Source organism: Chiloscyllium plagiosum, unplaced genomic scaffold (assembly GCF_037043375.1).
Source record: "Chiloscyllium plagiosum isolate Xiang-an unplaced genomic scaffold, Cpla_swu_hap1 HiC_scaffold_20, whole genome shotgun sequence".
NCBI lineage: Eukaryota > Metazoa > Chordata > Chondrichthyes > Orectolobiformes > Hemiscylliidae > Chiloscyllium > Chiloscyllium plagiosum.
Genome location: NW_028270158.1, coordinates 61,495,950 through 61,640,128, shown reverse-complemented (window position 1 = coordinate 61,640,128; position 144,179 = coordinate 61,495,950). Strand labels below are relative to the sequence as shown.

At 45.3% G+C, this 144,179-nt stretch overlaps 3 protein-coding genes across 7 annotated transcripts; 1 reads left to right on the top strand and 2 right to left on the bottom strand.

The window, feature by feature from the left end:
* Window positions 1-39,897: 39,897 nt before the first annotated feature.
* snrnp25 (small nuclear ribonucleoprotein 25) lies at window positions 39,898-95,168 on the bottom strand. 5 transcript variants are annotated; one of them, XR_006314743.2, is made up of 8 exons: window positions 95,042-95,168; window positions 93,203-93,437; window positions 88,627-88,717; window positions 84,675-84,780; window positions 79,703-79,777; window positions 77,057-77,116; window positions 44,893-45,156; window positions 39,898-40,308 (listed from the first exon to the last, which is right to left on the bottom strand). XR_006314743.2 is itself a non-coding variant. In XM_043711131.2 (7 exons), the coding sequence occupies exons 2-6, from the start codon at window positions 93,389-93,391 to the stop codon at window positions 77,059-77,061; spliced, it is 519 nt and encodes a 172-aa protein (XP_043567066.2). In that variant the 5' UTR covers window positions 93,392-93,437; window positions 95,042-95,168; the 3' UTR covers window positions 64,415-65,696; window positions 77,057-77,058. The 5 variants fall into 5 exon arrangements, 4 of the variants coding, with proteins under 4 accessions (XP_043567066.2, XP_087854144.1, XP_087854143.1 ...); XM_043711131.2 differs by lacking the exons at window positions 39,898-40,308; window positions 44,893-45,156 and adding an exon at window positions 64,415-65,696; XM_087998018.1 differs by lacking the exons at window positions 39,898-40,308; window positions 44,893-45,156; window positions 95,042-95,168 and adding exons at window positions 64,415-65,696; window positions 94,828-94,978.
* polr3k (polymerase (RNA) III (DNA directed) polypeptide K) lies at window positions 95,133-113,854 on the top strand. The gene is made up of 3 exons (XM_043711133.2): window positions 95,133-95,285; window positions 96,984-97,071; window positions 113,513-113,854. Exons 1-3 carry the CDS (start codon window positions 95,175-95,177, stop codon window positions 113,638-113,640), a joined length of 327 nt encoding a protein of 108 aa, XP_043567068.1. The 5' UTR covers window positions 95,133-95,174; the 3' UTR covers window positions 113,641-113,854.
* Window positions 113,855-115,275: 1,421 nt separating this feature from the next.
* On the bottom strand, window positions 115,276-142,338 carry LOC122560488 (cell death-inducing p53-target protein 1). Its single transcript, XM_043711134.2, has 5 exons — window positions 142,282-142,338; window positions 128,337-128,430; window positions 126,428-126,565; window positions 123,304-123,586; window positions 115,276-117,844 (listed from the first exon to the last, which is right to left on the bottom strand). The coding sequence occupies exons 2-5, from the start codon at window positions 128,419-128,421 to the stop codon at window positions 117,733-117,735; spliced, it is 618 nt and encodes a 205-aa protein (XP_043567069.1). The 5' UTR covers window positions 128,422-128,430; window positions 142,282-142,338; the 3' UTR covers window positions 115,276-117,732.
* Between the last annotated feature and the right edge of the window lie 1,841 nt (window positions 142,339-144,179).

Here is a 144,179-nt window from a genome sequence, read left to right as displayed (position 1 = left end):
CACCACGGGCTGTGACCCCTGGAACACCACGGGCTGTGACCCCTGGAACACCACGGGCTGTGAGCCCAGGAACACCACGCGCTGTGACCCCTGGAACACCATGGACTGTGACCCCTGGAACACCACGGGCTGTGAGCCCTGGAACACCACGGGCTGTGAGCCCTGGAACACCACGGGCTGTGAGCCCTGGAACACCACGGGCTTTGACCCCTGGAACACCACGGGCGGTGATACCTTGAACACCACGGGCTGTGAGCCCTGGAACACCACGGGCTGTGGGCCCTGGAACACCACGGGCTGTGAGCCCTGGAACACCACGGGCTTTGACCCCTGGAACACCACGGGCTGTGAGCCCTGGAACACCACGGGCTGTGGGCCCTGGAACACCACAGGCTGTGACCCCTGGAACACCACGGGCTGTGAGCCCTGGAACACAACGGACTGTGAGCCCTGGAACATCACGGGTTGTGAGCTCTGGAACACCACGGGCTGTGACACCTTGAACACCACGGGCTGTGAGCCCTGGAACACCACGGGCTTTGAGCCCTGGAACACCATGGGCTGTGAGCCCTGGAACACCACGGGCTGTGACACCTTGAACACCACGGGCTGTGAGCCCTGGAACACCACGGGCTTTGAGCCCTGGAACACCATGGGCTGTGAGCCCTGGAACACCATGGGCTGTGAGCCCTGGAACACCACGGGCTGTGACCCCTGGAACACCACGGGCTGTGACCCCTGGAACACCATGGACTGTGACCCCTGGAACACCATGGGCTGTGAGCCCTGGAACAACACGGGCTGTGACCCCTGGAACACCACGGGCTGTGAGCCCTGGAACACCATGGGCTGTGACCCCTGGAACACCATGGGCTGTGACCCCTGGCACACCACAGACTGTGAGCCCTGGAACACCACGGGCTATGAGCCCTGGAACACCACAGACTGTGAGCCCTGGAACACCACGGGCTGTGAGCCCTGGAACACCACAGACTGTGAGCCATGGAACACCACGGGCTGTGAGCCCTGGAACTCCGTGGAGTGTGAGCCCTGGAACACCACGGGCTGTGAGCCCTGGAACACCATGGGCTGTGACCCCTGGCACACCACAGACTGTGAGCCCTGGAACACCACGGGCTGTGAGCCCTGGAACACCACAGACTGTGAGCCCTGGAACACCACGGGCTGTGAGCTCTGGAACACCACAGACTGTGAGTCCTAGAACACCATGGGCTGTGACCCCTGGCACACCACAGACTGTGAGCCCTGGAACACCATGGGCTGTGAGCCCTGGAACACCACGGGCTGTGACCCCTGGAACACCACGGGCTGTGAGCCCTGGAACACCGTGGAGTGTGAGCCCTGGAACACCACAGGCTGTGACCCCTGGAACACCATGGACTGTGACCCCTGGAACACCACGGGCTTTGACCCCTGGAACACCACGGGCTGTGAGCCCTGGAACACCACGGGCTGTGGGCCCTGTAACACCACAGGCTGTGACCCCTGGAACACCACGGGCTGTGAGCCCTGGAACACCACGGACTGTGAGCTCTGGAACACCACGGGCTGTGACACCTTGAACACCACGGGCTGTGAGCCCTGGAACACCACGGGCTGTGGGCCCTGGAACACCACGGGCTGTGACCCCTGGAACACCACGGGCTGTGAGCCCTGGAACACCACGGACTGTGAGCCCTGGAACACCACGGACTGTGAGCCCTGGAACACCACGGGTTGTGAGCCCTGGAACACCACGGGCTTTGAGCCCTGGAACACCATGGGCTGTGAGCCCTGGAACACCACGGACTGTGAGCCCTGGAACACCACGGACTGTGAGCCCTGGAACACCACGGGTTGTGAGCCCTGGAACACCACGGGCTTTGAGCCCTGGAACACCACGGGCTGTGAGCCCTGGAACACCACGGACTGTGAGCCCTGGAACACCACGGGCTGTGACACCTTGAACACCACGGGCTGTGAGCCCTGGAACACCACGGGCTTTGAGCCCTGGAACACCACGGGCTGTGGGCCCTGGAACACCACGGGCTTTGAGCCCTGGAACACCACGGGCTTTGAGCCCTGGAACACCACGGGCTTTGAGCCCTGGAACACCATGGGCTGTGAGCCCTGGAACAACACGGGCTGTGACCCCTGGAACACCATGGGCTGTGAGCCGTGCAACATCACGGGCTGTGACCCCTGAAACATCATGGGCTGTGACACCCTGGCACACCACAGACTGTGAGCCCTGGAACACCACGGGCTGTGAGCTCTGGAACACCACAGACTGTGAGTCCTAGAACACCACGGGCTGTGAGCCCTGGAACACCATGGGCTGTGAGCCCTGGAACACCACGGGCTGTGAGCCCTGGAACACCGTGGAGTGTGAGCCCTGGAACACCACGGGCTGTGAGCCCTGGAACACCATGGGCTGTGATCCCTGGAACACCATGGGCTGTGACCCCTGGCACACCACAGACTGTGAGCCCTGGAACACCACGGGCTGTGAGCCCTGGAACACCACAGACTGTGAGCCCTGGAACACCACGGGCTGTGAGCCCTGGAACACCACAGACTGTGGGCCCTGGAACACCACGGGCTGTGAGCTCTGGAACACCACAGACTGTGAGTCCTAGAACACCACGGGCTGTGAGCCCTGGAACACCATGGGCTGTGATCCCTGGAACACCATGGGCTGTGACCCCTGGCACACCACAGACTGTGAGCCCTGGAACACCACGGGCTGTGAGCCCTGGAACACCACAGACTGTGAGCCCTGGAACACCACGGGCTGTGAGCCCTGGAACACCACAGACTGTGAGCCCTGGAACACCATGGGCTGTGAGCCCTGGAACACCACGGGCTGTGACCCCTGGAACACCACGGGCTGTGAGCCCTGGAACACCGTGGAGTGTGAGCCCTGGAACACCACAGGCTGTGACCCCTGGAACACCATGGACTGTGACCCCTGGACCACCATGTGCTGTGAGCCCTGGAACACCACGGGCTGTGACCCCTGGCACACCATGGACTGCGAGCCCTGGAACTCCACGGGCTGTGAGCCCTGGAACACCATGGGCAGTCAGCTCTGGAACACCACAGGCTGTGACCCCTGGAACACCACGGGCTGTGAGCCCTGGAATACCATGGGCTGTGAGCCCTGGAACACCACGGGCTGTGACCCCTGGAACACTACGGGCTGTGAGCCCTGGAACACCACGGGCTGTGACCCCTGGAACACCACGGGCTGTGACCCCTGGAACACCACGGGCTGTGAGCCCAGGAACACCACGGGCTGTGACCCCTGGAACACCATGGACTGTGACCCCTGGAACACCACGGGCTGTGAGCCCTGGAACACCACGGGCTGTGAGCCCTGGAACACCACGGGCTGTGAGCCCTGCAACACCACGGGCTTTGACCCCTGGAACACCACGGGCGGTGATACCTTGAACACCACGGGCTGTGAGCCCTGGAACACCACGGGCTGTGGGCCCTGGAACACCACGGGCTGTGAGCCCTGGAACATCACGGGCTTTGACCCCTGGAACACCACGGGCTGTGAGCCCTGGAACACCACGGGCTGTGGGCCCTGGAACACCACAGGCTGTGACCCCTGGAACACCACGGGCTGTGAGCCCTGGAACACAACGGACTGTGAGCCCTGGAACATCACGGGTTGTGAGCCCTGGAACACCATGGGCTGTGAGCCCTGGAACACCACGGGCTGTGACCCCTGGAACACCACGGGCTGTGACCCCTGGAACACCATGGGCTGTGAGCCCTGGAACACCACGGGCTGTGAGCCCTGGAACACCACGGGCTGTGACACCTTGAACACCACGGGCTGTGAGCCCTGGAACACCACGGGCTGTGGGCCCTGGAACACCACGGGCTGTGAGCCCTGGAACACCACGGGCTGTGACACCTTGAACACCACGGGCTGTGAGCCCTGGAACACCACGGGCTTTGAGCCCTGGAACACCATGGGCTGTGAGCCCTGGAACACCATGGGCTGTGAGCCCTGGAACACCACGGGCTGTGACCCCTGGAACACCACGGGCTGTGACCCCTGGAACACCATGGACTGTGAGCCCTGGAACACCACGGGCTGTGACCCCTGGAACACTACGGGCTGTGAGCCCTGGAACACCACGGGCTGTGACCCCTGGAACACCACGGGCTGTGACCCCTGGAACACCACGGGCTGTGAGCCCAGGAACACCACGGGCTGTGACCCCTGGAACACCATGGACTGTGACCCCTGGAACACCACGGGCTGTGAGCCCTGGAACACCACGGGCTGTGAGCCCTGGAACACCACGGGCTTTGACCCCTGGAACACCACGGGCTGTGATACCTTGAACACCACGGGCTGTGAGCCCTGGAACACCACGGGCTTTGACCCCTGGAACACCACGGGCTGTGAGCCCTGGAACACCACGGGCTGTGGGCCCTGGAACACCACAGGCTGTGACTCCTGGAACACCACGGGCTGTGAGCCCTGGAACACAACGGACTGTGAGCCCTGGAACATCACGGGTTGTGAGCTCTGGAACACCACGGGCTGTGACACCTTGAACACCACGGGCTGTGAGCCCTGGAACACCACGGGCTTTGAGCCCTGGAACACCATGGGCTGTGAGCCCTGGAACACCATGGGCTGTGAGCCCTGGAACACCACGGGCTGTGACCCCTGGAACACCATGGGCTGTGAGCCCTGCAACACCACGGGCTGTGACCCCTGGAACATCATGGGCTGTGAACCCTGGAACACCATGGGCTGTGACACCCTGGCACACCACAGACTGTGAGCCCTGGAACACCATGGGCTGTGAGCCCTGGAACACCACAGACTGTGAGCCCTGGAACACCACGGGCTGTGAGCCCTGGAACACCACGGGCTGTGAGCCCTGGAACACCACGGGCTGTGAGCCCTGGAACACCGTGGAGTGTGAGCCCTGGAACACCACGGGCTGTGAGCCCTGGAACACCACGGGCTGTGAGCACTGGAACACCATGGGCTGTGACCCCTGGAACACCATGGGCTGTGAGCCCTGGAACACCACGGGCTGTGAGCTCTGGAACACCACAGACTGTGAGCCCTGGAACACCACAGACTGTGAGCCCTGGAACACCACGGGCTGTGAGCCCTGGAACACCACAGACTGTGAGCCCTGGAACACCATGGGCTGTGAGCCCTGGAACACCACGGGCTGTGACCCCTGGAACACCACGGGCTGTGAGCCCTGGAACACCGTGGAGTGTGAGCCCTGGAACACCACAGGCTGTGACCCCTGGAACACCATGGACTGTGACCCCTGGAACACCATGTGCTGTGAGCCCTGGAACACCCCGGGCTGTGACCCCTGGCACACCATGGACTGTGACATCCTGGAACACCACGGGCTGTGAGCCCTGGAACACCATGGGCAGTCAGCTCTGGAACACCACAGGCTGTGACCCCTGGAACACCACGGGCTGTGAGCCCTGGAACACCACGGGCTGTGACCCCTGGAACACTACGGGCTGTGAGCCCTGGAACACCACGGGCTGTGAGCCCAGGAACACCATGGGCTGTGACCCCTGGAACACCATGGGCTGTGAGCCCTGGAACACCACGGGCTGTGAGCTCTGGAACACCACAGACTGTGAGCCCTGGAACACCACAGACTGTGAGCCCTGGAACACCACGGGCTGTGAGCCCTGGAACACCACAGACTGTGAGCCCTGGAACACCATGGGCTGTGAGCCCTGGAACACCACGGGCTGTGACCCCTGGAACACCACGGGCTGTGACCCCTGGCACACCATGGACTGTGACATCCTGGAACACCACGGGCTGTGAGCCCTGGAACACCACGGGCTGTGAGCCCAGGAACACCACGGGCTGTGACCCCTGGAACACCATGGACTGTGACCCCTGGAACACCACGGGCTGTGAGCCCTGGAACACCACGGGCTGTGAGCCCTGGAACACCACGGGCTGTGAGCCCTGCAACACCACGGGCTTTGACCCCTGGAACACCACGGGCTGTGATACCTTGAACACCACGGGCTGTGAGCCCTGGAACACCACGGGCTGTGGGCCCTGGAACACCACGGGCTGTGAGCCCTGGAACACCACGGGCTTTGACCCCTGGAACACCACGGGCTGTGAGCCCTGGAACACCACGGGCTGTGAGCCCTGGAACACAACGGACTGTGAGCCCTGGAACATCACGGGTTGTGAGCTCTGGAACACCACGGGCTGTGACACCTTGAACACCACGGGCTGTGAGCCCTGGAACACCATGGGCTGTGAGCCCTGGAACACCATGGGCTGTGAGCCCTGGAACACCACGGGCTGTGACCCCTGGAACACCATGGGCTGTGAGCCCTGCAACACCACGGGCTGTGACCCCTGGAACATCATGGGCTGTGAACCCTGGAACACCATGGGCTGTGACACCCTGGCACACCACAGACTGTGAGCCCTGGAACACCATGGGCTGTGAGCCCTGGAACACCACAGACTGTGAGCCCTGGAACACCACGGGCTGTGAGCCCTGGAACACCATGGGCTGTGAGCCCTGGAACACCACGGGCTGTGAGCCCTGGAACACCGTGGAGTGTGAGCCCTGGAACACCACGGGCTGTGAGCCCTGGAACACCATGGGCTGTGACCCCTGGAACACCATGGGCTGTGAGCCCTGGAACACCACGGGCTGTGAGCTCTGGAACACCACAGACTGTGAGCCCTGGAACACCACGGGCTGTGAGCCCTGGAACACCACAGACTGTGAGCCCTGGAACACCATGGGCTGTGAGCCCTGGAACACCACGGGCTGTGAGCTCTGGAACACCACAGACTGTGAGCCCTGGAACACCACGGGCTGTGAGCCCTGGAACACCGTGGAGTGTGAGCCCTGGAACACCACAGGCTGTGACCCCTGGAACACCATGGACTGTGACCCCTGGAACACCATGTGCTGTGAGCCCTGGAACACCCCGGGCTGTGACCCCTGGCACACCATGGACTGTGACATCCTGGAACACCACGGGCTGTGAGCCCTGGAACACCACAGACTGTGAGCCCTGGAACACCATGGGCTGTGAGCCCTGGAACACCATGGGCTGTGACCCCTGGAACACCACGGGCTGTGACCCCTGGAACACCACGGGCTGTGGGCCCTGGAACACCACAGGCTGTGACCCCTGGAACACCACGGGCTGTGAGCCCTGGAACACCACGGGCTATGGGCCCTGGAACACCACAGGCTGTGACCCCTGGAACACCACGGGCTGTGAGCCCTGGAACACAACGGACTGTGAGCCCTGGAACATCACGGGTTGTGAGCTCTGGAACACCACGGGCTGTGACACCTTGAACACCACGGGCTGTGAGCCCTGGAACACCATGGGCTGTGACCCCTGGAACACCACGGGCTGTGACCCCTGGAACACCACGGGCTGTGACCCCTGGAACACCACGGGCTGTGAGCCCTGGAACACCACGGGCTGTGACCCCTGGAACACCATGGACTGTGACCCCTGGAACACCACAGGCTGTGAGCCCTGGAACACCATGGACTCTGACCCCTGGAACACCATGTGCTGTGAGCCCTGGAACACCACGGGCTGTGACCCCTGGAACACCATGGAGTGTGAGCCCTGGAACACCATGGAGTGTGAGCCCTGGAACACCGTGGAGTGTGAGCCCTGGAACACCACAGGCTGTGAGCCCTGGAACACCATGGAGTGTGAGCCCTGGAACACCGTGGAGTGTGAGCCCTGGAACACCACGGGCTGTGACCCCTGGAACACCATGGGCTGTGAGACCTGGAACACCATGGACTGTGAGACCTGGAACTCCATGGGCTGTGAGCCCCTGAGCAGTGCAGGGAAGCAGCCCTGGAGCAGTGTGTCCCGGGCAGAGACTAGTGCTGTGGGAGGCAATCCTCACATTGATCTTGGTGCAGCTGAGTACTGGCACAGAGTGGGCTGGGGCTTTGAGTGGAGCGGGGAAGCCTGTTGGACTGGGGTCTGCCGGAGGCGATGAAATCCTGTGCTGAGCTGTTACACTGTAATGTTTATCTGAAATTTCCTACCTTACTGTAATGTCAAGCTTTTAATGAAGTCCTATTTTTATGCTAATTTTTAACTCTATAAAGTCATGCAACTACTGTCAATCCTTTGCTGTATCCATGAATGGTACCTCGGTGGTTGTACCTAAGAGGTTACGAGAAGGGGATGGAATTACTCATTCTCCCTGTGTCTGTGTGGGTTTCCTCCGGGTGCTCTGGTTTCCTTCTATGGACCAAAGATGTGCAGATTTTGTGGTTTGGCCATGCTAAGTTGCTCATAGTGTCCAGGGATTTGCAGGCTGAATGGCTAATCCACAGGCAAAGTGGGTTTGCAGGATAGCATACTTGGGTGGGATGGTCTTTGGTGGGTTGGTTTAGGCTGAACAGCCTTGGCAAGAAGGATGTGGGAGAGCCCAGAACTCGGTGAACAATTAAGGATTTGCTCTTTTAAGACGAGATAAGGAGAATTTGTTTTCCCTCTCAGATGGTTTTGCAACGTTGAGGCTCTGCATCAGAAGGAAGTGAGGTGGGCCCTTTGAATATTTTAAGGATAGATTCTTGTCAGGCTGGGGAACCAAGGTTTTTAATTCCAATACTGCCCTGCTCGTAGCTATTGCGGGATGTATTTTCCTGGCTCTCTTTTCAAGCATATGCTTGAGTGGACACAAGCAACCATCTGGGTGGTTATCCCTGAAATCCTTATCAATCTCCAATGCCAGAGTGAAGGAGATATTGTCACAGTCATAGAAACAAAGGGCCATGTTTCCACTTTTTACAGAGGCACCATAGGAGGTCTTCTATCTGGATGCATCACAGCGTGCTCTTCCCAAGACTGCGAGGAACTACAGAGAGTCATGAACATAGCCCACAAATCAGCCTCCCATCCACTGACTCCGTCTATACCTCCCACTGTCTCAGGAAAGCACCCAATGTAATCAAAGACCACTCCCACCCCCTGTTATACTCTCTGCCATCCTCTTCCATCAGGCAGAATTTATAAAAGTTTGAATAGATGTATGAACAGATTCAAGAACAGCTTTTTCCCTGCTGTTATCAGACTTTTGATTGGACCTCCCAAATGTTAATGCTGATCTCTCTCTCTCTCTCTCTCTCTGCACCTCCTCTGTGGCTGTAACACTGCATTCTGCACTCTGCCCTGTAACCCTGACGCACTTTGGTACGATCTGCCTGTATAGCATGCAAAACAACACTTTGCACTGTATCTCAGTACACGTGACCACCAACAAATCAAATCAATCCCTTACAGCTCCAGCACAGTTCAAAGGTACTTTGCGGTATCTCGTAAAATTGAAATCTTCACGAATACTTTCAATTCCTACCTCCCTGTTCACACACTCACAATGCAGTTCCTCAGCGAGTGTAACGCCTCCTTTTCCTGATGAGGTAGACCCATCACACAGGAGGTGGTGCACCTGTAGAATTCTTTACTGCAGGAAGTTGTCAAGACTGGGTTTTAAACTAAATTGAGAGGTTGGGGGTTGGTGATGGGGGTGGTTTGACGGTTCGGTTAGCGGGGAAATTAGAGCATCCAAATTAAAGCAGGAGGTAAGAGTGCGGAACGAAAATCTCTAGCACAGACATAAATAGGGCAGAGTGCGTGAAAAGGGTTAGCAATCAAACTTCAAACACACTGGACAAACAAATGACAATGAGAAGAGAGAGGATTAATACAGTGCTGAGGGTGTTATATCTGAATGCATTCAGTACAAGGAATAAGGTAAATGAGCATGTAGTGCAAATTGAAATTGGCAGCTATGATGCAGTGGGCATCATGGAGACGTGACTGCGAGGGGATCAGGTTTGGGATCTGAATATTCAAGGATATACATCCTGTCGAAAAGGTAGGCAGATGGACAGAGGGTGTGGGGTTGCCCTGTTAGTAAAAAAATGAAATTAAATTCATAGTAAGAAATGAAGCAGGGTCAGATGGTGTGGAGTCTGTGTGGGTAGAATTGAGGAATCACAAAAGGTAAAAAAACCAGAGTTGGAGTTATGTACAGGCCTGAAAAACGTGTTGCTGGAAAAGCGCAGCAGGTCAGGCAGCATCCAGGGAACAGGAGAATCGACGTTTCGGGCATAAGTCCTTCTTCAGGAAAGGGCTTATGCCCGAACTCCAGAGTTATGTACAGGCCTCCAAATAGCCTTCAGGAGCTGGGGCGTAAGATACACCAGGAGATAGAAAAGATGTGCAGGAAAGGCAAAGTTACAGTGATCGTGGGGGATTTCACTATGCAGGTGGACTGGGAAAATCAGGTTGGTAGTGGATTGCAAGGAAAGGAATTTGTGGAATGTCTGCGAGATGGCTTTTTGGAGCAGTTTGTGGAACAGGGAATCGTGGATTTAGTATTGTGCAATGAGGCAGACTTAATAAGGGAGCTTAAGGCAAAGGAACCCTTTGGAGACAGTGATCATAATATGATTGAATTTACTCTGCAATTTGAGAGGGAGAGGATGGAGGCAGAGATAATGGTATTACAGCTGTAATAAAGGCAACTACAGAGGCATGAGGGAGGAGAATTGACTGGGAGAGGACCTTAGCAGGAAAGACAGTGGAACAGCAATGGCAGGACTTTCTGGGAGTAATTCAGGAGGCACAGCAGGGATTCATCCTGAGGAAAAAGAAGAGTGGTACAGAGAGGATGAGGCAACGATGGCTGACCAGGGAAGTCAGCGATAGCATAAAAGCAAAAGAGAAAGCATATGATGTAGCAAAGGGCAATGGGAAACCAGAGGATTGACAAAGACCAACAGAGGGCAACAAAAAAAGAAATAAGGAGGGAGAAGATTAAATATGAGGGTAAGCTAGCCCGTAATATATGGGAAGACTGTAAGGGTTTCTTTAGATATTTACAGGGCAAAAGAGAGGCAAAAGTGGACATTGGGCTGCTGGAAAGTGGCACTGGAGAGATAGCAGTGGGGAACAGGGAAATAGCTGAGGAACTGAATAATTATTTCATGTCACAGTCTTCACGAGTAATATCCCAAACATTCAAGAGAGTAAAGAGGCAGAGCTGAGTATGGTGGCCATCACAAAGGAGAAGGTCCTAGAAAAAACTGAATGGCCTGAAGGTGGATAAATCACCTGGACCAGATGGACTACACCCCAGCGTTCTAAGGGAGATAGCTGACGAGATAGTGGAGGTGTTAGTGTTGATCTTTCAGGAATCGCTAGAATCAGGGAGGGTCCCAGAGGACTAGACAATCACTAACATGACACCCCTGTTTAAAAAGGGAGTGAGGCAAGAGATGGAAAATTACAGACTGATTATCCTAAACTCGGTCGTGGGTAAGATCCTGGAATCCAATTGTGAAGCTTGAGATTTCGGGATACTTGGTAGCAAATGGTAAAATAGGGCTAAGTTAGCATAATTTCATCCAGGGAGATCATGCCTGACAAATCTTGTAGAATTCTTTGATGAAATAATGAGCAGGTTTGACCAAGGAGAGCCAATGGATGTTATCTATCTGGACTTCAAGAAGGCCTTGGACAAGGTGCCACACAGGAGGCTGCTGACTAAGATAGGGCCCATGGAGTTAGAGGCAAGGTGCTAGCATGGATAGAAGCTTGGCTGTCTGGCAGGAAGCAGAGAGTGGGGATAGAAGGGTCCTTCTCAGGTTGGCAGCCGATGACAAGTGGTGTTCCGCAAGGCTCAGTGTTGGGACCACTTTTCACTTTATACATTAACAATCTCAATGAAGGAACTGAGGGCATTCTGGCTACGTGTGCAGATGATACAAAGATAGGGACAGGTAGCAGTGAGGAACTGGGGAGCATGCAGAAGGTTTTGGACAGATTAGGAGCATGGGCAAAGAAGTGGCAGTGGAGTACAGCGTGGGCATGTGTGAGGTCATGCACTTTGGTTGGAAGAATTGAGGCATGGACTATTTTCTAAATGGGGAGAAAATTCAGAAATCTAAAGGGCAAAAGACTTGGACGTTCTAGTCCAGGATTCTCTCAGGGTAAATTGCAGGTTGAGTCAATGGTTGGGAAGGCAAATGTAATGAAGGCATTTATTTTGAGAGGACTTGAGTTTAAAAGCAGGGATGTACTTCTGAGGCTCTATAAGGCTCTGGTCAGACCACATTTGGAGTATTGTGCGCAGTTTTGGGCCCCGTATCTCAGGAAGGATTTACTGGCCCTGGAGCGTGTTCAGAGGAGGTTCACGAGAATGGTCCCAGGGATGAAAAGCTTAACATATGAGGAATGTTTGAGGACTCTGGGTTTATATTCGATGGAGTTTAGAAAGATGAGGGGGAGAGCTAATTGAAAATTACAGAATACTGAATGGCCTAGACAGAGTGGATGTTGGGAAGATGTTTCCATTGGTAGGAGACACTTGGACCCAAAGGCACAGCCTTAGAGTAAAGGGAAGACCCTTTAGAATGGAGATAAGGGGAAACTTCTTCAGCCAGAGAGTGGTGAATCTATGGAATTCACTGCCAGAGAAGGCTGTGGAGGCCAGGTCATTGAGTATAGGTAAAACGGCGATAGATAGGTTCTTGAGTATCAAGGGGATCAAGGATTATGGGGAGAAAGCAGGAAAATGGGGTTGAGAAATAAATCAGCCATGATTGAATGGTGGAGTAGACTCGCTGGGCTGAATGGCCTAATTTCTGTTCCTATGTCTTCTGATCCTAATGTGTTGTTGAGAATATTCAAAGCCAAGATGGACTTTTAATCAGTCTGGAATCAAGGGTTATGGGGAAAAGGGAGGAAAATGGAGGTGAGGATTATTGAATCAGTCAACAATAAGAATGGTCGAAGCGACTTGATGGACTGAGTGGTCTCCTTGTGTTTCTATATATTATGGTCACAGGACCCAATTGGAACTAGAAAGAAATAATAGGTTGTATGATTCAGACTGATTATTACAAAGTAAATAATGCGTTTCTGTGTGTGTTTGTATGTGACTGCAGGTGATACAGGAAAATCAAATGTCAATAGGGGAATATGTAGAGAACAGGCAGATTGTATAATAAGGTTTACATTAGCTAGGGAAAAGGACAAGGAGCAACTTATGTTAATAATAGTTGATTCAGAAGGGCCACTTTCAATCTATCCGAGTTCATAAACTGTCGACGAAAAGTTTGCCTGAAGAGGAGGTGTTCATGCAAAATCCAAGTAGGGCAACCGTAAGCGCGATCCCTGCATGATGAAAGGGTTAGAGAGTGAGATGAAGCCTATGACAAATGCCCCATCGGTAACACAAGTGAGAACTAGGCTAAATATCGGAGGTTCGGAAGGAAGTGAAAAACCAAATCAGAAAGGGACAGATGAGGAGAGACTGGCAGTGAACATAAGGGCGAATCTAAGGTCTTCAAAAGGGGTGGAGTAAATAGCAAGAGGTGAGATGGTGCCAATTAGTGACCAAAAAGAGGAGGCAGAGTGCAATGAATAGTGAAAGAACAGGAAACTGAGAGACTGTTTGGACTAAAAACTGATACAAGGAAGGTGTTTAAACGATGCACTAAATTCTGATGAAATCTCAGGACTGAATAAGAAAAATCCTCCATCTCAGGGTTAAGTTCTGAGACTTAACCTCTGGGAGGAAAATGGTCAACCTTCCCACCAATCAAGGTTTTCGAGCAGACAATTAATGACCTGAAGGCCTAATCCCGCTACCAGAAAGGTTCATTTTGTTCCTGGTCATGGAGAAACATAGCAGCATTCCTGCTTTGATTTGCCCCATATGGGAGTGGGAAAGCAGGGTAGGGGGATTTGCCCATCCTTGCCTCCAACCTCACCTGTCCTTGTGACCCTCATTCTGCGATCCTTTCCCTAAAAAGTAAATCGCCTTCCTTGCCCGCTCTTCCCGGGCTTCGATATGGCCGTGTCACCGACACGCATGGCCTCTGAGGAAATGCTGCTCCTGACAATGTCGACCAGCCTCTGATTGGCTGGTGGTTTCAGGCAGAGTGGGATATCAGTGTCCCAGGAAGTGATGGACCGAAGGGTGACCATTTCGGTGCATGACAGGCACTTCACCAGTGGGCTATGGTGGAGGGGATGTCTCACTCATAAAGACGCCCCACTCCATACTTTAAGCAAAAGGAGACAAAATGGCTAAAATGCTCAAATTTCAGTGCAGTTCGCCGATCTCCCACTGTTCACATTGCGTCACCAGGAGATTTTGGACCATTCAGAGCGTGTGCCAGTCATTTGGAAAAGAACTCACATTATTAAATTACGCTTGATGTCTTTATGTCAATTTAATTGCAATGGTCTGGAAAACGAATACTTGTGTACTGTGGCTTTAAGTTTGGTGGAGTTTATGTGACTGCGTGTCCAAGAAAGGAGTTAGTGAGAATGGAAACAAAACCCTGAAAACCAAAGAGCAGCAACAAGGCAAGAGGTACCCTTTGTGTACATGCCAAGCGGAGCCTGAAGGGATGAAGAATGCATTTTGATCACTGCTCTTGGTTACAGTTAGGAAAGCAAGGGGCTTGGAAATTTGCAGTCACTCTGGGCACACTGCTGCCACTAACCTGGCAGGAATCCAACTGAAGGCTGGAAATGAGACAAAGCCCCCTGTGAGACTGGCCCCACCCCGTTCTGGTGGCTTGCTAATGGGTCAGCCATCCAGTGGAGACATGAGGTGGGTCCAGGGCTGGGCCATTATGTAGAAGGAGAAAGTGAGGTCTGCAGATGCTGGAGATCAGAGCTGGAAATGTGTTGCTGGAAAAGCGCAGCAGGTCAGGCAGCATCCAGGGAACAGGAGAATCGACGTTTCGGGCATAAGCCCTTCTTCAGGCCATTATGTAGAAGGCCAGCGAGCTGCATTGATTTTTCTTGGAAGAATTACCCGCCTTTGGATCTTGACCAACCAGCTGAGGTCAAAATGTTGCCAAGGCGGCTGAAGGTCCTGATGAAGGGCTTATGCCCGAAATGTCAACTCTCTGCTCCTCGGATGCTTTCTGACCTGCTGTGCTTTTCCAGCGCTACACTTTTTGACTCTGACTGTCCAGCATCTGTAGTCCTCACGTTTTCCTACTAGGGGGGTCAAGGTACCAACCAGGGATATGTATAATAGAGGAAGGCTCCTTCTGACTTTGCTTACACCAGTGGCAGAGGTTTCACATTGGATATCTATACATCCCAGTATGGGTTGGATTTCAGAGTCTCCTAATCTGGATCAGTTCTTCTCATCAAGGGTATTACTCAGATTTCTGGTAAGGTACTAAATCCAGTCTATTCTTGACCCCCTTCCTGTTCCCTTCAGCCACATCATCTGAAAACATTCTATTAGTCTGTGTATTCTCACTGCCAACACCCAGCTCCATATCACCATCATCTCTCTCTCTCTCTCTCTATTGACTCCTCCATTGTTGCTAAGTTATCAGGCTGACGTCCACAACTGGTTGAGCAGATTCCATTAAGAAACGTGATGCTATTGCTTATAGCTCTAACTCCAATTCCTCATTACCAATGCCATTCTGGCACTGGTTTGAGATTAAGATAATCTGTCCACAATTTTGTTGACCCTGATTTTTGAACCCTATTCATGCTATTACCAAGATCTCATTCATTCTGCCATGTACCATCATCTGACATGACCCTGCCTCTTAGTTCCTCTGCTCCTAAAACCTTTATTCATGCCTTTGTTGCTCTGGACTCAGCTGTTCCAACACACTCTTGGCTGGGGTCTCACATTTCAACCTCTGTCAATGTTATATAACTCTGCTGCCTGTGTTATCACCACCACCAAGTCACATTCCCCAGCCATCACCTGTAGCCAGTTGCTATTGACTAAGCAATACCTTAATTTTAAAATTCTCATCCTTGTTTTCAATCTTCCAGGGCTGTACCCTTCTCCATCTTTGTAATCCTCTTAACTTTGAGCGACATGGTGGCTCAGTGGTTAGCACTGCTGCCTCGCAGCGCCCGGGACCTGGGTTTGATACCATCCTCGGGTGACTGCCTGTGTGGAGTTTGCACGTTCTCCCCGAGTCTGCGTGGGTTTCGTCTGGGTGCCCCAGTTTCCTCCCACAGTCCCATTGTGTCCAGGGATGTACAGGTTCGGTGCATTAGTCAGGGGTACATGTAGGATAATAGGGTAGCGGAATGGGTCTGGATGGGTTACCCTTCAGTGGACTTGTTGGGCTGAAGGACCTGTTCCTACACTGTAGGGATTCTATGATTTGGCCTCTTATGCAATCCAATATTCGTTATTCCACCATTAGTGGTTGTGCATTCAGTGTTTAAGACCTGAAGCTCAGATTCTTTTCTTAATTAATTCATAGGATGTGGGCATTTATTGCTTGTCCCTAGTTCCCTTGAGAAGGTGGTGGTGAGCTGCCTTCTTGAGCCTCTGCAGTCCATGTGCTGTAGGTAGACCCACTGTGTCATTAGGGGAGCGGAGGGGTGTAATTCAGTAATTTGACCCAATGACATTGATAGAATGCTCTCCTTAAACCTCTCCAGCTCTCTACCTCATTTTCCTCTTGTAAGACATTCCTACATCGACCAGCCTTGCAGCTGGTTCAGTGCCAACTTTGGTTATAAAATGCTCCTGTGAAGCAACTTTGTAGTATTATTGCTTCATATGAATATGAACGGTTTCTGCACAGTGTCCTTTGTTAAGTTTCCGCTGTTGCATTGGCTGGAGGATCTTTCTCAAACCAAGTGCAGCAACTCATGCCATTGGATGGATGTTGAATTGTTACCCCAGAACTGGTCTGTTAGCACCTGCCTTATCCCACAATCCTGACCAAATGGCCTTCCCACAGAGAGAGGTAGAGACGGTGAGTCATCAACATGGGATATGCTTTTGGATGGTGTCAAATTAATACTTGCACATTACAGAGTTTCCCCTTTGCATTATCAAAGTGAGGTAGGGAGCTGGGAAGGTTTAGGGAGAGCGTTCTATTAGTGTCATTATAATGAAACAGACACGTCTTCACTCTCCTACCGGCATTGTGGGTCTACCTAAATGCACATGGATTGCATCAGTTCAAGAAGACAGCTCACCACCACCTTCTCAAGAGGCAACTAGGGACAGTGAAGTGGTAAATATATAAGGGGTCAAGAAGAGAGTGAAAGCTTTATCCGTGAGAGTGTGTATGGATTAGTAACCATCCAAAACTGCCCTTAGCTACTTTTAGGAGGTCACATTTCGTGGTGAAGGTTACAACCATTCTTTCTGAAACCTATATCCAGGCAAGTCGACTGCTTCCTTCCTTCAGTGGTGTGTTGGTGCCCCTCCTCATCCTGACTTTAAGCAGTGGCCTGGTATACTCATGGGCTCGTGAAGATGCCTCTCCGCCATTTTTCCATCGCGGGGATTACAATTTAGATCGTTACCATCTCTGCACTACGTTTCTCAGTCTATTGTAGAAACACCTCTCCCCACACACCTCCATCCTCCCACGGCTTCTTGCTGTCTGACAGCAATGATAACACATTGTCTCCAGAAACTAGGCTGCTTTGTTTTTGGAGTACGTACGTTTTATTTCCATGTATGAACTGTTTGGGTTTTTGGGAGTGAAATAACTCGATAGAAGTTGGTATCCTATCATCAAGTTGCCTTTTATTAACAGGTGCACAGTTACATAGACTCTAACCAGCCAGCTCAGAGTCAGTCCCTAGAATGAGGGGAGTCACTGACATTTATCTATCAGCCAGGACTCAATGATTGGCCCAAATTAACAGCCCCAATCAAGGATCTCACGCTCAATGAGATTGTGGCACGGTGGCTCAGTGGTTAGCACTGCTGCCTCACCGCGACAGGGACCTGGATTCAATTCCATCCTCAGGCAACTGTCTGTGTGGAGTTTGCATATTCTTCCCGTGTCTGCATGGGTTTCCTCCGGGTGCCCCAGTTCCGTCCCACATTCCAAAGATGTGCAGGTTAGGGTGGATTGGCGATGCTAAATTGCCCATAGTGTCTAGGGATGTGCAGGCTAGGTGGGTTAGCCATGGGAAATGTGGGGTTACGGGAATAGGCCAGTGTGCAGTCAAATGGCTTGCTTCCACAGGGTACGGAATCTGTGATCCACCTGACCCAACCTCATTCCAATGACAAGATGGAACAACTTAATGATTCTGCATTTTTTGGAAATAAGAACAACTTGGCAACCCAAGCTTTGCACTTTTATTGAGTCTTTCAAGCCTCTGGATGTCCAAAAGTATTTCACAAGCAATGAGTGACTTCTAAAGTGTGGTCATGGTTGTGCCATAGGACAGTCTTGAATCTCTACAGTCCAGGTTAGACCATGTCACAATTGAGCCAATAGCTGTTGCCCTTCTTTGCATTGTAAAGCAGCTGTCCAGCCAACTGAGCTAAACCAATACCCAGAGGCAGTATTCTGTAGGTAAGAAATACCATGGGGTCCAGCCAGCGATGGTGAAAGTAACGTAGTTCAACCCAGGGTGGGTGAGAGTGTAACTTGCGATGTGTTTTTTATTTGTTCACAGGTATGGGTGTTGCTGGCTCGTCCAACATTTACTGCTCATCCTCAATTGCCTCAGAGAAGGTGGTGATGAACTTCGCCTTGAACTGCTGTCGCTCCCGGGGAGTAAGTACAACCACTGTGCTGTCAGGAAGGAAGATCTGGGATGTTGACCCAGTGACACTGAAGGAACAGTCATATAGAACTTAACCATTGCCAAAAGGGGTCCGAAGGTCATCTTGTACTCATCAGGATTATGCCACAAGAAAGAAGGGGCCCCAATTTTTAGACCATTACAAGCAGGTGCTGACTGGTTGGGCCATCATTGACATGGAGATGCAGCAAGAGCCGTTACCTGTCAGTCTTAATTCTTAGACCAGGCAGGTAGGCACTGACTAGTCAGGATATTAGCATAGGAATACCACAGAGGAAAAAGTGAGGACTGCAGGTGCTGGAGATCAGAGCTGAAAATGTGTCGCTGGAAAAGCGCAGCAGGTCAGGCAGCATCCAAGGAACAGGAGAATCGACGTTTCGGGCATAAAGTCCTTCTTCAGGAATGAGGAAAGTGTGTCCAGCGGGCTAAGATAAAAGGTAGGGAGGAGGGACTTGGGGAAAGGGCGTTGGAAATGCGATAGGTGGAAGGAGGTGAAGTTGAGGGTGATAGGCTGGAATGGGAGTGGGGGCGGAGAGGTCAGGAAGAAGATTGCAGGTTAGGAAGGCGGTGCTGAGTTCGAGGGATTTGACTGAGACAAGGTGGGGGGAGGGGAAATGAAGAAACTGGAGAAATCTGAGTTCATCCCTTGTGGTTGGAGGGTTCCTAGGCAGAAGATGAGGCGTTCCGCAAGTAGGATAAAAGGTAGGGAGGAGGGACTTGGGGGAGGGGCGTTGGAAATGCGATAGGTGGAAGGAGGTCAAGGTGAGGGTGATAGGCCGGAGTGGGGGTGGGGGCGGAGAGGTCAGGAAGAAGATTTCCGCCTACTTGCGGAACGTTTCAGAGAATACCTCTGGGACACCCGGACCAACCAATCCAACCACCCCGTGGCTCAACACTTAAACTCCCCCTCCCACTCCACCAAGGGCATGCAGGTCCTTGGACTCCTCCATCGCCAGACCATAGCAACACGACGGTTGAAGGAAGAGCGTCTCATCTTCCGCCCAGGAACCCTCCAACCACAAGGGATGAACTCAGATTTCTCCACTTTCCTCATTTCCCCTCCCTCCACCTTGTCTCAGTCAAATCCCTCGAACTCAGCACCGCCTTCCTAACCTGCAATCTTCTTCCTGACCTCTCTGCCCCCACCCCCACTCTGGCCTATCACCCTCACCTTAACCTCCTTCCACCTATCGCATTTCCAACGCCCCTCCCACAAGTCCCTCCTCCCTACCTTTTATCTTAGCCTGCTTGGCACACTTTCCTCATTCCTGAAGAAGGGCTTATGCCCGAAACGTCGATTCTCCTGCTCCTTGGATGCTGCCTGACCTGCTGCGCTTTTCCAGCAACACATTTTCAGCTAGGAATACCACAGAGCTTGGCAGGTTCCACAACCTGAGTTGCTGATGTAAATCAGGGCTGTGTCTGTTAATCTGTGTAGCTTCCAGTGCATGCGGATGAATCACAAAGTGTGCCTACTGATCATCTTAAATTGGCTCCTGGCATAATTCATTGCACAGCCTGGATGATTGAATAAACATTGTATAATTGCACAATTACGTCTAATCTTGGACATTGTGTTCTGAAGCTCGCAAGTACAGGTTGGATAAGTACAATTTGTTTGTTGCTCACGGGGAAGGGTCAGCAGTTTGATAGCATATTTCTCAGCTAATAAATCGAGGAAAGGAAGTTTGTGAATAGATCGAATGAGTCAAGAGCTGAGTGACCCTGGTGGACCCTAAACTGAGGATCACTGAGCGGGTTATTACTGAGCAACTGCCGCTTGGTAACTGTTGATGATTCATCACTTTACTGATGATCAAGGAGACTGTTGGAGCTGTAATTTATCCTGTTTTTCTGTGGACAGGCCATACCTGGGCAATTTTCCACATTGTTGGGTCGATCTCAGTATTGTAGCTGTACTGGAACAGCCTGGCCATGGAAGCAGCAAGATCTGGAGCACACCTCTTCAGTAGTATTGGCAGGACTCAGAGCCAATGAAATATTCACTGTCTCAGGCATGTCTTGATATCACATGGAGTGAATCCCCAGTGGAAAGTTAGAGACCCTTAAAGTTTGACTGCAATATTATCTCATAAGCACTAACTTTCCCATCGCCAATGCAACATTAACAAGGAACAGTCCTATATGAATGTTATTAGCTAAACATGGAACATCTGGTTAGATTGCACTTGGGTCAAATCGCAAAGTTAAGGTCTGCATTTGTGAGTTTAGGATTGAGAGCAGAAAATTCACATGATCAACATGTCAGAGAAACCTTTGTGAATTGGTTCAAAGGTGAATACGATTAAATTAGGGGTTGCTACACAAATTCAAAGAAAGTTTATAGGCAAACATTCCTATCCCCACCCAACATAACAAACTGGTTGGATCACAAGTTACAACATACCATTAACAGAAGCATCAGCAAATTCAATTTCTTTATTACTCAATTTGTGTCTGAAGCCAAGAAAGGATTTGAATGAAATCCAACAGGAAATAAACAATAATTTAGATTGATATAGATTCAGTGCAATTAAACACCATGGATGACCTCCTGACTGACAGTACATTTGTGCTGTTCCCATGAGGTAACGTAATTTTAGAAAACAACTTTCATCTGTCTTATCTGCTCAGAAGTGCAATTCTCAACGAAATCTCAACGTTAGTTGTGTCATGAGTCCAGAGTCACATTAATTTCAGAATAGTCCATGGTACTGAGGTCTCATGGGTAATATTGATTGGACACCACTCATTTCTGATTTTATTTGCTTATGTAAATGTATAACCAGTTCCTTACCTGAGGGATGAATTCTGCATTGTCCTTAGTGCCATTGTTTGCAATTACATTCTGTGCGGGCTCACTGTGTTCTCAAACAGTGTGCCAGATTTTCTGAGTAGTGGCTATCGCACTCTGTTCCTTTACGTTAAGAAAGAACTCTGCACTTCTGACAGGAAATGTGGGGCATCCTATAAATCGCTTGCACTGCAGGATAGCGGGGGGAAAGGCAAACCATGCCAAATGGGTAGAATGCCAACGGTGTGAGCAGGTGCCAGGTAATTGGGGTTCCAATGTGAGTAGTGTGACATGTTAAGAGGAAGAGGGCCATTGAGAGCATTCTGGGTAGGTTGGGGTGGGCACGTGGTATCAGGTCCAGCAGACTGGGTGGGAGGGGGAAACCTCATGGTGGCTCCCAGGCATATGGGACAGGGTGTGGGGTGAAACACTCAGAGTGGGAGGTCATAGGACCCCAGAGGAAAGGGAATGTGTACAGTGGTGGGAAAGAGGTCAGGTCCTAGGGTAAAGGGGAGTGTTGTCAGGCCATGGGTAGGAGGTGATTATGCCTCTTCTGTGGAATGGTGTGGGTATCAGGTCCCACACAGGGGAGGTGAGTCAGTCTCCAGTGATATAAGGGTGTGGGGAGGTTTTGCTGAGGGTGTTGGGATTAGGGTTACAGTTATGAATTGAAAGATCAATTTAATAGTTACTCAGGGGTTAGACTAGGTTTTTAATTGTCTTACATTTTCCTGAGTAACTATTAACTTAAATGAGGCAGAGCACTCTGAACTCTCTAGTTTAAATGGATATTTTCATAGAAAATAAGTGCAGGAGTAGGCCATTCAGCCCTTCGGGCCTGATCCACAATTCAATATGATCATGGCTGATCATGCAATCTCCTCATCTCATTCCTGCTCTCTCTCCATTACCCTTGATCCCTTTAGCTGCCAGTGTCATGTCCAGCTCCCTCTTGTAAATATCTAATGTACTGACCCCAACAGCTTCCTGTGGGAGAGAATTCCACAGGTTCACAACTCTCTGAGTGAAGAATTTTTTCCTCATCTCAGTCCTGAATGGCTTCCCCCTTATTCTTAGACTGTGACCCCTAGTTCCGGACTTCCCCAACATTGGGAGCATTCTTCCTGCATCCAGCCTGTCCAGACCCATCAGGATTGTATTTGTTTCTATGAGATTCCCCCACCATTCTTCCAAATTCCAGTGAGTACAAGCCCAGTCGTTCCAGTCTTTTCTCATTGTCAGTCCTGCTATCCCGGGAATCAGTCTGGTGAATCTTCGCTGCGCTCCCTCAATAGCAAGAATGTCCTTCCTCAGACTAGGAGACCAAAACTGTACACAATGCTCAAGGTGTGGCCTCACCAAGGCCCTGTATAACTGCGGAGGGTTTCAGGAGCAGGGTAATCACCCATCGGAATCTTCAATTTCCTGGGCACATCCCTTGGAATCTGCTAGTTTGGGAACTCTCAGGGTCCCCATGTTCAACTCCCATCAAAACTACTTCTATGCGGTTCACATGAGGCAATCTTTCAAACTTCCTCAAAACAGCCTCTCAGGTTCCAAATGGAAAGTAGCAAACTCTATTCCTGTCATCCTTACCTTGCTGGGTATTGCAATGAGTCAGATATACTGTGGTACAGCGGTAGGTAGCTGTTCTTGAACTCACTTACATCTGCCGAACAGAGAGGGCAGCAGAGAGGGCATATAACAAAGGCTATCAACTCCTGCCACTGATCCAAAAGGTGTCAGGGATGGCTGAACATGCACACTTGGTCCACATTGTGGCAACTGAAGTCGGTTCAACTGATCTAGATGTTTTCCCATTCTGTAGCAGGCTGACTGCAGAGCATCAAGTCCCACTGGGATTTCTGCTTTATCATTCCAGCTAAACCTACTGCATTTGCATCGCAGATATACAAAATGGAAATGCCTTACATATGCATGTCAAAGTTGAGCTTCCAGCATTAATGTTTCAGTCAAAAGATAAGAGGATCAACTATGGCCCAAGTATCATTCTGATGGGCTTGAAATCCACCCGCTCCCATTGTCTTGCTTTCAGAGTGTCAGCCAGCTTGGAGACTGTGCTCACTAACCCCAGTGACAAAGAAAACATGAAAGAATCCAACGTAGATGAGCAGATCTGGGGAGCTGGGCAGCTGCCATCAATGCTTTGCTAAACTAAGATTCGATTTGTCTAATGGCAAACCTGATCTCAGTAGTCAGTGGGTGCTAAGCTCAAAAGGTTTGGAGCTTTTGGTTTGACACTGGGAGTTGACCGATATATAAAATATAACCTAATGTCAAAGGTCAACTTTTACACAAGATTGACCTTTACTTGAGTATACATGGTAGAGATTGCAAGCTTAGGTTATGGTTCTGAAGTAAGTTGGAAAGTCTTTCTTGAACTAATTCCCAATAATTCTGAGTTGGCAGTTATAGAGTCATACAGAATGCAAACAGACCATTTGGTCCAACCAGTCGGACTGACCATGTTCCCAAACTAAACTGGCCCCACCTGCTTGCACTTGGCCACAACCCTCCAAATGTTTCCTCTTCATGAATTTATTCAAATGTCTTTTAAAGGTTGTAACTGTACCTGCATCCACCACATCCTCTGGCAGTTCATTCCATACAGGGGCCACACTCTGTGTAAAACATTGCTCCTTATGTCCTTGTTAAATTTTTCTCTTCTCATCTTAAAGATACTTCCCCTAGTTTTGATTTCCCCCACTGCAGGGAAAAGACTTTTGTCTTTCACCTTATCTATTCCCTTCATAATTTGATAAACCTCCGTAAGATCACCCACTCAACCTCCTACACTTCAGTAGGAAGGTCCCAGCCTTTCTTCACTAACTCAAACCCTCCACTCCTGGCAACCTCTGGGCCTCTTACTCCAGCAGCATGGTATTGAAGATCACATTTTAAAATTAATTTTTAAATATTTGTAAAGTTTATTCTTCAAGTATTTACCGAAGAATACATGGATTTGTAGCAAACGGAATGAACCCTTTTGATCATCCGCAAAATATCATTTTGAAAAGCGATGCTGCATTTATGAATAAAAGTAATGATTGACCATGAACCAAACATTTTGAGGGATAGTCAGTTCAAACATATTTCTGTTCATTTCCCCATGCCAGGTTTCAACGGCAGATCAAAACTTAATCTTGGCTGCCTGTCTAATTGAGTAATTCTTAGCGACGGATACTGCATTTGTGACCAAAAACAGAAATTGCTGGAGAAACTCAGCAGGTCTGGCAGCATCTGTGCAGAGAAAGCAGAGTTAATGTTGTGGGTCCAGTGACAACTCTTCAAACTGTATTGCAAATGTGCAGAATGTGCTCTCCCTAGTGTTGTAACACTAATAAATGCAGTTTTGCACGAAATCCTGTAAAGTGTCACATGTTGGCTCAGGTTAGCCAATGGCCACATAATTGTTCCTGCAATGTAGGTGGGCGTTGCGCATGGGAATCCTATTTAATTCCTGGAATAGTAAATTCTAAAGGAATTGTACGGGAATTTGAAGATTCTGCTGGACAATGCCCTCACACCTGGAACCCTTTGAAAATATCCATTCAAATCCGAGGGCAAATAGTTTATCAGAAAAAGTTAAACTTTTAAATACTATGTTCCCCAACCACATATCTCCCACCAGTCTGTTACATCTTCACCAGCTCCTCCCCCACTCAAGATCCTGACCTGACCACCCACTGTCTATCCAGGACCAAGAGTCCATCTAGAACATAGGACATAGAACATTACAGCGCAGTACAGGCCCTTCGGCCTTCGACGTTGCACTGACCTGTGGAACCAATCTGAAGTCCATCCAACCTATACTATTCCATTCTTATCTGTATGCCTGTCTAATGACCATTTAAATGCCCTTAAAGTTGGCGGGTCTACTACTGTTGAAGGCAATGCCCTCACACCCTTACTACCCTCTGAGTAAAGAAACTACCTCTGACATCTGTCCTATATCTATCTCCCCTCAATTTAAAGCTATGTTCCCTCATGCTAGCCATCACCATCCAAGGAAAAAGGCTCTCACTGTTCAACCTATCTAACCCTCTGATTATCTTTTATGTCTCTAATAAGTCACCTCTCAACCTTCTCTCTAACGAAAACAACCTCACTTTCCTCAGCCTTTCCTCATAAGATGTTCCCTCCATACCAGGCAACATCCGAGTAAATCTCATCTAAACCATTCTTTCACATTCTTTCTATAATGTGGTGACCAGAACTGTACGCAATACTCCAAAAGCGGCCACATCAGAGTTTTGTACAGCTGCAACATGACCTCATGGTTCCATAACTCAATCCCTCTAACAATATAAGCTAACACACTGTATGCCTTCTTAACAACACTGTCAATCTGGGTGGCAACGTTCAAGGATCCATGTACCCTTACTAACCCATCCTTCTATGTCCTCATCCAGATCATTTATATAAATGACAAACAACAGAGGCCCCAAAACTGATCCTTAAGGTATCCCACTAGTAAGTGAACTCCAGGATGAATATTTCCCATCAACCACCACCCTTTGTCTTCTTTCAGCTAGCCAATTTCTGATCCAAACTGCTAAACCACCCTCAATCCCATGCCTCCGTACTTTGTGCAATAGCCTACCATGGGGAACCTTATCGAACACCTTACTGAAATCCATGTACACCACATCAACCGCTTTACCCTCATCCACCTATTTGGTCATCTTCTCAAAGAACTCAATAAGTTTTGTGAGACGCAACTTACCCTTCACAAAACCGTGTTGACTATCCCGAATCAACTTATTCCTCTCTAGATGATTATAAATCCTATCTCTTATAATCCTTTCCAACATTTTACCCACAACCGAAGTAAGGCTCATAGGTCTATAATTTCCAGAGTTGTCCCTACTCCCCTTCTTGAACAAGGGGACAACATTTGCTATGCTCCATTCTTCTGGCACTATTCCTGTAGACAATGGCGACATAAAGATCAAAGCCAAAGGCTCAGCAATCTCTTCCCCAGCCTCCGAGAGGATCCGAGGATAAATCCCATCCGGCCCAAGGGATTTATCTATTTTTTACACTTTCCAGAATTGCTAACACCTCCTCCTTATGCACCTCAATCCCGTTTAGTCAAGTAGCCTGTTTTCCAGTATTCTCCTTGACAACATTGACTTCTTCCAGCGTGAATATTGATGAAAAGTATTCATTTAGCGCTTCCCCTATCTCCTCTGACTCCACGCACAACTTCCCACTCGTGTGCTTGACTGGCCCTAATCTTACTCTAGTCATTCTTTTATTCCTGATATATCTATATTGAAAGTCTTCAGGTTTTTCTTAATCCTATCTGCCAATTACCTCTCATGTTCCCTCCTGGCTCTTCTTAGCTCTCTCCTTAGGTCTTTCCTGGCTAACGTGTAACTCTCAAGTGCCCTAACTGAGCCTTCACATCTCATCCTGACCTGGTTAAAAATGACACAACACCAGGTTATAGTCCAACAGGTTTAATTGGAAGCACACGAGCTTTTGGAGCGACACTCCTTCATCAGGTGATTGTGGAGGGCTCGATCGTAATACAGAATGTATAGCAAAAATTTGCAGTGTGATGTAACTGAAATTATACATTGAAGAATTGATTGTCTGTTAAGCCTTTCATCTGTTAGAATACAGTGATAGTTTCATTTCTTTCATGTGTAAATCACAAAACCCTTTTTTTTAAAGTTGCATTCTCGGGTTAGCTGTTAACAATGGTGATAGCTAGACAATATGTTGAAGGTGTTAGCCCTCTGTGTTCTCTGTCTATGACCTGATGTTTAGATTGATTCTAATCTAAAAAGTGAGATAACAGAGTTTTACATAAATTCATGCAGTTTTTGAGCTCAGAGTTCTACATGAATGTATGCAGTTTTTGAGCAAAGTGCAATGTAACTCTGCAAGTACAAAAAAATTCACCCCACAAAATATATGTGTGCATGTGGGTCTTTGTCTGTCTGTGTGTGTGTGTCTGTCTGGGGTGGGGGTTGTGAGTGTGAGAAAGTGTGTGTGTGTGTGTGTGTGTAGTGAGTGCAGAATGTCTTAAGTCTGTGAGGGGGTGCATGTGTGGGAGTGTGTGTGTCTATAAGGGTGTGTGTGGGTGTCTGTGTGCGCGTCTGTGTGTACCTGTGTCCGTGTGTATGTGAGAGTGTGTGTGTAGGAATATCTCTGTGTGTGTGTGTGTAGTGCAATGGTGATCACCTGTAATGTGACATGAACCCAAGGTCCCGGTTGAGGCCCTCCCTATGGGTACCGAACTTAGCTATCAGCCTCTGCTCAGCCACTTTCCTCTGCTGCCTGTCCCGAAGTCCACCTTGGAGGATGGTCACCCGAAGGTCCGAGGCTGAATGTCCTGGACCACTGAAGTGTTCCCCAACTGGGAGGGAACCCTCCTGTCTGTTGATTGTTGTGCGGTGCCCATTCATCCGTTGTCGTATCCTTTGCTCGGTTTCCCCAATGTACCATGCCTCCGGGCATCCCTTCCTGCAACGTATAAGATAGACAACGTTGGCTGAGTCACATGAGTACCTGCCATGTACAAGGTGAGAGGTGTTCCCACGCGTAATAGTGGTATCTATGTCCACAATCTGACACGTTTTGCAGCGTCCACCATGACAGGGTTGTATGGAGTTGTCCTGAGAGCCGGGCAGCTTGCTACGAACAATAATCTGATTTAGATTTGGCGGTTGTTTAAAGGCAAGTAGTGGAGGTGTGGGGAAGGTCTTGGTGAGGTGCTCATCCTCATTGATAATGTGTTGCAGGTCACGAAGAACATGGCGTAATCTTTCAGCTCCTGGGAAGTACTGAACAACGAAGGGTACCCTGTCAGTTGCAGCCCGTGTCTATCTCCTGAGGAGGTCATTACGGTTCCTTGCTGTGGCACATCGGAACTGGCGGTCGATGAGTTGAGCATCGTACCCCGTTCTTGTGAGGGCATCCTTGAGTACTTCCAGGTGTCCGTCACGTTCCTCCTCATCTGAGCAGATCCGGTGTATGCGTAGGGCTTGTCCATAGGGAATGGCTGTTTTAATATGTTTTGGGTGGAAGCTGGAGAAGTGTAGCATTGTGAGGTTGTCTGTGGGTTTGCGGTAGAGTGTGGTGCTGAGGTGTCCGTCCTTGATGGAGATGCACGTGTCCAAGAATGAGACAGACAGTCGAGAGTTGTCCATGGTGAGTTTGATGGTGGGATGAAACTTGTTGATGTCACTGTGTAGGTTTATCAGTGACTCCTCGCCATGGGTCCAGAGGAAGAAAATGTCATCAATGTACCTGGTGTACAATGTGGGTTGGAGATCCTGCATAGATCTCCAAACATGACGACTATCGACACCACTAATCGCCGGCTTAAAGTGGAGAGGATCTCCAAGAAGATCGCACATATCGACACAGACATCAAGTTTCTACAGGAATGCAGGCAAGCAGGAAAGATCCCGAAAGGATTACGGATCATGAACACACTTAGTTCGACCTACAACACAGACTACGCAGAGACTTTGCCAACACACCTCTCGTAAACTCCTCAACCCTCTCGTGCACCAACTCTACAGCAGGCGCCACAACCTTGAAATTCAGATGGAGTCCACACTCACAGCCTGCACACAGGATACATCAGTACAGTTACGTGACATTGCCAAACAGACAAGGCGACAAAACTACACCACGTACATGCACACCAAGAACAAAAAAACTGGAGAAGCTTGGCATTCTTACCAGTAATAGCAAAGCCCGCCCTGGAACCACAGTAGACAACATTATCACTGCGGGGAAGTCTATTGTCAATTTATCGGACCACACCCTTCAACCGGAAGAGATTGAAGTCCTGAGTAGGGGTCTCAACTTCTGCCCCACCACCAAAGTGGACCCATTGGTTCTGGCAGCAGACACAGAGGAGTTCATCAGACGAATGAGACTCCGGGAATTCTTTCAAGATGCCGGCAGTGATCCCACTGAGCCCACTGATGAACTAGAACAGTCATCACAGGGATCTGTAGAGGAGTGACCAAAGAAGGTGTCAACATGGACCCCACCGGAGGGCCGCTGCCCTGGACTTGACATGTATGCTCAACCTGTCAGGAAATATATAAATGCCAGATTCATCAGCCGTACCCATAAGGTAGAGCAAAATATCACCCGTTCCCAACGCAATGCCATCCAGGCTCTCAAAACCAATCACAACATTGTCATCAAACCAGCAGAAAAAGGAGGAGCTATCGTCATTCAGAATAGAACAGATTACTGCAAGGAAGTGTACAGACAACTGAACAACCAGGAACACTACAGGCAACTACCAGCTGATCCGACCAAAGAACATATCCGAGAATTAAACACACTGATCAGAACTTTGGATCCAGTCCTTCAGAGTTCCCTATGTGCCCTCATCCCACGTACTTCTCATGTAGGTGACTTCTACTGCCCTCCAAAGGTACACAAAGCCAACACACCGGGACGTCCCATCGTGTCAGGCAATGGGACCCCATGTGAGAATCTCTCTGGCTATGTGGAAGGCATCTTGAAACCTATTGTACAGGGGATCTCCAACTTCTGTCGCGACACTACGGATTTCTTACAGAAACTCAGCACCCACGGACCAGTTGAACCAGGAACATTCCTCGTCACAATGGATGTTTCTGCACTCGACACCAGCATCCCCCACAATGATGGCATCGCAGCAACAGCCTCAGTACTCAACACCAACAACTGCCAATCTTCAAACACCATCCTATAACTCATCCGCTTTATCCTCGATCACAATGTCTTCACCTTTGATAACCAGTTCGTCATCCAGACACACGGAACAGCCATGGGGACCAATTTGCACCCCAATATGCCAACATTTCTATGCACAGGTTCGAACAAGATTTCTTCTCTATGCAGGATCTCCAACCGACATTGTACACCAGGTACATTGATGACATTTTCTTCCTCTGGACCCATGGCGAGGAGTCACTGATAAAACTACACAGTGACATCAACAAGTTTCATCCCACCATCAAACTCACCATGGACTACTCTCGACTATCTGTCTCATTCTTGGACACGTGCATCTCCATCAAGGATGGACACCTCAGCACCTCACTCTACCGCAAACCCACAGACAACCTCACCATGCTACACTTCTCCAGCTTCCCCCAAAACATATTAAAACAGCCATTCCCTATGGACAAGCCCTACGCATACACAGGATCTGCTCAGATGAGGAGGAACGTTACGGACACCTGGAAGTACTCAAGGATGCCCTCACAAGAACGGGGTACGATGTTCAACTCATTGACCGCCAGTTTCGACGTGCCACAGCAAGGAACCGTAATGACCTCCTCAGGAGACAGACACGGGCTGCAACTGACAGTGTACCCTCCGTTGTTCAGTACTTCCCAGGGGCTGAAAAATTACGCCATGTTCTTCGTGACCTGCAACACATTATCAATGAGGATGAGCACCTGACCAAGACCTTCCCCACACCTCCACTACTTGCCTTTAAACAACCGCCAAACCTCAAACAGATCATTCCCGGCTCTCAGGACAACTTCATATAACCCTGTCACGGTGGAGGCTGCAAGACGTGTCAGATTGTGAACATAGATACCACTATTACGCGTGGGAACACCTCTCACCTTGTACATGGCAGGTACTCATGTGACTCAGCCAACGTTGTCTATCTTATACATTGCAGGAAGGGATGCCCGGAGGCATGGTACATTGGGGAAACCGAGCAAAGGCTACGACAATGGATGAATGGGCACCGCACAGCAATCAACAGACAGGAGGGTTCCCTCCCAGTTGGGGAACATTTCAGTGGTCCAGGACATTCAGCCTCGGACCTTCGGGTGACCATCCTCCAAGGTGGACTTCGGGACAGGCAGCAGAGGAAAGTGGCCGAGCAGAGGCTGATAGCTAAGTTCGGTACCCATAGGGAGGGCCTCAACCGGGACCTTGGGTTCATGTCACATTACAGGTGATCACCATTGCACTACACACACACACACACAGAGATATTCCTACACACACACGCACACACACTCTCACATACACACGGATACAGGTACACACAGACGCGCACACAGACGCCCACACACACCCTTATAGACACACACACTCCCACACATGCACCCCCTCACAGACTTAAGACATTCTGCACTCACTACACACACACACACATTCTCACACTCACATCCCCCACCCCAGACAGACACACACACACAGACAGACAAAGACCCACATGCACACATATATTTTGTGTGGTGAATTTTTTTGTACTTGCAGAGTTACATTGCACTTTGCTCAAAAACTGCATACATTCATGTAGAACTCTGAGCTCAAAAACTGCATGAACTTATGTAAAACTCTGTTATCTCACTTTTTAGATTAGAATCAATCTAAACATCAGGTCATAGACAGAGAACACAGGGGGCTAACACCTTCAACATATTGTCTAGCTATCACCATTATTAACAGCTAACCCGAGAATGCAACTTTAAAAAAAAGGGTTTTGTGATTTACACATGAAAGAAGTGAAACTATCACTGTATTCTAACAGATGAAAGGCTTAACAGACAATCAATTCTTCAATGTATAATTTCAGTTCCATCACACTGCAAATTTTTGCTATAAATTCTGTATTACGATCGAGCCCTCCACAATCACCTGATGAAGGAGCGTCGCTCCGAAAGCTAGTGTGCTTCCAATTAAACCTGTTGGACTGTAACCTGGTGTTGTGTGATTTTTAACTTTGTACACCCCAGTCCAACACCAGCATCTCCAAATCATCCTGACATAAGCTTTCTTTCTCCTGACAAGAGATTCAACTTCCTTAGTAAACCAAGGCTCCTGCGCTCGACCACTTCCTCCCTGCCTGACCGGTACATACTTATCAAGGACCCACAGTAGCTGGTCCTTGAGTAAGCTACACATTTTAACAGTGCCCATCCCCTGCAGTTTCCTTCTCCATCCTATGCATTGTGTCTCAACTATGCACATATGATGGCCCACGCATGGTGATTGGGGTTGGCATGACCATTACGGTATTGACGTCCGATTCCTGAAATCGCTGCCACACACAGACCTTGGACACCCACACAGCCAGAAAGACAATGAAAGGGAATACTGGCCAGGAGCCTCATGCCCCTCTCTCTCTGTCTCCACCACCCCTCACCCCAGACCTAACAACACCACTCCTCTGCCCCCACCAGACCAGATTTCTCATCCTGACTCATCCTTACCTATCCTAAGAATACCATCACTTAGTTGGTACCTGCCCACTTGGTACCATCCTTTTGCCTACCTGGTACCGTGACTCCCACCTGGTTGTCTGGCACCTGCGCACCTAGTGTCCTGGTGCCTACACACCTGGTACTTTGGAACCTTTTCATCTGCATCCTGGCATATGCCAACTTGGTATTCTGGTAACCTGGCATGTGCCCACCTGGTATCCTGGTTACCTACCCACCCGGTATCCTGGTAAACTGCCCACCTGATATCCTGGATACCTGCCCACATGGTATCCTGGTTACCTGCCCACATGGTATCCTGGTTACCTGCCCACCTGATATCCTGGTTACCTGCCCACATGGTATCCTGGTTACCTGCCCACCTGATATCCTGGTTACCTGCCCACATGGTATCCTGGTAACCTGCCCACATGGTATCCTGGTAACCTGCCCACCTGATATCCTGGTAACCTGCCCACATGGTATCCTGGTAACCTGCCCACCTGATATCCTGGTAACCTGCCCACATGGTATCCTGGTAACCTGCCCACCTGATATCCTGGTTACCTGCCCACATGGTATCCTGGCACCTGACCAACTGGTATCCTGGTTACCTGCCCACCTGATATCCTGGTTACCTGCTCACATGGTATCCTGGTTACCTGCCCACCTGATATCCTGGTTACCTGCCCACATGGTATCCTGGTAACCTGCCCACATGGTATCCTGGTAACCTGCCCACCTGATATCCTGGTTACCTGCCCACATGGTATCCTGGCACCTGACCAACTGGTATCTTGACACCCTAATCTCACACTTGCATTATGTTACACCTTCTCTTCGGAGCTGTCAAAGTGGCTGTCTATGATGTTGGACCTTCAATCACGGAATAGCGCCCGAGCTCTGTGAAAAAGGCAGAGAGTCTTTCCTCACCATTGACTATCCTGTCGTACGAGAGCCCTGTCAGGTTTAAAGTGTGGCCCTGCAGACCTGAAGGAGCACTGATCAGAATCTCCTGTTACAAACATGCAGCTCTTTCTTAACATTTAAAAAAAAGGCAGGAGTAGAGGGGTAACGTGTGCGAATGCCACCGCTCGGAAAACTCAGCCCATTGTGTCCAATTAGTAATCAGAGGAGACAGGTAAAGGGCGCTTGGCAGAAAAGTAAGAGGAGGATAACCTTTATTGCCCTTGGTCACGTAAGTTTCAAGACTTCCATCTTGCCCGGTTGGAATGCTGGGAGCACTGGTTCGTTTCTGAGACCTTTGTGACTTGATAGAACCTAATTTCAATCTGGTTAGAAGATAGTCACCTGAATGAGGCTGATATCTTACTAGGCAGAGAAATGTAAGTGCAAGTGACCATATTGCAGAATGTCAACAATGCACTGTGTCACCATTTCCATTTAAATTCCACTCTCACTACACAGTTAAAGGAGTATGTTTCATCATTCACTATCAGCCTGTAAGCCAGGTTGTTAGTTTCACTCACGGAATGCAGGCATCTCTGACTGGGCCAGCATTTAGTGTCCAGAGGGCAGTTAAGAGTCAACCACATTGCTGTGGGTCTGGAGTCACATGTAGGTCAGACTAGGTAATGATGGAAGTTTCCTGCCCTGTATGAATGAGATGGGTTTTTCCAACAATCAGCAACAGTTTTGTGGTCATCATTCGACTCCTAATTCCAGATTTTTAAAATGCAAGCATAAGAGGTACAGTTAGTAAATTTGCAGATGACACCAAAATTAGAGGTGCAGTGGCCAGCGAAGAAGGTTACCTCAGATTACAACAGGATCTGGACCAGATGGGCCAATGGGCTGAGAAGTGGCAGATGGAGTTTAATTCAGATAAATGTGAGGTGCTGCATTTTGGGAAAGCAAATCTTAGCAGGACTTATACACTTAATGGTAAGGTCCTAAGGGAGTGTTGCTGAATAAAGAGACCTTGGAGTGCAGGTTCATAGCTCATTGAAAGTGGAGTCACAGGTAGATAGGATAGCGAAGGCGGCGTTTGGTTTGCTTTCCTTTATTGGTCAGAGTATTGAGTACAGGGGTTGGGAGGTCATGTTGTGGCTGTACAGGACATTGGTTAGGCCACTATTCGAATATTCATGCAATTCTGGACTCCTTCCTATCGGAAAGATGTTGTGAAACTTGAAAGGGTTCAGAAAAGATTTACAAGGATGTTGCCAGGGTTGGAGGATTTGAGCTATAAGGAGAGGCTGAACAGGCTGGGGCTGTTTTCCCTGCAGCGTTGGAGGCTGAGGGGTGACCTTATAGAAGTTTACAAAATTATGAGGGGCATGGATAGGGTAAATAGGCAAAGTCTTTTCCCTGGGGTGGGGGAGTCCAGAACTAGAGGGCATAGGTTTAGGGTGAGAGGGGAAAGATATAAAAGAAACCTAAGGGGCAACTTTTTCACGCAGAGGGTGGTACGGGAATGGAATGAGCTGCCAGATGATGTGGTGGAGGCTGGTACAATTGCAACATTTAAGAGGCATTTGGATGGGTATATGAATAGGAAGGGTTTGGAGGGATATGGACCGGGTGCTGGCAGGTGGGACTAGATTGGGTTGGGATATCTGGTCGGCATGGACGGGTTGGACCGAAGGGTCTGTTTCCATGCTGTACATCTCTATGACTCTATTGAATTCAAGCCCAGGTCCCATAATATAACTTGGGTCTCTAGATTAACAGTCTTGTGATAATAGCAATGGACTATCACTTCCCCGTACTTGTGTGAGAAAATGCAGCAGCCATTCCTCTGCCTTGTGTTTTTTTTGAGTGTCCTTCTGTAAGATTGCAAGATGTTACCAATTATGACTCCTTCAGATTACAACATGAAAGAGGCACCTGGATGGGTTTATGAGTGGGAGGGGATTGGAGGGATGTGGGCCAAATGCTGGCAAATAGGATGAGATTTATTTGGGATGTCTGGTCAGCATGGACAAGTTGGAATGAGGGGTCTGTTTCTGTGCTATATATATCTCTATGTACCTGTGTATCCCTGATATGTCTGCGCATGTTATAATGTAAGTCACAGTGTTACACTGTATGAGAGTGCAAAACTGATAGGCGGATTTTTAATTTCTAATATTTGTAGTATACACATTACTAACATTCCAAACCCATGCGATGAATATGTGGAAAACGTTTCCACTGTATGGATAAAAGACTTTACTCTGAAAATCACATGTGAAAATGCATTAAAATACACAAAAAAATTAATTCACATCACCACAAGAACCTAATTTTGGATTGCATCTCTACCATTATAGTCCTGAGAACAACACAGATAGATCAGTATTTTAATTACCATCCTTGATTATTTCTAGGTCTCCCAATTACTGCAAAGTCCAGTCTGGATAAACAAACTGGGATCCCAGCTGCGAATGCCAGAATCCACCTTAACGTGGATTCTGGCATTCGCCAGAATAATCATCAATCCACCTTAACGTGGTTGCTAAATACCCCACATCTAGCAAAACTTGCATTAATTTTTAATGAAGTTTGAATAATTCAATTTTGTCCCAGAAAGCCACAAGTTTCCAAACAGCAACAAGCTGTAAGAGCTTAGATTTTAGAATCAATTATAACAGGGTTTTTATTATCTGGCATGCTGACAGGGGAGGTGGTGCAGGTTAACCAACGACACTGGCTAGCAGAGACTTTCATGACTATGTGAGCATGTGGTGCTGCAAGTGTATAATTTCCAATCAACTTGTTTGGAAATGTTTTTACACTCTTCTGGAGTGGGGAGGATTTTAACCCTGACCTCCTGGTTCAAAGCTAGGGATACTACCACTGTGCCACAATAGCTTTTAAAACTCTTGTCGTTCATGACTTTAGTGAGCAACACTGCGAGGATACAGTGCAGACCAGCGGGAGTCAGGGACTACAGAGAGGGCATGCCATGGATAACTACCTCTGAATTTGACAATTTCTATCAGTGTGTGTATGGGTGTGGGATTGATGAGGAGCAAGTTATTATTACTGAATTTTTAAAAAATGTGTTATCCAAACATTGAAAGTGACTGGCTTTAATTAATAAACTTAATCTGATTAATAATACATTCCATTTGGCAGAATGTCAGGTAGCACGAAGTAATTCAGAAAGTGCTGGAAATACTCAGTCTGGTCTATCAGCATTTGTGGAGAGAGAAACCAAGTTAATGTTCTGAGTCAATGAAATTCCTACCAGATTCAGAACGTTAACTCTGTTCCTCTCTTCACAGTTGCTGCCAGACTTGCTGATTTTCTCCAGCATTTTGTCTAAGATTTCCTGCATCTGAAGTATTTTGATTATGTCTAAGATGTTAGTACCTCAAATGTACATCCCCCAAAACTTGTGACTGCTAGTGGGCAGATGGTGAGTTTTACTCTAGCTCTACTTCTTATCCACTGTCGCAGCAGACTTTTCAGCTGGCTTCAAATTTCACTTGACCCTTGCCCGAGTCCCCAACTCCAGAACTTTCCTTTGAGTCCGGGTGATTAGAATATTTGAGGGGATTGCATGGCCATATATGCAGTACTGGAAAGGACAGCTTATTTGGAAAATGCTGTGGGACAAAATATAGAGGATAGGTAAAGGACAGTCATCAATATTCACTAGACCAAACAGCTCCTTGAGAAGCAATTTATATACTGAATAATCACTGACATAAAACCGAGCCACTGACACAAAGCCAAGTAATAAACAGCCCAACCTCAATACCAAGAAGAGATTTGATAATTACACTTTTCTTGATGATGGCTTTATTGACAGAGTGAAGCATTATGTTTGCATACCTTCCTTCCTATATATCTTTTTTATTTCTTGTTCTATTATGGTGAAAGCACTTACAGAGGAACCGCGATTATCCAGCATTCGATTATCCGAATTTCGGATTATCCGAACATGATCGCAAGGTCCTGATGCTTGGCTAAACTGTGTTATCCAGTATTCAATTATCCGAACAAAATACTCCCCGCCAGTGTCACTTGGATAATCGAGGTTCCTCTGTATTCTGAAATTTTTATTATGTTATTGTGACGATGGTGTAGCTTTCAAGAGGTTATTTTGTCCTGTTTTTTATTTTGAAGAAGGATTGTAAGGCAGAGCTGACCACTTGATTAAACAGCTTGTGAGGCCTTAAAGTTGGAACAATGGAAGTGGCCTGGGCTAGGCCAGCTCTCACAGACCAGGCTCTCTAGTATTTTTAGTTTGTAGGTTTACCATTAGGTGGAAGCTATTGGAATCTCAACAGAGTTAAAAGCTACAGTGAATGTCTCCTAGCTGCTAGTCTCTCTGAATTTTCTCTTGATGGTTTTTCCTCCTCGATTGGAGAACTGCATGTGAGAATCTGTGTCTGAATTTTCCTTTTTTTTGTGAAAGGGTGTGTTTATGAGATGTTACTACATTGGAACAGTTAATTAGTAATACTTACTGTATCTATTATTCCGTTAAGTTTTCCAATAGAGTTATTCTAAATTCCTCGTTCTTTGGTTGTATTTTAACTACAGTGTTGAAATAAATAATGTTTTGCTAAACATTGAGTAGTTTGACCAGTCACATTGCATTGGGAACAGGCACTTCACATCTGCCTTTACAATAGGAAAATGATAGGGCCTAGACTACCTTCTGAAAATATTTTGAGGGGGTTTAATCAGGTCCATAACATTATTTTTCTAATTTATTACCATTATTTTGTAGCTTGAATTTCTGTAACGTTAGACTTTTAGAAATCTTTCTAATTGTTTTTCCTAAGAATTTGTACTCAAGAATTGAATTGTATTGAATTTATTGTCACATGTACTGAGGCACAGTAAAAAGCTTAGTCTTGCGAGCAATACAGGCAGATCACAGAGTTAAGTAGCGTAGAGAGGTAAATAATAGGTAAACAGTGTCAATAACAAAAACACAGGTACAGGCGAATGTTAAGAGTTTATGAGTCCATTCAGTATTCTAACAACAAAATCTGTACCTAGGTAACTTGTACCCAAGATAGTGCTGTAAGAGGGGACTTGTAAACTCTTCCCTGTATTGACGTGGATATGTGTGATAATAAAGCTAATCCAATCCTTTGTCCCATCTTTGTCATATATTTTGATTAAGTCAAATTAGATCCAATTCAACTAAATTAGAAGTGCCTTAAAGGAGCACTGCAAAACATCTCAAAGTAAATATTTAAAATTTAAACAAAAATGTCACTTTGAAGGCAAGGAGATGATATGACCCACGCCCGGTAGTGCCAGCCAGTCACTTAAGTACATACACACACTCCAGGCAGGCAGTCAGTCAGATGTAATGTAATGTCAGGCCCATTACCATGTCCATGAGGATGTCTTCTGTTTTGCTTGCTCCCCCCGCCCCCCACCCCCGACCCTGGCCCCCACCCAGCCCTGAACGCCCAAAGGTCATGGATTCTTCTAGACTGCAGAACTCACTGATGACTTGGGAGTCGATAAACATTCTAAACCTACCATACTAAACACATCAACCTATTTCAAAATGAAGAAAAAAATTGAACTGAGTTAAACCCAAATGAACTGAACTACACCTTCATCTAAAGGAGACAATATAAAAGTCATAGAACCCCTACAGCATAAAGCAGGCATTCAGCCCTCACCGAACAACATCCCACCCTCCTGTAACCCTGCATTTCCCACGGCCAATTCACTTAACCTGCATACCTTTGGACTGTGGGGGGAAACCAGAGCACCCGGAGGAAACCCACACAGACACGGGGAGAATGTGCAAAGTCCACATAGACAGTCGCCTGAGGCTGGAATCAAACCCAAGTCCCCGGCGCTGTGAGGTAGCAATGCTAGCCACTGAGCCACCGTGCCGCCCCATACAAGAGCAAAACCTCAAAGGAAGCTTTCAAATTCACACCAAAATATTTTGTTTTGGGAGGAGTTGGTGGGATGTATAATAATGAATAAAACGAATTCCTTCAACCCCTGTGTATCTCAGCAATATAATTTACATAAAATTACCACAATCTACAAACTTAGAACATAGAACACAGAACATTCCAGCGCAGTACAGGCCCTTCAGCCCTCCATGTTGTGCTGACCTGTGGGATCAGAAGCCCATGTAACCTACACTATTCCATTCTCGTTCATATGCCTATCCAATGACTATTTAAATACTTCATCCAAGAAGCTGGTGTTTCTGTAGGCTGCAGTTTAACTCTAGCCTGAAAAAAATCCTGCTTCCAAGTGATGTAGTTGGCCTTCCTTAATAGACTATGGCTGACCAAAGCTTTGAAATTCATCCAAACAGTCAAGCAACTTTATTATTGACTGGAATGTGACTCACAGTATAACTTTGATACTTTGATTACACAGTACACTCCTTAGAGAAGCTCCTAAAGGCAGGATCGCATGAGAGAGGATGGTTATAAAGTAACAGACATGAATTAAAACTATTATTTTAACTTCACTAACAAAATAGAAACCCCCCAAAAAAATAGTTTTATGAAGAAGAGTCATTTCAGAAACAGTACAAAATTTGACTACAATACATTGTTCAGCCATATTTGACAGCAAAAGGTAAGTGTGATGAGTGAGCATTATATGCGTTTGTAAGTGTAATTATTAAAATTGCAGCGTGGATAATTATGTTTCACATCCTTCAGATCATTCACATAAAAGGGAATGAAACAGCAGCCCAGGCAACATCTGCAAACAAAAGAGAAATCATTCCTAATTTATTATAGAGAGAGAGTTTCTAGTTACAAGTTACATCATGAAACAAGGACTAACAGAATTAATTCCTGTATTCAAGAATTTGTATACCAGCAAACTCTTTCTTTGCACGAATGTAAAATTTGACAGTTCCATTGAAGGGACCAAAGTCCTGCGATGGAGGTTAAATGGCTCACACACTGGGGGTTGGAAGAATGGGACCTCCTGGAAATGTCAAGGGGTTGGGAGGTCGGAAGCAATGAGAGTTTATCACACTTGCCTTCATTGCTCAGTCCTTGGAGTGTAGGTGTTGGGATGTACAGGACATTGATCAGGCCCCTTTGTCCAGTTCTTGTCTTCCAGTTAACGGAAGGATATTATAAAGCTGGAGAGGGTTCAGAAGAGATTTACCAGGATAGTTCCAAGGGTGGAAGGTTTGAGTTATAAAGAAAGGCTGGATAGCTTTTTATTGGAGTATAGAAAGTTAAGAAGTGACCTTATAAAACTTCATAAAATCATAGGTAGGGTTAATAGTAGATGTCATTTCCCTAGAATGGGGGATTTCAAGACATTTTTAAGGTGAGAGGAGAGAGATTTTAAAAAGGCATGAGGGGCAAATCTTTTACAGAGAGAATATTTTATGTCTGGAATGAACTCCCTGAGGAGGTGATGGATATGGGCACAATTACAATGTTTAAGAGACATTTAGATAAGTACGTGAATAGGAAATATTTGGAAGGATGTGGGCCAGGACCAGGCAGGTGGGATTGGTTAGTTTGGGATTATGTTCGGTATGGACTGGCTGGACTGAAAGATCTGTTTCCATGCTGGATGACTACATGACTTTATGACCTGTGGCAAGTGCAACAACAGACTGTGCAGGGTGAGACAAGATGCCAGCTGAACAGGGAATAGATGAGTGCCAAGGTCACCACTGTGCACTGGAGCTCAGTCCCCCTGTGATACCTCACAGTTTGTCCAAGCTGAAACAATGCAGGGGAAAGCTATTGGTTAAAGGAACTCCAAGAATTTCAGGAGGGTCAACCTTTCTCCACTGATCTCCACGGAACAAGTCCACTCACTTAGCCTCACGATTTCAGTGAGCAGAATGAGTGTAACATTTCCAAGTTTGCAGATGATGCTAAACTAGATTAGATTAGATTACTTACAGTGTGGAAACAGGCCCTTCGGCCCAACAAGTCCACACCGACCCGCCGAAGCGCAACCCACCCATACCCCTACATTTACCCCTTTAACCTAACACTACGGGCAATTTAGCATGGCCAATTCACCTGGCCCGCACATCTTTGGACTGTGGGAGGAAACCGGAGCATCCGGAGGAAACCCACGCAGACACGGGGAGAATGTGCAAACTCCACACAGTCAGTCGCCTGAGTCGGGAATTGAACCCGGGTCTCTGGCACTGTGAGGCAGCAGTGCTAACCACTGTGCCACTGTGTCGCCCTAGGTGAGCCTGTAAATCATGAGGTGGATGCAAAGACACTTCCAGGCGAATGAAAGACATGAAGTGAGTGAGGCTTGGAATTATTGAATTCCAAAAGGGTGCCATTATTCACTGAAAGCTAACATGTAGGTTTAGCAAACGAGGCAAATAATCTGCTATTGTTCCAAGAGGATTTGAGTTAAGGGGTAAAGACGTTTTACTGAAATTGTATAGAGTCTTGGTGAAAACACATGAGGAGTATTGCCTGCAGTTTTATTTCTTTACTTGCCATTGGTGGGGAATACAATAAAGATTCATCAATCTATCTCCTGGGATGAAAGGATTGTCCTCTGGGGAAAGATAAAACAGGCTGGCCTTCTATCAGTTCTGGTGGCCACATGACAGGAAGGATGTGGAGGCATTGGAGAGGGTGCAGCAGACGGCTACCAGGATGCTGCCTGGATTAGAGGGTGTGAGCTGTAAGGAGAGGCTAGAAAACCTGGGATTGTTTTCTCTGGAGCGGCAGTGAGGGGAGATTTGATAGAAGTCTACAAAATTATGGGATACATAGATAGGGCTGACAGTCAGAATCTTGTTCCCAGAGTTGAGGGAGCATGCATTTAAGGTGAGAGGGGGAAAACTTCAAAGGAGACGTGAGGGGCAAGTTATTTTTACACAGAGAGTGGTAGGATCTGGAACACACTGCCAGAGGTGGTGGTGGAGGGAGATACAATAGGGGCATTTAAGGGACTTCTGGATAAGCACATGAATAGGCAAAGGATGGAGGGATATGGACCAAGGGCAGGCAGAAGGGATTAGTTTAATTTGGCCTAATATTCAGCACAACATCATGGATCGGGTGTACCCTAGAACTCTGTGGGAAGCTAGGGAAGTGATTACTGGGCCCCTTTTTGAGATATTTGTACCATCGATAGTCACAGGTGAGGTGCTGGAAAACTAGAGGTTGACTAACATGGTGTCACCATTTAAGAAAAGTGGTAAGGAAAAGCCAGGGAACTATAGACCGGTGAGCCTGATGTCAGTGGTGAGCAAGTTGTTGGAGGGAATCCTGAGGGACAGTATTTACATGCATTTGGAAAGGCAAGGACTGATTAGGGACAGTCAACATGGCTTTGTGCATGGGAAATCATGTCTCACAAACTTGATTGAGATTTTTTCAAGAAGTAACAAAGAGGATTGATGGGGGCAGAACAGTGGACATGATCTATATGGACTTCAGTAAGGCATTTGACAAGGTTCCCCATGGGAGACTGATTAGCAAGGTTATATCACATGGAATACAGGGAGAACTAGCCATTTAGATACAGAACTGGCTCAAAGGTAGAAGACAGAGGGTGGTGGTGGAGGATTGTTTTTCAGACTGGAGGCCTGTGACCAGTGGAGTGCCACAAGGATTGTGCTGGGTCCACTGCTTTTTGTCATTTAAATAAATGATTTTGATGTGAACATAGGAGGTATTGTTAGTAAATTTGCAGATGACACCAAAATTGGAGGTGTAGTGGACAGCGAAGAGGGTTACCTCAGATTACAACAGGATCTTGATCAGATGGGCCAATGGGCTGAGAAGTGGCAGATGGAGTTTAATTCAGATAAATGCGAGCTGCTGCATTTTGGGAAAGCAAATCTTAGCAGGACTTATACACTTAATGGTAAGGTCCTAGGGAGTGTTGCTGAACAAAGAGAGCTTGGAGTGCAGGTTCATAGCTCCTTGAAAGTAGAGTCTCAGGTAGATAGGATAGTGAAGAAAATGTTTGGTATGCTTTCCTTTAGTGGTCAGAGTATTGAGTACAGGAGTTGGGAGGTCAACATGCGACTGTACAGGACGTTGGTTAGGCTATGTTTGGAATACTACATGTAATTCAGGTCTCCCTGCTAAAGGAATGATGTTGTGAAACTTGAAAGAGTTCAAAACAAATTTACATGGATATTGCCAGGGTTGGAGGGTTTGAACTATAGGGAAAGGTTGAATAGGCTGGGACTGTTTTCCCTGGAGTGTCAGAGGCTAAGGGGTGACTTTATTGAAGTTTAGAAAATCATGAATGACATGGATAGGGTGAATAGCTAAGCTCTTTTCCCCACGGTAAGGGAGTCCAAAACCAAAGGGCATAGGTTTAGGGTGAGAGGGGAAAGATTTAAAATGGACCTCGGGGGCAACTTTTTCACACAGAAAGTGATGCATGTGTTGACTGAGCTGCCAGAGGAACTGATACGATTACAAGGATTTGGAGGGATATAGGCCAAGTTCTGTCAAATGGATAGACTAATTTAGGAAATATGGTTAGTGTAGACATGTTGGGATGAAGTGTCTGTCTCCATGCTGCACATCTATATGATTCTATGGCTATAACTAATGAGAGAGAAACCAAGGCACATTGCTTTTCTGTGTAGAGAGAGTTTATTGACTTGTGCAGGCTAATAGTCCCCAGTATCCCAGCTGATTCCTCTCTTATGTACTCAGCGATAACCAATATTTACTACTCTCTACCTTCACAACACTTTACAAACTTGATGGTAATAATGTGGAGGTGCTGCTTTAGTGGGCTGATGTCCTGACAATGTTGGTTTGAATCTCACTATGGCAGATAGTGAATTTTAAGGATTCTTGTGGCACTATGGTAGTGTCTCTACCTCAAAGCCAGGAAGCCTAGATTCAAGTCCCATGCACCATAGAGGTATGTTATAACAGATTGGAACAGGTTCCATTGGAAATATGTATGAGGCACACCTGTAAAAATGTGAGTGTGGAATGAGCTGTGTGACTGAGTAGTCAATAAACTCTATCGACAAGGAGAAAGAGTTTCAAGTTCTATAGGGTTCTTGTATTGCAATTTTAATGTCCATACCTCTGAGCTAGGACATCCGGATCAAGTCACACCCGGTCCAGAGTTCTGTAATAACATCTCTGAAAAGGTTGATTCGAAAAATATCTATACAAGCCTGAACCTAATGTGATTTATCAGACACAACCTTACAAAATCTAGGACAAGGGTCACATGGCTGAAAATCTGCAAGAAAATCTAAGCAATGGTGGGAAGAGATATTTGCAGAAGATTCTCTGGAAATTATTCAGGTCGAATGAATTGCGGAGCTAAGTTAAAATCTGAAGCACTCACCCCAAAAATATCAAGGTAGTAAAAAGGATCCAACACAGGAGACTGACTTTGAAAGTAAGTTGAGTCATCACTTTATGAACACAGCTGGGCCAAACTGCACGTACAGAGTGGTCGGTGAGAAACAACCTGACAAGTACAGGTGATGTTTCAAACGTAGGGTCAGATTGTCGATTTATGTTCACAGTCGAAGGCTGCGCTTGAGTTTGTGAGACGTGTGTCTGCTCTGGGCCTCGAGGAACTTTCACCTTTTCCATTGCAGATTTCCTAGATGATCACCAAAGAGATAAAAACAACGTTAGGAATGTGAACGGTTTTAAGATGTCGTAACATTTTGTCACAATAAAATAACAGGTGGCTCGAATGTGGCTGTTTTCACATCTTCAGGCTGCGCATCCACAATTCACTTTCGGCTGAACCTTTGTAAAGATACACTAATGAACAGCTTTCAGGCTGAAATGACCAGTGCTGTTAGTTTAACAAAGACACTGTTGATTTAAAGATCCCCCCCATGAAATCAAGTTTAAATCATTAAAAGAACAGAAACATAGAGACCAGAGCCGGAGTAGGCCATTTACCCTCTTGAGCCTGCGCCTTAATTTAATATGATCACAGCAGGTCCTCTATCCAAATGTCATATTCTCACTTTCTCTGTATACCCCTTTAATGCCTTTAAAATCTAAAAATATATCTGTCTTCTTCTTGAAAATATTCAGTGACTTGGCCTCCATAGACTTCTGTGATAGATCTTTCCACAGGCTCGCTATCCTCAGAGACAAAATGATTCCTCATCTCAGTTCTGAAATGGCCCACCCCATAATCGCAGACTCTCCAACTGTGAGAAACAGGCGAAAGTGAGGACTGCAGATGCTGGAGATCAGAATCAAGATTAGAGTGGTGCTGGAAAAGCACAGCAGGTCAGGCAGCATCCAAGGAGCAGGAAAATCGATGTTTCGGGCAAAAGCCCATTCCTTCTCCTCGGATGCTGCCTGACCTACTGTGCTTTTCCAGCACCATTCTAATCTTAACTGTGAAAAACAGTCTCCCTGCATCAAGTCTGACCAGCTTAGACCTAACTTTTGATGTTTCAATCAGATTCTCTCTGGTGAATATAGGCCTGTTTGAACCGATCCCTCCTTATAGAAAGTCCTGCCATCCGTGGCGGCAGCCTACTGAACTCCACTGCATTCTCTCTATGGCGAGTATATCTTAGATGGTGGGGCCAAAACTACACACAAGATTCCAGGTGAGGTCTCAGCAAGGCCCTATAGTTAGATATCCTGACTTCGGAATTTAAATTCTCTCGGACAGAAGGCCAACAGTTGCCTTCCTAATTACTTGCCCTACCTTCCTGTCTACGTCCCTTACTGACCGGTTTACAAGGACACTCAGATTCCTGTGTATATCTATACCTCCCAGAGTATCGCCATTTAAATAGTATTCTCCCTTTCTGTTTTTCACACCAAAGAGTGTAACTTCACTTTTAGCCACGTCGTACTGCATCTGCCAACTCTCACTCAACCCTGAAGCATCCTTACATCCCCCTCACAACTCACCATCCCCCACAATCTCAGCTGATGCTGGAGATTAGAGTCGAGATTAAGGTGGTGCTGAAAAAGCACAGCAGGTCAGGCAGCATCGCAGGAGCAGGAAAATCGATGAAGGGCGTTTACCCGAAACGTCGATTTTCCTGCTCTTCGGATAATGGCTGACCTGCTGTGCTTTTCCAGCACAAATCCGATCACCCACATTCTGGTGTTGTCTTCAAAATATCGGATCCCTGATTCAGGTCGATCATGTATATAATGAATAGCTGGGGACCAAGTACTGATCTTGCAGTGCCTCACTAATCACTGCCTGTCACTCAGATAAAGATCCATTTATTCTCACTGTTTTCTGTCTGTCAACCGATTCCCAATTGTACCAATGCGTTAGCTGCATTCCATCTGCTTTCACTTTAAGTAACCTCTTATGAGGGACCTTATTAATAGACTTCTGAAAATCCAAATACATCAATCCATTGTTCTTCCTTATCCATTCAACTACATATATATCCTCAATTTGTAGATTTTCACAAACCAGTAGATTTGTTTAACATAATTCATAGAAACTTCTCTAAAGTCTTTGATGAAAGTACAACTAGAACATCTATTTTTACAGAAACATTGTTGCATTAAAGATATTAATTGGATCACAATGTTTTTTGGTCAGTGCCAATTTGTGTAATACTGTCATTTCGATGTAACAATCTTGATGATGAATAATTCCCCAAAGTAACCTGGGATTTTAGGCTCTCTGCTGCCAACCCCCCCCCCCCCCCCACCCCCTGCTGTTACATGATCAATGTACAGCAAGTGAGCTCCCAGCCTCGGGCGACTGTCTGTGTGGAGTTTGCACAGTCTCCCCGTGTCTACATAGGTTTCCTCTGGGTGCTCTGGTTTCCTCCCACAGTCCAAAGATGTGCAGGTCAGGTGGATTGGCCATGCTAAATTGCCCATAGTGTGTAGGGATGTGCCTTAGTTAGGGGAAAATGTAGAGGAATAGGGGAATGGGTCTGGGTGGGTGACTCTTTGGAGGGTCGGTGTGAACTTGTTGGGCCGAAGGGTCTTTTACCCTTCGGCCCAACAAGTTCACACCGACCCTCCAAAGAGTCACCCACCCAGACCCATTCCCCTATTCCTCTACATTTTCCCCTAACTAAGGCACATCCCTACACACTATGGGCAATTTAGCATGGCCAATCCACCTGACCTGCACATCTTTGGACTGTGGGAGGAAACCAGAGCACCCAGAGGAAACCTATGTAGACATCCTATGAGTCTTTGGTGACTCTGTGACCCATAATTTCGTAAGTGGTTCTCTTCCACTTCCAATATTTAGTTAGCCTCCCTGGTGTAGCGTGAATCTAAAATGTATCATAAACCTATGTAGGGATCCTATGAACATCTGAAGGTGGGTTATCGACTTGAATATTAAACTGACTCTGTATGCCTCGTATGTAGTCTGTCTTTGAGGTTGGGCTTTTTCAGGCCACAGTACAGGGAAAAGTCAATGAGGCCCTGGTAGATGATCCAACAGCACTGTTTATGGGGCTGAGAGGAGCAGCAATGCCTCTTACCCATTCACCAAATCTACTTTGCTGGCGTGAGGTTGCCTTCTGTGATACAGCACAGAAACAGATCCTTCATGGCAGGGTTGGTGTTATCTCTTGTTGAAGAAGAAACGAAGTATGGATATCACGGTACTGAAGAATCCAACAGACATTTATAACAACAAACTAGTCCTGTACAAACATTTCATTCTTCAGGCACATAAGCCTATAGTAAGCTATTATGTTACAACAGTGCAGCATGCTTCCAATGAATGTTATGTTCCAAGTGAAGTAAGATGGAGTCTGAGACCTATGTATTCTGGTCATGTGCTATGATCCAATGATGATATGATGTGTGTACTTCTTAAAGGTGTCATAATTCAATACTTGTTTCCCTGCCAACAGTGGACCCTGTAGCCTCACCATATCCATTTCATGATTAGACTATGCTGTTCCTTTCTACTTCCAGGAGGGGGCTTTTATTAACCTCCAGCAAAAGAATCTCTTTGTAACTGGATTTGTACTGAGAAGAATCACATCTATTCCATCCTTCCTAACAGATATAATTATCCAGTTGTGTTATCATTCATATAAATCTTTTATGTATCTTCTCCTTTTGATATTATGGAAAATGCAATGATCCAACCAAAGTTATAACATTCATCCAGAGGTGAACCTTAGTTGTATGTTATATTTGTTCCTTATTAAACTGTGTTGCTACTTTAAGTGATGTGTGTATCTGTACTCTAGATCAATTCTCATTCATTGTCTTTGGTGACTCTGTGACCCATAATTTCGTAAGTGGTTCTCTTCCACTTCCAATATTTAGTTAGCCTCCCTGGTGTAGCGTGAATCTAAAATGTATCATAAACCACCATTTTCACATCCTTTGTTATACAGTGAACTCAAACTCTGGATGTCTCACCTTTCCCCTTTGTGGGAAAGTGCCGAATCTATAGCTGAACTATTACCTTCAGGAAAGATTAGCCTGCCAATCTCTGTTTTCCATTCACTTGGTCCGCATCACTTCGCATCTCAGTGAGCTTAGCCCAGTACTGAAAACTCTTTGTATTTCTCTTTAGCTACTCAAAACCTAAGGCCAGATGTTGTAAAAAAGATGAATGACCAGTTCATCTTTTGTTTTGTTTTTGTTGATTGAGGGAAGAGTGTTAACAGGGAAGCCAGGGAAATGCTCCTTTTCAACCATGCAATCTTTAACAGGCTGCTGAGCTATGACAGGGTGTGCGCCCTTAACCCCATATCAGGGATTTATGACTGTATTGTCTTGGGAGGGTGTGCTTGCTCCCCACATTCTCATAAATGTTTCACAGAGGACAACTCCAAGATGCATTAGAATAGCACAGTCATCCAACCTTCAATTGTAGTCACTGCCGTGTGTTGTCTGAGAACTTTCCTGTCAAGTGTCTTTCTGTGTTTCACTCCATTTAAAGATGGGTAATCCAACTCATGCATGATGGCACTGCTGATGGGAGCCTCCAATTACTCCCAGGTCAACCACACTTCACCTTTTCTGCCTACATTAGGGTGTCAGAGTGTTGCAAGATTGAGGAAACATTGCACAGACTGGACTTCTATTGCGTTGAGTCGAAAAGCTTAATAGCGGTCGAATTCGAGTGAATGAAAGAATGAAGAGTTGATAAGGTAGGCTGAAACTAGGGGGTGTTCACTTTAATTTCAGAGTCAAAAAGTGTGTTGCTGGAAAATTGCAGCAGGTCAGGCAGCAGTCAGGCAGCATCCGAGGAGCAGGAGACGTTTCGAGCATAAGCTCTTCATCAGGAATGTGAGGGAGCCCAAGGGGGCTGGCAGGTAAATGGGAGGGGGGTGGGGCTGGGGGAAAGGTAGTTTGGAAGGTGATAGGTAGATAAAAGTGGGGAGTGATGGTGATAGGTCAGACCGGAGGGTGGAGCAGATAGATGGGAAGGAAGGTGGACAGGTAGGACAGTTCAAGAGGACGGGTGCAGAGTTGGAGGGTTGGATCTGGGATAAGGTGGGGGAAGGGGAGGTGAGGAAACGTGGGAGGGTCCCAAGGTGGAAGATGAGGTGTTCTTCCTCCAGGTGTTGGGTGGCTAGAATGTGGCAGTGGAGGAGGCCCAGGACTTGCGAGTCCTTGGTGGAGTGGGAAGGGGAGTTGAAGTGTTGAGGCACAGGGCATTGGGATTGTGTATTGCGTGTGTCCCAGAGATGTTCCTTTCCACATATAACATTCTCAGTTAAAGTATTCTTCATTCTCAAGACCTATCACAGTCACAGAATGAGACAGCAGTGTGGAGGCCATTTGGCCCTTAGCGGCTCTTTGATAGAGCTGAGCAGTCAGGGCTATGTACTGAGTGAGGTAGGAAACAGCACTTGCTTGGTAGAGGCCCAACAAGCTGACCCCTTTGTTTAAAACAGCTTGGTCCTGCTCCCACTGAAGGAGCTGTCCCTGAACCCTGCTATATTAGAAATGAGGTCCGGATGAGTAAGTGAGAATCCCCTCACAGACTAACATGTGAGGAGTGGAACAGGGATCACCAGCGGGCCGTGTTGTTGAGGTACCACAGGTTAATATCGCCCTTAGCGCACAAACTTCCCATGGCTGGGCATGAGATATAAATCACACAGAAGCCAATCAGCCACTGCTGCACACAGTAACCTGTCTCATAACTGTCAGGCTGTAGGAAAAACTGCAATAAATGCTGCCCTTATCATTCCTGGCTTTTGGAGAGTCATTCAGCAAGATGTTAGTGGGGAGGGGGATCCATTTCCCAGAGACTGCTCTCCCTGAGATCCATATCTATCAAATGACCAAGAAAGGAATTCTTCACCCAGTGTGGTCATAAGCAAACAGCTAGAAAGTATCAACATATGATTCTGTGAGTTAAAACTATAATCCTCCACACACACGCATCGGAAAAGAACTGGGAAAGAGAGTTCAATGGCACCAGTTGATATGTTTATTGTAATGTTCCTTCATCCTGCCAGGACAATTCTTCAGTCACCTTTCTCTAGCTTCCTTCATTTCCTCACGGGAGACAGAGGGCAATTGGTACATGAAATGAAAAGTCTCATTGTTACTGAATAAAGGCATTAACTTACAGCAACTGGTAGGAGAAAAGAACTGGCTACACACATACGTGTGCGCGCTCGCACATGCACGCACACAAACATGGGGTGCCACCAGGCTGATCACATTTAGCATCCGTGGCTGGTCTCACCTGCACAAACCAATCAGGTACGTACTGCTGGCCAAATCACAATCTGCAGACATCGACAAACACCAAATCAGCATTAGTGACTCGCTATTTTTAAAAATTCAGCATTTCCTTCCAAAGCCTTGGTTTAAACAGCCCTTTTAGTTTGCAATCAAAAATGCAGAAAACAAATACACATGCCTTCAACCTCAGCAAATCCAACAGTATTTCAAAACAGCGGATTTCAGCAAACGGTACATGACACACAAACTATAAAGCACAAGACCTACGCCCACTTAGCCTCTTTCCTGCTCTTACACACTCTTTCACCAGTTATAGAGTCATAGAGATGTACAGCACAGAAACTGACTCTTCAGTCCAACTCTTCCATGCCGACCAGATATCCCAACCCAATCTAGTCCCATATCCCTCCAAACCCTTCCTATTCATGTACCTATCCAGATGCCTTTTAAATGTTGTAATTGTACCAGCCTCCACCACTTCCTCTGGCAGCTCATTCCATACACGCACCACCCTCTGTGTGAAAAAGTTGCTCCTTAGGTCGCTTTTATATCTTTCCCCTCTCACTCTAAACCTATGCCCTCTAGTTTTGGATTCCCATCACCCTAGGGAACAGACTTTCTCTATTTATCCTATCCATGCCCCTCATAATGTTGTAAATCTCTATAAGGCCACCGACGGTCCAGGGAAAATAGCCCTAACCTATTCAGTCTCTTCCTATAGCTCAAGTCTTCCAACCCTGGCAATGTCCTTGTAAATCTTTTCTGAGCCCTTTCAAGTTTCACAACATCCTTCCGACCAGAATAGTGGCCTAACCAATGTCCTGTACAGCTGAAACATGACCTCCCAACTCCTATATTCAATGCTCTGACCAATAAAGGAAAGCAAACCAAACACCTCCTTCACTATCCTATCCACCTGTGACTCTGCCTCCCAGGAACTATGAACCTGCACTCTAAGGTCTCTTTGTTCAGCCACACTCCCTAGGATCTGACCATCAAGTGTATAAGTCCTGCTAAGATTTGCTTTTCCAAAATGCAGCAGCTCGCATTTATCTAAATTAAACTCCTCATCCCTTGGTCCATCTGATCAAGATCCCGCTGTAATCTGAGCTATCCTCTTTGCTATCCACTACACCTCCAATTTTGGTGTCGTCTGCAAACTTACTAACAATACCTTCTTTGTTTACATCCAACTTATTTATATAAATGACAAAAAGTAATGGACCCAGCACCGATCCTTGTGGCACTCCACTGGTCACAGGCCTCCAGGTTGAAAAACAACCCTCCACCACCACCCTCTGTCTTCTACCTTTGAGCCAGTTCTGTATCCAAATGGCGAGTTCTCCCTGCATTCCATGAGATCCAACCTTACTAACCAGTCTCCCATGGGGAACCTCGTCTTACTGAAGTGCATATAGATCATGTCCACTGCTCTGCCCTCACCCATCCTCTTTGTTACTTGTTCAAAAAACTCAATCAAGTTTGTGAGACATAATTTTTAAACCTTGAAATTCTACCGTCATTTTGCACTTTGCAATCACATTATCAGTTCCAGAATTTAAATAATTTTATCTTAAATATTTGAAATAACAGTGTGGAAACTGGCTCTTTTGCCCTTCAACTCCACACCCACCCGACAAAGAGCATCCCACCCAGACTCACCCCCCTATCCTATCCCTGTAACACCCCATTTCCAATGGCTAATTCGTCTCACCTATGATTTGGAGGAGCCGGTGTTGGACTGGGGTGTACAAAGTTAAGAATCACACAATGCCAGGTTGTAGTCCAACAGGTTTATTTGGAAACACTAGCTTTTGGCACGCTGCTCCTTTATCAGGTGGTTGTGGAGAATAAGATTGTAAGTCACAGAATTTATAGACCCGGCTGCTGTGATGCAGAAGTGCTAACCACTGAGCCACACGCCATCCTCAAATCGCTCTGATCCATATAGTTTTGTTTTTCTGTTACTGTGTGCGACATGGACTTCAAACTGTTGAAGAATAACCCCAAATTTGCTTTTTCTATCATAGCATACGTCCTCTGAGACTGGTTTAATTCTTAGCAAAGTAACTCACTGGCATCTATATCTCCCACTCCTCATCTTGTAACAAGAAAGCACCCATTTCCAAGTCATCAGCATCAATTGCCTTATTGAAAAATCTAGAATAATCAATTCAGATTCATTTATGAGAACTGCCTTCAGATTGGGCACACGGGTGATTTCCTGCTGATGAAAAACCCCAAAAATAAACCCCAATAAAACGGTGTCTTTATTTTTTCTATCTCACTGTGGACAGTGGCTCAGGGTGGGGTCGTTGGTGGGGGGGGGGGGGGGGGAGGCGGTGAGTGTGGCACAGTGGCTCAGTTGGTAGCACTGCTAACCACCCGGTTACGATTCCAGCCTTGGGTGACTATCTGAGTGGAGTTTGCACATTCTCCCTGTGTCTGCGTGGCTTTCCTCCTGGTGCATTAGCCATGTTAAATTGCCCCACAGTGCCCAGGGGTGTGCAGGCTAGGTGGGTTAGTCATAGGAAATGCAGGGTTACAGGGGTAGAGTAAGGTAGCGGGGAGGTGGGTCTGGGTGGGATGCTCCTCAGATGGACGGTGTGGACCTGATGGGCTGAATGGCCTGTAAAGATTCTCTGTACAAAACTAAAACCACTGGTAACTTGCGGGTAAATATAGGGGGGTAAAAAAGCATTACTGCTGGGCTTTCTTGTGATGCAGTAATAGTGTTGGGGAAGAGGGGAAAGAAGAAAGAAAAGCAAACATGGACCGCCAGGGCTCTTTTCTGGCACCGAGGTGGTATCCTTACCAAGACACCCAGGTTCATGCCCCACCTGCTGCACATGTGTGTAATAGCATCTCTGAACATGTTGATGAGAAAAATAGATTATAGGAGGAAAAAGGTCTTTAGGTGTAGAAAGGCCGCCTGGCATTTAGCTGACCAAGCCACTTGTCTCTTTCACAGATTCATTCAAGATGCAGGTATTGTGCGGAAATTACACAGAAATTTCCAATGCGATGCACACATTCCAAAAAAACCACAATTAGTTCTCGGAGCAGCTTTCACTTTTGCGGATTTCAGTAACACCTGTTCTTACTCAATCATTACAGTCATAGAGTCACAGATCCTTCGGTCCAACCCATCCATGCCGACCAAATATCCCAACCCAATCTAGTCTCATTTGCCAGCACTTCACCCATATCCCTCTAAACCCTTCCTATTCATGTACCCATCCAGATGCCTTTTAAATGTTAGAATTGTACCAGCCTCCACCACTTCCTCTGGCAGCTCATTCCATACACATACCACCTTCTGTGTGAAAAAGTTACCCCTTAGGTCCCTTATATATTTTTCCCATCTCACCCTAAACCTATGCCCTCTAGTTCTGGACTCTCCAATCCCAGGGAAAAGACCTTGTCTATTTAGCCTATCCATGCCCCTCATAATTTTATAAACCTCTATAAGGCCCCAGCCTGTTCAGCCTCTCCCTGTAGCAACATCCTCCAACCCTGGCAACATCCTTGTAAATCTTTTCTGAACCCTTTCAAGTTTCACAACATCTTTCCGATAGGAAGGAGACCAGAATTGCACGCAATATTCCACAAGTAGCCTAAATCTTGCTTTCATAAATTCACTTTTGGATAAATACATTACTGAAGCCAGTCAACTGTAATTGCTTAAATAGGACTTCCACTTATCTTACATGCATTTCTTACATGTCACTCTATATTGCAACATCATCCAAATAAATTATACAGACAAAAACAGAAATTGCTGGAGAAACCCAGCAGGTCTGACAGCATCTGTGCAGAGAAAGCAGAGTTCATGTTTTGGGTCTTCACTCTCTGATTTAACCATTCAATCTGCATCTTTGGCCTTAATTAGCAATGATAAGCCAAGTGCTACATTTGAATTATCTTCATTTTTAAACAGCGCTTCAGCTATCCCAATGCCTGCTTGTGGTTCAACTGTGACCTCTGGTGTTAGACTTTGTGCAGCAGTTGCTCTGGTTATTAAACATGATGGGAAAAGAAACTTAAAACCTGTTCTTGCAGACTGTCCTGCCTCTTTAGCCTCTTTTCAGACTTGCTGTGATTTTAGACAAAATTGTAAGTCTCATTCCAGTCAAATGATCTTTTCCCAAGAGAAAATCCATTAATCTCTTAACTACGTTAAAAATCACGCAACACCAGGTTATAGTCCAACAGGTTTATTTGGAATCACCAGCTTTCGAAGCGCTGCTCCTTCATCAGGTGGTTCCAAATAAACCTGTTGGACTATAACCTGGTGTTGTGTGATTTTTAACTTTGTCCACCCCAGTCCAACACTGGCTCCTCCACATCATCACTTAACTATCCCATCCAGATACTCCAATGAGACCTTATGCAATGGAACTGTGATATACTCTCCAGCTATCCTTTCACTTTCATTGATCTTCATGAAGGGGAAACAAAATTTGAGTAGCCCCTGTTTCTCTGAGTATTGTTCTGAATTTGGCTGCATCACTTGAAGGAAAAAAGAGGACTTTCTTTCCTCTGGACAAAAACCCTTTACATCTCTCAATATGATTTCATTCTACCTTCCCAGCAGTGTTCGCCCTCAGTTATTTACTTGCACTTACAGCTACAACTTGGTCCAACACAAAATGGCTTCCCTTTTTGGACTCATGAAACTCTGGTAAGGCCCATGGGTGACATTTGCTATTGCTAACCTTCTGAGTCAATGTGTCCCATTTTGTTTTAGATTAGATTACTTACAGTGTGGAAACAGGCCCTTCGGCCCAACAAGTCCACACCGACCCCCCCCCGAGGAGCAACCCACACAGACCCATTCCCCTACATTTACCCCATTCACCTAACACTATGGGCAATTTAGCATGGCCCATTCACCTGATCTGCACATCTTTGGACTGTGGGAGGAAACAGGAGCACCCAGAGGAAACCCACGCAGACACGGGGAGAACGTGCAAACTCCACACAGACAGGTGCCTGAAGTGGGAATTGAACCTGGGAGCTGTGAGGCATATACCTTCAATTATTTCTCTTTTTTTGACCAGAAGCGCAGACCCGTGGGGCATTCCCAGTTATCCATTCTTTACCCTGACTACTTGGCTTCCCTTTATTCTTCTACTTCCCATCCCTCTTAAACTCAAGGGTGATGGCAAAAAGTTTAGTTTCATTGATCAGCCATTATTGCTGCCTGTCTCTCAGTTTAACCCTTTGTTCACCAACATGGATTCTTATTACGGAAGGTAGTCAGTTTTAAAATTCCTCTGTAATCTTTTGAGAGTTTCTCTGTGATTTCAGCTTCTAATGCTCTTATCCAACTGTCAAGGTTACTTTGCTTAACTCCTTCAAATCAAAACTTTCCACCAGCTGTTTCCAGAACAGTGAAAGTATTATTCTAATGACAATCATTATTAATACAAAGTTGCAGCTTTACAGGACATTATGTTAGGCCACTGTTGGAATATTGCGTGCAATTCTGGTCTCCCTCCTATCGGAAGGATGCTGTGAAACTTGAAAGGGTTCGGGAAAGATTTACAAGGATGTTGCCAGGGTTGGAGCTACAGGGAGAGGCTGAATAGATTAGATTCCCTACTGTGTGGAAAGAGGCCCTTCAGCCCAACAAGTCCACACCGACTCTCCGAAGAATAACCCACCCAGACCCATTTACCTCTGACTAATGCACCGAACACTACGGGCAATTTAGCGTGGCCAATTCACCTGACCTGCACATCTTTGGATTGTGGGAGGAAACCGGAGCACACGGAGGAAACCCACGCAGACACGGGGAGAATGTGCAAACTCCATACAGGCAGTCACCCAAGGCTGGAATCAAACACAGGTCCCTAGCACTGTGAGGCAGCCGTGCTAACCACTGAGCCACCATGCCACCCTGCAAATAGGCTGGGACTGTTTTTCCTGGAGCATCGGAGGCTGAGGGGTGACCTTATAGAGGTTTATAAAATCATAGGGTAAATAGACAAGGTCTTATCTGAGGTGGGGGAGTCCAGAACTAGAGGGCATAGGGTTAGGGTGAGAGGGGAAAGATATAAAAGGGACCTAAGGGACGTTTCCATGCAGAGGGTGGTACATGTATGGAATGAGCTGCCAGAGGAAGTGGTGGAGACTGGTACAACATTTAAAAGGCATTTGGATGGGTGTATGAATAGGAAGGGTCTAGACGGATATGGGCTAAGTGCTGGCTTATGGAACTAGATTAGGTTAAGAGATCTGGTCAGCATGAACGAGTTGGACTGAAGGGTCTGTTTCCGTGCTGTACGTCTCTATGACTCTATGTTAAACCTTTATTGTTTTTGCATTTTGTTTCTGTTTCATGTTTTCCTCTTAATCTAATCTTTATTTCCAACTTCTAATTCTATTTCTACAAGTCTTAACTTGAACGTGCTCCTGAAAAAAATTTCCTCCATTTTTTAAACCCCTTCCACTTTTTTCAATCTGCTCAGTTTAGCCGAAAAATTAAGTGCAGAAATCCACAAAGTAATTGAGGCTTTGGTGGGTTAACTTAATGCTAACACTTCCTGAAGGAGTCCAGTGCTCCAAATGTGGAAAACACCATCCCTCTCACAATGTACACTCAACACTCTTCAACATTTCCACAATTCAACAAATTAGCAAAGGGACAAGTGACCGAGCTAATGTTTTTCCTATGTTTGCTATTTTCTTACAAAAAATTGGATCCAAACATTTTTATAAATCTAAGAAATCAAAGACATAGTGCTGAGTATCCACAATCTAAGTTCCTTCATTGCAGATCAAAAACAAAGTTAAGATCGATTACATTCGAAGCAGAATCAAGTATTTTTAACATTCCTGATAGTGTTTCGATGATTAAATTACTTTGATCATTTTCCTCATTGGTTTTGGCGATAGCATTGGAATTACAAGTAACACAAACAAAAGAGATTTTCTTCCACAGTTCAAACTTATAACTCAGAAAGACAGAAATTCTTCCAGTAAATCCTGGCTGTGTCAAATAGGATCCTGGAAATTTAGGTAACTCCTTCTGAAGGTCTATGAGCTGAAGTGGAGTGAATGTGTCTAATCCCGTGTAGCACGATCATTTTAAATGGAGAACCAATGATTTGGGTGACTGTTACTACTGCTATAATAATTATGCATGCCAGGGAATTGTGCAAGTGCATTATATTGCATTTGTGATGAATATGCATGATATTTCACTGTGGCAGAGGGCGACATTAGTTCTGTACTTTGAATATTTCATTCAAAGTGCATAAAAGGTGTTTATGACTTTCTTTTACAACCTGAAGTGTTAGTGTTTTTCGCTGTAAATGTAGAAATAAATTGGAAGGAAAGCATACGAAATTCATAACTCTTTAAAAAGTTAATGATGTGTTGCTGTTTCACTTTGACACAATGCCACTGACGCTGGAGATCTGAGATAAAAACAGAAAGTCGGGGAGAAACTCAACAGGTCTAGCAGCATTTGTGGAGAGAGAAATTGAGTTTACTTTTTGAATCCAAAATGACTCTTCCTCAGAATTGTACGCAGACCTGTACGCAAGTTGAGAGAGTCATACACTACAGAAACAGACTCTTCAGTCCAACTCGGCCTTGCCAGGCAGACATCCTAATCTGATCTTGTCCCATTTGCCAGATCCCTCTTACTGCTTCCTATGAATATTGTAATTGTACCAGCCTCCACCAAATCCTCTGGCAGCTCATTCCATACACGCGCCAACCTCTGCATGAAAAAAGGCAGCCCAAGAGAACCATTCAGGAGATGTTGCAAGAGTCCCCTAAGGTCCCACGCTTTCCTGTTCAGGATACTGGAGAGGACGATGGTTCCTCAGAGGAGGGTAGCAAAAGCCAAGCCTCTGGAACTGCAGATGGGCCAGTTCTACAAGGAGAGAAGAGCAGTACTGATTCTTTAAGAGGATTCTCTAAGTAGGGAACAGATAGAGGCTGCTGCAGCCCTAGGCTTGACTTGGCAGTGGCCTGCTGCCCATCTGCTGCCGAGGTCAACAGGTGGCTTCAAGAGGGAAGAGAATCAGCCAAAGGTTGTTGTCCGTGTTGGCACCAGTGACGTAGTCAGCAATGGGGGTATGGGTCTGCAGTCAGAACTTAAGGTGCTCAGTCGAGAATTGCCAAGCAGCATCTCAAAAGCAGTAACCTCTGGCTTATTTGTGCGATCATGTGCTGGTGAATGTAGAATCAGAAGGATAAGACGGGTAAACGTGTGGCTGGAAAGACGGTGCAGAAGGGAAGACTTAAAATTGCTTGGACTTTGGGAATGGATTGACAGCTGTACACACTGGGTGAACAAAGCCAAGACTGAAAGCCTTCTGGGCCACTGTCCATGGAGTATAATAAATAAGGCTGGTGTGTTCCAGACACAGGCTGTCCTGTGGAATTGTGATGACAGCGTGTTGAGAAAAGAAAGGGCAGGACTGAGTGTAAATGTTACCTCCTTTCCTAGGAAAGCTAGGAAAGGAGGTAAAAGAGGAGGATTGGTTTAAGGAGAACACTGCAGGAGAAACAGGATGTCCCAAATTGCTGAAAGACAGAATCGATTTGGTTAGGGCAAAGTATGCAATTGAATTGCTCAGTGTAGTGTACAGACAACCAGAGAGTGGGAAGGATGTAGAGGAACATATCTGCAAGGAGGTTGCAGAGTGCTGTGAGCACTATGGAATAGCTCTACTGGGGGAACCTAAATCTGGACAAGAACAGTTGGGAAAGGCAGCAAGGGACAAGTATTCTTCCACTGTGTCCAGGAGGATTTCCTACAACAGTGTCAGGTCCAAGAAGAAAGGAAGCATGGCTAGACCTGGTTGTAGGAAACTAGGCGGATCAAGTAGATCATGTGTACGTGGGGGACAGTGAGCACTTCACCATAACATTACGACAAAAGTGGACCTGACTTCAGCGGAGTAAGAACACCAGCAGGACAGACCAGGAAGAGGGAGCAGCACAGTGATATATAGTCAGGAGGGAGTTGCCTTGGGAATCCTCAACATTGACTCCAGACCCCATGAAGTCTAACAGCTCCAGATTAAACATGGACAGGAAAACCTCCTGCTGATTCTCACGCACTGTCCTCTCTCGGCTGGTGAATCAGTACTCTTCCATGTTGAACAGCACTTAGATGAAACACTGAGGGAAGCAAGGGTGCAGAATGGGGTCGATATTTCAATATCCATCACCAAGAGTGGCTCAGCAGCAGTACTACTGATCGAGCTGGTCGGGTCCTAAAGGACATAGCTGCTAGACTGGGTCTGCAGCAGGTGGTGAGGGAACCAATAAGAGGGAAAAACACACTTGACCTTATCCTTACCAATCTGCCATATGCAGATGCACCTGTCTGTGACAGTATTGGTAAGAGTGACCACTGCACAGTTCTTATGAGGACAAAGTTGTGCTTTCACATTGAGAATACCCTCCATTGTTTGGGTAGCATTATCACAGTCCTAAATGAGACAGATTTCAAACAGATCTAGTGACTCAAGACTGGGAATCCATGAGACACTATGGGCTACCAACAGCAGCATAATTGTACTCCAGCACAATCTGCAACCTCATGGCCCAGCATATGCCCCACTCAACCATTACCATCAAGCCAGGGGATCAACCCCGGTTCAATGGAGAGTGTAGGAGGGCATGCCAGTAGCATCAGGTATACCTGAAAATGAGGTGTCAATTCGGTGAGGCAGGAAACTTGCATGCCAAATAGCATAAGCAGCAAATGACAGACAGATCAGATCTAAGCTCTGCCGAACTGCCACATTCAGTAGTGAATGGTGGTGGACAATTAACTCACTGGGAGAGGAGTTTCCACAAATAACCCCATCCCCAATGATGGAAGAGCTCAGCACATCAGTGCAATAGATAAGGCTGAGGCTTTCGTCGTGATCTTCAGCCAGAGTCCCGAGTGGATGATCCATCTCGGCCTCCTCCAGTGGGCCCCGGTGTTACAGATACCAGGCTTCAATCAATCCAATTCACTCCACCTATCATCAAGGGACAGTTACTGCAAACTCTACAGGCCCTGACAATATTCCGGCAATAGTACTGAAGACCTGTGCTCCAGAACTTTCTGCTCCCCGAGCCACGTTCTTCAACGTGGCTACAACACTAGCATCGACCTGATAATGTGAAAAATTGCTCAGGTATGTCCTGGACACAAAAAACAGGACAAATCCAACCCAGCCAATTACCACCCCATCAATCTACTCTCCATCATCAGTAAAGGTCTCATCGACAGCGCTATCAAGCAGCACCTGCTCAGCAATAACCTGCTCAGTGACGCCCAGTTTGGGTTCCGCCAGGGTCACTCAGCTCCTGACCTCATTATAACCTTGGTTCAAACATGAACAACAGAGCTGAATTCCAGAGATAAAGTGAGAGTGCCAACCCTTGACATCAAAACCATATATGACCAAGTGTGGCATCCAGGAGGCCTAGCAAAACTGGAATCAATGGGCATCGGGGCAAAATCTCCACTGGTTGGAGTCATAATTGGCACAGAAGAAGATGGTTGTGGTTGTTGGAGGTCAATCATCTCGGCTCCAGGACACCTCTGCAGGGGTTCCTCATGGTAGTGTTCTCCACCCAAGCATCCTCAGCTGCTTCACGAATGACCTTCCCTCTATCAGAAGGTTAGAAATGGGGAGGTTCACCAATGATTCCATTCCACAGATGCTGAGGCAATCCACGTTCAAATGCAACATGATCTGGGAAATATCTAGGCATGGGCTGACAAATGACAAGAAATGCAAATAAGATTCACCACACACAAGTGCCAGGCTATGACCATCTCCAATGAGAGAGAATCTAACCACCAACCCTTCTTTTCAATGGCGTTACAATCACTGACTCACCCACTATCAACATCCTGGGGATTACCATTGACCAGAAATGGAACTGGATCAATGGAACTAGCAGTGGCTAAGGGATCAGGTCAAAGAATCAGAGTTCTGCAGCGAGTAACTCATTTCCTGACTCCCCAAAGCCTGTTCACCATCTACAAGGCACAAGTCAGGAGTGTGATGGAATACTCCCCACTTGTCTCGATGGGTGCAGCTCCAACAACACTCAAGAAACTTGACACCATCCAAGACAAAGCAGCCCCCGCTTGATTGGCACCACATCCACAAACATCCAGTCTCTCCACCACTGACGCTCAGTTCTCGGTGATGCTTTCACTAATATCCCTTTTGGTTAATCACATGGTCGGACTTCCAAACAAATGAGTTCATTGGTCACTGAAGTCGGTACTTTAAAAGGTTCATAAGGCTCACAGATTTCGTATTAATTCGGGATGTTCAGGCTGACTGCATGTGACTTCATGAAGCTATACTCTCTAGGTTTGTAATAATTCCTGTTATTCAATTCATCTGGGAGAGACTTTCTGATTCTTTTTTAAAAAATCGTCTCACATGCAATAAACACAACCTTGCTAATGTAACATCTTAGACTTTGTCACACATATGTTTAATCAATAATCCTGACAATGATGAAATTGCTGGAAACTGAAGGCAACCAGCGGTTTCAGCTAATGAAATGCTACTGATGCAACATGCCCCTGCCTATCGACATTTACCAATTCTAACCAAAGGTCATTGACAGGAAACTTTGGCCTGGACTTTCACTCCCAGATCAGACAGCAGACAAGGCCACAAGGGCTGCTATAAGTGTTATGTTTCAAAGGCTCTTTCTCAGTTCTATGGGCCTTTGTCTTAGATGCTTTGTTAGATATTAGGCCTCATAGCCCTCCTCTGCACCTACTCTCCATATCCTATACGTGTGAACACATGCAAATCCATTGATCCAACCTCCCCCAGAGCTCCCATACCACCTTGATTCTAATTTGCCAATCCATGGCCTCTTCTATCACTATGCCATCTTAATGATATCCACATTTTGCCCTCACGCCCTCCATGTAAACTCACTGACTATCCACCATCGACAGACCTCAGAAGCCATGCAGAGACAAAATAAAGTTTACCTTGATTTGTAGATTTTAATTACGATATAAAAAACTCCTTCATGTAAGCCCAATAACTAATTTTAAATTCTTTCAAACACTTAATCCCTTAGAAAAATAAAATTATATTCATTAAACTACATAAAAGTCAGCTGATCCTTTAACATCCTCTTTGGACTATCAATCAAACTGGGAACTGACAACCCCTTACTGTGCTGGCTGAAAGTGGAAAGCGCCACTCAATGAGGATATAATGATCACATTAAGGAATATGTCAACAGAGTAACTGTTGGAAGATTTTTTTTTAATCTCTCACAGACACAGACAGCCTATTCTTTTCCCTTTCTAAAAAAAAATTAGGTTGGGGTTTGAACTAACTTGACTGCTTTTTTTGTTAAATCTTTCACCAACACATGCAGGCTGCTAATTCAATTTTTAGGGTGATGGAGATGTAAATAACTTCATAGCTCTAAGGACCTTATCTTCCCTTCCAGAGCATTTACTAGTAAAGATTCATAACCCCCACACTATTGGCAAGGGCCTCTGCTCAGCGAAGATGGCGCCTGCTTTGTCTCAGCACTGAGTACAACTGACCCTGCTGAGCTCAGGTTTGCCTATATTAGCCACCCTTCACCCCATGTACACTACAATCAGAAATAGGATGTGACATAAAGACAGTCATGACTTCTGGGCCTGAGGCTTGTCTGTTACTTTGGAGTCAAGGCATAGTCCACACATCTCCATGAAAAACATCTGGCTACTAACTCTGTACTATTTCTCCCTCCACAGATGTTGACTCACAGCATTTCTAATGTTCTTTGCTTTTATTTCAGATTTCCAGCACCCACATTAAATTTATTTTGTATCTCGGCGACCCAGAGGAGCAATATTTCAGGAGCACTGGCCTCACATAACTAGCTTTTCATCTCATGGTTTTGATGATGGAAAACATCGAGGAGCCCAAAGACCATCGTCTACAACTTAACAAAAGAGGTTAGATATGAGGTGTGGAAGATCCTGAATTAGCATTCAGCCAAACATTCGGATGCAGCAGCCATTTTTACACTGTCAACAAAGAAATGCTTTGTACGTTCCAACTGAAGTGCTCACTTCATAAAGGCTTAGAAATAGCTGGAGTAAAATACTGCTTCAGATTTATAATACTCAATATTAAAAAAAAAGGACTTCCTAATTTTAAAATTACTCACAAAGAAAGTGTTTCAATAAATGTGTATAACGAAGGTTGTGAAAAAAGAAAAACTTTAATGCTCAGATTTTATTTTTAAGAACAATATCCAAAACACGCACTGCTACTTAGATGTAGCTGAATTATTGCATTTACAAAACGGGGGCCAGTTTGCCAGTGAGCTGGTGAAAATTTCCCACATTAAGTTGGGAGGAAGGCTCTCTTCATTCCGGGCATTACCAGGTCCACAGAATTCCACAGGTGGCAGGCTTACAAGGTAACCTTGGACTCTCAGATATGATCTCATTGGTCGACGTCTCTCAGTCGAACCTGAGTTCTGGCATCATAGCCGAGTGCTTGCATATATTGCGAGGCCTGTTTAATTGATTCCAGCAGAGGGGCAGGGGAGTAAGACAGAAATCAAGAATGCCAGCTTCTGTGCAGAGTTTCAGATAACCTGGCTTGCTTCATTTGCCAGAGCACCAGTCAGGAAGAGTCAGGTGTCTAAAGGAAAGTTTAGGATTTTGGGTATAGGTTGTGAACAGCCAGCTGCTCAGCAGGGCAGAAGTGAGCTACTTGTGTTGTGGCGAGATTGACAAAAGCCCCTGAGCAAGCTCACTCTTGTATGAGAGAACAATGTCGATTCAGATGGGGGATTGAGACCCAGAAATCATCTTTTACACAATGAGTAGTTAATACCTGATTCAAGATACATCAAATGGGCATTTAAACGGGCATTGGATAGGCATATGGAGGATAGTGGGCTAGTGTAGGTTAGGTGGGCTTGGATCGGTGCAAGATCGAGGGCCGAAGGGCCTGTACTGTGCTGTATTTTTCTATGTTCTTTGTTCTAATCATCTGGTGGTATCTTATTTGTCAATACTATACCTTCGTAAATACTAATAGATAAAAATCTGAAAGAATACCTGACTTTAAGCAGCTCTGTAGCATTTGAAAATACTTTTATAAGGCTCTTCCAATGTTTAGATACATCCTATTATAATTTTCATTTGCACAATGCTAGTTTTGTACTTAAACAGACTTATGACATATGGATTTTAATATAACTAACTGGATTGCAAAAATAAGAGTTAATCTCTAAACACATTGAATCATTCAATAAACACCTTATACAACCCAACAGAATACTGTATGTCGAATTACAATTTGTGACAATTCTGAAAATGGCTTGTTCCTTATCACTGAAGTTCTAATGAATGATACAACTCCTGTGCTTCGTCCTCTGGTGAAGAGTTTTCTCAGAAGTAGAGAGACAGCAACACATATCTCTCTACAAGACAAATCTGCCTTTTGGACACGTGCTAAGATTTACACAAATCTGGAAGAAACAAAAAGCCAAAAAACAGATACGTGAAAATAGTTCACATTTTTCTACTGTAGTATTAAAAAAACAAAAATAACATGAGCGATGAAATCGTAAAGACCTGACAATAAGGATTGAGCTAACCCTGAATGCTGCTGAGTTTTAAAGGTATGCAGAGTTCCCATTGATAGTGGTGCAGTGAAAAGAATCGCAAAGAAATACACCTTTAAGGTGCAGATAATTCTTAACCATCCCTTACTAAAATCATAGTACTAAATGTACAATACCACACTGCAGTCATGGGTTACTACAGTTATCTTTCACCAGCTTGATGCCACACCATGCACATTCAAGCACGGTAGCTCAGTGGTTAGCACAGCTGCCTCACAGCACCAGGGTCCCAGATTCAACTCCATCCTCGGGCGACTGTCTGTGTGGACTTGGCACATTCTCCCCGTGTCTGTGTGGGTTTCCTCCAGGTATTCCCTTTTTCCTCCCACAGTCCAAAGATGTGCCCCTTAAGTGGATTGGCCATGGGAAATTGCCCCTAATGTTCAGGGATATGTAGGCTCAGTGGGTTAACCATGGGAAATCCAGCATGACAGGGATATGGTAGGGGAATGGGTCTGAGTGGGATGCTCTTCAGTGTGGACTCAATGGGCCGAATGGCCTGGTTCCACACTGCAGGAACTTTATGATTCCATGAAAACACATGCTGTTAATCCAGGTACCTCGGGATATTGGAGACCTCTCACAGCCTGAAAGGTGTACATAAGAACCTTTCCGATGTCCCGACACACTGTTGGCAAGGTAACTGCCCAGAATGTTGAATCATCTGATGACAATAACCTGGCATTTGGAAACTTCTGGAAAACTCTCCAAGTTTGAGGCAGGGTGGGGATTCACAGAATTTCAGTTTAGTTACACAGACAGTTACCTAGGACAGGCTAAAGGATTAGAACCTGCTCTAATTCCTGGTTAACTATAAACCTGATACCCATCCCACCCCACCCCCCACACCTACATACACAATACACCCATACACATTACACAGCACAAACCCACACACATACCACACACTCCACAAAACCCCACACACATTACACACCTCAAACCCACACACCACGCACCCACACAAACACACCACAAACACACAACAACCCCACACACACCCCACACCCAAACATTCCACATACCCCATACCCAAACACTTCAAACCCACACACACACCACACACCACATACCCCAAACCCAGACACACACCACACACCTCAAACACACATACACCACACATCATAAACCCCCACACACCCATACATCACACACAAACACCCAAACACATCACACACCTCAAACCCACACACCACAAACCTACATGTACCACACACCACAAAATCACACACACACAACCACAAACCCCCACACACACACAACCGCCACACACCTCAAACACACATACACCACACATCATAAACCCCCACACACCCATACATCACACACAAACACCCACACACATCACACACCTCAAACCCACACACCACAAACCTACATGTACCACACACCACAAAATCACACACACACAACCACAAACCCCCACACACACACACACAACCGCCACACACCTCAAACACACATACACCACACATCATAAACCCCCACACACAAACCACACCCATACCCCACACACAAACCACACCTCAAACACACACACCACGCACTCACATCCCAACACACACACCACAAACCTACACACACCATACACCACAAACCCACACACACCACAAAACCACACACACACACTACAAACACACCATACACCACACATCATAAATCTCCCCACACACCACACACCCACACCACAAAACACACACACCACAAACTCACACACGCCACAATCCCACACACGCGCCACACACCCACACACACATACACCACAAACCCACACACACCACAAACCCACACACCACAAACCATAAACCCACACACACACCCTACACACACCCTACACACACCCTACACACCCACAAACCCCTCCCCCCCACACACATCACAAATCCCCACAAAACCACACACACACACTACAAACACACCATACACCACACATCATAAATCTCCCCACACACCACACACCCACACCACAAAACACACACACCACAAACTCACACACGCCACAATCCCACACACGCGCCACACACCCACACACACATACACCACAAACCCACACACACCACAAACCCACACACACAAATCCACACACCACAAACCATAAACCCACACACACACCCTACACACACCCTACACACCCACAAACCCCTCCCCCCCACACACATCACAAATCCCCACACACACACAACACAACCCTCTCACACACACCACAAACTCCCCCAACACACACCACACACACACACAAACCACAAACCCACACACACTCCACACTCACCACAACCACCCCTACACACACCACAAACCCCCCACACACACCAGAACCCCCCCGCCACACACAAACCACAAAACCCCCCCATACACCACACACACACCCCACACTCACTGCAAACGCACACACACCTCACACACACACACCAGAAAGCCCCCCACACACACACAACCCCCCCCACACACTCCACATTCACCACAAACCCACACACACACCACAAACCCCTCCCACACACACACCACAAACCCCTCCCACGCACACACCACAAACCCCCCCCACACACACTACAACCCCTCCACACACACCACAAACCAAACCCACACACACACCATAACCCCCCATACACACAACCCCCCCACACACACAACAAACCCTCTCACACACACCACAAACCCCCCCACAAACACACACCATAACCCCCCCCATAAACACACACCATAAACCCCCCCACACACAAAACCTCCCCACACACAAACCCCTTCCCTACACACACACCACAAACCCCTTCCCTACACACACACCACAAACCCCCCCACACACAACCCCCCCCACACACAAACCATAAACCCCCCCCACACACACCACAAACCCCCCCCACACACACCACAAACCATCCCACACACCACAACCCCCCCCCACATACACCACAAACCATCCCACACACACACACCACAAACCTCCCCACACACATCACAAACCCCACACACACACCACAAAACCCGCCCACACACACACACCACAAACCACACACACACCACAACCTTCCCTCCCACATACACACACCACAAACTCCCCCCCACTCACACACCACAAACCCCCCCACTTACACACCACAAACACCCCCCCCACACACACCACAAACCCCCCCACACACACCACAAACCCTCCCACACACACCACAAACCCTCCCACACACACACACAACCCCCCCCACACACACACACAACCCCCCCCACACACACAACCCCCCCCACACACACAACCCCCCCCACACACACAACCCCCCAAACACACACCACAAACCCCCCCCAAACACACACCACAAACCCCCCCCCACACACACAATCCCCCCCACACACACAACCCCCCCCACACACACAACCCCCCAAACACACACCACAAACCCTCTCCAAACACACACAAACCCCACCCCAAACACACACCACAAACCCCACCCCATACACACACATCACAAACTCCCCTCCCACAAACACACACCACAAACCCTCCCCACACACACCAACCATCCCACACACACACCACAAACCCCCAAACACACACACCACAAACCCCCTCTACACACACAAACCCCTCCCACACACACAAACTACAACCCCCCCAAACACACATCACAAACCCCCCCACACACACTACAAATCCCCCCACACACACCACAAATAGCCCCCACACACAAACCCCACACACACCACAAACCCCCCCACACACATACCAACCCCCCACACACCACAAAGCCCCCCCCACACACACACCACAAAGCCCCCACACACACACAATGTCCCCCAAACACACACCATAAACCTCCCCCCCACACACACACACCACAAACCCCACACACACACACACACCACAAACTCCCCACACACACACACCACAAACTCCCCACACACACACACCACAAACTCCCCTCCCACACACCACAAACTCCCCTCCCACAAACACACACCACAAACCCACATACACACCACAAACCCACACACACCCCACATGCACACCAAACACACACACAATCACAAACCCACACCCATTCCACATGCACACCAAACACACACACACCACAAACCCACACCAAAAACACATACAAACACCACAAACCCACACACCCCAAATGCACAAACACACACACACACACAAAACCACAAACCTACACGCACTCCACACACACCAAACCCACACACCACAAACCCCACACACACCACTCCCACACACCCACCCCCCGCACATGCACACCAAACACACACACACACACCACAAACCCACACACACCAAACACACACACACAACACAAATCCACACACACCACAAACCCACCCCTCCACATGTATACCAAACACACATACCACAAACCACAACCCCCACAAAACACACACCACAAACCGCCCCCACAAACGCCCATCCCCCCACACACACCCCACAAACCCACACACCCACACACACACCACAAACCCACACACACACCACAAACCCACACACTCCCCCTACATGCACACCAAACACACACACACCACAAACACGCACCCCCACACACAATCACAAGCACACGTACCCCCAGACACAATCACACACACCCGCATGTGCACCCCCACACACCACACCCGTGCGCGCACCCCCACAACACATCACATACCCATGCGCGCACCTCCACAATCACACACCCACGCGCACACCCCCACAATCACACGCCCGCGCGCGCACCCCCACACACAATCACACAACCGAGCGCACACCCCCACAATCACACACCTGAGCGCACACCCCCACACACAATCACACACCTGAGCGCGCAACCCCACAATCACACATCCGTGCGTGCACCCCCACACACAATCATACACCCACACGCGCACCCCCACACATAATCACACATCCAAGTGCGCACCCCCACAATCAAACACCCACGCGCGCACCCCCACAATCACACACCCGAGCGCGCACCCCCACACGCAATCACACACCCGAGCACGCACCCCCCACACGCAATCACACACCCGAGCGCACACCCCCACACGCACACACCCGAGCGCGCACTCCCACAATCACACACCCGAGTGCGCACCCCCATAATCACACACCCACGCGGCCACCCCCACAATTACACACTGTGCGTGCACCCCCACAATCACACAGCCGAGCGCACACCCCCACACGCAATCACACACCCGAGTGCGCACCCCCACAATCACACACCCGAGTGCACAGCCCCCCACACAATCACACACCCGAGCGCGCAACTACCCCCACACACAATCACACACCCGAGCGCACACCCCCACACACAATCACACATCCGAGCGCGCACCCCCACAATCACACACCTGAGCGCACACCCCCACACACAATCGCACACCCGAGCGCGCATCCCCACACACAATCACACACCCAAGCGCGCACCCCCACACACCCAAGCGCGCACCCCCACACACAATCACACACTCGAGCGCATACCCCCACAATCACACACCCGAGCGCGTACCCACACAATCACACACCTGAGCGCGCACCCCCACACACAATCACACACCCGAGCGCGCACCCCCACACACAATCACACACCCGAGCGCGTACCCCCACAATCACACACCCGAGCGCGTACCCCCACAATCACACACCCGAGCGCGCACCCCCACAATCACACACCCGAGCGCGTACCCCCACAATCACACACCTGAGCGCGCACCCCCACACACAATCACACACCCGAGCGCGCACCCCCACACACAATCACACACCCGAGCGCGCACCCCCACAATCACACACCCGAGCACGTACTCCCACAATCACACACCCGAGCGCGCACCCACACACACAATCACACACCCGAGCGCGCACCCCCACACACAATCACACACCCGAGCGCGCACCCCCACAATCACACACCCGAGCACGTACTCCCACAATCACACACCCGTGCACACACCCCCACACACAATCACACATCCGAGCGCGCACCCCCACAATCACACACCTGAGCGCACACCCCCACACACAATCGCACACCCGAGCGCGCATCCCCACACACAATCACACACCCAAGCGCGCACCCCCACACACCCAAGCGCGCACCCCCACACACAATCACACACTCGAGCGCATACCCCCACAATCACACACCCGAGCGCGTACCCCCACAATCACACACCTGAGCGCGCAACCCCACAATCACACATCCGTGCGTGCACCCCCACACACAATCATACACCCACACGCGCACCCCCACACATAATCACACATCCAAGTGCGCACCCCCACAATCACACACCCGAGCGCGTACCCCCACAATCACACACCCGAGCGCGCACCCCCACACGCAATCACACACCCGGGCACGCACCCCCCACACGCAATCACACACCCGAGCGCACACCCCCACACGCACACACCCGAGCGCGCACTCCCACAATCACACACCCGAGTGCGCACCCCCATAATCACACACCCACGCGGCCACCCCCACAATTACACACCTGTGCGTGCACCCCCACAATCACACAGCCGAGCGCACACCCCCACACGCAATCACACACCCGAGTGCGCACCCCCACAATCACACACCCGAGTGCACAGCCCCCCACACAATCACACACCCGAGCGCGCAACTACCCCCACACACAATCACACACCCGAGCGCACACCCCCACACACAATCACACATCCGAGCGCGCACCCCCACAATCACACACCTGAGCGCACACCCCCACACACAATCGCACACCCGAGCGCGCATCCCCACACACAATCACACACCCAAGCGCGCACCCCCACACACCCAAGCGCGCACCCCCACACACAATCACACACTCGAGCGCATACCCCCACAATCACACACCCGAGCGCGTACCCCCACAATCACACACCTGAGCGCGCACCCCCACACACAATCACACACCCGAGCGCGCACCCCCACACACAATCACACACCCGAGCGTGCACCCCCACACACAATCACACACCCGAGCGCGCACCCCCACACACAATCACACACCCGAGCGCGTACCCCCACAATCACACACCCGAGCGCGCACCCCCACAATCACACACCCGAGCGCGTACCCCCACAATCACACACCTGAGCGCGCACCCCCACACACAATCACACACCCGAGCGCGCACCCCCACACACAATCACACACCCGAGCGCGCACCCCCACAATCACACACCCGAGCACGTACTCCCACAATCACACACCCGAGCGCGCACCCACACACACAATCACACACCCGTGCACACACCCCCACACACAATCACACATCCGAGCGCGCACCCCCACAATCACACACCTGAGCGCGCACCCCCACACACAATCACACACCCGAGCGCGCACCCCCACACACAATCACACACCCGAGCGCGCACCCCCACACACAATCACACACCCGAGCGCGTACCCCCACAATCACACACCCGAGCGCGCACCACCACAATCACACACCCGAGCGCGTACCCACACAATCACACACCCGAGCGCGTACCCCCACACACAATCACACACCCGAGCGCGCACCCCCACACACAATCACACACCCGAGCGCGTACCCCCACAATCACACACCCGAGCGCGTACCCCCACAATCACACACCCGAGCGCGTACCCACACAATCACACACCTGAGCGCGCACCCCCACACGCAATCACACACCCGAGCGCGCACCCCCACACACAATCACACACCCGAGTGCGCACTCCCACAATCACACATCCGTGCGTGCACCCCCACACACTATCACACACCCGAGCGCGTACCCCCACAATCACACACCCGAGCGCGTACCCCCACAATCACACACCCGAGCGCGTACCCACACAATCACACACCTGAGCGCGCACCCCCACACACAATCACACACCCGAGCGCGCACCCCCACACACAATCACACACCCGAGCGCGCACCCCCACACACAATCACACACCCGAGCGCGTACCCCCACAATCACACACCTGAGCGCGCACCCCCACACACAATCACACACCCGAGTGCGCACTCCCACAATCACACATCCGTGCGTGCACCCCCACACACAATCATACACCCGAGTGCGCACTCCCACAATCACACATCCGTGCGCGCACCCCCACACACAATCACACATCCGTGCGCGCACCCCCACACACAATCACACATCCGTGCGCGCACCCCCACACACAATCACACATCCGTGCGCGCACCCCCACACACAATCATACACCCACACTCGCACCCCCCACACATAATCACACATCCAAGTGCGCACCCCCACAATCACACACCTGAGCGCGCACCCCTCCACACAATCACACACCTGAGCGCGCACCCCCCCACACAATCACACACCCGAGCGCGCACCTCCTCCCACAATCACACACCCGAGCGCGCACCCCCACAATCACATATCCGAGCGCACACCCCCATACACAATCACACACCTGAGCGCGCACCCCCACAATCACACACCCGTGCGCGCACCTCCACACACAATCAAACACTCATGCGCACACCCACAATCACATGCTCGCGCACCCACACCACACACAAACACAACCCCACACACACGCTGTGACATTGATGAAGCCACTTGTGTAATTCTGCATTCAATTCTGGTCACTCTCCCAGAGGAAAAGTGTTGTTAAACCTGAGAGGATGCAGACAAAATGTACAAGGCTGTTTCTGGGATTGCAGGGTATGAGTTATAGGGAGAGACAGGATAGGATGGGATTTTATTTCTTGGAGCGTTGGAGGCTGAGGTGTGATCTTACAGAGGTTTATAAAATCATGAGGGGTATAAATAAGGTGAACAGCCAAATTCTTTTTCCAAAGGTAGGGGAGTAGGTTTAAAGTGAGATGGGGAAAGATTTAAAAGGGACCGGAGAGACAACATTTTCTCACAGAGGGTAGTGCATGTATGGAATGAGCTGCCAGAGAAAGTGGTCAGAGGTGAGTACAGTTACAGCATTTAAAAGACATTTGCACAGGTACATGGTTCGGAAAGGTTTAGAGGGATATGGGCCAAATGCAGGCGAATGGACCAGTTGAGTTTGGAAAACCTTGACGGAGTGGACAGGTTGGACCCAAGGGTCTGTTTCCGTTCTGTGTGATCCTATGACTATCCTCCCCATCAACACATGACAAATAACACCCCACAGCCCAACCGACACTCAATTGACTAACATCTCCAAATCCTGGACACCCAACTCACCACTCACTCCTCACCATCTGACAACTCTTTCCATTTACACACACATGTGGGCTCCCTCCTCACAGTAGGCATTTGACTGACCTACATCTCCTGACACCTAACTCTACCTGACATCTCCCTGCACCCATTCTCCTCCCTGCACCCCCTCACCCAGCTGACACCCCTTTCCCCCACAGGCACCTGCCCCCCTCACCCAGCTGACACCCCTTTTCCCCACAGGCACCTGCACCCCCTCACCCAGCTGACAGCCCTTTCCCCCACAGGCACCTGCACCCCCTCACCCAGCTGACACCCCTTGCCCCCACAGGCACCTGCACCCCCTCACCCAGCTGACACCCCTTGCCCCCACAGGCACCTGCACCCCCTCACTCACCTGGCACCTTTTTCCCAAGTCCATAATCTCAGTAGGTGTCAACATGGCTTTGGGATCGATAAAGTGTGTCCGCTCACCAAATATGACAGCTATCACCATGAAAAGGAAGATGTGGTTTTTATGATGACCCTCTTTGATGCTGCCCGTATGGTTAACTCTTATGATCGATTCTGCACCAGTATTATCACAGAAAGGTAAGTGAGTAACCTGTAGTCTGATCTGGGTCGGAAATAACGATTCCAACTGATAGAAGATTTGGGCTTATGTTTCTAGCAAAATAACACAGATTTACTGAAACAGGCCATTCAGCTCAACTCTGTTCATACTATACTCAGCATGAGTCTATCAGCCTGACTTCTTCATTTCAATCTATTTCTATTGCCTTTACTCTCATGTCCTTATCAGTTTCCTTTTGAAAACAATCAGTAAACTATTTGCCTCAACCAATTCCTGTGGTAGAGGATCTGACATTCTAATCATACTCCAGTATAGCAATTCCTCGACATAATATTTCCTTATTCTATAGTAACTATGCAGCACTTACAAAATCTCATCAATGTCCTGTACAACTTCAACTAAATCATTCTAAATATTTTGAAGTGACTTCAGAAGCAGAAGCTAGAATTCACTGCCTGAGGAACATTTACAATTTCCAGGTAAAGTTAAGAGGTGAAACGTGGCAAGGTTCGTCTTTCTTTCAGTACTTTCAGTGAGTTCACAGCTGGACGTCAAGCAATTTTAGTAGATATTTCTGCAGAACTAGAAACAACGCACAGAGACAAAGTTAAAATTGTGAATCTGTTTCACTTCCTCCATTTTGAAGCATACCTAATTTTCAGGTTATCAACAGCACGGGAAAGTCAGAGACATCCAGGTCACATTTATAGTCAAGGTTTATAAATTTAACTATCAGGTATTTTTTGACACTAAAGCAGATGGGAAAAAGATGGCTATTGTCACAAGACAAACCGAGACAAGCGCTGAACAGCATGAGTCTGATTTTTCTGTCACGAATCAAATCCCAACTTGCAGGAAGGTGAATACCACTTTGCCGTCCCATTTATGTTAACTGTGAGCTGGAAGGCAGCACGTTTGACAAGTCAGTGATCAAGCTCAAGAACCCTCAGCAAGTACTGGCACCTTGATCGAGATCCAAGCAGGAACCTGGGACTAGCCTGTATTTTTCTGCCAGGCTCTGGATAAACTCGCTGAGCTCCTGAGGTAGCTCTTGAGTGTTGGTCAAATTATCTTTTTCACTCAGTCAATAATGAGGGGGCACTCAGCCAGTTTAAAAATATGATTATATAATATTGTACTGAATTATAATTCAACCAGTGGAGACACTATGAACACTAACTGAATTCCTTGGGATGTGGTGTGCTTATGGAATAATCGGTTATGAACAAGAAAGAATTCTTGAGAAGTTGCATGGATAAGGCAGAGACACTTTATGTGAAGTTTTCCATCTGGACTAAAACTGGGAAATTAAGACCAAAACTACTAATCAGGAAGGGTATATGAATAGGAAGGGTTTAGAGAGATATGGACCAAGTGCTGGCAAATGGGACGAGATTAGGTTGGGATATCTGGTTGGCATAGACGAGTTGGACCACAGGGTCTGTTTCCGTGCTGTACACCTCTATAACAGAGTACCAACCTTTATTTTTTTCGAAGTTTTTTTATGAAGGTGACCTCATCTCGATTCCTTATACCGTAACTGTAAATAAAAAGTTTAAAGTTTAGAATCAGATAATAAGTTCCTGCTCAGCGAGTTCTGCCTCTCAGTGCTGAGTAACACATGGGTTTGTGCATTAGCCAACAAAGTGGGGGCGGCAGAGTGTCTCACAGCACCAGGGACCCGGGTTCAATTCCTGCACTGGGTGATTGTGGAGTGTGCACATTCTCCCAGTGTCTGCGTGGGTTTCCTCTGGGTGCTCTGATTTCCTCCCATGGTCCAAAGATGTGCAGGTTAGGTGAATTGGCCATGCTAAATAGTCACAGTGTTCAGGGATGTGTAGGTTAGGTGCATTAGTCAGGGGTAAATATGGGATAATAGGGGAAGGGAATGGGTCTGGGTGGGATACTCTTCGGAGAGTCGGTGTGGACTTGTTGGGCTGAAGGGCCTGTTTGCACACCGTAGGGACTCTATGATTCTACGAATGCCAGCCATAGATACCAGATGGAAAATTGTATCTTCCTATCGGTGTTTGCAGCAATGCCGGCATTGACAGAGTCAACAAAACAGGCAATCTGATCTTAAACCTCATGTACACATACTGGGGGCTTCTGTCCAAACACAATTATAGACAGAATAAAGAGGTTTGATTCATTTCATTGAGGTTAATTAATAATAGTGTAACCTTCAATTTAACCACATATGCTTATGCATTTGCTTTATATTTGTTTCAAACCATCCAAAAAACATAATAAGTAGCAAGAGAACATCTGCTTATGAGACAACTTTAGGTCTCACTACATATTAACCAGTGTTACTCAAGGGCACTGTTAGTTGTCTATTAACATTGAAAAACAATTTTTTGAGCTGCAATCAACAATATGAAAGGCAAGCAGTGAAGCATGCTTCTTAAGAGTTTAATAAAATCAAAAAATGTATAGAGAAACATACTGGTTGAGAAATGAAATTAAACTAACTATTGGAGAGACTCAGCAGGTCTGGCAGTATAATGGAGAGAGAGGGAGATGGGTTAATGCATCAAGCCCAATTTGACTCTGAGGAAATCACATTGGACTTGAAATGTAACTCTGTTTCTTTCTCCACAGACATTGCAAAACTTGTATCTCCAGTATTATATGTTTCGTGTTGAGTTATTTTCATGATAATATGTTTGATAATTGAGGCATGGAACAGTTAGTGACAGTCTCCAAAATCCAACTTGATGTGCAGCATACCATGCATAACCGATGATCTTCCAGCCAGCTTGTCTCATTAATGGGACATAACAAACTGATCAGTTACTGTGGGCTGCTTTACCCCCTCCCAGATAAACTAATGCGCCAGAAGGTAGGATTGCCCTGGTTGGAGATGTACTGATATTCTGCACAGAGAACCTGAAGTTTCAGCTTGTTAAACTACAGCAAAAATGTTACGTATACATGGGCTTCTTGAGATTCTTGCTGACCTGAATCTAAACTGCTTCACTGGAATTTCTATGCAGGGTGATGCAATCCCATACCTCAGACATTTATAGGAGCAAATTACTGCAGATGCTGATATCTGTACTGAAAATAACAAATGCTGGAAAGCACAGCATGTCAGACATTATCAATGGAGAGAGAGCAAGGTAACGTTTCGAGTCCAGATCGATCTGACATTTATAATTGCTTTATATCTCATCTGGTCAGTTTCACCCAGTCTATGAAGGAGGCTTCTATCATTTTCTTACCCTAATATCTACCCGTTGAGAGCACACTACAGCAATTTGGAATATACTTGAAACAAAATGAGGCAATCTTCAACTTTTAGCCTCCGCCAAACATGTTGCTGACAGTACACTATATTCTTATGCTTTGTTGAAGGAGGTCCAACATTTATCTTACAACCGATAATCCTTCATTCTCAATGGGAGCTCAAGGAGATTAAGCACTTTACCATTTTCTAAAGTCAACAATGGGTTCAACAGTTCCAGGTCATAACATCTGCTGCCATGCTTTTTACAGGTAACAAGGGTTGGTAATAAATCTGAACCCAATCTTCGCTTCTCCCATTACCATCTTCTTTTGCTCTGAACAATCTTTTTTTTGTCATTTTATCTCCAAAACTTTCCACCTTATCAGAGATCTTCCATTTTGTTTCTTTCCCCTTCTACTCCCTCTGTACTTGCTCAAAACCGGTTGCACATTTAATGTTTCCCAGTTTTGATGAAAAGATCAATAATCTGGTATGTTAACTCTTGCTTATCTCTCTCTCTGTCTTCGAGTACCATCTAATCTGTTCAGCAGTTCCAACATTTTCTGTTTTTTAAGATTTGCCAGCATCCTGTAGTAATTTCCTTTCGCACTCTTGTCACCAAGTGCTGGTAACTGGGACTGGATTAATTTAGGACATCTGGTCAGCATGGATGAGTCGGACCGAAGGGTCTGTTTCCACACTGTACAGCTCTATGACTGTCTGCCCTCAGATACTTTCACCATCTCCTGCACAATATTTCCTCTTCTTTATAAAATGACCCTTGAGAAGGTGTATGCATCTTTGAAATGTACTCGAAACCCTAATATAAACCCACTCTCTGGCAATTAGGAAGCCTTCCAAAGGAACACCAAAGGTTAACTTGGTAATACTCACTCTTTCAGTTTCATCTTGTCATCAGTCAGTTTCTCTCCATTAAACGTCAGATGATAGGTTCTCCAAATATATTTCCTATGGATCAAGCAGAAACCTTTGTATTTCACACTATAACATCACACAGAATTGGTCCCATTTAATTCTTTACAAATAGAAACAGAAATGTCGGAGTTAGATAAACACCCGATGGAAGAGAAATAGGGAAACATTCCTGGGAGTTGTTCACTGTCTCAAAACATTGAGACATCAAAATAGGAGCAGGCATAGGCCACTCGGCCCATCGAACCCCCCCTCTGTCATTATAGAGTCATAGAGATGTACAGCATGGAAACAGACCCTTCGGTCCAACCCGTCCATGTCATTCAGTAGGATCATGTCTGATCATCCTATTCCTGTTTTGTCCCCATCCCCTTTAGCTCTAAGAAAAATAAGAATGGCCACTGTTGGAATATTGCGTGCAATTCTGGTCTCCTTCCTATGGGAAAGATGTTGTGAAACTTGAAAGGGTTCAGAAAAGATTTACAAGGAAGTTGCCAGGGTTGGAGGATTTGAACTATAGGGAGAGGCTGAACAGGCTGGGGCTGTTTTCCCAGGAGCATTGGAGGCTGAGGGGTGACCTTATAGAGGTTTTCAAAATTATGAGCGGCATGGATAGGATAAATAGACAAAGTCTTTTCCCTGGGGTGGGGGAGTCCAGAACTGGAGGGCATAAGTTTAGGGTGAGAGGGGAAAGATATAAAAGAGATCTACGGGGCAACTGTTTCACGCAGAGGGTGGTACGTGTATGGAATGAGCTGCCAGAGGAAGTGGTGGAGGCTGGTACAATTGTAACATTTAAGAGGCATTTGGATGGGTATATGAATAGGAAGGATTTGGAGGGATATGGGCCGGGTGCTGGCAGGTGGGACTAGATTGGGTTGGGATATCTGGTCAGCATGGATGGGTTGGACCGAAGGGTCTGTTTCCATGCTGTACATCTCTATGACTGTATCTAATCCCTTCTTGAAAGCAATCAATGTTTTTGCCTTAACTGCTTTCTATGGCTGAGAACTGGAGGTTGGCTAAGGTGGCGCCACTATTGAAGAAAGGTGGTAAGAAAAAGCCAGATAGAGGCCATTCAACCCATCACTGACTCTCCAAACAGCATCCCAGCCAGTCGTGTCAGCTCATGACTCAGTCTCGGAAACCTTTGGGGTATTGCCTCTGTAGCGAGAACATCCTTCCTCAGATAAGGAGACCTAAACCTGCACACAATACTCCAGGCGTGGTTTATCCAGGGCTCTATACAGTTGCAGCTCTTGTATTTGAATCCTCTCACTATGAAAGCCAACATACCATTTGCTTTCTTGACTGCCTGCTGCACCTGCATGCTTACTCTCAGTGATCAGTGTACAAAGACACACAGGGTTCGTTGCACCTCCCCCCTTCCAAATCGATCACCACTCAGCTAATGATCTTGGTTCCTGTTTTTGGTACCTAAGTGGATAACCTCACATTTATTCACCATTCATTGTATCACAGGCATTTATAATTGATACAGCAAAGGATAAAAAGCAGTCAAGACTTAAAAAATAACTATTTGGAAAGGGCCAATTTCAACAAGGTGAGAAGAGATCTGGCCCTGGGAAACTGGATTCTAAGGTGTTGTGGTTCTGTTCGCCTGGCTGGAAATTTTTGTTGCAAACGTTTCGTCCCCTGTCTAGGTGACATCCTCAGTGCTTGGGAGCCTCCTGTGAAGAGCTTCTGTGGTGTTTCCTCCGGCGTTTATAGTGGCCTGTCCCTGCCGCTTCCGGTTGTCAGTTTCAGCTGTCCGCTGTAGTGGCCGGTATATTGGGTCCAGGTCTATGTGTTTGTTGATGGAGTTTGTGGATGAGTGCCATGCTTCTAGGAATTCCCTGGCTGTTCTTTGTTTGGCTTGCCCTATAATGGTAGTGTTATCCCAGTCGAATTCATGTTGCTTGTCGTCTGCGTGTGTGGCTACTAAGGATAGCTGGTCGTGTCGTTTCGTGACTAGTTGATGTTCATGGATGCGGATCGTTAGCTGTCTTCCTGTTTGTCCTATATAGTGTTTTGTGCAGTCCTATATAGGACAAACAGGAAGACAGCTAACGATCCGCATCCATGAACATCAACTAGCCACGAAACGCCACGACCAGCTATCCTTAGTAGCCGCACACGCAGACGACAAGCAACATGAATTCGACTGGGACAACACTACCATTATAGGGCAAGCCAAACAAAGAACAGCCAGGGAATTCCTAGAAGCATGGCACTCATCCACAAACTCCATCAACAAACACATCGACTTGGACCCAATATACCGGCCACTACAGCAGACAGCTGAAACTGACAACCGGAAGCGGCAGGGACAGGCCACTATAAATGCCGGAGGAAACACCACAGAAGCGCTTCACAGGAGGCTCCCAAGCACTGAGGATGTCACCTAGACAGGGGACGAAACGTTTGCAACAAAAACTTCCAGCTCGGCGAACAGAACCACAACAACGAGCACCCGAGCTACAAATCTTCACCCAAACTTTGGATTCTAAGGTATCAATGGGATAACACAATACAACAGGAGTGACTCCAGGTACATTCCCAAAATGTGGAAAAGCAGAACAAACAAAACCACAGTTGCCCTGATAGCGAAAAGTTAAACAGCAAGGTGAAGCAAAATAAAGGATGCTTATAACGTATGTTAATAATGAGGGCTGGATAATATAATCAATCACATCTTTACAACTCTCAAAATCCTACCATGGTAAAACTGTTAGGTGCTATGCAGCTGCACTGTTACTTACAAAAACAGATCTGCACCACATTATGAAAGAAATCAACTTTAGACAGGATAACGTCAATACAAATTGCAACGGCAGCACATATTTGTGCAGAAGTGCAATAATTATTTAACCTCACTGGCAAATACATAACTGTCCCTGTTCATATAAAATTTGATGTAGCAGCAAATTTACTACTAGAAGATTTCACTGATGTTGCTCAGTAATAATAGGAATTGTCAGGTATATCCACCTTTCCCCATTTCTATAAAATTGCCCCCGTGTGTATGTAGAACTAATAAATTGCAAGAGAGCATATCAGCAAAATGTTGCCACTATCCCCATTTTTATATTGTTTCTTTTCCAAACAATAAAGGAAAAATATAAGCAACCTAATTACGATGCTATCTATTCATCGATCTCAATTCTCCTTTTGCATGCAAGCACGCAGTCCAGAACCCACAAACCTGGTTTCAACTCAAAGACATAGGAGTGGAAGCAAGGCCATTCGGCCCATCGAGTCCACTCTGCCATTTAATCATGGCTGACGGGTGTTTCATTTCCACTCCCCCCGTGGACCTTAATTCCTTCCGAGGCCAAGAATCTGCTGTACAGAATGGATACCTCTCTAAACAAAATGCTGTCAGGCCATTTCTTGAGATTTTTTGGACCAATATTAATGAAAAAACATAAATTCTGGAGAAGCAGCTCTAGAAAATCTCATGCGTTGCAACAGGAATCTAACTGAAAACAGAGTGCAAGATTTCTAGAAACTATATTTCAAATCACCACCTTCCATACCAGTGCTGCTCTCAAGCCTTTCCTCCAATGCAAAAGAAAACTCCCCCTCCCCTTGCCAAAGCAACTGACAGTGCCTGTGACTGTGTACATGGCTTTCCCCTCCACCCCCACAATCAGGTTTCCTTGTCCTTGCCATCCACTTCACCAGCCTCCATGTTCCAAAGGATCACTTTCAGACAGCTTCTGCTAATTACGACCATTTTCAGGCCTTTGTGCCGACACAAAAACTTCCTATGCTGACGTATGCCAATAGTTAGAGTTTGAAAGCTTGTGGACAGAGTCATAGAGATGTACAGCACGGAAACAGACCCTGTGGCCCAAATTGTCTGCACCGACCAGGTATCCTAAATTAATCTTGTCACATTTGCCAGCATTTGGCCCATATCTCTTTAAATCCTTCCTATTCATATACCCATCCAGATGCCTTTTAAGTGGTGTAACTGTACCAGCCTCCACCACTTCCCCTGGCAGCTCATTCCATACACGCACCACCCTCTGCATGGAAAAGTTGCCCTTTACGATCCTTTTAAATGTCTCCCTTCTCACCTTAAACTTATGCTGTGAAAAAGACCTTGGCTGTTCACCTTATCCGTAACCCTTCCTGATTTTATAAACTTCTATAAGGTCGCCCCTCAGCCTCCGCGCTCCAGGACAAGTTCAGCCTGTCCCTATAGCTCAAACCTTCCAGCCCTGGCAACATCCTTGTAAACCTTTGGATTTTTATTTTAATTTACTAACAAACTAACATATATCAATAAGCCAACAAATAGTTTTGTTTAGCTTTTATTTAAAGATACTGTGGGGTTTTTTATTGGTGGTAGACTAAGACTTGTAAACTTACTTTTCATGAAAAACCTATATTAATCAAACTGCAACAAATCATCACTTTTAGATAGATCATGTTGCCAGATTGCCCTGGTTTATAACGGACATTAAATTTGGCAAAAAAAACCAAAGAACTTTGGATGCTAGAACTTTCAGAAACACAAAATAAAAACTGCTGGAAAAAAAAACTCAGCGTTAATTTTGGCAATTGGCATATATCCAAGTGGAAATTTGAGAGAGAAAACTATTCAAAATGAGCATAATTTTAGTTATAATTGGTACCCAGATCATGAATTGTATCAGAATAAAAACTCTATCCCTTCAGGTTCCCAAGACAGAACCATTAAATAATGCTACAGTTCAGTCATTTTCTTCTAATACCATTTAATGAAATGTGTTTTATTTTGCATTTTGTCAATTTTAGTCAAATTAGCTTGGTAATAATTAAACAACAAACACTGAAAACTTCAGCCTCAGTTTAAAGGATTATCACTTCAATCTGTCCTCCATGATCTGGACAACTGTGTTACCGTAATAAATTGACAGAATGAATATCAAACATAACTTACCAACTGATGTACTGTGTTCCTCCTTCACGCTCTTGCTTTAGTTGTACATATCTCTGAATGGCTTTTTTCAGATCAAGGACTGTGTCATTTTGAATTACAACAACAGCTGGGAAGAGAGAGAGCATGAATTATGGAGCTGCACGAGACTGTATCTTGTCGCTACAGAACTCACTCAGGTTTGTACTTGTCCATGGTGCGACACGGTCACCAGGTGGTAATTTTACAAAGTAGGTTGATGTTGACAAGCTCCAATATGCTCTGCTCTGCTCAGGTATAGCTACTGACAAAACTTCAGTCAGACAGACTTCACAACAAGTAACTCCTTCCATCTCTCCTTTTATTTGTGCAAAGGGACAGCTGGAGTTCAGGATGAATCAGCAAATAGAAATTAGCCTTTTTATTTTCATTCATTTATCTATCCCTTTGGTGTCTTGTATCACTACCTGGTATGGCAACTGTACCATTCAAGATCGGAGACGGTTACCTCTACCATCGGGGAGAAGGTACAGAAGCCTGAACACTCGCACCAGCCGGTTTTGTAACAGTTTCTACCCTACTGGTTGTTAGAATGGACTCACAAACTCTTAACATTCGCCTGTACTTGTGTTTTTGTTTATTCCACTGTTCACCTATTATTTAGTTCTCTATGCTACTTAACTCTGTGACCTGCCTGTATTGCTCGCAAGACAAAGCTTTTCACTGTGCCTCGGTACATGTGACAATAAATTCAATTGTTATGTTGTTTCAGAGGACAGTTCAGTCAAACTGCATTGCTGTGAGTCCATACTGGCACTCAGCCCAAACTGGGCTCCTTTTTCTTATTAGAGGCACAGAAGAAGAGGGAGGTGGGAAAAAAATATTAAGTTTTAATTCCTATACTTCAAAGAGTTGAAAATCACCCGACACCGGGATATAGTCCAACAGGTTTATTTGAAAACACAGGTTTTCAGAAGTCCGCTCTTTCTTCAAGTGCTAGTGGCGGAGGATATATTGGACACAGAGTTTACAGGTAAAAGTTCAAAGGGTCATACAACTGCTGCGAATGTATTGGAGAAACCCATATGGGTAGTTGGTGAAAGATAGGGCTGGAGTCAATTTTTAAACACTTCCACTGTTTCAAAATAAAGGGCCACCTTATGTAAGACAAAGACTTTGTCAGACAATTGAGACTTTTTGGAGCTGCCTTCCTCAAAAGGTGATGCAAGCAGCATTTTTGACTCTTCTTGAAGATAGCAGCAGATATGTTCTTGATAAGCAAGGGGGTGAAAGGTTATCGGAGGTAAGTAAGAATACAGGGATAATAGATCAGTGAACGGCAAAGCAGTCTCATGTGGGTAAAGGCAATCAGGTAAAAGGGAACTCTTCACAATTATATGCTCATGAGTATATTTATTTAGAGTCATGCCTAATAGAATGCCTAATGGAATGAGGAAACGGGTGATTGATATAGTAGTGAAGATTCACTGGGGCTTGAATCAGTTGTATGAATATGCGGAGCTAGTTATCTGTGGAGGGACAGTTTTATGGAGTGTGACTAACTAAAATAAAGTGGATTTGAATTCTATTTAAATACAGTTATTTTAGTGTATTCTAACCCTAAAGCCACAGTTTCAGGCTGAATTGATTTATTGATTTAAGACAATCACCAGTTAATGCCCAACACCTGTATATAATTAAAGCAATGAATATATAATTAATAACATAGAGATTAGATTTGGTAAGACGCCTGTCTTCTGTGGTGATGGTGTTGCCTGAGTGCCCTGGGAGAGGGAGCACACAGCAGCCACCAATACTCCTGAAGCCTTTAGAGAGAGGTGAGCATTACAGGGAGGAGTGCTATACCTTTCTCTCTAACTCCATTTTGATTTAGCCCCTCCCTACACACCCTTGCCCTTGGGGGGTCTGCATCGCCCTTTTAGATGAGATTCCCTACAGTGTGGAAACAGGCCATTCGGCCCCACCAGTCCACACCGACCCTCCGAAGAGTAACCCACCCAGACCCATTTCCCTCTGACTAATGCAACAGACACTATGGGGCAATTTAGCACGGCCAATCCACCTGACCTGCACATCTTTGGATTGTGGGAGGAAACCCACACAGATGCGGGGAGAATGTGCAACCTCAGCACAGACAGTCACCCGAAGCTGGAATGGAACCCGGGTCCTTGGCGCTGTGAGACAGCAGTGCTAACCACTGAGCCACCGTGCCGCCCTTTATGGGTTTTGCATATACATAATTCAATCAGAGAACACGAGTGATTTACTGATGGTACTCAGTAGATGAAAAATATCACAGTTGCTTTGGTGTCATGGGGGAAAAAAAAACATTCAGTTGTGTGGAAAAGCAATGCTGGATATAAAAGAGAAAGATAAATAAATTTGGTAACATTGGCTATTGTTCTTTCCCAAAAGAACATGAGGAAACTAGCTCGGGTTTTACAATAATCAGATAATTTCATGGTAACCACTGTGGAAGGAACTTTCTCTCCTTCGCTGATAGGTCTAGTGAGGTGCCAGGGTTTTATTAATGACCAGAATCATAGGGCTGGATTTTTGGGGAGCTCAACATAATGCAATTCGCTTCAACATATATATCCCGGTCACGTGCGGTTTTCAGTTTGAGGAGATGGGACTGGGACTGGGCTCTTAAGCCTGGGCTTCCCAAAGTGAAGTTCAGGGACCCAAATCAACTCAGAGATAGCAACAGCCACCTTGTAGCTCTATCCCCTGCTTTCATGGGCTCTCCTACAACCCCGTTATGTTTCTCAGAAGGGCCACAATAACTTACAAGCCTTGAAAAAAGGATCACAGAGACAGAAATACTGGGACGCATTGCTTTAAATGGATCAGAGCAGTCTTGGAAACAGCCAAGGGTTGAGGCAGGCTGGTTAGAGGGCCCACCTCAGTTTTCTGGGAATTCATCCCAGTTATTTAAAAAGCTGTTAGGACTTCTAGCCCTTAGCTCCCCCCCCCCTCCCCCACCATACCCCCTAAGCTCCAATGCCCTGTCTACCCACACCATACCCCTCATCATAGCTCAACTATCAGGATCCATATAATTATTTTAAAAAGCTTCGAACAATCGAATAAACTTCTCACTTATGCATACCTGAGACAGAAAGAAAACTCATTCAGGAAACGCATTCAATTATTTTAAATCACTTTGAGCAATCAAACTGTTACAAAAACAAATAAATTTCTGTTCAGTGATAATACTAAAAGATAGTTAATCGTTTAATATATTCCTAAAACTCAACAAAAGTGAACACATCTAACCCCAGGTGAGCTCTGCATTTTTGGATCTTTTTCTACACAGCCAAGCATTCATAATGGGCATAGCTGCAGCAATAGTGGTGTAATTTCACCAATGAACTCAACTGAAACTGCATAACAGAGGTAATGCTACATTTTATACACATCAATGGATCAAAGAAGTCTAGCAGCATGTGCTTTTCTGAAACTTTAATTAAGTAGCAGCAGCCTAAACTCATTAATTCTTTTTTTTTTTAAAAAAGGCCCTGAGGATTTAAGTAACAGTATATCGAGACACTTAAAGAGACTTCATCCGACCATCACACCTTCTCCTTAAATTCCTGACTCCCACAGTGGTGGCCCTGGTTCAGCAAAACTTGGGTCTGCTTAAACTTAGTGGCTTATCAAATGGCCCTGCTGAGTTTGGACTTCCTGCCCTGTCATTCCAAGTCCCCTTCCCTTTCCCAGATTGACAAAAGTGGTGTTGGCTGAAAGCCTGTCCTGATTTCAACTGCCCTATTTTAGAGGATCTCCAAATATCTCGCCCCTATTTTCAAACGGCCTGAAAGGGAAGGATTTAGATGTTCGTGATTTAAAACAGGTAGCCATGCTGAATGAGTGAGGACCATATATTTCATAATGAGGGTGCAATGTATGTAGCAGGGGCAGTTTCAGCTGAAATGATGAAAATGGCACTCACGCATAATTTCACCATCTCCTTTCTTTACTTTGACAGTCATTGCTTGACCATACTCCAGAGCGACCTGAGAATTTATCTCTTCCAAAGTAACCTAAACGATAAAATAAAAATCCAAGTCAGCAGCACTGATAAAGCTCCACTTATAGCCGCACCATTGAAGTGTGGCACCTTTTGAACTGTTGGTCTATAGAAAGGATTTGGGAGTTAATGTCACCTTTAATATCAATATTTCAAACACAAAGCACATTCAGCAACGTGGTGGAGGAAGATCAGTAATCGAGATTAAACAAATGACAGTACTGGTGGCATTCCTCACAGAATGTAAAACAACTAGGTCAAATGTTTCAGCCTACATTTCACAGCCAATTAGGGTGGCACGGTTGCTCAGTGGTTAGCACTGCTGCCACACAATACCAAGGACTTGGTTCAATTCCACCCTCAGGCGACTGTCTGTGTGGAGTTTGCACATTCTCCCCGTGTCTGTGTGGGTTTCTTCTGGGTGCTCCGGTTTCCTCCCACAGTCCAAAGATGTGCAGGTCAGGTGAATTGGCCATGCTAAATTGCCTATAGTGTCCAGGGATATGCAGGCTGGTGGGTTAGCCATGGGAAATGTAGGGATAGGGTAGGGGCTTGGGTCTGAGTGCAAATGTTCTTTGGAGGGTCAGCGTTGTCTCAATAGGCCGAATGGCCCGAATAGGGTTCATTAGCAAGCTCATGAGTTCATTAGAAAGTTTTTCTTTCTCTTTACTGCCTGAAATGTGCAAGTGATAAAAAGGCTTTTGGGGATATAGACATAGAGGCTTCTGAAATGCTGTGAAAGCATTGACATTTTTAAAACACAGTTGCAAAGATTTTTTGGGACAGAAATACTGGAGGAAATTAGAAATTATGTCATTTAAAATCAAGTCAGGAAGCACAGTGATATGGGGACATGTTTTACTTATCAAATTGAGCAAGTCCAATTAAGTAGGTCAAATTAAGCGAGTCATATGATATTCATGACAGAATTCTTATGGCACAGGAGGAGGCCATATAGCCCGTGGTGTGTGTACCAGTTGTCCAAATGAGCAGCTTGCTTTAGTCTTTTCCCCACATCACGTTGTTTTAAATGATCAGCAGTGGCCTCTCGAATGCGCCAACAGAACTGGCCACCACCACCGTGTGTGTGTGTGCACATGCATACATGTCTGTCTGTCCCTGGAACCATTCTGGTTTTTGCACTCTCTCCACTGCATTCACATCTTTCCTACAACGTGGCACGCAGAACTGTGCACAATACTCCAGCTGAAGTCTAACGAGTCTTTTACATACGTTTAACATAATCTCCTTGCTGCTGTATTCTACGTCCTTAATAATCAAGCCGAGGACACTGCTTGCTTTATTAGCTGCTCTCTCCACCTCTCCTGCCACTGTCAGTGATCTGTGCACACATACACCCAGGTCCCTCTGCTCCTGAACCCCCTTTTGGAATTGTACTTCCAGTTTTATATTATCGTTCAATGTTCTTCTGACCAAAGTGAATTACGGCACACTTCTCTGCACCGAAACCCATCTGCCCGCTTCACCAACTTGTCTTTGTGCTTTTGGCATTCTACACTGTCTTGCTCACAGTTCACAATTCTTCCAAGTTTCATGTTACCTGCCAACTTTGAAATTATCCCCCGCACACCAAGGTCCAGATCATTAACTTATATCAGGAAAGGCAAAGGTCACAATCGTGACCCCTGGAGGGCTCCACTAGTAACCTTCCTGTAGCCCGAAAGTTTCATTGGCTGTTACTGTTTCCTATCACCGCAACCAATTTTATATTCATGACTCTTTCATTCCATGAGCTATAACCTTTCTCACAAGTCTGTTGAATGGCACAATAATCAAACACTTCTGAGGTCTATAAACAGCACTACACTCATCTACCCTTTCTGTTAACTCTTCAAGAAACTTAAAACTATTTCTCAAATCAGATGTAAGTATAATGCAGACGGAGTCAGTTGAATGCAGTTTAAAGTGACTATAAATATTGATAACTTTATGACGTTAACAAATCACCATTAATTAATACAATGTGTCAATGTATCACCATATTTATAAAACTTAAACCATGTTCTGAAAAGCAATGGAGTAGAAAAGTTCATTGACACTTTGAAGGTCAATCCTGAAACGAATAAACTCTCTCAAATAGCCTCAAAATGTATTTTGAACAGCATCATACTTTTGCGTTCATTATCTGATGATTACTATGTTCTATTCTTTAATCAGGTCCTGATGTGGAGGAGCCAGACTGGGGTGGACAAAGCTACCAGATGAAGGAGCAGTGGTCCAAATGCTAGTGCTTCAAGTTGGACTATACCTTGGTGTTGTTTGGTTTTTAACTTAATCAGGTCCATTTAGCCACCTTCCCTTTAGACTCTAAAACTCAAATCTCTTCTGATCATTGTTGATGTTATTTCTCCCTTCCAAATGCTGATGCAACTTATTTTTGGGACAAAATGAAAAAATCTTCAGAAACATAGGAGCTTAATAAATCTGGATTACAGAAATATGAAGAAAAACTTCACTTTGAATTCAAATGAAAATTGAACAATGCTCTCTGTTTTGATAAAAAGTGCAATTCGAAAGAAAGTTAGAAAAGTGACAGCAAAGTTGATTCCTGTGTTTGACCTGGCAGGCTTTATACTGTCCCGATTTTAATTACATATTTTGGAGATTTGCTCAACGCTAATTGTTATAAAAGTTCCACTTTATCGACTTAGATCATTATTAATCCATTTGGCAGCGCGGTGGCTCAGAGGTTAGCATGGCTGCCTCACAGTGCCAGGGACCCAGGTTTGATTCCAGCCCCAGGTGATTGTCTGTGTGGAGTTTGCATGTTCACTCCATGACTGCGTGGGTTTCCTCCGAGTACTCCGGTTTCTTATCACAGTCCAAAGATGTGCAGTTCAGATGGATTGGTCATCCTAAATTGCCCATAGTCCCCACTGATGTGCAGGCTAGGTGGGTTAGCCATGGGAAATGCAGGGTTACAAGGATTGGGTAGGGAGTGAGTGTGGGTGGGATGCTCTTCGAAGGGTCGGTGTGGACTCATCGGGATTCCATGAGTATTTATATCATTTATATGGCTGTATTTATAAAGAAAAAAATCTTAACTCATGTCAAATTTACCTTTTAAGAACTATATATGAATTTTATTACAGTTTCTGCTCTCATACCTTTCAAACATAACATGATTACTTGTCCTCTTGAAGGCTGCTATTTAACTAAAATTATTCTGGCCAGATCATACTCAGAAGTTTATCTCCTTAACAAAGACTATGGGCACAAAGCTACAGCGTTGTAATTCTTAATGTTTGGGGACACAGTGATGTCACTGGACTAGTAATCCAGAACATCTGGACTAATGCTATGGGAACATGGATTCAAATCCCACCATGTCAAATTAGGAAACTTGAATTAAATAGAAAATCTGGATTAAAAAGCTGGCTGAGTGAAAATCTACTAACCTGTCAAATGTAAAATCCCATCAGATTAATTAATGTCCTTTAGGGAAGGAAATCTGTGCATTCAATTTTGGTCTCCCTACTATAAGAAAGATAGTGTTAAACTTGAAAAGGAGTAGAGAGGATTTACAAGGGTGTTGGTGGAATTGAAGGGTCTGAGCTATAGGGAGAGGCTTAATAGGCTGGGGCTGTTTTCCCTGGAGAGTCGGAGGCTGACGGGTGACCGTATAGAGATTTATAAAATCACGAGGGGCATGGATAGGGTAAATAGGCAAGGTCTTTTTCTCAGGTAGGGAAGTCCAAAATTAGAGGGCATAGGTTTAGGGTGAGAGGGGAAAGATATAAAATGGACCTAAGGGGTGACTTTTCCAAGCAGGGAGTAGTGCGTATACGGAATGAGTTGCCAGAGGAGATGGAGGAGACTGGTATAACTACAAAGGCATCTGGATGGGTCCATGAATAGGAAGGGTTTAGGGATGTGGACCAAATGCTGGCAAATGGAATTAGATTAATTTAGGATATCTGATCAGCATGGACAAGTTAGGCCAAGGGGTCAGTTTCCGTGCTGTTCAAATCTATGACTCTATGTTACATGGTCTGGCCTATGTGAGATTGCAGATCCACAGTGATATGGTTGACTATTAACTGCCCTCTGGGCAATTAGAGACAGGTAATAAATGTTGCCATAGTTAGCGAAGCTAGATCCCATATAAGAATAAAAAAAAGGCCAGAATAAGATTTCCATTGTCTCGATTAGAGTGGTGCTGGAAAAGCACAGCAGTTCAGGCAGCATCCGAGGAGCAGGAAAATCGACATTTCGGGCAAAAGCCTTTCATCAGGAAAAGGGCTCCTGATGAAGGGCTTTTGCCCGAAACGTCAATTTCCCTGCTCTTGGATGCTGCCTGACCTGCTGTGCTTTTCCAGCAACACTCTAATCTAGAATCTGGTTTCCAGCATCTGCAGTCCTTGTTTTTACCTAAGATTTCCATTGATCAAGTAGTATATGTCTTTATATATATATATATCAAACATAATCACTGATATTTATTAATTACTGTGTATGTGTAAAATGAACCACAAACCTGAACTGGAAGATCACACAACAATGGATCCTGGACGATCATGGCCAGACCTTCCTGAAATAGGTCCAGGATTTCTGCATGTGATAACTCTTCCTCCTCTTCTGCAGCTTTTTCCTGATTATCTACTGCAAAATTTTCTTCCTCCTTAATGCTGGCGGGAGTCAGTTCCTTTTTAATGTCTTCAGTCATCCTCAGTGAATCTTTAAATGAATTTAAGTGGGGATTGGATTATTGTCTGGAACAAAAAAAGGGAATATGCAGAGTTATGAAGATAAGATAAGGGAGTAGCACTAGGAAACTGCAAATACATGTCCTCATTCTGTGCTGTAACCATTCTGCGAATTCAATTCTTTTCTGCACTCCAAGGTCTCTTTGTTCAGCAACACTCCCTAGGACTTTACCATTAAGTGTATAAGTCTTGCTAAGATTTGCTTTCCTAAAATGCAGCACCTCGCATTTATCTGAATTAAGCTCCATCTGCCACTTCTCAGCCCATTGGCCCATCTGGTCCAGATCCTGTTGTAATCTGAGGTAACCCTCTTCTCTGTCCACTATACCTCCAATTTTGGTGTCATCTGCAAAACTTATTAACTGTACCTCTTATGCTCACATCCAAATCATTTCTGTAAATGACAAAAAGTAGAGGGCTCAGCACTGATCCTTGTGGCACTCCACTGGTCACAGGCCTCCAGTCTGAAAAACAACGCTCCACCACCACCCTCTGCCTTTGAGCCAGTTCTGTATCCAAATGGCTAGTTCTCTCTATATTCCATGAGATCTAACCTTGCTAATCAGTCTCCCTTGGGGAACCTTGTCGAACGCCTTACTGAAGTCCATAGAGATCACATCTATTGCTCTGCCCTCGTCAATCTTCTTAGTTACTTCTTCAAAAAACTCAATCAAGTTTGTGAGACATGATTTCCCACGCACAAAGACATGTTGACTATCCCGAATCTATGACTCTATGACAATAGATTTTCAAAGTTTCCATGCTTACTATGTTAATCTCATTAGTATTTTAAAGACTTGTCAGCCTTGCCAATGACTAAATAGTTTGGTGCTCAATCTCAGAAGAGTACACAGCGTACATGGGAGATATGATAGGGCATGGAGGGGGAATGCGGTAATATGGGTGGGATGGAGGAGCAACAGGAGATATAGAACATACAGCACAGGAATGGGACCTTCGACCCACGATATTGTGCCGAATGGGACGCCAAGTTAAACTAATCCCACCCGCCTGCCTACAGTCCATACCCCTCCATTCCTTGTTTATTCATGTGCTTATCTAAAATCCCCTTAAATGCTCCTATTGTATTTGCCTCCCCCACCCTGACAGAATGCATGTCGGGGTATGGAGGAAAGCTTGGGAAATAAACTATTCTGTGAATCAGAACATCTACACAGTCAAGCTTTTTGGATAAAACCTTCAAGTATTTTTTTTACAATAATGTAATTCAATTCTTGCACAAATCAAAGAACCACATCCTTCCCAACTTCCTGGGCACTGACAATGTACAATGTATTATTGTTTTTAAAATTAACTGAGTGCTAACGTTTCTCCTTACACCAGAGTGTTCAGCAAATTCACCTCACTTTCCATCAATGAGGCCGACTGCACTGACCGTAGGAAAGGCTGTGGATTGTGGTAATGTCCAACACTTGTGCTCCAGAGTACTCCAAGCACAACAAGGGGCAAAGTTGTTTTGTTTTTAAAGATGAAAACTTAATCCAGCTGCCAACATGGCAGCTCTTGACATCAACAACATCCCAGTAAAGCCCCCAAGCCCCTCGGACCCAGCCGGACCATGAACATCTCAATGTTATACTGGACCCTACCTTGACATGGAAGGAATCCTGGAGGAGGGGGGGGGACCACCCGGCCCCGGAACCACACCGCGGGCACACGCTCCCGAGCGGCTGTGGGCCGGGGGAAGGGTTCGGCCGGTGGTTTCCGCTTCCGGCTCCGGCTATGCTGCTGTTCTGCCCGACCTGCGGGAACGTCCTGATCGTGGAGGAGGGACAGAAATGTTACCGCTTCGCGTGTAACACCTGCCCGTATGTTCACAACATCACCCGCAAGGTGAGGGGGAGGGGGGAGACTGGGGGAGGGGAGACTGGGGTAGGGGTAGGGGGAGGGGGAGGGGGGGTTAGGGACTGAGTGAGGGAGGGGGAGGGGTTAGAGACTGAGGGTGGGGGTGGGGGGAGAGACTGAGGGTGGGGGTGGGGGGGAGAGACTGAGGGTGGGGGTGGGGGGGAGAGACTGGGGGTGGGGGTGGGGGGAGAGACTGGGGGTGGGGGTGGGGGGAGAGACTGGGGGTGGGGGTGGGGGGACTGAGGGTGGGGGGGAGAGACTGAGGGTGGGGGTGGGGGGAGAGTGGGGGTGGGGGTGGGGGGAGAGTGGGGGTGGGGGTGGGGGGAGAGTGGGGGTGGGGGTGGGGGGAGAGTGGAGGTGGGGGTGGGGAGAGACTGGGGGTGGGGGGAGAGTGGGGGTGGGGGGAGAGTGGGGGTGGGGGTGGGGGGAGAGTGGGGGTGGGGGTGGGGGGAGAGTGGGGGTGGGGGTGGGGGGAGAGTGGGGGTGGGGGTGGGGGTGGGGGGAGAGTGGGGATGGGGGTGGGGGGAGAGTGGGGATGGGGGTGGGGGGAGAGTGGGGGTGGGGGGAGAGTGGGGGTGGGGGTGGGGGTGGGGGGAGAGTGGGGGTGGGGGTGGGGGGAGAGTGGGGGTGGGGGTGGGGGGAGAGTGGGGATGGGGGTGGGGGGAGAGTGGGGATGGGGGTGGGGGGAGAGTGGGGGTGGGGGTGGGGGGAGGGTGGGGGTGGGGGGAGAGTGGGGGTGGGGGGGAGAGACTGGGGGTGGGGGGAGAGTGGGGGTGGGGGGGAGAGACTGGGGGTGGGGGGAGAGTGGGGGTGGGGGGGAGAGACTGGGGGTGGGGGTGGGGGGGAGAGTGGGGGTGGGGGGGAGAGACTGGGGGTGGGGTTGGGGGGGAGAGTGGGGTTGGGGGGGAGAGTGGGGGTGGGGGGGAGAGACTGGGGGTGGGGGGGAGAGACTGGGGGTGGGGGTGGGGGGGAGAGACTTGGGGTGGGGGTGGGGGGAGAGACTGGGGGTGGGGATGGGGGTGGGGGGAGAGACTGAGGGTGGGGGTGGAGACGGAGGGGGGGGTGGGGGGAGAGACTGAGGGCTGGGGAGAGACTGGGGGTGGGGGTGGGGGGAGAGACTGAGGGTGGGGGGGAGAGACTGGGGGTGGGGGTGGGGGTGGGGGGAGAGACTGGGGGTGGGGGTGGGGGGGGAGAGACTGAGGGCTGGGGAGAGACTGGGGGGTTGGGGGTGGGAGAGTGGGGAGGGGAATGAGGGGAAGGATGTGAGGTGGGGGGTGTGGTGGGAGTGTTTAGGAGCGAGAAGAACGATGGAGTGGGTTGGAAAGCAGAGCTGGGCAGGAAAGTGTAGAAGAGAGAGGTGACAGGGTGAAGAGAGAGTTGGATGTAGGGAAGGTGGGGAAGTGAGAAAGTAATGAGCAGAGAGCAGTGGGAAAAATGTGTGTGAGTAAGTGATGGAGAGTGTGTTTTATTATTGCATCTATTTATTAAAATTGTTCGTACATTGTTGATGATCATATCTTAATGAGTGGTGATTGGCTTAAATATGTAGAGTTTTGGAGACTAATGTAAATTAGAAATCAATGATTTAATGACTGTGTTCAAGGCGCTCTCCTTTGAACTTAACTTCCTTGAACTCAGTACCTCCTTGTACGCTAAGTAACACATAATGTTTTCTTTGTATTGAAGGTGACAAACAGAAAATATCCCAAGCTGAAAGAAGTTGATGATGTGTTAGGTGGAGCTGCTGCTTGGGAAAATGTTGACTCTACTGCAGGTAAGAATCAAAACAACTTGTGGTCACATGCAAGATGTGGATGGTGAATACCAGTTATTGTATTATAATATGCTGTTGTCATGGTGTAACATTGCCTATAGAGATCTATAGCTTTTAAAAGATAATTTAAAATTCTAGTTTATTGCTCAGAGAATGATGCATTGAGATTTTACATTTTAAAACGTGTATTGTAAGAAATGAGTGAAGTTACTTAATTAAACATCTCTTTGTACACAACTTGTCCCTTAACCCACAGAGTGGAGTGCAATGCAGGAAAAAAAAACACACTTCAAACATATACTTTACACTATCCTTCATGTAGGCATTAAATATTCCCAGGATCAATTCAAAGTGATACTGGGGCCACTGGAGTTAATGCAAAGTACTGCAGATGCTGTAGAGCTGAACTAAAACCCGTGCTGGAGATACCTGGATCATTTCCATTTACCATTACCATTAAGACCGACACTTTATCTGTACCTTTTCTCTCCTTCCATGCACATTCGCTTCATCTTTTATTCTGGACAGCTTTTCTGACTTGTTCCTTCTGTCTCATTTTCAATAACGTAACAACTATCACTTTTCCAGCCACCTTCAGTTCTGAAGAAGAGTCATATAGACTTGAATTCTTACCATTTTACTCTCTGCAGAAACTGTCAGATGTGAATTTCTTCAACATTTTGATTTCATTCTTACCCCCGAGAAATAAGTTCCTTTATAATTTTTCTGGAGACACACTTTCTGTGGCCCACACTAAATGGTTCTTCCAGGCTCATATCAGCTCCCTGTGAATTTGATCTTTTCTACCAGAGCATGATTCCAATGTAGTAAACATTTTTGGACATTTTGGTTACTAGCTCCCTAAATCTTAGAAACAGGCAGATCATAGAGTCATAGTCATAGAGATGCACAGCACAGAAACAGATCCTTCGGTCTGAATCGTCCATGCCGACCAGATATCCTAACCCAATCTAGTCCCATTTTTCAGCATTTGGCCCATATTCCTTCCAAACCCTTCCTATTCATATACCCATCCAGATGCCTTTTAAATAATGCAATTGTACCAGCCTCCTCCACTTCCTCTGGCAGCTCATTCCATACACGTACCACCCTCTGTGTGAAAACGGTCCCCTTTTATATCTTTCCACTCTCACCCTAAACCCATACCCTCTAATTCTGGACTCCCCCATTCCAGGGAAAAGACTTTGTCTATTTATCCTATCCATGCCCCTCATGATTTTATAAACCTCTATGAGGTCACCCCTCGGTCTTCAATGCCCCAGGGAAAACAGCCCCAGCCTATTCGGTCTCTCCCTATAGCTCAAATCCTCCAACTCTGGCAACATCCTTGTAAATCTTTTCTGAACCCTTTCAAGTTTCAGAACATCCTTCCAATAGGAAGGAGACCAGAATTGCACGTAATATTCCAACAGTGGCCTAACCAATGTCCTGTACAGCCAGAACATGACCTCCTAACTCCTATAGTCAATGCTCTGACCAGTAAAGGGAAGCATACCAAAAGCCGCCTTCACTATTCTCTCTACCTGTGTTTTAAAAAATTCTCAAGGTCAGGTTCGTAGGAGAGTAGTCTGACACAGAACAAACGACCAAGAGGCGAGTCTGCTAGAATATGAGCATTTTATTCCCCGCAGCGTCGCCACAACCAGGTCTCATACTTACAACGGGTCTGGCTTATACTCACTCTACATGTTACCGGAACTGGGAGCCGTCAGTTCTCGTAGAGCGGTTGCCAACAACCCACGCTCGGCGGTTAAACGTAACCCCGGAGCAGACTCACCGAACTGGAGACTTTTCCAGCTGATATACTCTTTTCCAGATATAAACATTCATGTGAACAGCAGAGCAAGGCTAAAAAACACATTCCATTCTGGTTACATACAGATAAGAAGATTCACACGGGGAGGTGTGTAATAAGATTCACACGGGACTAAGCAACACCTCCATTCCGGTTAGATTCACACATGTATTGGGACATAATTTTAACCCTTTCACCACATTCCACTGCTTGGCCCAATACATGTGTTACATTATGCTTAATTCAGTTCAATTCGTAGCATTTAATTTCAGTTCAGTCAATTCAGTGTAGTTCAATTCAGCTCAGTTCAGGTCTGTTCAGTTCAATTCAATTGTGTTCAATTCAGTTCCGTCCATTTCAATTCAATTTAGCTCAGTTCCATTTTGTTCCGTTCAATTTGATTCACTTCAGTTCCACTCAGTTCAGTTCAGTTCAATCCCATTCAATTCTGTTAACTCCGCTTCAGCTTTTTGGACATGCCCACATCCTCCGCTGTACCCCAGGCAAGGGGTTCTTCGGCAGGACTGGGATCCTCTCAAGGGTGGACAGCAGCGACCCTGGGGTTCCTCCGGTCGCCCCCCACCATTTCTCAAACAAACTGCCACGTACATGCCCACATCCATGCCATCCCGGGACGGTCGGGACCTCCACAGTTTGTTCTTCTGGTTTCTTAGTCTTTTTCCAAAACATTGTTCTGTATCAAAATCTCTCCTCAATTGCGATTGACCCTGCTCGCAGCGCCAAAATGTTCTCAGGTTCGTAGGAGTGTAGTCTGACACAGAACAAACGACCAAGAGGCGAGTCTGCTAGGATATGAGCATTTTATTCCCCGCAGCGTCGCCACAACCAGGTCTCATACTTACAACGGGTCTGGCTTATACTCACTCTACATGTTACCGGAACTGGGAGCCGTCAGTTCTCGTAGAGCGGTTGCCAACAACCCACGCTCGGCGGTTAAACGTAACCCCGGAGCAGACTCACCGAACTGGAGACTTTTCCAGCTGATATACTCTTTTCCAGATATAAACATTCATGTGAACAGCAGAGCAAGGCTAAAAAACACATTCCATTCTGGTTACATACAGATAAGAAGATTCACACGGGGAGGTGTGTAATAAGATTCACACGGGACTAAGCAACACCTCCATTCCGGTTAGATTCACACATGTATTGGGACATAATTTTAACCCTTTCACCACAACCTGTGACTCTACTTTTCAAGTTATGAACCTGCACTCCAAGGTCTCTTTGTTAAACGACACTCCCGAGGACCTTACCATTAAGTGTATAAGTCCTGCTAAGATTTGCTTTCACAAAATGCAGCAGCTCACATTTATCTAAATTAAACTCCATCTGCCACTTCTCAGCCCATTGGCGCATATGATCAAGAGTTTAGATCAGTGTGGTGCTGGAAAAGCACAGCAGGTCAGGCAACATCTGAGGAGCAGGAAAATCGACGTTGTAGGCAAAAGCCCTTCATTAGGAATAGATCAAGATCCCATTGTACTTTGAGGTAACCTTAGGAAAGTAAAACAGTCCATAACATGTATGCATCTTTAACAGTGATAATTAATGTGAGAGAAATGTAAGTTTAGAGTCAAATAGTGGTTGGACACCACACAGAATGTACCCAACTGCGGATCAGACAGGTCAAGAGAGATCCCATGGATTTCCCAGCAGCCCAGCCAGGTGTTGGTGACACTGCAGGCACCAGTGTCTTCCCCATACAGAAATAACTCTGAATTGCTCTCCGAGCTACTCTGACAGGCTGTTTCAAAACTGATAATTCAGCCTCTCCTTCTGAGAGTACGTTGCCTGGGACAGGTTGACTAGGTTAGGTCAGTGCTTTTTTGAATTTAGGGGAATGAGGGGTGACATTATTGAAACATATAAGATTCTTAAGAGGCTTGTCAAGGTAGATGCAGAAAGTTTGTCTTCCCCCTGTGGGGAGTGTGTGGGACCAGAGGACGTTATCTCGAAATGAGGGGTCATGCAATTAAGGCAGATGAGTAAGTTTTTTCTGAAGGTGGTGAATCCGTTGAATTCTTTGCTACAGAGGGCTGTGTCATTAAGTATATTGAGGCCAGAGAATTTTTAAGGGACTTGAGGGATATTGGGTAGAGGATTGACTGACTGGCAGAAGAAAGGAAGTTGATATAAGGGGTGTCTTTTATGTGATGGTAGCTGGTGACTAGTGGAGTTCCACAGGGGTCAGTGTTGGGATCACAGCCATTCACTTTAACGATCTGGATGAAGGAACTGAGGGCAATGTTGCTAAGTTTGCAGATGACACAAAGATAGGTGAAGGGACAGGGAGTGTTGGGGAAGTGGGAAATTGCAAAAGGACTTGGAGACACAAGGAGAGTGGGCAAAGAAGTGGTCAAACACAGACAATGTAGGAGAGTGTGAGGGTATGCACTTTAGTAGGAAGAGTAGAGGTGTAGACTATTTACTAAATGGAGAAAGTCTTCAAAATATGAAGCCCAAAGAAACTTGGGAGTCCTGCTTCAGGATTCTGATGGTTAACATGTAGGTTCACCTGGCAGTTAGGAAGGCAAATGCGATGTTAGCATTCATTTCAAGAGGGCTAGAATACAAGAGCAGAGTTGTGCTGTATAAGGCACTGGTGAGACCATGTTTGGAATATTGTGAGCAGTTTTTGGCCCTGTATCTAAGAAAGGATGTGCTGGTCTCGGAGGGAGTCTACTGGAGGTTTACAAGAATGATGCTGGGGAAGGTCTTGTCATATAAGGAGCGGTTGAGGACTCTGGGTCTGTACTCGATGGAGTTTCGCAGGATGAGGAGGGTTCTCATTGAAACTTACAGAATACCGAGAGGCCTGGATAGAGTGGATATGGAAAAGATGTTTCAGAGTAGGAAAGACTAGGATTCAAGGACACAGCCCCAAAGTGAAGGGATCTTTGATCTGAGATGAGGAATTTCTTCAGCCAGTGGTGAATCTGTGGAACTCACTGCTGCAGAGGTCTGTGGAGGCCATATCGTCGATTATATTTCAGACAGAGATAAGTTCTTGACTAGTAAGGGGACTAAGGATTCCAGGGAGAAGGCAGGAGAATGGGTTTGAGAAACCTATCAGCCATGAACAAATGCTAGAGACAACTTGACCAAATGGCCTAATTCTGTGCCTATATCTTATGGTCCTAGCTCAAAGAGAAACTAATAGTAGGTTACCATTGACTGTAAGGGGAATTTAATACCAAGGGAGGGAGTTTGGCTTCAAGTCTACAATGCACTGATAGTGAGTCACAGAGGATCATGGTCTTTGGAAGCCTGTTCCTGAAAAGAGATAGATTATTGCTAAGCAAGGGGGTTACAGCTAGGTGGATTTGAGGTTACAATAAGATCAGCCCGGATTAGTCATCCGGCACCCTCACAAGTGAGTTTGAGACCCACCATGGCAGATGGTAAAACCTGAATTGAATAAAAGTTCAGAATAAAAAACTTACCTAATGCCCATCATGAATTTAGTGTTGATTACTGGAGCAGGAAGTTCAGAGAAACAAGAGACTTCATCAGTTGTCTCTATGTGAGAAGAGCTTGTTCAAAGCATATGGTCAGAGTAAGCTGCAAGGTCGGGGTTAGAGAGCCTTCACCAGAGTGAGACTTGAGATAGAGTATGTAACTGAGAACTTGGTTCAAGGTGGGAATTCGGAGCAGAGCGGAAAAGACCTGCATTAATTAAAGTTTACTCTCAGAAATCAAGTCTCAACATCTAGATGTTGAGAGTGCAGGGAAAGCATCTGATGGGGGAGTAGGTTTGGTCAGTATTGCCAATCTTTTTAAATATTTAGTTTATTTAGTTTTTTATGTTTAAGTCTCCAGAATTCTTGTCTCTCTTTCTGAGACGTAGCCTGTTAGTTTATTGTAGTGCATCTGTACTTTAAAGGTAACAAATAGGTTTTAGAATTACAGGATGGCAAGTTAGAAGGGCCATGTGGAATGTGCTTTCTGCTATAACTATGAAGCCATGGACATTCCATGTGTGTCAGACACAGAACATCTGCACAACGTATCACAGCTGAGCCAATTTGAACTCTGGGCTTTGGAACTTGAGCAGTGGTTGGAATCACTTGTGCATTTGTGAAAAAGAAGACTATTAAGGATAGCACGTAGATTTTACAAGTGTTACTGGCAGAGAGGGAATGGGTGACTCCCAGCCAGATTGAGAAAACCAAGCAGGTAGTGCAGGAGTCCCCTGGATCTATTGTGCTTTCTAATTGGTATTCCACTTTGAAAACTGGTAAGGATGTGGTTCCTTGAGGAAGTGCAATCTGAGCCAAGCCCATGGCACCCCAAGCGACTCGGCTGTACAGAGAGGAAGAAGAAGAATGGAAGAACAATAGTAATAGGTTATTGTCATTGTCATGCGGATCAGACAGGCATTTCTGTAGCATGAAACATGACGCCAGCATGGCACATTACCTACTGGCATAGTTTTACTCAGGACATCCTCTGACAGTGGGGGATTAGCCAGACATTCTGGTCTACATTGGCACCAGTGATATAGGTAGGAGGAAGAATGAGGTCTTGAAAGCAGATCTCAGGGAATTAAGTAAATTAAATCAGGACTTTGAGCAGTAATCTCAAGGTAACTCCCTGCATGTGCTAGTGAGCATAAGGACGGGGGGGATTGATCAATTGAATACGTAACTGGAGACCTGGTGTAGGAGGGAGAGCGTCAGATTTCTGAGGAATTGGGCCTGGCTTTGGAGCAGTTGGCACCTGTATAAGCTGAATGTGTTGCACCTTCGTAGACTGGGACTAATATCACCATGGAGATTTGCTCGTGTTGTTGGAGGATGGGTTTAAGCTAACTTCTCGGGATAGGAACCTGAGCGGTAACTCGAATTGGAAGGAAGCATTGCTGGTAACCGAGTACAACAGTCCCCCACAGGAAACTAGTTAGAGAAATTAAAACATGAGATAGGAAGTAATGTACTGGCATGATTTAATGATTAACTAACAGACTAAAAGCAGAGTGTAGGAATAAATGTGTTTTTGCAGTGTTGGCAAGCTATGAGTAGTCGGGTGTCACAAGCCTCAGTACGTGGGGTCCCAATTATTGACCATATTTGGGGATCAAATGTAATATTTCCAAATCTGTAGATGCTGAGTGGAAATATGTATGAGAAAGATGTCAATAAACTTCAGGAGGGTTTGGACAGGAACATAAAGGGTTTAAAAAAAAATTGAGGTAATCCCACTTTGGTAGGACAAACAAATGTGCAGTGAATTTCTTAAATGGTCAGAAATCTCTGAAGGCTAACAGTTAGCCTTTACTGCAAGAGGATTTGTGTACGAGAGTAGTCACGTCTGTCTTCAGTTGTATAGGAGTTTGGTTAGACTGCAACTGGAGATCTGTTTGTTGTTTTACTTATTGCCATAGAGGGAATGCAACAAAGGTTCACCAGATTTCTTCCTGGGCTGGCAAGACCATCCACTGAAGAAAGATTGGGAAAACAGGGCCTGTATTCTGTAGAGTTTCGAAGAATGAAAATTGGAATTTCCAAAGTAGTAAAAAAAAAGAGACACAAGGTAGATGCGGCTAAGATGGCTCCTCTGGTTAACATATTTAGAACCGAGGAGTACAGTTTAAAAATAAGGCGGATGCCAAGTAGGCCTAAGTCGAGGAAAATTGGTTTTCTCAAGAGAGTTGTGAACTTTGGAATTCTCTACCGCAGAGGCTGTAGAAGCTAGTTTGAGTAAGTTTGAAGGTAGAAATTGAAGGAGGGGTGGTTTCAGATTTTTGAGACATTGGGACCAGTTCTGGGGGAGGTGGGACTATTACAAATTGGATGATCTACGCCTGGGCTGGACTGGAACCAATGTCCTTGGGGGTGCTTTTAAATGCTGTTGGTGGGGGGGGGGGGGTTTAAACTAATGTGGCAGGGGGGGGTGGGAACCAAATGAGGTTCATGGACAGTAAGGAGGCAGTAACTAAAGCCTGTAAGGAACTAGATAATGAAGTCAGCGTGACTAAGGGGAATAGTAGACAGGGAGCAGATGATGAACGCAAAGGGACAGGTGGTCTGAGGTGCATTTGTTTTAATGTGAGAAATGTAGAAGGTAAGGCAGATGAACTTAGGGCTTGGATTAGTACCTGGGAGTATGTTATTGCTATTACTGAGACTTGGTTGAGGGAACGGCATGATTGGCAATTAAATGTCCCAGGATATCGATGCTTCAGGCGGGATAGAGAGGGAGGTAAAAGGGTTGGAGGAGTTGCATTACTGGTTGTAGAAGATATCACAGCTGTGCTGAGGGAGGGCACTATGGAGGACTCGAGCAGTGAGACAATATGGGCAGAGCTCAGAAATAGGAAGGGTGTGGTAAAAATGTTGAGGCGATGCTATAGGCCTCCTAACAATGAGCGTGAGATATAGGTGCAAATATGTAAACAGATCATGGAAAGATGTAGGAGCAACAGGGTACTGGTGAAAGGAGATTTTAATTTTTCTCAACATTGACTGGGATTCACTTAGTGTTAGAGGTCTAGATCAAACAGAATTTGTAAGGAGCATCCAGAAGGTTGTTTTAGAGCAGTAATGTAAATAGTCCAACTCTGAAAAGGGCCATATTGGACCTGGAGTTGGGGAATGAGCCCAGTCGGGTGGTTGAAGTTTCAGTAGGGCATTGCTTTGGAAATAGTGATCACAGTTCTGTAAGTTTTAGAATACTCATGGACAAAAACAAGAGTGGTCCTTAAAGAAGAGTGCAAAACTGGGAGAAGGCCAACTATAGCAAAATTCAGCAGGAGCTGGGGAATGTGGATTAGAAGCACTTGTTTAAAGATAAATATACATTCGATATGTGGGAGGTTTTTAAAGAGAGATAAATTAGAGTTCAGGAGAGACATGTTCCTGTGAAAATGAGGGATGGAAATGGCAAGATTAGGGAACCATGGATGACTGGTGAAATTATGAGATTAACTAAGACGAAAATGGAAGCATACATAAGGTCTAAGCAACTAAAGACAGGCGAAGCTTTGGAAGGATACCGGGAATGTAGGGCCCATCTGAAATGAGAAATTAAAATGGCTAAAGGGGGTCATGAGATATCCTTAGCGAGCAGGGTTAAGGAAAATCCCAAAGTCTTGTATTTGTATATAATGAGCAAGAGGGTAACTAGAGAAAGGGTTGGCCACTCAAGGACAAAGGAGGAAAATTATGCGTGGAGTCAGAGAAAATGGATGAGATTCTTAATGAGTACTTTGTATCGGTATTCACTGAGGGGAGATTAGGATGTTGAGGTTAGGGATAGATGTTTGATTACTCTAGGTCAAGTCGGTATAAGTAGGGAGGAAGTGTTGGGTATTCTAAGGTGGACAAGTCCCCAGGTCCGGATGGGATCTATCCCAGGTTACTGAGGGAGGCTAGAGAGTAAATAGCTCGTGCCTTAGCTTTGCAGCATCCTCGAACATGGGTGAGGTCCCGGAGGACTGGAGAATTGCTAATGTTGCCCCCTTGTTTAAGAAAGTAGCAGGGATACTCCAGGTAATTATAGACCGGAGAGCTTGACGTCAGTGGTAGGGAAACTGCTGGAAAAGATACTGAGGGATAGGATCAATTCCCAATTGGAAGAAAATGGGCTGATCAGTGATAGGCAGCGTGGTTTTGTGCAGGGAAGGTCATGTCTTACCAATTTAGTAGAATTCTTTGAGGAAGTGACAAAGTTGATTGAGGGAATGGCTATAGATGTCATAAACATGGACTTCAGTAAGGCATTTGATAAGGTTCCCCATGGTAGGCTAATGGAGAAAGTGAAGTCTCATGGGGTCCAGGGTGTTCTAGCGAGATGGATAGAGAGCTGGCTGGGAGCAGGAGGTCCATGGGGTCCAGGGTGTTCTAGCAGGTGGATAGAGAGCTGGCTGGGAGCAGGAGGTCCATGGGGTCCAGGGTGTTCTAGCAGGTGGATAGAGAGCTGGCTGGGAGCAGGAGGTCCATGGGGTCCAGGGTGTTCTAGCAGGTGGATAGAGAGCTGGCTGGGAGCAGGAGGTCCATGGGGTCCAGGGTGTTCTAGCAGGTGGATAGAGAGCTGGCTGGGAGCAGGAGGTCCATGGGGTCCAGGGTGTTCTAGCAGGTGGATAGAGAGCTGGCTGGGAGCAGGAGGTCCATGGGGTCCAGGGTGTTCTAGCTAGATGGATAGAGAGCTGGCTGGGAGCAGGAGGTCCATGGGGTCCAGGGTGTTCTAGCAGGTGGATAGAGAGCTGGCTGGGAGCAGGAGGTCCATGGGGTCCAGGGTGTTCTAGCAGGTGGATAGAGAGCTGGCTGGGAGCAGGAGGTCCATGGGGTCCAGGGTGTTCTAGCAGGTGGATAGAGAGCTGGCTGGGAGCAGGAGGTCCATGGGGTCCAGGGTGTTCTAGCAGGTGGATAGAGAGCTGGCTGGGAGCAGGAGGTCCATGGGGTCCAGGGTGTTCTAGCTAGATGGATAGAGAGCTGGCTGGGAGCAGGAGGTCCATGGGGTCCAGGGTGTTCTAGCAGGTGGATAGAGAGCTGGCTGGGAGCAGGAGGTCCATGGGGTCCAGGGTGTTCTAGCAGGTGGATAGAGAGCTGGCTGGGAGCAGGAGACGTAGTAGTGGGAAGGAGTTCTTCAAAATGGAGACCTGTGACCAGTGGTGTTCCACAGGGATCTGTGCTGGGGCCACTGTTGTTTGTGATATACATAAACGATCTGGAGGGAGGTAAAGCTGGTCTGATTAGCAAGTTTGCAGAACACTAAGATTGGAGTAGCAGATGGTGAAGGGGACTGTCAGAGAATACAGCAGAATACACATAGATTGGAGAGTTGAGTGGAGAAATGGCAGATGGTCTTTTAATCTGGGTAAATGCGAGGTAGTGCATTTTTCAAGATCCAATTCAAAAGCGGACTATACAATAAATGGAAAAGTCCTGGGGCAAATTGATGTACAGAGAGATCTGGGTGTTCCGGTCCATTGTTCCCTGAAGGTGGCAATGCAGGTCTATAGTGTGGTCAAGATGGCATACGGCATGCTTTCCTTCATCGAACGGGGTATTGAGTACGAGAGTTGGCAGGTCAGGTTACAGTTGTATAGGACTTTGGTTCAGCCACATTTGGTATACTGCGAACAGTTCTAGTTGCCACATTACCAAAAGGATGTGGATGTTTTGGGGAGGTTCACCAGGATGTTGCCTGCTATGGAGGGTGCTAACTATGAAGAGAGGTTGAGTAGATTAGGATTATTTTCATTAAAAAGACAGAGGTTGAAGGGGACCTGATTGAGGTCTACAGTATCACGAGGGATGTAGACAGGGTGGATAGCAAGAAGCTTTTTCCGCAGAGTGGGGGACTCAGTTACTAGGGGTCATGAGTTCAAAGTGAGGGGGCAAAAGTTTAAGGGAGATATGTGTGGAAAATTCTTTACGCAGGGGGTGATGGGTGCCTGGTGGTTGCCAGTGGAGGTGGTAGGCTCAGGTACGATAGCATCATTTAAGATGTGTCTAGACAGATACATGAATGGGCAGGGAGCAAAGGGATACAGATCCTTAGAAAATAGGCGGCAGGTTTAGATAGAGGATCTGGATCGGCACAGGCTTGGAGGGCCGAAGGGCCTGTTCCTGTGTTCGAATTTTCTGTGTTCTTTGAAGCTTAATGACGGCACCCTCCAAATCCTTACCTCTGTCCAGCTGCCTGTTACCATCACTTTGTCCAATCGTAGCCAAAATATCATTTACAATGGTTTCTTGCTTCCACTCGAGTGTTGCCCAAAGGTGTTTTATTAGACCTATCCTCCTTAACATCTAGCTTCATGTTGGCACAGTAATTGCTTTCACATGTATGTTTTGGGCGGCACGATGGCACAGTGGTTAGCACTGCTGCCTCGCAGCGCCAGAGACCCGGGTTCAATTCCTGCCTCAGGCGACTGTGTGGAGTTTGCACGTTCTCCCCGTGTCTGTGTGGGTTTCCTCCGGGTGCTCCGGTTTCCTCCCACAGTCCAAAGATGTGCAGGTCAGGTGAATTGGCCATGCTAAATTGCCTGTAGTATTAGGTAAGGTGCAAATGGAGGAGTATGGGTGGGTTACGCTTTGGCGGGTCGGTGTGGACTTGTTGGGCCGAAGGGTTGTTTCCACACTGTAATGTAATGTAATATGTTCATGACACCCAGCTCCTCCATCTCATCATGTCTCAACGCTCCTCCATCTCATCATGTCTCAATGCTCCTCCATCTCATCATGTCTCAACGCTCCTCCATCTCATCATGTCTCAACTCCTGCACTGATACCAAATTATCAGAGTGCTTATACCCAACATCCAGTAATGGCAAAGCATAAATTTTCTCCTGTTAAACACTGGGAAGCCATGGTATTTTGTTCCCACTTTATTCCTGAGGCACCAACTCCAAGTCTATCCCTGGCAACTATCTGAAATTAAATAAGATTTAATTTAGTAGCTTGTTGAAGGCACATCATCTCAGTCCTAGGGTATTGGCGTTCCACAGGATGGATGCTATTATTCTTTCAGAGATGTTAGGCCATACATGTGGAGTAGGTGTAATTTGAACACAGACCTTCTGATTCATAGGGTGGGACTTTACCACTGTGGAGACTGAACTACCTGCAGTTCTTTCATCATTGACCTTCTCTCCATTATAAGGTCAGAAGAAAGGTTATTTGCTGACGATCACACAACATTCAACACCAATTTGCAACTTCTCAGATACTGAAGTAGCCTGTGTTCATATATGTAAAGAACTGGGCAGTGTTCAGATCTGGGATAATAAGTGGCAAATAATATTCACACTACACAAATGTGTCAATAACCATCTCCAACAAGGGACTGTCTACTGTTTACCTTTAATATTAAATTGCATTTGTGTTGGTGCTCTTTCTCTTGGAGAGGTTTTGCCACAGTGCTGCAGGAAGATCTGCTTCAGAAGCAGCGAGTAAACGGCTTTAAGCACCTTGCGTGTTTAGAAGCATGAATGGGTGGAGTCAGGTTCACACAGATTTGGGGTTTTAGTTTTGCTTTCAGTTGGGTTTTGGAGTTTGCTGTTGAAGCTGCTAGATACAGCTCTCTCTCTCTCTCTCACACCGATGCTAGACTGTTCCTTTTGGTGATCCTTTCTCATGGACTGGAGATGGCACATGAGAAGATTGTTTTGCTGAATTTGCCTTTGCCAAGGGTGGGTTTGAGATGCTGTTATAATGGGACAGTTGATTTGCTTCAAGTCTAGTGGTGGATCAGTTGAATCTCAATTGGAACACAACACCTTACACTTGTCTTTAAATAAAATAAGAAGTTAGAGTTTAGGCGGTGGGGAGGGGAGATACTATCACAGGCGATCAGTGTCTTAGGAATAGCCATTGACCAAATACTTAACTGGGCTAGGAATTCTGCAGTGAGTAACTCTCCAATATCTGTCCACCATCTACAAGTCACAGGTTAGGAGTGTGATGAAATACTCTCCTCTGCGTACAGCTCCAATAAAACACATTTAGGTAAAAGTAGCCGATTTGATTGTCTCGACTCCGTTTTATTACCACAAATATTCATTATCCATCGCCAATGCTCAGTGGTAACAGTGTGTTTAAAAGGTACACTACAGTTAACTGCCCTTGGCTTCTTCGTTAGCACTTGCAAACCTATGGTCCGTACCGCCAAGGGCAGTAGATACATAGAAACACCACCTGCAAGTTCTTCTCCAAGCCACTCCCCACCCTGACTGTAGAATATTTCATCAATACCACATCTGTGGTTAATATAGCCCATGTGATCTGCAGTGGTGCCATAACTGCTCACCACTGCCTTCCCTGGGGTAATTATAGGTGGACAATAAATGCTGGCCTTGCCAGCGACACTCATCCCAGTTTTTGGCAGGGGGGGGAAAGACTCTTTCAAAGTTGTTGCAGTCATGTTTTACTGTGACAGTCAGAGTCCTACAGCATGGAGACAGGCCATGTATGTACCACCCTCTGTGTAAAAGTTGCCCCTCAGGTTCCCATTTATTCTTTCTCCTCTTACCTTAAACTGATGCCCTCTCGTCCTTGATTCAGACTGAGTGCATTCACTCTATCCATGCCTCTCATGATCTTATGCACTTCTATAAGGTTCTCCACTCAGTCTCCTATGCTCTAAAGGAAAAGTCCTAGCTTGTCCAACCTCCCTTTAAATTCACACCTTTGTGTGCAGACAACGTCCTTGTAAATTTCTTCTGCAGTCTTTCCAGTTTAATAACATCCATCCTATGGTTGGAGGTGACCAAAATTGAACACAGTACTCCAAGTGCAGCCTCACCGATGTCCTGCAACATAACTTCCCAACTTCTAGCCCTGACTAATGAAGACCAATGTGCCAAAAGTAATCTTCACTGCCCTGTCCACCTGTGACTCCGCTTTGCGAACTGTGTACCTGAACTCTAAGATCCCTCTGCTCCACTACACTCCTTAAGGCTTTTCCATTCACCATGAAACTCCTACCTTGATTTTACTTTCCAAAATGCAAGACCTCAAACTTATCTATATCATTCTCCATTCCTTGGTCTACTTCCCCAGCTGATCAATCTCTGATAACCTTCCTTAGTGTCCACGATACCACCTATTTCAGTGTAATCTGCAAACTTACTAATCATGCCTTGTACATTATATCAATGATTTGGATGAGAGATAACAAACAGCAATGGACCCAGCATCGACCCCTGAGGCACTCCACTAGTGATAGGTCTTCAGTCTGATAAGCATCCTTCCAGTATTACCCTTTGCTTCTTACTATCAAGCCAATTTGCAAGCTCCTCCATGTGATCTAACCTTCCAGAGCAGCATAGTGTGAAACCTGATTAAAGGCCTTACTGAAATCCATACAGACTACCGCCCTGCCCCCGTCAACCTTCCTGGCAATCATCAAAGAACTCTAACGACTTTGTGAGGCATGATCTCCCACTCGCAAAGCTATGCTGACTACTCTTTATCAAACCCTGTCTTTCCAAATGCATGTATATCTTATCCCTCAGAATTTTCTCAAGTGGCTACCTACTACAGACATTATACTTTTTTTTCTAGCTCTCTATAAATCACTGCAGGATTTCATCCCTATTTCTACCTATGTCATTTGTGTCAAGGTGCACAATGATTCCTGGCTGTTCACCCTCCCACTTGAGAACATTCTGCAGCCATGGAGACATCTTGGACCCAGACACCTGGGAGGCAACACCATCCTGGATTCTCTCTGCAGCCACATTCTCCTATTTGTCCCCCTAACCATAGAGTCTCCTAAAGTCCTGTTTACCTTTACCATTTCCTATTCTACACCAGAGCCAGTCATAGTGCCATCGATCTGGCTACTATTGGAGGTGTAGTGGACAATGAAGGAGGTTACCTCAGATTACAACAGAACCTTGATCAGATGGGTCAATGGGCTGAGAAGTGGCAGATGGAGTTTAATTTGCATTCTGAAAAAGCAAATCAGAGCACTTAATGGGAAGGTCTGAGGTAGTGTTGCTGAACAAAGAGACCTTGGAATGCAAGTTCACAGTTCCTTGAAAATAGAGTCTCAGGTAGATAGGATAGTGAAGAAGGGGTTTGGTATGCTTTTCTTTATTGGTCAGAGTATTGAGTACAGGAGTTGGGAGGTCATGTTGCGGCTGTACAGGACATCTGTTAGGTCACTGTTGGAAGATTGCATGCAATTCTGGTCTCCTTCCAATTGGAAAGATGTGAAACTTGAAAGGGTTCACAAAAGGTTTAAGGATGTTGCCAGGGTTAGAGGATTTGAGCTACAGGGAGGCTAAATAGGCTGGGGCTGTTTTCCCTGCAGCATCGGAGGCTGAGGGGTCACCTTAGAGGTTTATGAAATCATGAGGGGCATGGATAGGTAAATAGATAGTCTTTTCCCTGGGGTGGGGTCCAGAATTAGAGGGCATAGGTTTAGGGTGAGAGGGGAAAGATATAAAAGAGACCTAAGAGGCAACTTCTTCACATAGAGGGTGGTATGTGTATGGAATGAGCTGCCAGAGGAAGTGGTGGAGGCTGGTACAATTCAAAAGACATCTGGACAGGTGAATAGAAGGGTTGAGAGGGATATGGGCCAAGTGCTGGCAAATGGGATTAGATTAGGTTGGGATATCTGATTACGTCTGTGGGACTTGTCCATGCTAGTTGTCAGGGACAATGCAAGTCCCTGAGCTCCCACATCCTGCAAGAGGAACATATGACTGCCCTGCTGTCTTAACTGCTGTAAAACTAAAGAAAAAAGTTCAAAGGACTTTAGCTGAGCTTACCTGTACTTTTTGCTGAGTTAAGCAAAGCCTTGACTTTTAAATCCTCAGCCTCATTTCAAATCCCTTATTTCACTCCTTTGTATCTTTTATAAATATTCTCTAACCAACTTATGCACTGTCACCCATTACCCAATTGGCTTCCCTTTCAGATGTCATCTTGCTGCCCTAATATAGTCTGGCCGGGTGTTTCATTTTGCATCCTGAAAGGTGCTTATGAATGCGGAATCTGGTCAGTGAAGTAGATTAGGAAGAGCTTTATTGTTCACTGTGATAAAACTACTTGCACATGAATTGCATGTAATGTGTAACAAGTGTACAGTGTTGACCTCAGTCTTACAACTATCCAACTTTTTCTTTCCCATGTGTTTATGTAGAAGCCTGTCCCAAATGTGAACACCCTAGAGCGTATTTCATGCAAATACAAACCAGGTCTGCAGATGAACCCATGACTACATTTTACAAGTGCTGCAATCCAGACTGTGGACATCGATGGAGGGACTAAGTTTTCTTCATGCTGAATCCTAACATTTGTGAACTGAAGATATTTTGAATGATGTATATTGTACTCAAATTACTGGATTTGTAACTGTGGTTAGCAGCCATATTTGATTTGCTTTTCTCAAGCTTTAATTCAGTTGCTATGAAAATTTGTAAACTAACATTGTAGGAGATTACTACCAATGATTTCAGAATTTATTAAAATAAAGTTGACTGCTTCTCTTTGTAGTCCTGATTACTGCTAGAATAAGTTGATCGAGGAGGGACAGAGAATAGAGCTTGGAAAAATAATGGTGGACATGACCATTTGCAAAGAGTGCAGAAAAAAAACTAGTGGGGATTTATGATGAATGAGAACAATAGTGAGGGATAGGAAAGTAAATTAAGTACATACAAGATTAATTGAATAAGGGGTTTAAAAACAATTATAAGCTTGAAGCACCCGAACCCATTTACTGTTACCAATCCACTCCCTTACAAGGAGTCATAATAAATGTATGTAGATGACAAAGTATCAAAAAAATCACCTTAAACCAGTCTAAGGTGACTGTTTGCCACTGGGCAACATTAAGCAAATGGCAAAATGCCTGATTGTAGAGAGAGGTTCTAGGTAGAAGTGGATATCAAGATAGAAGAGTAATGGGAAATAATGTCAAGCTTTAAAAAGATAACTTGGCTTCAAGGCTTTCCATTCAGCTCTTGGTTTACACTAAGACATCTGTGGTATAAATGGACATGCCTTCCTTGGGTAGCATGGTATTTAATTTGCTTTGACATTCCTGACTGTGGGATGTTATGTGAAACGTACTAAATTTTAGGTCAGCATTTGCTGTCTTAGCTTTGAACTAGTGATTGTAATATGTACTTGTTTCTATTAAATTACACAGACAGGACATTGTAATTAGTTATTTACAAAAATATTTAACGAGGAACAAAATGTAACTGAGGGGCATGGATAGGATAAATAAAGTATTTTCCCTGGGGTCAGGGAGTCCAGAACTAGAGGGCATAGGTTTAGGGTGAGAGGGAAAAGATATAAAAAAAAAAAGAGACCTACAGGGAAACGTTTTTTAAAAGATGGTACGTGTGTGGAATGAGCTGCCAGAGGATGTGGTAGAGGCTGGTACAATTGCAGCATTTAAGAGGCATTTGGATGGGTATATGAATAGGAAGGGTTTGGAGGGATATTGGCCGGGTGCTGGCAGGTGGGACTAGATTGGGTTGGGATATCTGGTCAGCATGGATGGATTGGACCAAAGGGTCTGTTTCTATGCTGTACATCTCTATGACTATGACTCTAGTATGCATCCCAAACATGCTGCTGCAAATAGGACAGAATACCAGAGTTTTTAAATCAAGTTATTGGCTCAGGATTTCCTCTCCATGCACATTTAGCTCCTTTAATGTAAAAAAAAAGGACAGACTGCGGTTATGAAACAAAGGCATGCAGTGAGGAAAACCAAGGGCACAGATTCAGCAATGGTGGAATTGGATAATTATCGGAATAAACCACAGCATAGCAGCAAGAATAAGGCATTCTGCTCTGCTGTTCAATATGGTTGATCAACCAACTCCGTATCCTGTTCCTGCTTTGTCCCCATATCCTTATGCTGTTTAGCCAAGAAAAGATCAGAAGAGCTTCACATCAAAATTGTGCCATTAGCATTTAATAATCTCCAATGTGTATATACCCATTTCTACATGAGAATGCATGAACATGTACATTGTAGGAATGTTTAAACAATCAGCTTGTACACAAAAGCTGTCTCAACCAATAATGGTTTGAGTTACAGAAAATAGCCACTTGGCAATTAAGATATTTCCAGCATACCACCACTTTCAACCAGAACAAAGAATGCTTTTTAGAACAGATTTGCAAACATGATCATATCACTTAAAAGACCAAAGGAGATCAGATACAAAAGATGTTAGGACCAATAATCAATTTTTCCTGGCTCATTCCATGTGAAAGGTGATGAAGGCAAGTAAATGTTAGCTTTGCATATCTTTAAAAAGACAAGAATTCATGCAAATAGTGCAAAACAAATTACCATATGTTTGAGAATTTAATTATTTGTGTTACCATGTATGCTTTAACATAATTAAGCTTCAACTCAAAAGCTGTGTTACTTAATTACAAATTAGATTATTTTAAGTCAACCTATTTTTAAAGGAAATTTATTTTAGTTACCCAGGCAGCATCCTTGTGAAACAATCAAGATCTAATGCAGTATTAAGACACAGTATGAAACAATTAATTAAATCTCTCCCACCCACGTGGTCACCAACAAATCAGGATGACTAAAAACTGCAATTTTGGGCTAAATAAACAATTACCTGTTTTGCCTCTTTTCAAAACCAACAACTTTCACAAATGCTTTAACAATGAGAAGTGACCTACCAAATGACCCCCACAAAACATATTCCATCTGAGAAAATAACCTGCATGGTATCCTTCCAATGATGCACTTCAATTGATAAAACACAATTGGAGAACTATTGGATGTATGTTTAGTTTGCTTTGATAACTGCTAGATCTTGTGACAAAGCAGGAAGACTGTTTTGCCCTCCTGCTGTTAGTCTTTATAGCAATCTGAACTGAGACAACAAAACTGGTTGAAACATGGCTGATATCTAAAACAATTTGTTTAACCATCAACAACCAATACATCTAATACTGACTACTTTTAATGCTAATTTGATGGCTAAATAACAGGCACATTAAAACACAAAGAACCAGATGACTGGCCGATGTGGGCTCTGGCTCCTGCTTCTTAAAGATAAATACATTTTATAATAAATGTCTTGTGTGTTGCCTCATTTGCTTTCAAAGCAGAATACGTTTTGTAACAAATCTCTGCAATTATAATGCTGGAGCAAAGTGGGAGATTCACATATGCTGCATTTAAGTTCTCAGCAAAGGCAATTGCAAGCTGCCAAAAATTGCACAAGCATCAGAGTATAATATTACATTTACATTCTGAATATATCAAGATTTCTGCTCTGTACAATGTTTCACAATGTTACTATAAAGAACATCAGGAAATCCTGGTACAGTTCTGTATTGTAACAGACAAAACCTCAAATTAAAAAAACTTCTATTGACCCACAAAATCTAAGCTCTGCATAATTAGTCATTCAAACATGGTAATTTTTAGAACCTCTGCTGTACACACTCCCATCATTTGGGTTAAAAATGACGACTGGCTATCATTGCAATATAATTACAGTCAAAATCATTTGTGACAGTTTAGAACTTTCTGAACATTTGTTTAAAATTAGCAGTCTGGCAACAATCAACTGACAAGTATTAATACTGACATTTTAGCAAAACATTTTACTTCAAAAGTAAATACTGCCTTTCTAAAGCATGCCTTCATTGTACCATTCTCAATAATCTACAAATCAACTTTCAAATGTGGTGTTGAGATCTGTATCAGGATGGGTTTCTAAATAAAACTAAAACTTCAGGAGGATGCAAGTGTAAAATTACTCAAATGCAAGAATATTACAACAAAACACATTCATGCATATGATTCCATTAAGAGGCATTTGGGATGACAGACAAAATTATATTGTCCCCTGGAGTTTCAAGTATAAAGCCACATACCTGTGATAATTTCTACACAACATTTTAATGATTTATCAAATTGCATACTGAAAAATAAACAGAATGCATCACAAAAGTATCACTGTGGTGTGCAATGTTTTGAGCTAGAACCAGTTATTTTCCCTTAGTTTTTAAACACCATCAGCACAATGACTAAATATGCATATATAAATACTGAAAACCAATTGCCATCTTAAAGATAACTATGCACAGGTTTTGCTGTACAGGGAACTTCAAAAGTTAGAAAGATATTTTAGGTAGGGAATGACATTTATACTGTTTACACATAATTATACATAGGTAAATTCAACATAATATGTTCTGCAAGTAAGGCATTCACAGTTGCTTGAATTACAGCACAGTAACTGCTGTAAATATCACAATCATTTAGATTATTAGATTTAAATTGAACTAAAAAAAGTGAACAATTTAAGTTGGCTGTTTTAAACTTATTCCAACACTTCTTGGACAGGATCAGGATGTTTGTTAGCATACCCGCTTGTATGTGTATATGTAAGCTTTACAGTTTGGACAAGTGTGCATCACATCCTTCAGATCATCTATCAAGCAGGGGATTAAGCAGCATCCCAAGTCACATCTAGATTAAAACAAAAAAAAAGTCTTTTAAAAACAACAATAACTTTGCAGCCACATTTCTACAACCTTAACTTGTTACAGGTCAAATTCTGGTACCTTCAAAAGGTAATTGGAAAATACAGGGCAATCCCTGTATCCGTGGAATCATTTTCCGCGTTTCAGTTACCTGCGGCTTCCTGCAGCCCGAACATATAAAAGGGAATGTTCCAGAACCCGGAGGCTGCCAGGAAGGTAGTTTCCCATTTAAATGAATGGGTTTGCTCCTATCCACAGGATGTTCTGGAACGTATCCCCGTGGGTACAGGGAGACTACTACATTGCAAAGACACGTTATCTGTTGCACCAATAAAGCTCCCACACTGGTTAGAACTGCAGACTAAAATGCCCAAGTTCAAAACAGATCCAGTTCCTTTTGTATTGTTTAATTACAAAATAAAATCACAGTGCCAAAACATACACAGAAATTTCTGGAAAACTCAAAGTCTGGCAATATCTGTGGATAGAAAGCAGAGTTAACATTTCAGGTCCAGTGGGCCTTCTTCATATAACAAAAAAATGCTAAAGATAGGGTGGGGAAGAGCCAGCATTGGGTGGAGATGGAGCACTGAGGGAAATAACAGCAACTGGGCAGACAAAGGAATAGGTAATGGTCAGCCTGGGAGAATAGGGGTCAGCTAGTGGGTGACGATGAGATAGTTATGGTAGCAGCCCATTGATGGCAAGGCCTAGTGTGCAGGGATTGGAAGAAGGACAAGGGAGAAGGTGCTCAGGTCCTAAAATCATTGAACTCGATCTGGAGTCCTGAAGATTACAAGGTCTCCAGGTGGAAAGCAAGATATTGTTCTTCCAGTTTGTGCTGAGCTTCACTGGAGCACTGCAGCAAGCCAGATAAAGATTTTGGCCTCACATCAAATGCTTTATTCTGTGGGCTTAGCCATATTACAAATCAAAAAACACAATATTGTGTAGTGTATTTGTCTTAAAATAAATAATAAGATTTTAAAAGGAACCAGATAAGATCCCACAAAAACATATGTCAGTGAAACCTAATGTTCAAGAGTCTGGGCACCAGACGCTAATTTAACCAAAATATAGTCAGATGTACAGCATGGAAACAGACCCTTCAGTCCAACCTGTCCATGCCAACCAGATATCCCAACCCAATCTAGTCCCACCTGCCAGCACCCGGCCCATATCCTTCCAAACCCTTCCTATTCATATACCCATCCAAATGCTTCTTAAATGCTGCAATTGTACCAGCCTCCACCACATCCTCTGGCAGCTCATTCTATACATGTACCACCCTCTGCGTGAAAACGTTGCCCCTTAGGTTTCTTTTATATCTTTCCCCTCTAACCCGAAACCAATGCCTCTAGTTCTGGACTCCCCGACCCCAGGGAAAAGACTGTCTATTTATCCTATCCATGCCCCTCAATTTTGTAAACCTCTATAAAGGTCACCCCTCAGCCTCCGACGCTCCAGGGAAAACAGCCCCAGCCTGTTCAGCCTCTCCCTGTAGCTCAAATCCTCCAACCCTGGCAACATCCTTGTAAATCCTTTCTGAACCCTTTCAAGTTTCACAACATCTTTCCAATAGGAAGGAGACCAGAATTGCACGTAATATTCCAACAGTGGCCTAACCAATATCCTGTACAGCCGCAACATGACCTCCCAACTCCTGTACTCAATACTCTGACCAATAAAGGAAAGCATACCAAACGCCTTCTTCACTATCCTATCTACCTGCGACTCGACTTAAGGAGCTACGAACCTGTACTCCAAGGATGTTAGTGGGCTGCTGCCTCACAGCGCTAGAGACCCGGGTTCAATTCCCGACTCAGGCGACTGACTGTGTGGAGTTTGCACATTCTCCCCGTGTCTGCGTGGGTTTCCTCCAGGTGCTCCGGTTTCCTCCCACAGTCCAAAGATGTGCAGGTCAGGTGAATTGGCCATGCTAAATTGCCCGTAGTGTTAGGTTAAAGGGATAATGTAGGGGTATGGGTGGTTTGCGCTTCGGTGTGCACTTGTTGGGCCGAAGGGCCTGTTTCCACACTGTAAGTAATCTAATCTAATCTAGTCTCTTTGTTCAGCAACACTCCCTAGGACCTTACCATTAAGGTGTAGAAGTCCTGCTAAGATTTGCTTTCCCAAAATGCAGCACCTCACATTTATCTGAATTAAACTCCATCTGCCACTTCTCAGCCCATTGGCCCTTCTGTTTTAACCTGAGGTAACCTTCTTCACTGTCCACTACACCTCCAATTTTGGTGTCATCTGCAAACTTGCTAACTGTACCTCTTATGCTCGCATCCAAATTATTTATGTAAATGACAAAAAGTAGAGGACCCAGCACCGATCCTTGTGGCACTCCATTGGTCACAGGCCTTCAGTCTGAAAAACAACCCTCCACCTTCTACCTTTGAGCCAGTTCTGTATCCAAATGGCTAGTTCTCCCTGTGTTCCATGACATCTAACCTTGCTAATCAGTCTCCCATGGGGAACCTTATCGAATGCCTTACTGATAGCATGTAAATGTAATTTGTGGAATCACTGTTGGTAAATGCAATTCAATTCAGGAGTCTGCTGTGCTCCTTGTCATTCAATAACAAGAAAACTATTCATCCTAATTATAAAACATTACAGAATTCAGTTTGATATAACTGAAACTCAAATTGAAATTAAAATTTTAGTTGTTTTCATAAGTAGTAAAACATGAAAATATATTTTACATTCATCACATTACAACTGGGAGGTATGTAAATATTAAAAGATGTTTTTCTCAGGTTAAGCAACACTTAGCCATTTTCTTTCTACAAACTAATACTTAGGTGCTTCTCCATTTTGAGTGAGAGAATCTGACCCAAACAATCGTTTCCATGTAATACCACAAACATTTATTAACAAGCTCCTGGGTGACAAGAGACTCATGGTGTTAGCAGTAACCATAAAATCAGAGTTTGCTTCAACAATCTGAGAATTTCCCATTTTGTTTAGAAAAACCAGACACTCACAAAACAAATTTATATTCCCTCATATTTGGGGCAAGGTCCCAATATTTTAACTCTAAACTGTTCTAGCATTACAAATACTATTCTGAGCCATCTAGGAACTACACAATGTGCCGAGTGCAAACTTGTCCACCCAGGATAGTACTTGCTTCAGCCAGGGATCTATTTCCTCGAAAAATAGATTCTCGGACTTCTTAAGGAACGTATTCCACACAGTTATCTTGCAGAGATTTAAAAAATAAAACTCAGTCTTCTTGTACAAGTGGGGGGAAAAAAAAAAACTTGTATCCTTTGGACCTCTGGGTCAACTTGATTTTTAAAAGCAATATTCTAAGTTTATTCCGCTACACTATTTTGTATTTTTCTAATTATCTTAAGCTTAAGCTTCATAGTTTGTTGAAACAACTTTTTTAGGGGAGTCCCTTTCAAATGCAGCAATTTTTCTATTAACTGGCACCTATGGGACCAGGAGTGTGCCAGATGATCAATATTCCAGATAATCAAAAAAAGGTCCACATAACCCCAGTAAACCCTGAAAAATCCATGTTAAGACATCAACAAACTTCCTAAAAATCAATGTAATAAACACACAGTAAATAATAGAAATATACTGCAAGGGATATACACATCACCGTTACACATTAATCGGCACTTAATTGACTGGCAAAAACTAAGTTTACTGTATTTTTTTAATCTTCCAAATTGGTTAACACTTAAGTGTTACTGATAATGTGATAACCTGTACCTGCTCTCTATTTTAATGGTTTACAGAGTTAAGCAATTTATTTAAAATTAAGCAAAGTTGATGGTGGTCTGAAATGGTGGAGAAGCTCAGCACAACTGGCAGCATCTGTAGAGAAAGAAACAGCTGATGTTTTGGGGCCGTTGATAAAACATCACTGTCCTCAAAACATTAATGGTTTCTCTCTCTCTACAGATGCTGCCAGACCTGCTGAATTTCTCAAGCACTTTAGATATTACAATTTTTTTAAAAATGTTTTACAAGAATCATATTACATAAAATTTGACTTGGGAATAATAGACTCCTTTCATTTTATATGTTTCCTATTTTTTTCTATTTAAATGTATAAAACTAATTCTCTGCCTAGTTATACAGTTGACCTAAATGCATCTCCAAAGAGTGAGCAAGCCCAAAACAAGTCAAACTGGGTGAGAAGAATGATAATATTTCATTCTTCTTTTTCAGCTCTCTGCATGTCCATGGTGATTATTTCTGAAGCACTGTAAATTGCTAGGGTACTTTTTTTGTTAAAACAATGGGTAGGACATGGAAGCAGAACCAGTCTGGAATGGGGATAAAAGTCTGTGCCATTAATCTGATCCAACTCTCTAGTTGTCTAGCAAGCCAAGCGGTGACTGAAACCTGCAGTTAGTTATCATTATTAATCTCCTAGGTCTAATTATTTTGTTTGAAGTTATATCTCTCACCTCTGGAGAAGGCTGGAATGGGTTCAGGAGCTGAGTGACCTGAGCATCAATAAGCAATTTGCTACTAAGTAAGTGCCACTTGAGAGTACAGTTGCCAACCATTTCCATCACTTTGCTGATCAGACAGAGCAAATTAAAAGGTCTGGATTGTGTACAGGACATAACTGAGAAATTGTCTACACTGCTGGTTAAATGCCAGTGTTGTGGCCGTACTGGAGCAGTTTGGCTAGTGAAAAAGCTTGTTCTGGTGCCAAAATCTTCAGCACTGTTTCTTGATTAATTGAAATACCTAAGTACAGTGAAAAGCTTTGTTTACGAGCAGTACAAGCAGATCATAGTAAGCAAGGACATACAAACCAAAGAGTGAAAAATAAGATTAGACAGAGGTATACAAGTTACATCACACAAGGCACATGCTAGGTGAAATCAGTATAAGTTAGAGTCCATTCATCAGTCTAATAACAGCAGGGAAGAAGCTGTTCTTGAACCTGTTGGTGCATGTGCTCAAGCTTCTGTATCTTCTGCCTGACCAGAGGGATTGTGAGAAAGAGTTGCCAGGGTGGGAGAGACCTTTGATTTTGGCAACCTTTCTGTGGTAATGGGCTGTGGTAAACGGAGTCCATGGATGAAAGGTTGGCTTCTGTGATGGTCCTGGCAGGAAGTCAAAGACTGAAAATTGGTTTAATGGAAAGAACCTCTGAAAAAGACTAGCTACACTCCACAAGTACTGTTCTGTGACCAGTTCACTGCATCTACCAATAATTAGGAAAAAGGTGTACTGCTAAAGTTTTCAGACAATACAAAAGTAGCTGGATTAGTAAGTCAAAGCAGAGGACCAAAAGATACACTGATATGTCAGAAGAGTGGGTCACAAGTTTACACGTGAAATTCAACTCACCTTAATTCAGAGTTCCAGTTTGTGTGCAATTCTTTATAACCAAAGAAACTTCAAGAAGTTTCCATAAGCTTTCATTTCTATCATTTTTCTGTGGTAGTTACTTACCCCACAAAACAGCAGAAGAGGCAGAATAAAGTATTCAATAAGCCGACTTCATAAGTGATCTTAGTTGTAATGGTCTGCTGGCAGTGAGGGCACATGGTCTGCACTGGTGCAGCTTGAAACATTTCCCCTTGCAGCACTGTCACTGTTGTTGCAGCACCTGGGGGGACTATAACAGTTGCTGTTTGTCCAGTCTGAGGTGCATAGTGTCCAGGAGGGGGAGGATAGTGACCCGGGGGTACATAATGGCCTGGTGGTGGGTAATGTCCAGCTGTTGGATAGTAACCTGTCCAGGAAAAATGAGAAAAACAGAAAGATCAGTAACGTTACCAATAAATGTTAAAGGCAGCTCAATTTTTTATTATCTTGCCTTGCAAAAATGTGTTAATTTTAAAGTTTAAATAATTTGGTGTAAGCTCACTAAATCTCAAGCTGAGCTCCTGTAGCTCTGAACTTTTGTGTCACAATGCTATGTTACATTCATGCTTAGTACATAGATAATGTGATTGAGGTACATCAGAAATAGCAGTTTAAACTTGCATAAACCACAATGTTTTTTTTTAAAAAGTGAACAAAATGGACAAAACATTAAAATTCACATTTTGGTACCATTTGACATTCTATAATGTTCACTGACAGAAAACTCTAGGTCATTCTCATGCTGTTTCACTCATAAACTGCTGCTTATCATGATTAGAATATAGATAGATTGCCTATCAGAATTAATTTTCCACATTTCTGAAGAGTTGGGTGTAGCATCCAGGAGGATGCTTGGTTTACATCTGGTTCTAAATTTATGACTGGAACATAAAACCTAGATTGCACAGAACAGAACAGCAGCTTTATTCAGCAAAGAGTACCAGGAAGGTACATAATTCTTCAACTTCTCTCATATTTTAAAAATTATTTTGGACATCAAACTTTATGAAGGCTGTAATGTCTTGGGAAGCAGCACAGAAGAGATTTATTAGAACTGTTCCAGGGATGAAGGACCTGGAATTTCATTTAAGGAGAGAAAATTAAGGAGATTCATGAGAGGGATTTGAAATGAAGAAGGATTTAGTTAAACGAAATAAGGAGAAATGATTTCCAACAGCTAACAGTTGGGAAGTGGAAGACGTTAATTTGTGAAGAAACAGAGGCAACATAAGCAAAAAAAAGTTACCAAACATATTGCTTGGTTTTGAATGCACTAGATATAGATGGATGTGGATTCCACACTAGCTTTTAAAAAAAAAAGTAATAAATATTTGAAGGAAAGAAAGTTGCAAGGAAAAAGAATGAAGCATGGGACAAATTGGACTACTCTTCTGGTGCAGCGGCTGGGATAAATAGCTGCATTCTGTGTTATAGCTGCATACTGAGTGTGTAACAGTTCATCTCGGAGCAAACTGGAATATTTAGTATTAAAATTTCCTTAATCAAGACTAATTCAGTTCTACAGATTGGTCACCATCTCGACCTGGCTTGAGACATTTTTGATTCAGTTTACATGGGAACTCTGCAACTTGCACCTGATTGGTTTGAGTACAATTCTACTACAACCAATCAGCTGGAATATTGCGAACTGTTTGGGGGACCCTTATCTTAGATACACTCGCAGTGGGGACAGTCTAGAGATTTATTAGGCTGATATCAGGTATGGAGGGTCGACCTTACAAGGAGATGTTGAATAGGTTGAGCTGATACTTGTTGGAATTTAGAAGAATGAGAAGTTCCTGTATTAAAACAGGACCTGACATCGTAGATGCAGAAAGGTTATTTCCCCTTGTGGGAGAGTCTGGGATCAGAGTGCAAAATCTCAGAATCAGAGGTCACATTTTTAAGACAGATGAAGAGAAATTACTTTTCTAAGATTTGGAGATGCCAGAGCGACGCCCCGAAAGCTAGTGTGTTTCCAATTAAACCTGTTGGACTATAACCCGGTGTTGTGTGATTTGTAACTTTACTTTTCTAAGGGTAGTGAATTTGTGGAATTCTTTACCACAATGGTTGAGTTGTTAAATTCAAGGTTGAGATAGATTTTTTAATCATAAAGCGAATCCATGGTTCTGGGGATAAGACAGGAAAGTGGAGTTGATGGTTATTAGATCAATTTTTATCCCATTGAATGGAGGAGCAGACTCAAAAGGGCTGAATAGTCTACCCCCACTCCTATGTTCTACAATCTACGCACCAGAACCAATAAGCCAATGCTTTCTCCACTGCAAGAAGAAGAATGCAGGAGTTATATGTGGTTACTAATTTATTACTGAGAAGGCTGGATTTGAAGAGACACTGTAAATCACACAAATTTTAAAAATAGCATGGGAATGAGGTTCTTTTTGAAAGAAAACTTATTTAGGCCTATTAGCAAAAAAAACTGCAAGAACGTGTCAGCTTCTGCACAGAAATAGTGCTTACGTTTCAATTTGTAACCCTTCATCAGAATTCAGTTCTGCTTCTGCTGATACTGCTAGGCCAGCTATTTTCAACATTTTCTGTTTTTAATTTTACATGTAGGCCAGCTATAGGAAGAGGCTGAATAGGTTGGGACCTCAGAGGCTGAGGGGTGACTGTATAGAGGTTTATAAAATCACGAGGGGCATCGATAGTGTAAATCGAGCCGGTCTTTTCCCCAGGGGAGGGGAGTCCAAAATTAGAGGGCATAGTTTTAAAGGTGAGAGGGGCAACATTTTCATACAGAGGGTGGTACGTGTACGGAATGAGCTGCCAGAAGTAGTGGAGGAGGCTGGTACAATTACAACATTTAAAAAGGCATCTGGATGGATATATGAATAGGAAGGGCTTAGGGAGAAATGGGCCAAGTGCTGGCAAATGGGACTAGATTAATTTAGGATATCTGGCCAGCATGGACGAGTTTGACCAAAAGAGTTGTTTCCATGCTGTGACATGCTCTATGTCTCTATAACACAACATTGGATTCCACCAAACCAGTTGAATCATTATACAGGAAATACTTCTGATAAAGTTTTAATTGAAAAGCAAAACTGAACCTTTCACACCTTAACTCCGAATATCTACATAACGACCAGTATTGTTTCATATTTATGAAGGTTAGTTCAATCAGCTGTCTATCAGATTCACAAATTCAGCAATCATGCTAAAGTTTTTGATATTTAATTACCATGTGGTGGCATACCACCTTCTGCTGGTGTGTGGAGTGGTACAAATCCTGGTTGCGCCATTGGCTCATAAGGAGGTGGTCCACCGTCTGGTGGGACAGAATACCCATGAGTTTGAGTAGTCATGGGCGGCATATGCACTGAAGAAACAGGCAAAAATATTTCCACATTGTAACAAAAATACAACTGAATGATAGTGTGAATTATTATTTTGAGGTAACATTTTCTTATCTAAGAGATAATTGTTTATCCCTCCCGAGATGATTAAATTCTAGATTAGATTAGATTACTTAGTGTGGAAACAGGCCCTTCGGCCCAACAAGTTCACACCGACCCGCCGAAGCGCAACCCACCCAGACCCATTCCCCTACATTTACCTCATCACCTAACACTACGGGCAATTTAGCATGGCCAATTCACCTAACCTGCACAGTTTTGGACTGTGGGAGGAAACCCACACAGACACGGGGAGAATGTGCAAACTCCACACAGACAAATGCCTGAGGCAGGAATTGAACCCCAGTCTCTGGCGCTGTGAGGCAGCAGTGCTAATCACTGTGCGACCGAGCCACCCTGTCCAACTTTTTCTGTTTCACAGCTTCTACTTAAGAGTCATTAATAAAACAATCAGACAAAACTTGCATTTGTGAATGATGCTCAATTGCCTATACCTTTGAAAGGATGACACACTCAAAAATCAAGGTTAAAGTGGAGGTGCACACCTTGTAAAACAGGAACTCCTCCACTCTCTTCCCTCCTCAAAACACTTACTGATGCTGTTGTACACAACATGCAAAGTCAAACTATAGAATCAACATGCAGTTAACAGTCATTGTTCTGGTGAAACTGATGAAATCAAGATATTAAAAAGACAAAATAAATTCAATGGACTGTATCAAAACAGTACTTTTGATCCTTTAAAAATTAGACTTAGAAATCCAAAATCTTGATTTACAAGCTTCATTTACCAAAGAACAATTTCCTTAATTACATTCAATAATGTTTCAAACATTAAATCACACCATGTAAATGACTTTCAGGATTGATGCATTGTGAATACCGAATTGTTTTCCAGTGGTAGCTTTCTAGTTACTTGTTCTGCTTTTAATTCTTACTGCCTTTCACCTTTTGCAGTTGTCCACTCTTATACATTGTGCTATAACACTTTACCAGCTCAAGATGCAAAGGACATCCTAGGTGCAAAATGTCTTGTAAATACCAAATTTATATATGGATTACTATTCATCACATCTTTAAAAATCACTAATATTAAATATGTAATTTAAATACACAATGTGTTTGCAAGGTAAAGTTGCCATATCAAATTAATTTTGTAATGGATTTCAAATTGCATTGTTAATCTAACCTCATTTTCTGTTCCCTTTCAATATAAAAGTGATTTTTCAAAAAGAAAGAAAAGTCGATAATTCAGATCACACAAAAGTTCTGAAGTCTTAAAAATTTTGATGCAAATATTTCCACTAATGACGTTCAGCATGGAGACAGATTTATTCTTCAGATATCTGCAAAGTCCAAAATCCAGCACCTCTAGGACAGAAATCATGCTGAATTTGGGTCTTCCTCCATCTCAACCTTTCACTTTCAGCATCACAAGGAAGTATTTTGACTGCACAAAAAGCATTTTTTTTTAATACAAGTACTTTATGTCAAAAGATATTCTTATAATAAAACACTGTCCTATTCTCTGCAACAGTTTTGTTTTGACTTTTTGATTTACTGCCACAACAGTGATTGAAGTACACACCTAATAACTGACAAACTGTCAGACGTTTCACCTACGCTCACAATACTTTTGTAAATTCTGGTCTTCGGACTGCCCAATTTTGGGCAATATGCTTGTAACTTCAGTAAGTATTTTACAAAATATTTTAGCCAAAATATTATTTGTACCTGCTGATGGTGGCTGTCCTGGTTTCTCTTCAAGTAATGGAGCAGAAGGTCCCCCAGGATATGGAGGTGGTGGTTCTTCCGACATTATTCACCACTATCGATTTAAAAAAAAATCAGAGACCAAAATCTTATCAACTTAATTAACAAGGCTCCTAAAACTTGTGTAAATAAGCAAGGCCTTTTCTACCAAAATCATTCCATTGTGAGCACTCCTGCTAAATCTCCCCACAATACTTCTGCTCCAGCTTTTCTGGTCTATTCAGGTGTCAGACTGCTCCGACGAAGGGTTTGAAACTTTGTCGGTCTCTCTACAAGATGTTGCCTGACCTGAGTTTCTTCACCACTGTTTGTTTTAGATTTCCAGCATCTGCACTTCGTTTTATTGTAAGAAAAATCGGAGGTTATTCACTTTGGCAGCAAGAATAGAGAAGGTGAGTATTATTTAAGTAAAGGCTGCAGAAAGCTACAGACGGGGGGATTTGAGAGTTTTTAAATCCATGAGCCATAAAAAGCAAGCAGCCAAGTTTAGCAGATAATAGAAAAGACAAACTGAATGATTGTCTTTATTTCAAAAGGAAAGGGAAGAGGACTTGAAAAGAGAATATAGGGAGTTAGGTTGGAAGCGAGACAGCAGGACGAGCAGAGTAGTAATCTCAATTGCTACAGGTGCCACGTGCTAGGAATAGAGAGCAAGTGCAGATGAACACGTAGCAGCACAGCCATGTAGGAGGGAGGGCTTCAAATAACTGGATCATTTGGACACCTTCTGGGGAAGGTGGGACCTGTACAAAAAGGATGGGCTACACCTGAACTGGAAGGCACCAATATCCTGGACAGGAGGTTTGCTAGAGCTTTTCAGAGGGGCTTTAACCTAGATTGGCGGAGAGGGTGCTGGGAACCTAAGCTACAGATCAGATAATAGAATATGTAGTGAACAGCCAGATACTCGTGCAGAGAGTCTGTGAGGAGGGATAGACACTTGATAGGGCAAAGGTGCAGTAGGTGGGATGGGTTGAAGTGTGTCTACTTTAACGCAAGTAGTATCAGGATTAAGGCTGATGAATTTAGAGCATGGATCAGTACTTGGAACTATGATGTTGTGGCCATTACTGAGACTTGGAAGCCAGAAACAAGAAAGGAGCAGTCACTTTATTCGGAGCTTTCTACAGACCTGCCAAGAGCAACAGAGACACGGAGCACCAGATTGGGAGGCAGATTTTAGAAAGGTGCAGAAGTAACAGGGTTGTCATAGGTGACTTCAAATTCCCTAATAATGATTGGAACCTACATAGTTGAAACAGTTTGGATAGAGCAGTTTTTGTCAGGTGTGTCCAGGAAGGGTTCCTGATGAAATATGTCAAAGGCCATCTAAAAAGGGGAAGCCATGTTGGATTTGGTGCTTGGCAACAAACCATATTAGGTGTCAGATCTCTCAGTGGGAGAGCATTTCATTGATAGTGATCACAACTTCATAACCTTTATGATACTCCTGGAGAGGGATAGGAGCAGACAGTATGGGAAAATATTTAATTGGGGGAGGGGGAATTAGTGCTATTGGACAGGAACTGCGGCATCTAAATTGGGAACAGATGTTCTCAGGGAAATGCAAGACTGAAATGTAGAGGTTGTTTAGGAAGCACTTGCTGATAGTGCTGGACAGGTTTGTCCCACTGAGGCAAGGAAGGGACGGTAGGGTGAAGGAACCTTGGATGACAAGGGATGTGGAACATCTAGTTAAGAGGAAGAAGCAAGCTCAGGTTGAGGCTGCAAGGATGTTTACAAGATTACAAGGTAGCCAGGAAGGAACTGAAGAATGGACTTAGAAGAGCTAGAAAGGGGCATGAAAATGACTTGGAAGGTAAGATAAGAAAAACCATAAGGCGTTCTACACTTGTGTGAGGAATGAGAGGATGGCCAGAGTGAGGGTATGACTGGTCAAGGATAGTGGAGGGAACTTGCACCTGGAGTCAGATGAAGAAGCAGCGGTTCTTTTGAATACTTTGCTTCAGTATTTACTACACAGAGGGACGTTGACATTTGAGAGGACAGCGTGAAACAGACTGATATGCAAGAACAAGCTGATTTTAGGAAGGAGGACGTGCTGAAAAGTTTGAAAACATTAGGACAGATAAAGCCCCAGGGCCAGATGGGATACAAACTAGGTTCTACAGAAAATAAGGGGAAAGGTCTGTCGTGCCTTTGGCACTGTCAACTGAAGTAGTGCAGATGACTGGAGGGTGGCAAATGTTACTCCCTTGTTCAGGAAAGTGAATAGGGTTATTCCTGGGAATTACAGACCAGTTAGTCTTACGTCAGCAATGGACAAAGTATTGGAGAGGATTCTGAGAGATACGATTTATGATTAGTTGGAAATCCATATAATTTGATTACAGATAGTCAGCATGGCTTTGTGAGGGGCAGGTCATGCCTCATAAGCCTTATTAAATTCTTTGAGGATGTGACAAAACATGTTGATGAAGGTGGAGCAGTAGATGTGGTGTACATGGATTTTAACAAGGTGTTTGATAAGATTCTCCATGGTAGGTTAATTCTAGAAAGTAAGGAGGCATGGGATGCAGGGAAACCTGGCTGTCTGGATACAGAATTGGCTGGCCCATAGAAGGCAGAGGGTGGTGGTAGATGGAAAGTATTCAGCCTGGAGCTCGGTGACCAGTGATATTCCGCATGGATCGGTTTTGGGAACTTGGCTCTTTGTGATTTTTTTTATAAATGACTTGGATAAGGAAGTGGAAGGGTGGTTAGTGAGTTTGCCGATGACATGAAGGCTGCACATTGACAGGATGCAGAACTGGGCTGATAAATGACAGATGGAGTTCAATCTGGAAAAGTATGAAATGATTCATTTTGGAAAGTCGAATTTGAATGCAGAATACAGGGTTAAAGGCAGTATAGAGGAACACAGGGATCTTGGGATCACAGATCCCTCAAAATTGCTAGCCAAGTTGATAGGGTTGTGAAGGCGGCGTATGGGATGTTGGCTTTCATTAGCTGGGGAACTGAGTTTAAGATCCGTAAGGTTATGCTGCAGCTCTATAGAGCCCTGGTTAGATCATACTTGGAATAGTTTGTTCAGTTCTGGTTGCCTCATTTTAGGAAATATGTGGAAGCTTTAGAAAGGGTGCAGAGACGTACCAGGATGCTGCCTGGACTGGAGGGCATGTCTTATGAAGAAAGGTGGAAGGAGCTAGGACTTTTCCCACTGAAGTGACTTGATAAGGGTGTATAAGATGTTGAGAGGCATAATTAGAATGGATAGCCAGATACTTTTTCCCATGACTGAAATGTCTATCACAGGGGACACAATTTTAAGTTAATTGGAGGAAGGTTTAGGGGAGGTGTCAGGAGTAGGCTCTTTACACAGAGTGGCGGGTGCGTGGAATGCACTGTCAGCAGTGGTAGAAGAGTCAGATATGTTAGGGACATTTAAGCGACTCTTGGATAGGTACATGGAAGTTTGTACAATGAATGGTATGTAGGTTAGTCTGATCTGGGCACAACATCGATGGCTAAAGGGCCTGTACTGTTCTATGTTCTATGTTCCAACAGAGTATAGAATGGAGGTTGTGCTAAAACTATACAAGGCATTAAGACCCGAGCAGGAATACAGCCAACAGTTTTAGGCACCTTAATTTAGAAAAGATACACTGGCATTGGAGACAGTCCAGAGAAGATTCACCAGGCTGATATGAAAGGTTGAGTAGGTGGGACCCATGCTTACTGGAACTTAGCACAATGAGAGGTAACCTTATTCAAGCATACAAGATTTGTAGGGGTCTTGACTGGGTATATGCAGAAAAGATGCTTCCCTTGTAGACACAAAGTCTGGGAGTAGAGGACATAATCTCAAAATAAGAGGTTGCAGATTTATCAAAATGAAAGTGAATTTCTTCTCTCAGAAGGTAATATATTTATGGAATTATTGTTTGCAGAAAATTGTCAAGGCTGGGCTGTGCATATTCAAGGCTGAGATAAACAGGTTTTTAATCAGCAAGGGAATTGGGTGGGGGTGGGTTATTGAGTAAAGGAAAACAAAGTTGAAAATGAAATCAGCCAGGATTTCATTGAACGGTGCAGCAGATGGGCTGAATGGCCTAATTGTGCTCCTAAAGTGATAGAGCTAAAGTTCTCACCCTCGTGCTCAAATCTTTCCATGTCTCTTGCTTTCCAGTTCTGTCTCAACAACAGTCTCCATACTCTCACCTCTGAGCTCCCTTTGTTCCACTATAGGTGACTGGATTCACCTTCACCCAATACACCTCAGATTAGAGCAATCCTTCAGTATTGACCTTTGTGAATCTGACTTGAATACATAATTTAAGTTCATATTTCAATCTCTTTTCACCCAATCTCCAACTTCTCCTCCACTGAGACTTCCTTCCTCTCAATCACTTCTAATAGCACTTCAACTTGACTCTTCACATCCTCCAGCCTGACCATACTGCAGTCATCCACTACAGATCACTTCTTGACTGCACCGTTGCAAAGATTACAACAGATTTAGACTTCCCTCTGAGAAACGTCATCTTTCCTGTATAATTCGCAATGTTTATAGCAAAAAAATTATAAAGTACCTTTTGTTATTCTCTAATTAGTATTTTTGTCATGGTAGGAGGATGACATTAATCGTACTAATCAAACAGCAGAATACTGAGGATGCTGGAAATTGGAAATAGAAATAGGAAAATAATGGAAAAGATTTCAGCAGGTCAGGCAGCATCTACACAGAGGAGTAGTTCCCAATGTCTTTCCTACTGTGACCACATTTCAAGGCTTGAAAATTATTGTTCAGGGAGAGAAACCCCAGGAGGGGGACTGACAGAAATTGGTCATTACTGCTTTTGAACACATGACCTCTGAATTTTCAGCTCGCAACCACACTTGGGATCACAACGCCCTATTTGGAGATGCTCTAGTGTAGACCGTGCAACAGAGATAAACGTTTAGGTCTGTGGTCCTTCACATTATCACAGCTCAGATCTAAATTTGAGTTAATTTCAGCACTTTCTTATTTGGTATCATTATAGTTTATTTTACATAGATGGATACAAACATCCATAATAGAGACATTAAAATGGTGAATAATGTGACTTAATGCTATTGCTCAAATACAGGAATAAACCTTAGAGGAGAGGATGTGCATCACTGCTGTTAGTTGCAGAAACAAAACAACTTGAGAAAAAAACTGCATTGGTGAAACAATATCTGACAAAAATACCTGAAATGAAGTGTGGACTGTAACTACGTAGGAATTACTAACTAATAAGACATAAAATTTTATGTGAAGTCGTGTATCTATGACAACAATGCTATCAAGTAGCGTAATCAACTACGTGACGAAGACAACACAGCAACCTCAAATGAACTGATAACTTGTTTAAACATCAGTCAAAGTGCCTGAAGAGGATCACCTTCAGTAGTTACTGTGTTATCCATGCTGAGAATCACCTCAATTGAGGGATAGTTTGTAGTCCCCGATAATCACTCTACCTGTAAGCATATAGAATACAGACTTCCTTTCTGCTATTAATGCAGAAAAAGCTCATTAGATCACGTAAAATCAATTAAGTTTGCTAACTCCTCATCAGATTTTAATAGGTATGGGACAGAGTGGGTGGAAACAAACTGTTTCTCATTCGTGTGGAATTTATTTTCAAGGTCAGTGGTCGAGGTTGAAACTATTGTCAATATTCAAGATTAGATTGATGGCTGAAGGAAAATGGGTTGAAAGAATTTAAATGGGGAACTATTAGAACTATGTGCTTGCAGAGAATTTGAGCTTTATATCTATTAGTTTTTAGAAATTAACATTTTATGAAGATATGATAGGGTGGATGGGAGAGTTGGGAGAGAGAGGAAAGCACGTGTGGACGAGAGAAAATTTGTTTATGAAATTGTTCAGGGAATGTATGAGAAAACTACTTCATAGTTCTACAATCCTATTTAGCAGAATGAGCTGAATTCTGTTTCATATTTTCTGCAGAGAATGTTATAAGATAGATATATGGCAGAAAAGCGCTGAAACCATTCCAATTCAAACATCTAGAAAAAAAATTTCTCTGCAAACTCCTTAAGCAACCATCCAAATATTTAGCTGCTTTTTCAATGAATTTAGTTTTTTAAGAAAACATTTCTTTCCCCAGAATACCATGCAAACATTTAGCAAATTGGAAATTTTATCAATGAAGGGCTTTTTTCTGCCAACAAACCACCTGAATTTGAATCCATGCACTGCCTTTCTGCCCCACACTTTGATTTCAGACCCTTTGACTAAGTTAATTTCTATAGCATCTTGCTCTACAAAACCTGTAAAACATCAACCAAACTTGTGTACCAGCTAGCTATCACTTTCTGCTTCTTTAATTTTCAAGAAATATGCATTCCCTTCCACAGTCATTAATGCTTTTCATTAATTTCTAAACCTGCCCATCAAAAACTCTGCAAAACCTAATTTTTAATCAGCAGCTTTCACTCTAAAAAACACTTCCAAATCCGGTTTTTCTTTACCCCCCACATAAATATCTGGAGGCCTTTGACATAATCATGCTAAGTGCAAGGAATTAAATCTTAAATCACATCTCAGTCATGAAGATTTGGTTATTCAGAATCTTTACAACATGGAAGTGGGCCATTCGGCCCATTCAAGAGCACAACAACCCTCCGAAGAGCATCCCATCCAGACCCACCTTTTCCCATTTCCCATAACTAATCCAGGTTGATGTCTGCAGATGCTTCCGTAGGCAGGTGCTGAGAAAGGAGATATGGCTGTGGTAACGAGTCTGCTTCAGAATGTGGCTGAAGAGCTTCTGTGCAGAGGAGATGACCTGGGGTGTGCAGTGAGAGAGGGACTCACTGAAATCTTTGTAGAGAGAGGCAGAGAGCTTCTTCAAGGAAGGCATCCTTGTAAGAGTTTTCTTTACCCCCCCCATAACTAATCCACCTAATCTGCACATCCCTAGACATTATGGGCAATTTAACACAGCCAATCCACCCAATCTTTGGACTGTGGGAGGAAACTGGAGCACCTGGAGGAGACCTACAGAGACACTGGGAGAATGTGAAAACTTCACTTGAGAGTGAAATTGAACCCAGGTCCCTGCCACTGTAGGGCAGCAGTGTTAACTAATGCCAACTGTGCCACGCCATGGAGAATTTTAAATTCTCAACAACTTTTGGTTCCATATTATGAAAACCCACTTAGTATCTCAATAGTTGTTGAAGCAAATTGTAATAATTGAGGTATGGTATGCATAGTTTTTTTTTTAAAAAGCCCTATGCAGCACAGTAAACTTTCTTATTGTCACGTTTAAAGAAGGTCAACCTGCTCCTACACCTCCAGGGCAAGTGGGGCTTGAATTTGGATTGCAGATAGGGACATTTTCACAGCACTATAAGACCCCACAAAATAATTATTATAACTGTTAGACTACAGGGATACTTCTATACAAACTGTCCACGTAACAAGGTTCAGGTGGTTAATTAGCATGTATCAACACATTTGCTTTCCATGGTCATGCATATGTAGTTACCTCATACAGCAAATTGTTTTTACATTGGTTCGTTTGTGCTCTTCTTCCTAGTACATTTAATTATTTAAAAAGTTACAAATGGTACAGATCTATTGAAAGCGTGACTTCTGCCACAAAACAATTCTAAGTGTAGTGCTAACATACATTAATATTTGCATTGACAAAATCCAAGCTAATTTATATTGCCAAGGATGATTAAAACATTCAAATATTACACAGACATGTTTAATAAAACTTGTCTGAATATATTTGCAAGGAGGAGAAAGTGAGGACTGCAGATGCTGGAGATCAGAGCTTAAAAGTGTGTTGCTGGAAAAGCGCAGCAGGTCAGGCAGCATCAAAGGAGCAGAAGAATCAATGTTTCGGGCATAAACCCTTCTTCAATCCTGCGCTTTTCCAGCAACACTTTAAGCTCTGAATATATTTGCAAACTACTACTGCATCAGAAGAACATCAATTCCAGCAACTTTACTGTTTTAATTCCAAAATCTAGATTCTGAACAGGCATTCCGAAGAGTCTGTTTCTGTTTCTATTCACAGCTTTTGTGTACAACATGTACCATTGTGCTGAAGAAAGTATACGTCTGTCAAATATTACACCGAAGGATGGCTGCATTTTCCCACTCACCCACCATTTGCCCCCTCTCCAAAAACAAGAAGCTGCAGTCATTAAGAAAACAACCTGCTTTCACAGGTCTGTCATATTTATGGGCATTTTTATCCATCGGACAGTTCTTTTTCGAGAATGTGCAATTTTATATAACACTAGTAAATGCATGTGAACACCACTACCTGAAAACTTTCCTGCAAACTTCCCTCCAAACTACTACACGATGGTGTGTTGAAATTAAAATTGCTGTTTCTTTATCATCACTGGATCAAGATCCAAGGAGTTCCATTCCTGACAGCGCTGAGTGCATCTAAATCAAGTGAACTGCTGTGATTCAAGAGAGTAGCTCACTACCACCTTCTCAAGGGCAATTAAGGATGAATGAATAAATTCCTGAAACGCATTTTCTTTTAGTTGATTTGAGTCACAGGTTTGGAATTATCCAAAGTGGCTTTCTAACTTGCGTCATTGCATCACATAATTACATCGTGCTGGGGTCGGGAACTGATGTTCAATCCGGTGGATGGGATAACAAACATAATCTTGACGCCAGTAAGGACAAGGTAAGTGTTTGTGTAATTGTGCATATACTGGCAAAGAGAGGCAATTGATTTACAGAGCAGGAGGCCATTCATGGTCTGCTGTAGACAATCCAGTCAGTCCACTATCCCTACTCTCTCCCAGAAAGTTTATTTCTTTTGAAACAGCCATCCAATTTCCTTTGACCATCTCAACTTCCATCACCCTTATGGACAGTGGTTTCAGGTTATCTGCACTCACTGCTGAAGAAATCACTTCCTCACAATCTCCATGCATACCTTGTACAAAATCTTAAAAATATGAACAAAGTCCTTACAACATCAGCTAATGCAAACTTTTCTTTGTTTATAGGATCTCAGCCAATTCTCACCTGGTACACCGACATCAAGTCTTCATTCTCCTTTACGAGAGAGAATAAGCCTACCTTCACCAATGTAACCTCGCAACTAAGTTTCCAAATCTCTGGAATCCCCTCACATTCTCTCTAACGTGTTACAGCAGAACTGAATGCAATGCTATTTGTTGGCTAACCAAAAGGTTTTTGTATTCAAGATCCCTACTTATGTAGCCCAAAATGACATGCTTTGCTAACCACTCTCTCCATACAGCCTGTCAAAGATTTATGTATAGCTAGGCCCCTCTGCCTCAAACACACTTTAGAACTGGGCCATTGAGTTCACATTGCCGCTCCATATCCCTTCTGCAAAAAGCAACAAACCCAGCAATTCCTTTGGCAAAGACAGTCTTATCACCAAGAGCCTAACATGCCATACTAAAGGTGATGGGATTACTCCCTCATACTCTATGCAACAAAGAATTAGATTAGATTAGACTACTTACAGTGTGGAAACAGGCCCTTCGGCCCAAACAAGTCCACACCGCCCACTGAAGCGCAACCCACCCATGCCCCTACATGTACCCCTTACCTAACACTACGGGCAATTTAGCATGGCCAATTCACCTGACCTGCACATCTTTGGACTGTGGGAGGAAACCGGAGCACCCGGAGGAAACCCACGCAGACACGGGGAGAACGTGCAAACTCCACACAGTCAGTCGCCTGAGGCAGGAATTGAACCCGGGTCTCTGGCGCTGAGAGGCAGCAGTGCTAACCACTGTGCCACCGTGCCACCCACAATCTTGACAAGGAAGCAGCTCTCATTGTCATTCCTGACATAACCCTGCAGGAGTTGGACAGCAAGCCTACCATCGTAGAATGCAGCATTTCCAAGTATTCCACAATCTAATTCTTAATAATGGAGTTTAAAATTTTACCAGTGACAAAGATCAGGCTAGTGACTGGTGTCTTGTCAATGGTAAAGCCCAAGGAAAGATGGCATTCCACCCAAAACAATCAGAAGTGGAAAATCAATATGGCCACGACACAGAGCTTTTGTCTTTCTGTTGAAAGGAAAGGGCTGTGCTTCAGGATATTCATGGTACAAACATTGTTACCTTGTACAGAAGTTGGAGTGGGGGAGGGGTAGAAATTACAGACATTAACAATTACCAAGGTTTCTACTTCCAAATACCTTCCCCCCCAAAAAAAACTTACTAGTGCCTAACATTTTGCACACTCTGGCAACACGTAGAGTTTCAGTGCAGTTTCAGAGCTGGTAAAGCAACTGCAAATATGATTTCCTCACTTTGCCAGTGACAGGAAACTCCCATCAATAGAGCAGGCAACACCAACGCCTCTGACCTATTAATGGAGTCAGCCACCTCTACCTGTACAGAAAAAAAGTCCTCCTACGCACCATTGTCTTCTTACATACAAACATATATAGCTCCAGTTCAGTTATGATGAAGCAACAGATGTTTTCAAGATTAGCAACAAGATAGAGCAGGACTGTATTCTTTATTTCAATTAATTCATGGGTTTTGGGCTTCGCAAATTTGGCAAACATTTATTCCCAATCCCTAGATTCCCTGAGGTGGTGGTGGTGAGCTGCCTTTTTAAATTGCTGCAGCTCTGGCACATTCTCTCTTGGGCATATTATTCACCATGTTGCTATTGTACATTTTCAACAACTCAAATGAAAGCATATCTTTGCATACCAGAACTAATGGCAAGATATTCAACTTGACAATTTAAGACCCTAGTTTAAGAGGGGCAGAAGGAAATTACAGGACATTTAGCCTGATCTTGGTCGCTGGTAAGATTTTAGACTCCATTATTAAGAATTAGATTGCGGAATACTAGGAAACGTGTGGTAAAATAAGGCTGAGTCAGCACTGCTTTGTCAAGGGGGCAATCATGTGTGATATCTGTTAGAACTCTTTGAGCAATTTACAAGTTAGACAAAGGAGAGCCAGTGAATGTGATCTATTTGGATTTCCAGAAGGCCTTTGACAAGGTGCCATTCAAGGCTGCTAAATAAGAGAAGAGCCCATGGTGTTAGGGGCAAAGTACGGCACGGATTGAGGACTGTGACTGGCAGAAGGCAATGATGACGAGTAGTGTTCCAGTGGTCAGTGGTGGGACCACAAATATTCATGTTAAACATTAATGATCCAGGTAAAAGAACTGAAGGCAAAGTTTGCAGATGACAAAGGTAGACAGAGGGGCAGGTCATGTTGAGGCTGCAGAAGGAACAGGACAGGTTACAAGACAGGGTAAAGAAGTGGCAGATAGAAAATAATGCAGGAAAGTAAAATGTTACACTTTTGTGGGAAGAATAGAAGAGTCGACTATTTTCTGAAGGGAAAAGGCTTTAGAAACACAAGGTGACATGGCAGTCTTAGTTCAGGATCCTCATAAGGTTGACATGCAGGCTCAGTTGGCAGTTAGGAAGGCAAATGCAATGTTAGCTTTCAAGAGGTTTAGAATACAAGACCAGAGATGTACCGCTCCTGGAATGTTGCGTGACATGCTGTGATTTTCCAGCACCACGCTTTTGACCAGAATTATCAAGGCTATAAATGTCATGTCAATATTGTGGACCAGCAGTAAATTAACCATAAATACAAAGTTCATGTTCTTAATACTGTCCTTTATAGCAGCAAAGGCAAAGAGGACTCTCACAAGGAAGAAAAGGCACTGAACAGTTGCCTTCCTCACAGCCTCAGACTAATATTGGACATCCCTTGACGAGAGTGTGGCGACTATAGAAGCACAGATGCATGCAGGGATCCCCAAGCTTGCCTTTGTTTCAGTACTGACTTAGGTGACTGAATCATCACTTCTTCCTGCACCTTTCTAATTTCCATGCAAATGTGCTCATCTATCCATCTCATTATATTACTTGAACAGACTACAGGGTCATTACAGAGAGATGACTGGTGGTGGTTCAACCTGAGGGTCCCCACACCTCTGGCAAGGGGACAGGCTAAGAAAGAGAGTACATCATGGCAACCTCAGCCAGTGCAGGAAATGAACCAATGCTGAGCTAACCATCTTCCTTAAGTTGGATGTCTGTAGCATGCCCTCAGAAGAGCAACTGTCCCTTTTTTTGTTTTTCAATATATTCTGTCCAGGGCAATAGCATCCCTATCTACTATACCCTGTCTTGCACTTTTCAGATAGTGGAGAGACACTAGTGGAGATTTCAGCACAGCAAGTTTTCCTCAGACTTATTGATGAATATTTTATTCACTTATTTATTTTAACCTGCACTGAACAAATTGGTTGCTGCATTCACCTGAATATTGAGTATTTTTGACTAACAGTCACTAAGTAATTGTGATTTTGGAATAAGCATTAAGGGAATGCAGAAAAATGCTGATTTTAACTAATCACTGATTATAACCTTGATACACCCCATTGTTTTTTTGAAAATATTTAACACTAAAATCTACTAGGATAACCCTTTCACTTTAGTTTAGCTTTCTAAAAAGACAGTTTTAATCAAACAAAATCAGACAAAATCATACAAAGGCGATTGACTAAGGAGTGTCTTTAAAAAAAAGGGCTGTTTAGTGAGGTTAATCAACTTTGTGCTTCTCAACTAAAAACAAACACCAATCAATGAGCAATTAAAAACTTTCAAAAAGGATGTGCAAGAAATTTAGTCATATCTCATGGTGGAAGGATGACAGTTGATAGGTGGGGGTAGAGGGGCTTAAATTGCATTAAAACTTTGAAGCTGAAAGATAATTTGATCCTCTGAAGTATCTGGTATCCAGTCTGTAAAACAACTTAATGAATCAAAATAGATAATTGCTTATGCCATAAATCTTTTACAACCTTTAAAAATAAAACTTCTTATAAACATAAAAGGACAACCATACAAATTAGGTGTTTAAAACAAGACATGAGTCCCATGAAATGCAACTACTTTAAAACCAAACAAAACCTTCAAATTCAACTGCAATATTCACAAAAACAAACTATTTCCCACACAGGATACTGCAATTCGACATGTGCAGGTACCTCCAAATGTTACAATCGTGTGCACATCCTCATCTGAAAATGGCAGGTAGTCAGTCAGTCACCCGAGGTTAGATGGGAGGCTCGTTTTTTTTATTATTAAAAAAAAAGCTATCCTGAGATTCTAAATTGGCTAGAAACAGATATCGTGAATATCAATCCACAAGCAAATTCAGTACCAGCAAAATGAAGAACTGTGCCAAGTTAAAAGGGATAATGCCCTCTTGAAAAGTACCGGGCAGACTTTTAAGAAACATTTGCAAATGACCAATTTTGCATTGCTGTGGTATCAACCTCACATTACATTACATTACATTACATCCAACATGTGAAACACTCCAAGTGGAGAATTTGGCCAGAGGTGCTTTTTCGCTCGGCTCAGGATTCGTTTCTGAAAAATTCCACCGTTCCTCCAGCATTAAAACCGATTATTCAGCAAGAGCCTTGAACCGCTAAATGCAGCTACACTGCTCCTGGTGAAGGAAAGCCGGTTAGAGTCACTGGGGGGGCGGCGGGGATCATTCACCTCCCGCTCCCTTCCCCTTACCCCCTTGGTCTCAGTCGGCAGGAGGAGGAGGCCGGAGCCGCGGGGGCCTCTGGGAGTTGTAGTCCAAGGGCCCCCGCTGCATCCGCAATAAGTGACGGGTGAAGCCGGGGCTGGAGGACTACAACTCCCACAGGGCACTGCGAGCAAAACAATCACAACAGCTTCCAGCTCCTCGGCGAGGCGGCGGAGAGCCGCTCACTTCGGATTAACGGTTCATTTCCTTTTAGAACTGCGCCCGGGATCTGAACGAGAAGCAAACGACTCCCTTCCCCCACAAAAGCCACACGCAGTTGTTACAAGACCGCGAACTGTGCGGGCGAAAGCTGCCTCACCGGTCGGACCTCGAGCCGCTCTCTCTCCTGCCCTCAGCGTCCGAGCTCTGAGGCGGCGCGGAGGGGGAGGGGATGGGGCCCGCGACCGGGCTATCTGCGCATGCGCCCCGAGGCCCCGCCTCTCCCCGCTGCCAACGATGTGACATTTGGGCACGTGCAGCTAGCCTCATGCTCTGGAATTCACCAGCAAAACAAAAAGATGTTACTGCAGAGGTGAGCTGAGTTTGGAGTGAGGCCCTTAAAAATAATTGGAACCGCAGCATTGTTTCTTAAGCACCCCGGAGCAACTTTGCAATAATGTTGGGAGTTGCACCTCAGTGGGCATAAATAGCACAGTTTGGGTGGAGTTAGACTGCAGAAAGAGAGCAAAAGAATAATTGATTTTAGGTAATAGTATATGGAATTGTCTTTCAATAACGTGACAGACTAAGAATGCTTTTCATTTGTGGGACTGGGCACCAGTGGCTAAGGCTAGCATGAATTGCCCAGAGTAAAGAGTCGATGAGTTTCTCTGCTATGGGTCTGGAGTCACATATCGGCGAGTTCAGGTAAGGACAGCAGATTTACTTCCCTCAAGACCCAGAGTTTTGCAACAATCCACAGCTCTTATATGGTTACAATTAGGTTATATAACCATCAGCCATTTGGCCCATCAAGTCCACACCAACCATCCGAACAGCATCCTACCCAGATCCAACCCCTCTACACTTTTTCTGTAACCCTGCATTTCCCATAGCTAATTTACCTAGCCTGCACATCTGAGGCAATTTAACATAGGAGAAAGTGAGGACTGCAGATGCTGGAGATCAGAGCTGAAAATGTGTTGTTGGAAAAGCGCAGCAGGTCAGGCAGCATCCAAGGAACAGGAGAATCGACGTTTCGGGTATAAGCCCTGAAGAAGGGCTTATGCCCGAAACGTCGATTCTCCTGTTCCTTGGATGCTGCCTGACCTGCTGCGCTTTTCCAGCAACACATTTTCAGCGGCAATTTAACATAGCCAATCCACCTAACTTGTACATCTTTGACAGTAGGAGGTAACCCAAGCAGACATGGGGAGAATGTGCAAACTCCACACGGACAGTCACCCATGGGTGGAATCAAACGCAGGTCCCTGGCAGCAGTACTAACCACTGAACCATTTTGTCATTTTAGATTTTGTATTGGATTAAAATTTCACTATCTACCATAGTCCTATGCCATTAGAGCCTACTATATCTCTGAATGGTACGCATTGTAGCATTTAGTTTTGGTATGTAATAAATAGTATGATAAAATTGCCTAAATTGTCTTCTCAGCAATGAGTCACAGAATTCTTATGGTGCAGAAGGAGGACATTTGGCCCAGTGTATCTGCAATGGCTCTCTGAGCATTTTGATTTAGTGCCAATCTCCTACCATTTCCCCCAACCCTGCACATTATTTGACTGGAAACAACCATCTAATACCATCTTGAATTCCCCATCAATCTGCCTGCACCACACTTACAGAGACAGCATTGCATTCTGCTAAATACTCACTGTATGGAAACATTGTTTCTCACCTCACATTTGCTTTTTTTCTATTGAGAATTGATTTTACCCAGCTCTGAATTGTTTTTGCATCATTACCAAATGACCTGTCTACATTTGCTTCTTAGAACTTCTATCAAATCTCTGCTTAGCCGCCTTCTCTCCAAGGAAACAGCATTTTCAACCTGTCCTCATAACTGGAGTATCTCATCCCTGAAAACATTCTTGTAAATCTCTTCTGCACTGTCTCAAATGCATTCCCATCCTTCCTAACAATGTACAATACTTCAACTGAGGTCTAACTGGTGTCTCATACCATAACCTTTTACTCTTGTGATAAAAGTATGAAGTGTCAGAGGAACTCAGTAGATTGGTCAGTATCTGTGCAGAG

Coding starts and splice junctions, on each gene's coding strand:
- polr3k (XM_043711133.2), top strand. CDS start 95,175: ATGCTGCTGTTCTGCCCGACCTGCGGGAACGTCCTGATCGTGGAGGAG. Junction 95,286..96,983: donor TTCACAACATCACCCGCAAG/GTGAGGGGGAGG, acceptor TTTGTATTGAAG/GTGACAAACAGAAAATATCC. Junction 97,072..113,512: donor AAATGTTGACTCTACTGCAG/GTAAGAATCAAA, acceptor GTGTTTATGTAG/AAGCCTGTCCCAAATGTGAA.
- LOC122560488 (XM_043711134.2), bottom strand. CDS start 128,421: ATGTCGGAAGAACCACCACCTCCATATCCTGGGGGACCTTCTGCTCCA. Junction 126,566..128,336: donor AGGACAGCCACCATCAGCAG/GTACAAATAATA, acceptor CTGTTTCTTCAG/TGCATATGCCGCCCATGACT. Junction 123,587..126,427: donor AGGTGGTATGCCACCACATG/GTAATTAAATAT, acceptor TTTCCTGGACAG/GTTACTATCCAACAGCTGGA.
- snrnp25 (XM_043711131.2), bottom strand. CDS start 93,391: ATGACTGAAGACATTAAAAAGGAACTGACTCCCGCCAGCATTAAGGAG. Junction 88,718..93,202: donor TGTGTGATCTTCCAGTTCAG/GTTTGTGGTTCA, acceptor TTTATCGTTTAG/GTTACTTTGGAAGAGATAAA. Junction 77,117..79,702: donor GACAAGATGAAACTGAAAGA/GTGAGTATTACC, acceptor TTTTATTTACAG/TTACGGTATAAGGAATCGAG.